Below are 140,383 nucleotides of genomic sequence, written 5' to 3'. Positions count from 1 at the left end.
TATTGTGGGATAAGTTTTATAGCGCAAGTTAGTTGAGAAAACTTAATTTCAACAGGAATGATGTATTGCTTTTATCAAGTTCAAGCCAAAGAAGAATTTTTTAACTCGATGTTAAGTGCACAAAGAATCACTCAGCAAAGAAACAAATACAGCTGTTTCATTTTGTTATGTGGATCAAAAAACACTATTCGCGAAAATAGTAAACTGCATAAAAAATAAATACGCTAAATTTTAAACACGCAGAAATTTTATGTATTAGGTGATGTGTCTCTCAAGATGTAATTGTAAGATTTGGTTTGACTTTTAAATTGGTAAGAGAAGGGCGTAAAACTTGCAACAATACACCTTCCCCAAGTTGCATCCTTCTTTAAATTTTAGAATTTTGAATTGGTCTGTATTAATTTTCAGCTTAACCCGTATGGAAAAGTGCTGTTTAAGCCGCGTTATTGTTACGGTCACAACTTTCTTAATTTTCGACTTGTACTAATACATATACCCTGTTTTCGCGCAGAGGCCAGTGAGTAGCTACAAAATTAAAAAAAAAATCTGTTGTATATTTTATCAAGTTTCAAGTGAAGATTTCGAAAATCACATACTTTTTTATAAACGAAGTTGAGAAAAAATTGGCTCGTCAAAAAACTCATTCGGAAAAGGTAGGTTTATTAAAGCAAATGAAAAAAAATATATAGTATATATGGAATCAAAACAGAATAATAACAAACATAATTAATTAATTAATAAATATGTGATAACTGACAATTAAGTATAAAAAAAAGCCAAAATAAAAAATAAATCATATTATATATATTATATATAAATAATTTTTATAATAAAGAACTCACATACACTTTCACAAAGAGAATTAGGCCACAAAATTTGTTTTCTCTTTTAGTACTTATTTAAACAAAACTTTTGCTGAAGTGATAAATTTTTATCATGCTGCTTAATTAACCCTTCAACACCAAGTCAAATAGAATCACAAGAAAAAAGAAAAAGAATATAAAGAAGAATATAATGTGCTATTTACCATATTAGTGCATGATCCTCTTTCCTGGTAATGTACAAAATCGGAATCTTTTTGCCATTTCTTTTTTTTTTTAAAGAAACAAGAAACAACGCTTTTTTTAATAAATATTTCATAAGTTCACCAGTTTCTCATCGCTTGTTTACTTTAAATTAAATTCCGTAAAAAACGATTGATTTCTGTTGAAAATCCATCGCTTTTGTGCTTTTTTTCGATTAGAAGCAACCACATCGTGCAGAAAAAGATTACTAGTGAATTACATCAAGATAATTTTTAATTATTTATAGCTGCTCGCCTCTGCAGATGGTGGAGTTGGTTCTGTGATGGGTGGTAAAGCTGGTGCCGGGACAAATCCAACTGGAGGTAGCACTCCTGCAATGGGTCGTTGGAAGAAAACAATAACAGTCCTTGTTCCACTGCCAAAACCACTTGTGGTTTGTGGGGTGTCCAAAACACACACCAGCTCCCAACCACGTCCTCCCATCTCTGTTATCATAGGCCCCAAGTCCAAATTAGCATTAACTGATCCAAATCCGGCGGAAAAACGCATGTAATATTCCACCATCGTTACTTGATAACGTGGTGACATGTCAGCTGATTTGGCCGCCTCCTTTTCAAAGAACCAAATCGTATTTAAGTTACGCATGTAACTTTGTTGCTGTTGACCTAGGGAAGCTTCTTGCTGCGGAATAAATATATCAACTAACTTCCAACCCTAAATACAAGTAAAAACATAATCAGGATGCAAAAAAACTAGTTTACTAAAAACTACGAGGTTTTAACATACTTCTTTTAGAATTTATGATTATTTTAACAAGTGGTATAAGCGGAGGACGTTTGAGAAAGTAATTTTTGTCTGTATGATTTTATCCCATATATTGCGAAACTTTAATCACCAGAAATAGTGCAAATGTCAAGGTTTAGTCACCATCGCATGAAGTCCCGTCAATTTAAAATTGTGCAAAAAGGTCGTGAGAAAAATTTTGCGTGGATTTATTTTAGGGGATATCCATAGATATATAGCTATATATATTTTAGGGGATATCCATAGATGTAGAGATTTCTAACGACCATTTAATAATTTCTCTTTTCAACCACAATGTTCGATTCTATCACACAAACCCTAATTTCTTCTTTACTGGTGTTAAATTGTATTAGCTTTCAAATTTAAAGCACTACACAACAAAAAATACGAACAACAAATTCATGCCTGATCAAGGTGCATTGCCAAGGCGCCATTCCAGTCGCATTGTATACTGCAAGATCCGAACCCATACGAGACGTTCATTGGTGTTGAATAAGCCACGTATGTGTAGATAGTAGGATTTGGATGTTGTGGTACATCAAAAAATAAATCAACTCCACAAACTAAAAAAAGTAGTAACTGCATTATCGGGAAGTACAATAACTGCAAAAACAATGTCTTTACTGATTACGTACATAAATTATTACACACATTACTATGCTATAAATAATACAATAATCCTACTGCGCAACAAAATACACTGATGATACAAATCAACTTACTAGCAGCTGGGTTAAAAGTCCCTTGCCTCGCCACATTGCCAGAACACTCCATACATATTAATTTACCACCTGTTTGGGCACATTGCACAATTCTGTTATAGATATCTCCGACATGTTCATCTAGACATCCCCCGAAAGAAAAAAGAGCTCCCCCTCTTATTCTTGATATTTGGATGGTTGATTGTTGAACTTGCAGTAACCACTTTTCATTAGATGGTGTGTAAACAGCTGGTCTTGATAATACTCCTAAAAATAAAAAAAGGATCCTAGTGCTTATAAAAGTATGTTGTACATGAAGGCAACATAAACAAAACAATCTGAAATCATGCTGCATACCTTGAAAGGGGATAGTAACTGATCTAAAGCCACGTTGTTGACAGCCCAGTGGAACTTGAAAAAAGGTATTTAATTTGAAGTACTCCCCATATTGTTGAGCCAACGTCCCATAGTAGGACTGGACATCACTAGTTGCAACTTGTGAACCAAAACCTGAATGACCCTTTAACTTTGAAAATACAGCAACAATACGATACTCAATAGCAGGACCATTATATGGCACCGGGTCAGCAGGTAAAGCACTGTGATTTTGGCCTGGAACACCAGCTTTACCCTGATGACTTGACGATGCACCCATGTTATTTACATGTACCTATAGCAATAAGATAGATATTATATACATTAAAAGTTCATATACATTCCTGGTGAAGTGATTGATTAAAAAGAAGCAAATAAATTTTCAAAAAATAAGAAATCATACTTTCTTTACCAATACAAAATACATTTGTCCTAATTTTTAATTTAAACTCAACCAATAAGAAGTCAAGTGTGCATAGTGTCGGTTCTTCTACAAATGTGACTATAATATACACAAACTGCAAGCATATAAATGAAAATAAACGGTGTCTTACAAGCTTGGATAAATGAAAGAACAAAGGCTCATAAAACAAAGTAAAGGCTATATAATACGTAAAAACATCTATGTTACTTTCTATTTCATTTCTATATACATCAAGAAATTTATTCCGGGTTTTTATAATCCAAATTAAAAAGAAATATATATATATTTGAGAACATTATTTTAGTTTATAATTCTTAAAAATATTCTAAAGAATATATATGTATATGTATATATATATATATATATATATATATATATATATATATATATATATATATATATATATATATATATATATATATATATATATATATATATATATATATATATATATATATATATATATATATATATATATATATATATATATATATATATATATATATATATATATATATATATATATATATATATATATATATATACTACTAATAGCATCATTTGGTCGCAAAGTCAAAAAATGAAGCATTTGGTAGACAATACATATTTCTAAAAATTTACGTCACTTATAAGTAAATAATTTCGCGCATCATCTCAAAAACTTTCATTTTGCATGGTGTGCGCAAAGGTCTTACCGAGATTAAAAAATACATTGTCATGTCCACCAAATAACGTTGCCTTTCCTAAGAGGCTCATTTGGTAGACACGACCATATATATTATCACTTATAGCATCATTTGGTAGACATGTCTACCAAATGCCTCTATAGTAGTAAATGTATATATTTTGCATAAGTTGTGTCAAATTTAAAAAACAGTCTTTTTATGTCAACCAGGCTTTTTATTGCACATGTCAGCACTTTTTGCATTTTGTCGGCTACCTCATTTAACTTAACAAGATTTAGGTGTTTTACTGTCAAAATTGGAATTACAGCGTGTTTTTTTGCGTTTGCTTGTGGAGTTACTTTTTTTAACTTTTGGAGCAAAAAGAAATTTCAATTTTGCTGGTATAAGTAATAGAATACAAATGTCTCATTATTTTGTATTGTAGCAATAACAAGGGGAATATCTAACTATATATTATGGAACAAAGAAAAGGAATCAAGATTTCTCCTGTTTTGATATAGGGAGATATTTACTTTAATTTTTCCCAGTGTTTTGTCTATTTGACTTCCTTATCTTATTGTTAAAAACGTTTTAATCATCCTAAACTATGGTGTGCCATTTCCCACATACCTATAGCTTACGAGACAAAAGAAGGAAACGGATGGTGTAAATGATCCTGCTACCATGCGTTGTGAACGTCACCATATTTTGTTAACATTTCAGTTTCCAAATATATATTTTAATTAGCATTGTTGTTAGTTCGGCATAAAAATATCTGAATCTAATATTTAAATACTTTGACACTTATTTACACTAGTTCATAATCGCGTTATTGAATGGGCCAATATGACGAAAAGTTCAAAAGAGTTTATTACACCTTAGTAGTAGCATGGCGATTTGCACAATTAATCAGCGCATCGCACCTATGCAATTATTTTGTAATTGTTTGACCATTGCTTGCAGTCATGCACTTTTAAAGGAATATGCATAACGTAAAATTGGCAGTTGAAGTTGTAAGTGGTAAAGAAATTACTATGTGTACTGAGAAAATCAATTATATGCTGAACTCGCGTACTTTTTTATTGCCAATTTTTATCAGTTTTATGCAATTATTCTTTATTAGTGACTAAATTCAAAAACTTACTCGGCAAAAACTGACTAAATTAAAAAATTTAGTCGGCAAAAAGTGACTTTTTATTTTTGCCGACTAATGTTTTTCCAACTTTTTTGTTCCTGATAAGGTACCCTTGGTTGACCCTTTATCGTAATAATGTTCTTAGTGGAAAATATTTCACTCTTACAAAATAAAATGGAAATGTTAAAATGTTCTTCTTTGTGTTTGTAAGCCATCAGCCGAATTAAGCTTGTGGAATCAGCGCCAAAAGATTGTAAAACTTCATAGTAATCCCTAAGATTAGCAAAGATTACTGGTGCAAAAGTTCCACTAATTAGAGGTATCCCCGTTTTAGAAAGTATATTATTTTCAGGACATTTTTTTGTTAAATCATTAAGTTCCCAACTATACCTCAAACCTCATTTTAAAGTGAATAAAAGGGTCAGCCACGATGAGGGACATAAGCTACAAACTAAGGTGTTTGGTATAGTAGCTGTGAAATAACTTCATGCTTGTGTTGAGATGAATTGAAATTTCATCTTTAGTTCCATTGATTAGATAGATTAAAAATTAGTTGGGTATATTATAAATAGATTTAAAAAATGTGTCCGCTAAATAAAAACAAAATTGAAGAAGTCCATTTGGTGAATGAAATGGACGGATAATAGTGTGCTCTTTTACAAAATTTTCTTTGAGACGTTGACCGGAGTTTCGCTGGCGTAACCAAGTCTATCCGTGAAAAAGCGCCCGGCTTTTGTAGTGTCCGTTAATTAGAAAGAAGCTACCATAAGTAAAGAAAATGCGGTACTTTTGTCAAAAATCTAAACGGTAAGTTTTTGCGTGGCCAATTTTTAAGGGACTTTATTTTTCACGGATAAAATTCACCGGAATGAAAAAATTAACTTTTAGATAATTTCAATATTTGAGTTCGTCATTGTGAGCAATGACCTTAAAAAGGTTGTTCAACTTAATACAAACCGAAAATTTAGAAGTAAACCCATCGACGAGTTTACAAATCGAAATGATCACAGCTTTGTCAGGATAAAAATTGATATGTAACCATGAGCAAGAAAAATAAAAATATAGCTACATATACCTAAAATCGTGTCAAGAATAAGATAATACCATAACTCTGTTGAGAAGAATAACATATTTTTACAATGAAATGTGACTGTTGTGTAACAGGGATATTCTCATAAAATGTTTAGGGAATAATTTTTACTGGGATCCAGAATAGCATTTGAAAAGGGGATTTGGCGGACACTACATGCGGAAATTAATGCTTATAAGAACAAACTACGAATACTTGATAGTAGGAAGGCAAAGATGAAGTAAAACTATCTATATAAATAAACTACAATTTATCTTTTTAATTAAGTCACGGTGGTTTTAGAACCACCCTTCCCTATTTGTCACGCTCCATCACGTTTTCATGTAAGACCCCTTTTACGTGACGTCACGCTCGGTTAAGTCCTCACTTCTTTCAAGCTCCTGAAACGCAATGCATATAGCAATTCTCTTTGCCGGCGGGCTGCAACTCTTTGGGGTCGCACTTTTCATGTTTCAAAGCTTTTGGCAACTGCACGCGATTCTTTTGTTCGGCGGTATAATAAATAGTTTCGATTTGATACTTTTAAAATATAAATGGCAGTGTCCGCAAACACGGCTTGTGATTTTGTCCTTGTTACTTCATCTAATGCATCAATTTTGCGTTTCCGTTCATTTTAGTACTTTTTTGGCGTTGTCGGTTTAACTTTAGTTCTCCCAGCTTCTTCTTCAAGCTGTCAAGGTTTCCTTTACGTGTTTTTGTTTCACTATAAGCATTTTTGGTCAACTGATTGAGTTCTCTCTTCTGATACAATACAACCAACATCTCATTTTCTATGTTAATTTGATTGTTCAGCTTTTTTTGTTTTGTTCGGACGGAGTTTTTTCTGCCAACCTATAATTCTCTCCCTCATCAATTGTGAAAGTTTCCTTAACTTTAGAAGCGGGAGAAGAGGTGGGAGCCGGAACCGGAGTTTTTGATAAATCCGCTGCACCTAAAAAAGCAAAGAAAAAAGGGCCAAATAATATTATTATTCTTATGAAAGATTGTTAATTTAATTCATTGTAAATACAAATGAAATTCGCTTACTTTTCTTTGAAGAGTGTTTCCAAGGCGATAGAATAGTGCCTTACCTAGGCTAAGCAGCATTTCTTTCATGCCTCCATGTTTTAATTAGAGCAATGACTTCAGATATCAGCTCAGGGAAAGATTCCTTTCTCATGTTTTGCCACACACTTTACAATAACAACGTGTTTGTTTTGACAAGCAAATCTGCCTTTATACGCCGTGGAAAATGAAGGCAAATGAAGTCGCCATTTTTACTCCCGAATAAACAGTATGTTCAAAGCCAAAACTATACTGAAATGCATGTTTACAAACGTTCGAATTCTAAACTAAAACACTAATTATTACTATTCCCTATCGACCCCTTATTTACCGTCACGCTACGTCATGAAAAAACGGGAAGATCTATCTACCCGCTAGCATGAAGTAATTATTAAATGGCCCAAAACAGTATCTTAATGTCCACGATATTGCAATTTTTCTTAAGTTCGTTTTTCTTTTCCTTTTTGGCGCTTCCATTTCGCAGCTGCACATGATACAACAAATAATAAATTTTTATAAATAGTTGATTTGCGAATTTTAGAAGTTTCTCCACATGAGAAACTTGTAAAATTTGTTTGTTTTCCTGTTCATTTGTTTCATTTTACGGTTAAAAATAATCTAAGATCAGTTAATTGCACTACTGTAGGCTGTCAAATTCTAACCTCGATCCCAGAGCCTGTTGTCTTCTTTTATATCTGAAAAGCTAGATAAACCATCCCAATAATAATCTTCAGTGAGAAGTTACGCACGTTGATAACGATAATTTTGTAAGCTCAGATTAACCAATAAAACATTACATTGTCTTTGTCAGGAAACTTAGACCACGTTTATACGCATACAGGACAAAATCTCTTCCCGGGATGGAACTCGTCCCCGCATGAAACGAAAAGTGTTTACACGTGAGCCTCATCGAGGGATGAAATCAGCATATTTTCATCTCGGGATGAGTAATCACATCCCGGGATGAAACATTAATTTTGCTAACTTTGCGTATGATAATTTGAAGTGATATTTTTTAATTTGTGAGTAGAAAGGTCAAACGAGAAACCTAGAACGATGGCGCCTGAGAGAAGTAGTGTAATATTGTTGATCACAAATATATCGACAATTTTAACTATAACATCCCTTCTGTTACAGTTGCATATAGTATTATTAATACAACTAGCAGAGTAATATAGAAACAATGTAATTCTTCTGAGGGAAGCTGTTTGGTAGAAACAAAGCATTGACTAGATGTCGACGAGCAAGATTGAGGTTGGTGGCTCGCCGTTGGCCGTGTAATCCTCACTATTTTCAATCGGCAAAGTTTCCTCCACTTCTTTTTCTTTTGCGTCGCTATCAATCAGTACACTCTTTATTTTTTTTTAACATTTCCTATAAAAAATCAATAATTACCAATTTAAACTGACACCATCATATTAACATACAGCAGGCATAACATTAAAATGGCGTGCATTTTTAAAACACTTTCTCGTACAAACACATGAGAACCATAATTAATGCTGGAATAATATTTGAACTCGTATAAATTTAGGATGGAATTTCGTTATTTCATATATAAATTAACGAAGAAAGTTACAACCAACCTCTTCATAATTTTTTCCAAATGCTTTCTTTACTTCTTTGCGTCGATTGTCACAAAAAGAATGATCGGATTCATTTTATAGTTCTTATATTTAAAATGATGTTCAAAAAGTGTGAAAAGTGTACATTCAGCATTCTCATCCCGGAATGAAAAGAATTATTGTGTTTAAACTTGTTTTTTTCTTAATCTCATCCCGAGACACGATTTTACCCTGTCTTTAGAATAGGGATGAAATTTAACGTGATGATCTCATCCCGGGATAAAATTTTATTCCGCCTTAAACATGTAAACATTGTGAGGACTTTCAGTAGACACAGAGATGAACTCATCCGCGTACGAAACTCATCCTGGGATGAAATTTAACGTGTGAGCGGCCTCTCAGGAAAGTCATAATTGAACACTTAAATGTGATGTAGGTCCAGGGATGAAGCAACATTGCGGCTTAAAGTAGTGATTGCCTTCTCGTGTCCAGTGCTATTCTTTCAAAGACCACGAGGCCTAGAGGAGAGAATAACGCAAAATAATTGATACGATGACAAGAATTTACGATGATGAGAAACTACATGGAATACACACTTTTTTATAAAGACACGAGCCTCAGATGTCAAATTAACCAAAATAAAAAAAGCCTCAATCTTTAAATATTGCTTCTAAAACTGAAACAACCCGAGTCTAAATTTTGCCATGAAATGAGGACATTCCAGGATATGAATTCCTTTACAATGATTTTTAAAACGAAATTCCTCTTGAAATGTAATCCAGGAATAAGAATATATAGAATTATTGCACAAAAATAGTACTCATTTTGTATCTCTTACGTACCGCATTGTTATTATTATTAAACATCTACTGTTGATATTGGTGGATCTAAAAAAATAGTTATAATTTCTTCTCCGATTTTTTAATTCGAGAAAGTGAAAAAGATGAAGGTGTTTTTCTTTCGCACCTATTAGGCATATCTTCCGTCTGCGTAGTCGTAACTTGCAATACATTAGCAATTCCGCCATTTTAAAGGCAACGTTTTCAAAAAAGCGTGGACATGTGATGAGAAAATTTATATTTTAATAAAATGTTTTGACTTCTTTCGGAGATACGAGGTCAAACACAAACTAACACATGATGAATTTATTATTCACACTAGATGGAAGGTCCTCTATACGCTCAGGGGACACATTTGCAGTTGCCTTATTTTGATTTCCATTTCCGCGAAAGTTTCTTACATAACACATTCAATATTCTAATGACTTGAAATGCGTGTATTTAATGCAAAAATGTCTTTTAATAATACACAACGTTTGTCTGTTTTCTTTCTTCCAAGTTATGACTGAAAATACCGAACTAGACCAAAATTGGGACTTACAAAAGAGAAGGTTTTCTCAAAATTGCTCAAATTCGAAAGAAAGTACAAAGGTAAAAAAAATGTTTATCTGTCTGTGACAAGCAAAGTGAAAATGTTCTTTTTCCTTTGAAGTTTCTAAAAAATACATGTCTCAAATTTTAATCGACAAAGAAAACGTTGCCACGTGAATAACAGTAAGTCAAAGATAAATTTTAAGACTACGCTAGTTTTCCAGAAAATGTTCACAAATTTGTTTCACTAAACAATGCGCGTTACTTGCAACAACAGCAATCCCCGTCAAGAAGAAGCAAATTGGCCATTGTAAACTTTTATTTATTCATAAGTAAAGCTATATAATAATAGTTGCATTCTGTTTGTGTCACATAAAAGGGTCATAAAACAGCAATCTCATGATAGGTGAAAATCTGAGCACAGGCTCAGACCGGCGCACCCGTGGGTTCTTCCACAGGCTAACAAATAGTTCTTTTTATATTAAACATAACCTTCCGATTCAACAGATAATTTTCCAAAGTAAAACTTGGCACTAACTGGATAGCTACTTAATCAAATAATTTGAAACTTTGAAGTTGGACGATTAACTTTTTGTTTATTGTAAGTATATTTCATATGCATAGTTATGTTACATTGATAATGCGTTGCATTAATATTTTAAGTGTCATTGATAATTAAATATAGCTTGGTTTCCAATAACAGTTATAACTTGTGGTGAACTGCACGCGTTTTCAATTTAGTCGTAACAATGACAGTTGTAAGTATTAGATTATACCGCAACATGCAATTTTTGTCTGATTGTCCACCAAATGCTGCATTTTTCAGCCTATAATATTTGATATTGTGCAATAAAAGCGCATTATTTCACTTATTGACCACTAAATGCTCAATTTTTGTATATATAGATGTTTTAAATATCAAAATATCCCGTCAAAATACACTATTTCACTTAGTGTCCACCAAATGCTGCATTTTTGTTGATATAAATTTTAAGTTATTAGATAGTACGGCAAAATGTAATTTTCCTCTGATTGTCTACCAAATGCTCCATTTTTCAGCCTATAATATTTGATATTGTGCAATAAAAGCGCATTATTTCACTTATTGACCACCAAATGCTCAATTTTTGTATATATAGATGTTTTAAATATCAAAAAATCCCGTCAAAATACACTATTTCACTTAGTGTCCACCAAATGCTCCATTTTTGTTCATATTAATTTTATGTTATTAGATAGTACGGCAAAATGTAGTTTTCCCCAGATTGTCTAACAAATGCTTTAATTTTGTGCCTATAATTTTTGATTCTATGTAATGAAACCACATTTTTTCACTTAGTGTCCACCAAATGCTGCATTTTTGTTTATATAAATTTTGAAATGTTAGATTATACCGCAACATGCAACTTTTTTCTGATTGTCCACCAAATGCTGCATTTTTATGCCTATAATTTTTAAAATTGTCTTATAACGCCGCAATGTATCATCCATTGTCCACCAAATGCTGCATTTTTGTTGATATAAATTTTAAGTCATTAAATAATACGGAAAATGTAATTTTCCTCTGATTGTCTACCAAATGCTCCATTTTTCAGCCTATAATATTTGATATTGTGCAATAAAAGCACATTACTTCACTTATTGACCACGAAATGCTCAATTTTTGTATATATAGATGTTTTAAATATCAACAAATCCCGTCAAAATACACTATTTCACTTAGTGTCCACCAAATGCTGCATTTTTGTTTACATCAATTTTGAATTATTAGATTATACCGCAACATGCAATTTTTTTCTGATTGTCCACCAAATGTTGCATTTTTGTGCCTATAATTTTTGATATTGCCTTATAACGCCAAAATCTATCATCCATTGTCCACCAAATGCTGCATTTTTGTTCATATTAATTTTATATTATTAGATAGTACGGCAAAATGTAGTTTTCCTCAGATTGTCTAACAAATGCTTTAATTTTGTGCCTATAATTTTTCATTCTATGTAATGAAACCACATTTTTTCACTAAGTGTCCACCAAATGCTGCATTTTTGTTTATATAAATTTTGAAATGTTAGATTATACCGCAACACGCAACTTTTTTCTGATTGTCCACCAAATGCTGCATTTTTATGCCTATAATTTTTAAAATTGTCTTATAACGCCGCAATGTATCATCCATTGTCCACCAAATGCTGCATTTTTGTTGATATAAATTTTAAGTCATTAAATAGTACGGAAAATGTAATTTTCCTCTGATTGTCTACCAAATGCTCCATTTTTCAGCCTATAATATTTGATATTGTGCAATAAAAGCACATTATTTCACTTATTGACCACCAAATGCTCAATTTTTGTATATATAGATGTTTAAATATCAAAAAATCCTGTCCAAATACACTATTTCACTTAGTGTCCACCAAATGCTGCATTTTTGTTTACATCAATTTTGAATTATTAGATTATACCGCAACATGCAATTTTTTTCTGATTGTCCACCAAATGCTGCATTTTTGTGCCTATAATTTTTAAAATTGTCTTATAACGCCACAATCTATCATCCATTGTCCACCAAATGCTGCATTTTTGTTCATATTAATTATATGTTATTAGATAGTACGGCAAAATGTAGTTTTCCTCATATTGTCTAACAAATGCTTTAATTTTGTGCCTATAATTTTTGATTCTATGTAATGAAACCACATTTTTTCACTTAGTGTCCACCAAATGCTGCATTTTTGTTTATATAAATTTTGAAATGTTAGATTATACCGCAACATGCAACTTTTTTCTGATTGTCCACCAAATGCTGCATTTTTATGCCTATAATTTTTAAAATTGTCTTATAACGCCGCAATGTATCATCCATTATCCACTAAATGCTGCATTTTTGTGCCTATAATTTTTTAAATTGTCTTATTACGCCACAACCTATCATCCATTGTCCACCAAATGCTGCATTTTTGTTTATATAAATTTTGTAGTATTATATTATACCGCAACATGCAATTTTCATCTGATTATCCACCCAATAATGCATTTTTGGCCTTTATTTTTTAAAATTGTTTTATAACGTCGCAATTGTCCACCAAATACTGCATTTTTGTTCATAGAAATTTTAAAACATTAGATAGTACCGCAAAGGGTAATTTTCCTCCAATTGTCTACTAAATGCTCCACTTTTGAGCCTATCATATTTGATATTGTGCAATAAAGGCGCATTAGTTCACTTATTGCCCACCAAATGCTCAATTTTTGTATATATAGATGTTTTAAATATCAAAAAATCGCGTCAAAATACACTATTTAACTTAGTGTCCACCAAATGCTGCATTTTTGTTGATATAAATTTTAAGTTATTAGATAGTACGGCAAAATGTAATTTTCCTCTGATTGTCTACCAAATGCTCCATTTTTCAGCCTATAATATTTGATATTGTGCAATAAAAGCGCATTATTTCACTTATTGACCACCAAATGCTCATTTTTTGTATATATAGATGTTTTAAATGTCAAAAAATCCCGTCAAATTACACTAATTCACTTAGTGTCCACCAAATGCTGCATTTTTGTTTACAAAAATTTTGAAGTATTAGATTATACCGCAACATGCAATTTTTGTCTGATTATCCACCAAATAATGCATTTTTGTGCCTATAGTTTTCAAAATTGTGTTATAACGCCACAATTGTCCACCATATGCTGCATTTTTGTTCATATTAATTTTAAGTTATTAGATAGTATGGCAAAATGTAATTTTTCTAAGATTGTCCACCAAATGCTGCATTTTTGTTTATATATAATTTTAAAGTATTAGATTATACTACAACATGCAATTGTTGTCTGATTGTCCACCAAATGGTGCATTTTCGTTTATAAAAATTTTGTAGTATCAGATTATACCGCAACATGCAATTTTCATCTGATTATCCACTAAATGCTGCATTTTTGGCCTTTATTTTTAAAAATTGTGTTATAACGTTGCAATTGTCCACCAAATACTGCATTCTTGTTGATATAAATTTTAAGTTATTAGATAGTACAGCAAAATGTAATTTTCCTCTGATTGTCTACCAAATGCTCCATTTTTCAGCCTATAATATTTGATATTGTGCAATAGAAGCACAATATGTTACTTATTGACCACCAAATGCTCAATTTTTGTATATATAGATGTTTTAAATATCAAACAATCCCGTCAAAATACACTATTTCACTTAGTGTCCAACAAGTACTGCATTTTTTTTATATAAATTGTGAAATGTTAGATTATACCGCAACATGCAACTTTTTGTCTGATTGTCCACCGAATGCTGCATTTTTGATTATATATAATTTTAAAGTATTAGATTATACTACAACATGCAATTGTTGCCTGATTGTCCACCAAATGCTGCATTTTTGCGCCTATAATTTTTAAAATTGTGTTATAACGCCACAATCTAATATCCATTGTCCACCAAATGCTGCATTTTTGTTTATATATAATTTTGAAGTATTAGATTATACCGCAACATGCAATTTTTTTCTGATTGTCCACCAAATGCTGCATTTTTGTGCCTATAATTTTTAAAATTGTCTTATAACGCCACAATCTATCATCCATTGTCCACCAAATGCTGCATTTTTGTTCATATTAATTATATGTTATTAGATAGTACGGCAAAATGTAGTTTTCCTCAGATTGTCTAACAAATGCTTTAATTTTGTGCCTATAATTTTTCATTCTATGTAATGAAACCACATTTTTTCACTAAGTGTCCACCAAATGCTGCATTTTTGTTTATATAAATTTTGAAATGTTAGATTATACCGCAACACGCAACTTTTTTCTGATTGTCCACCAAATGCTGCATTTTTATGCCTATAATTTTTAAAATTGTCTTATAACGCCGCAATGTATCATCCATTGTCCACCAAATGCTGCATTTTTGTTGATATAAATTTTAAGTCATTAAATAGTACGGAAAATGTAATTTTCCTCTGATTGTCTACCAAATGCTCCATTTTTCAGCCTATAATATTTGATATTGTGCAATAAAAGCACATTATTTCACTTATTGACCACCAAATGCTCAATTTTTGTATATATAGATGTTTTAAATATCAAAAAATCCTGTCCAAATACACTATTTCACTTAGTGTCCACCAAATGCTGCATTTTTATTTACATCAATTTTGAATTATTAGATTATACCGCAACATGCAATTTTTTTCTGATTGTCCACCAAATGTTGCATTTTTGTGCCTATAATTTTTAAAATTGCCTTATAACGCCACAATCTATCATCCATTGTCCACCAAATGCTGCATTTTTGTTCATATTAATTTTAAGTTATTAGATAGTATGGCAAAATGTAATTTTTCTAAGATTGTCCACCAAATGCTTTAATTTTGTGCCTACAATTTTTGATTCTGTGTAACAAAACCACATTTTTTCACTTAGTGTCCACCAAATGCTGCATTTTTGTTTATGTAAATTTTGTAGTATTAGATTATACCGCAACATGCAATTTTCATCTGGTTATCCACCAAATGCTGCATTTTTGGGCCTTTATTTTTTAAAATTGTGTTATAACGTTGCAATTGTCCACTAAATGCTGCATTTTTGTTGATATAAATTTTAAGTTATTACATAGTACGGCAAAATGTAATTTTCCTCTGATTGTCTACCAAATGCTCCATTTTTCAGCCCATAATATTTGATATTGTGCAATAAAAGCGCATTATTTCTCTTATTGACCACCAAATGCTCAATTTTTGTATATATAGATGTTTTAAATATCAAGAAATCCCGTCAAAATACACTATTTCACTTAGTGTCCACTAAATGCTGCATTTTTGTTTACATAAATTTTGGAGTATTAGATTATACCGCAACATGCAATTTTTGTCTGATTGTCCACCAAATGCTGCATTTTTGCGCCTATAATTTTTAAAATTGTGTTATAACGCCACAATCTATTATCCATTGTCCACCAAATGCTGCATTTTTGTTTATATATAATTTTGAAGTATTAGATTATACCGCAACATGCAATTTTTTTCTGATTGTCCACCAAATGCTGCATTTTTGTGCCTATAATTTTTAAAATTGTCTTATAACGCCACAATCTATTATCCATTGTCCACCAAATGCTGCATTTTTGTTTATATATAATTTTGAAGTATTAGATTATACTGCAACATGCAATTGTTGTCTGATTGTCCACCAAATGCTGCATTTTTGTGCCTATAATTTTTAAAATTTTCTTATAACGCCACAATCTATCATCCATTATCCACCAAATGCTGCATTTTTGTTCATATTAATTTTATGTTATTACATAGTACGGCAAAATGTAGTTTTCCTCAGATTGTCTAACAAATGCTTTAATTTTGTGCCTATAATTTTTGATTCTATGTAATGAAACCACATTTTTTCACTTAGTGTCCACCAAGTACTGCATTTTTTTATATGAATTGTGAAATGTTAGATTATACCGCAACATGCAACTTTTTGTCTGATTGTCCACCGAATGCTGCATTTTTGATTATATAAATTGTGAAATGTTAGATTATACCGCAACATGCAACTTTTTGTCTGATTGTCCACCACATGCTGCATTTTTGTGCCAATAATCTTTAAAATTGTCTTATAACGCCACAATCTATTATCCATTGTCAACCACATGCTGCATTTTTGTTTATATAAATGTTGTAGTATTAGATTATACTGCAACAAGCAATTTTCGTCTGATTATCCACCAAATGCTGCATTTTTGTGCCTATAGTTTTTAAAATTGTGTTATAACGCCGCAATTGTCCACTAAATGTTGCATTTTTGTTCATAGAAATTTTAAAATATTAGATAGTACCGCGAAGTGTAATTTTCCTCAGATTGTCTACCAAATGCTTCAATTTTGTGCCTATAATTTTTAATTCTATGTAATAAAACCACATTTTTTTCACTTAGTGTCCACCAAATGCTGCATTTTTGTTTTTATAAACTTTGAAATGTTAGATAATACGGCATAATATAATTTTCCTCTGATTGTCTACCAAAGGCTCCATTTTTGAGCCTATACTTTCTGAAACATCTGACAAATTAACCATACTTATAATTTTTGACTTTGTGTAAAAATTATGGTTTTATTACACAATGTCAGAAGATTTAATCAGGAAATGTGCAAAATAAAAACACGTAGAGCTAAAGGACTACAAACCACTCATTACAACTGCCATAAGCAGCACAAACTGAAAATACTTCCTATTTTACGACACTAGGCATTAGTCCAATTAGTGAAAAGAGTGGTGTTCTCAGCAAGACAACAACTTACTATAATAAATCACAACTGGGAAGGGATCCCAATGCTCACTCCAATGTGTTGCCTACGAACAGCAATAACATTATGGCTTCCTTCGAAATGTCTTCCGTGCATCTAAGGTACATGAACTCCTGCACAGAGTTAATGCATAAAAAGTTAAAGAAGACTATTTTTCTTGGTTCGCTGGGGCATTATCCTTCACTAACATCAACAAGTAAAACCAATTTGAAATAGAGTGTTCGTTGCCCATTACAATTTCTCATCATTATAGTTTGTTCAATTATCGTAAGATAAGATAACATGTACATCTTCCAATCTCCGATACCAACACAACATCATCAACCTTGAAGGAGCGTTTATAGTTCCGAATATTTTTTCCTTGTTCTAAAATTTGTAAATAGCCGTTTCGCCGTGGAAAACAATAAATGCTGTATGCATGGCTTTTTGAAAATGTGGAAATTCGACAATAACACGCACTTATTAATCGTCTTTATGCGCGTTTAAATTTATTTGTTGAGGCAATGGTGAGAAGTTCCAGATTGGCAGATATTTTTTACCTAGGCAATCGATACTTTATTGGGAACACAAATTTGGAGTTCAGCCTAGGTGAAAATATCTGGCAATCTGGAACTTCTCACCATTGCTCGCTTAGTGTCTTGTTTTTTTTCCATTATGATGTTCTATTTTTCTGTCCATAATATTTAGTTTGAAAAGAGAGAAAAAGAGAGAGAAAAAACATTTGTCAAGATCCAGTTTAAGACCGTGCTGAAATATTAATTGTATATTACAAAAATTAGAAAGCAATTCAACGCGACAGCAAGATCTCTGTCATTTGTTACTTGTAGCTTGAAGATTTAGTACGTTGTTTAGTCTGATCCAGTTTTGACCGACAGACGGACAATGACAATTATTATAGAAACTAAACCAGTGAATTGGCGGTATATGCCAGATTGAGCGCTTTAATTAAAAAAACTCCAATGATATAAGCAATAGACTGTGGCTACGCCTTTAAACTAAAGCAGTGACAAAACAGTTTTATTAAGTTTAATTTTTAAAAATTAATAGACACTGACCGTATTTTTATATTTATTCTCTTTGTTGTTTCCCAGTTTTTTTAAAAGTATTTAACAGTAAAATGGATAAAATATTTGAGATCCTCACCAAAATTATAATAAAGTGTGAAATTTTCAAGACAATAATGCATATAAATAATCTGTTATAGCAGTTTGTTTGATAATTTTGAAGTTACGCTCGTAAGCGTTTAAAAGTTATGCTCGTAAGCGGTTTGACTGTGACAATAACGTCGCCAAAGCAGGAAATTTTGAATATCAAACAAGTTACTGCATTTTAATTTACCTATACTGAGTTGTAGATAAGAAAAATATTGGTAAATTAAAGTTTTAAAAACATGAAATTAGGAATTATTTATCGTATATATACAACCTTGTTTTAATAAAAGCACAGGCTACGCAGCTAGTGTTGTTACTCCGTTTAGATTTATTTCGTGGAAAAGTTTGAATGTTTAAAGCTATGGCCTATTTAAATAAAAATATAGACTAGCTACGTTACAAAATTAACTGTAGAATCTGCATTCAACAAGTTTGGTTAATAAAAAGTGAATGTATTTTAGTAGAGTTTACCATAGATAGCGCGTCATTTAAAAATAATCAAAAAAGAAACAATGAAATTGGTTAGAACAACATAGTACAGTTGGCTTAGTCAATATTTTCTCCTTCAGCATGATCAACGTTTTAAACCAAAATCTTATATTTGATTTGATTTGCTTAAGATTTATACATGATTTAAAAAACCGTGATGAAACGCTTAACATGTCAAATTTATCAAAAACAAATATTACAAAAGTAAAGGTCTTGAAACGTAAAAAGGTCAAAACAAGTATATATATCCTCTTCAAATGGTTCCATAGAAGAGTTGCTTTTTCCGGACGTTTATTTAAGTAACTGAAATGTATTAAGTTCAGTTCAAGTTGCTTATTTTATTTCTGTGACTAAAACAAAAGTGAGAAAAAATTTAGGTCAGGTTAGGTTTTTATAAAGGCATCTTTCTGAGCTAGAAATATTTGTACTAAAAGCATTAACGGCAAATTAAGTATTAAGTAAAGAGCTAAAAATTAAAAGTAGTGACGATGTCCTGACCCATCTTCCACTTTGAATTCATTTATTCAAAAACTCGCATAACGACAATGGTTAACAGTTAAAATTTGTGACCCTTTTTCAAACAACGGGCGCACGCGCTTATAGTTAGGCTGTCCAATCTTTTAATGCTCTAGTCCACCTTTCAAGGCAGCGATCTGTTTACAAACGGGAGGACCAATCGTTAAGCTAGCCTATACAGAGTCTCGGAAGGATCCATACGTGATATTGTATTTAAGCAATTTTATCGATAAATGTCCGAATAAAAAAAATAAAAAAATTACAAACTAACAATAATTCCCTAAAGAATAAAGTAATTTAAATGCAAGTTCGATTTTTGCAGTTAAGGGGACAATTTAACACTATTCAGTCTGGGAATATTTCAATCATGTTATGACTAGGAAGAGTCCAATTAAATCCCATTTGGCACGTAGTGTACGTCAGGAAAGGAACAAAATAGGAGCAAAACTTGTTTACTTATGTGAGCACATTTTTTGTGAAGCATGAAATACCAAATACAAAATTGCACGAAAATCCGATTTTCCAGGAATTTGGGTTAAATCCAAAAATATTAAAAATTGGATTAAACACGTCTTCAATATTTTCGGAATATTTTCCCTTGATGAACTAAAGTTGTGATGTAAGTTTTATGTTCTAAGGATTATCCTATCTAAGATTATCAAATTTTCCCGATTATGATCTTAAGGGGTAGTTTTAAGTAATAGACAATATCCAAGGGTTTGAAAGGTCTTAGACCTAACAAAATAGCATGTGATTGCCTAATAGATAAATATAAAAAGACTCAATAAGTATCAGAGCAAAAACGAGTTATTAAAAAAAACCCAACAGGATGGGGTGGAATACGCCCAGCATGAATGTATAAAGTATATATTTTCAAGTGGAAGCCATAAACAAATAACGGGAATGTTAATATTCTTTTTACCATGTTATAGTATTAGGACACTGTTTAAGGCGAAGTTGATTCCCATTTATAGGTACCAGGCTTCCATGAAAGTCGAAATATATGCCGTGTCTACCAAATGATGACGCATTTGACTTTCGCATATATACAACAACCATTTTTAAAAGTGATATTTCTCAGCAGCCAAAGACCTAATAGAGTTCAAATTTTTGGTGTTAACAGAGTACTTGGTGCAGAAGAAGGTGGCATAAAATAAAATTGCTTTTTATCAGAGCAAAAACGAGTTATTAAAAAAAACCCAACAGGATGGGGTGGAATACGCCCAGCATAAATGTATAAAGTATATATTTTTAAGTGGAAGCCATAAACAAATAACGGGAATGTTAATATTTTTTTTACCATGTTATAGTATTAAGACCCTGTTTAAGGCGAAGTTGATTCCCATTTATAGGTACCAGGCTTCCATGAAAGTCGAACTATATGCCGTGTCTACCAAATGATGACGCATTTGACTTTCGCATATATACAACAACCATTCTTAAAAGTGATATTTCTCAGCAGCCAAAGACCTAATAGAGTTCAAATTTTTGGTGTTAACAGAGTACTTGGTGCAGAAGAAGGTGGCATAAAAGAAAATTGCTTTTTTGTCTACCAAATGCTAAATATATATACATAAATATTTTGGTGGACACGAAATTGTCTACCAAATGACCGTGTCTACCAAAGGTTGCATTTTTTGGCACAAATTGTCTACCAAATGCGGCCATTACATATATATATATATATATATATATATATATATATATATATATATATATATATATATATATATATATATATATATATATATATATATATATATATATATATATATATATATATATATATATATATATATATATATATATATATATATATATATATTCTTATAAAAGAAAAAGAACGAATCAAGTTAGGAAAAGATTATGTAAATCACGTCCAATCTCTTAGTGATACCTTGAATTCTATAGATTTCTATATTTTACGGAAAGCAGCCGAGAAAAGTGTTGAAAAAAGTATTAGAAAATGCATTTTTACCCAAGAGAAGAAACTTAGAAGTCTAACTAAAAACGTCGCACCACCGTTTACAGCAGACGAAATTGTCACCAATTTATCTTCGTACAATTTGCTTGATGATGAGAGTGAAATTTTAAAAAATGGTTTGTCTTTTGCCATTCCACCACTCACACTTAGGAAAACAGATGTGTTTGTTTCGTTTGAAATGATTTATCGATTTATGTCCTCAAATTTGAAAGATAAAAATGATGATAATCTTAAGTCAACCTATACTGGCCTTTTAACTAATTATTTTAGTTTCACTCCCAAAATATATAAAATAGGTCTCATTAAAACACTAATTGACAGGACTTTCAAAATTAACAACAGTTGGAAACACTTTGACATTAATATTAAGGCTCTGACTGAAATTTTGAGAAAAAACTTTTTTCCTACAAAACTGGTAAACCGCCATATTTCAAATTACCTTGATAAGAATTTTTCTACAGCTGTCACTACAGAGACAACTAATGTATTAGAAAAGAGGTATTTTAAATTGCCTTTTATTGGCAAGTACTCTATTACTGCCAAAGAAAAAGTCAATCAACTTGTCAATAAGATGTGTAAAGAAATCAATGTGTGCCTCGTTTTTAAGTCGTGTAAAATTAAAGATTATTTTTCTTGCAAGGACCGAGTTCCTGAATCTTTTAAATCTGGACTTGTGTATAAATTTGTTTGTGCTAGTTGTAATGCTAGCTATGTGGGTGAAACCACCAGGCACATTTCTAGTAGAGTTAAAGAACATTTGAAAACTGATAAAAACTCACAAATATTTAAGCATATGCAGTCAAATCTTAACTGCAAATTACTATGTAACGAAAATTGTTTTTCTATTTTGGATCATGCAGACACTGATTGGCAGAGGAAACTCAAAGAGGGTATGCATATTTCTTGGTTGAAACCAGACCTCAATAAACAAGTTAAGCATTGCATCATCAATTTATCCGTTTAATTTTATGTTTTGTATTAGCCGCTTGTTCAATATCGTTTTTGTTACTCAGATATTGATTTAGCATTTTAAATTCATTTAATAAATTAAAAAATTGTACTTTTGGGAAATATTTAATTGTCTTAAACAAATTGTGTATATAAATTTTATTTAACTAACTTTTGTTAGTTTATCTAATATTATTTTGTCAACATGGATTAGCTTGTGTATAATTCATATAAATTGTACTTTTGGGAAATATTTAAATAACTTTCGAAAAAATTTTTGTATAAAGAGTGTATGTATCAACTTTTGTATAATATTCTGAAGATGACTTTGGTAAAGTCGAAACATGTCAAAAATAAAACGTGTCGTAATTTTTATGAAAAAAACATGTGTATATATATATTAAAAAGATAAACGATTGCCTAAAACGGGTACCACAATGTAGATTCTTCACCCTTTTCTCAAGGAATTTTTGCCTACTCCCTTATATATAAAAAACACAAAAAACCCTTGGGATGAGAATGGTCAGGCATTTATTCAAAAACCTTATCAAATATCCAGCTTAATCAATATTCCGGACCACAACAGGGTCTGGGAATTTTTTGAGTTCACGGAAGGGAAGTGTTTCTCACTTTAGAAGAGAAGTGTTTGAGAGGAATAAAGAGGAGTGTTTTTAATAAGAAGAGAAATGTTGTTAATAAGAAGAGAAGTGAGACATAGGGGCCAACATAGTTTTGAATTAAGAAGGCTCTGACCATGAAGAAAAGTAATATTTTGTGAAATATTTTGAAAAGAAAAGTTGCAATTGTTGATGTAGGTTTACTGCCAATAACATACTAATTTTTTAAACAGTGAGTCTAATTATTTCTTCAGAAAATGAAAAAATATCCATAGTGCCTACACTTAAAGCCTTATTAAATTCACACTGTTTACTTTTGAATGCAGAAAATGAGTGAACAACTTCTAAAGTATATAGCTAGGTGTATTTCAAGAGAATTTTTGTTATATCTCCTGCTTTTTTAAATTGTGAAAAAGACTGAAATAAACAGGGTGGCCACATAGCTCTGTTTTGGACCATAGCCTACCTAGCACTATACTACAAAATGTATTTGCTAAGCGTAGCTTGGCTCTAATCTAGCTAGCTCTAGGTTACGTTTCCTTAATTGTCTGTGCTGCTGGCTCTCTATTAATGCAAGTCAGATGACTTGCAGTCAGAGAGAAACCAGAACCAGGCCAGGTACTCCCTGACTGCCTGTTTGTCATAAGAAAACAAACACAAACTTATGTTTTCACATCACGTCACATCAAAATGAAGAGTTAAACTATAAACAAAAAACGACAAATGCAACCAAAACAAATGCCCGAATTCCGCGTACTTCCAAAATAAATGTGAACTTCCCCATCCCTTGCTTTCACTCAATTTGAATTTTGATCACGCAGCTCATTTTTCCGAAGTGCCTACAATAGGTCTACCTTTATAAAAACCTGAAAATAGTAGTGGTCGATCCCTCTCGGGCACAGAATCGGGCAGCACTTTTAGGCAGTACCAAACCCTGCCACCTTGACCCGGGGGTGACATAGGTCATGCCGAGACATGAAATTCTTTGATAACCGATCCTGGAACGGACCACAGCAGGTAAAGCACAGCCGTTTATATTTACGCATCAATTATTTTAGAGAATATTTACCTGTGGCTCATTCCCTATTTGCTAAATGTTTTAGAATTAGCGGGGAAATTCCCAAGGAACTTTGTAGTTTAATTACCGTATTTGTTGTCAGTGTAGTGTTTGTGCATAGTGCATAGTCTACTATACGCTCCAGCTAAATTTGTAATATTTTAAGAACTATTATTTCGCTTGTTTTATTTCTGGTTCTTTTTTTTGCTATTTTGTTCCATGTTCACAATTTGTAACTACAGTATTCTCTCTAATTAGCGGGCACTGTTGGTGTATGAACAAAGTATGCGCTAATTAAAGGTGTCCGTCTTTCGGAAAGTTTTGCAATGTAAGCTCAAAATTTGAAGAAAATGCGATTTTGTATACGAAATGTGTAATTTAAAAAAATAGCGGGTACCGTGTTGGACTTGACACACAAAAAGAAGAAAACAACTAAATTGAACGTAATATAACTTTTTTTAAAAAATAACAAACAAATATCAACATCATAATATCAACTAAATAAAAAGAAAAGATTTTTAAAAAAAACTTTAGGAAAAAGATTTAAAAGGTTGTTGTTTTAAGTTCCTGACTCGAATAATTTCAAGTCTGTCTTTAAGTGAGGATAAAGAAGTTCTTTCTTCTGTTGAAATCTTTCAAGTTCAAGCGCTTCATGCGTGGTGATCTTCTCTTCAACACGTCATCATTTTCAAATCGTTATCACTCTCATGAGATGAAACCTCTTCTACATCAACTCCAGATTCTTTACAAAACGAAATATGTATGTTTCATGTTTTTGATATGCGATTAGCTGAGGTCTATGGAAAGAGGGTCGTAGAGGTAGATACGGTCTGGAATTACCAGTTATATATAAGTTTTATGGACAACAAAAGCTGATTGACTGGTTTGCGAAGAAAATCGGGGCTGTAAAAGCCGGCAATTCTTTTAAAGTTTTAAAGTGTTTAAAATAAATATTTTAAAATTATTCGATTTTTCATTAGTTTTGTATGCTGTTCCTTAATTTTTTGGACTGTCTGCTAATTGAAGAGAAAAAAAAGCCTATAGATGTCATTTCGTGCAAAGTGCCCGCTAATCAGAGGTGTCCGACTTTTAGAGTGTCCGTTAATTGGAGAAAATACTGTATTATAGGATTTAATAACGACTGTGCACCAACCTCATTGGGTTAAATATCCAGTGCTTTAAACCAATGAAGTTGGAGCCTGGCAGCGTATGTGCATTGAATTTACAAGAGCAGTTGTAATAAGGAGATAGGAATTGAAGTGTAGTCGTGTGTAATTATGTCAGGCAGTCAGAAGAGTATTTGTCTGTTTCTGTTTCTATTGTTTATGTTGTTTGGTAAATTAACTTTATCGCACTATCGTCATCATGTTTTTAATTTAAAATTTGTTTTGAAAGAGCTTATAACTTGAATGAAAAATATAACAGCTGGAAAACTCTAAATATAACATGTCATGATAATTTTTACTTTTTCTCGTGGGCGAAGAAGGAAATACGTTTTTTTGCATGTAACGTCAAGCGAAAAATATTTATTTTTAACTAGGTGTGTTTGTCTGCTAAGCTTTATTTGCTAATTAAATAGCTTCCTGACTATTTCTCAAAACAATTTGTTGAATTTAGGTAGAATAGTATGTATATTATAAAAGGTCTGGCGGCAAGGGAGGGGGGAGGAAACTTGTAAAATAACTCCTTTTTTTAACAAGAAAGCGAAATAAATAATTAGATAAACAAATCGATAATACACTTTCCTTGCTTGTAGCCACTTGGTGTGCATTAAAATTTAGCGAGATGATTAAATCTACAAGTGTGGGAAAATTTTGTTTGCGTCGTAAAGGCCTTCCAATAATACAACCTCGTCCCCAGGGCGTCTTGTATCTTTTTCTGACATCGGAACGGTGATAGGAACATGATTGTCTCGCCATCCCGGTTACAGTAAACAGACAACATGCGCTGGGAACAAAGTTGCTAATGATAGTCTGTCTAAATCAATTTTTACTGGCTATGACATCACCACTTCATTAAGTTCATATTAAGAAAAGATGAATGGCCCTAAACCGATCTTTTAAATAAATTCTTTTTAGCCAAACACGAAAATATCAATGTGGTCAAACCAAAATATGCAAAAGTATTTTTGTCTCCTCTTCCATGGGTTCATCGTTGTCTCAATAAAGAAAGTTGTTCAACATCTTACATTTATTGATGTAACTGTTACTTCTATATTTAATTGTGTATTCAAAATTTGTGTTTATTCCTGTTTCCTGTTTACTGACAAAACGACAGCAAATAATTACTCATCTTCTGATTCATTTTATTTAATTACAACTTTTATAATATTCCCTCTTTTTCGCCTAATATCTAATCACGAAATGACCTTTAGAAGCTGCCGAAATAATCATAAGCCTGTCTGTAATTAATTTCCTACGAAAATACTGTAATGTTTTTCTTTTAGACTTTGTGTTACCATTTGCAACATTAGTAACTTATGGATAAAGAGTAGTCTCTCAAAGAAACTTTATGTAAACTTTCACGCTGCGGTTTTAAAACTTTATTATTGGCGTAAATATTTTCAATTTATGAATTTTTGATGTGAAAAATATCACGAGCTTTGATATAAAGACAAATAAAACAACAAAGTTAATCATTTGGCGGGCCACAAACCCTACCCTTAATCCAATCAATGATTGAGACACTTAATCAATATATGATCATCAAAATAATTAGACAAATATGTCCCAATTAAGGTCAGGTCGGATTAGTGATAAGCAAAGAAATAATCAATTAAACAATATTATTGTGTTGTAAAACAAATTACGTATAATGTAAACAGAAGATAGATTTAGAAGCGTATAAAAACTCGCAGCGCGTAACTTCATAAATTAATAAATTTTAAGACAAGCTGAAGACAAGAGAAGCACCAGGAAATATACGAGAATTATATAGTTATAAATATAAGCATAAAATTATAATGGACAAGTGGCTAATAGTTGTGACATATATTTGCACGTGTGGTGCAATGACCAGTTTAACAGGTAAGTTTTAGCTAAGTGACGACCACGTGTTGGTCGATTGGCTGGAGGTTGAGTAAAAGTTAAGAACTTTTAATTTTTATTCAGATAACGAAATTCCATCAACAAGACAAGACAAGAGTATTAAAAACGCAGTAGAAAGTTGGAAAGAAAAAGAATTCAAAGGTAAAGTATTTTCGCAAGAAGTCATTGTATTGAGTCGGTTTAAGATTAAAAAATATCTGCAAATACTACTTCTTTAAGCAGGACGAAAAAATAACTAACGTTTATCAAAAATATCCATGTCACTTTTTTTGCAGTTTTTGAACCTGTTCCTTGCCAAATTATCAAATCGCCCTTCGGTTGTTGCTGGGACAAGAAAAGCATACCAACGGGTTCGAACGGAGAAGGTTGTCCCGGTAAGTATCTTTCATAATACTATCTCGATTTTTTCTATGCAATGTCAACATCGCAGTAATTTTTGTACTTTTATTTTTTATTTAGCTTGCAAAGACCATAAACATATGAAATGTAGAAAATGGAAGCCATTTTGTGGTGACAAACGTGTGAGAAGCAATTGCCCTAAAACATGTGGACAATGTTGTAAGTCACTATTTTCAGTTAGTCCTTCGCAGGACTAAAATGACTTTTATTCAGTGCTGTATCACAAAATGTCTAAACACAGTAAGGCGTGCAGTCTCATGAACGATAAACGAACACAATATTGATACAAATGGACGATTCTTTTTTTCTAATCTCTTTTATTTGTGATCAGTTTTAACTTCTTTTTTAGCTTCTGAATCCACAGAACGCCCTTGCTCAGACGATCCAGATTGGAAACCACACTGTCCCGCTTACAAGAGGATAGGTTTGTGTCGTCTGTCAGATATTGCATCTCAATGTGAAAAAACCTGCAACAAATGCTGTGAGTTCTTTACTAATCTGACTTCACATTTGAATTCTTACCGTGAATTTTTACTCTTTACAAATCCTTTTTGTGTTATTTTTTTTTTAAAATTTTTAATAACTAAAATTTGTCTCAATATTGAACAAGGTGATCCCATTTCTTTTTTTAGAATGATGACAAATTTTATAGCAATTATTGACACCTTGACAAAGTTGTGTAGAACGTAGAACGAAAAAGCTATCTCCTACAATTGTATATTGCATGAGCTATTTATGGAATTTCGTTGTAAATTTTTTTTAATTTAAGGTATTCTAGAAATTTGACGTATTTGAAATATTTAAAAAATGATTTAAAATATGAGTTTATTTATCTTGTCCATGCTTACAAAACAATAAAGGCTCTATCTAAAAGCCACACGAAACTAATTCATTCTCATGAGCATCTCTATTTCGTCTAACAGGCAAGGATAGAAGCTTTAAAAATGGCCGCCGCGCGACAGCGTGTTTATTTCATTCTGATTTTCGGAAAAGAATACGGATACACCACAAGTAGATGTTGCGAGAGCATTGATCAAGAGTGATTAAATAAAGCGAATACGTTCTTTGAAGCTGGTTAGCTTGGTTAGCCAGCTAGAGATAACTATATTTCGCGATAACGTTACTAGTTCCACAGGCCCAGAGTTACAGGTACAGTTTTTTTGAAAAAGATAATAAAATTGTCCAAACATTCCAAAACAAATTCAACGGAAATTTTCTGGCTATAAACATACGGCAAATTAATATCGTAAAAAAATTGTTATAGGTTGAGAAATACAAGTCGAGTCGTTTGAACTACAGGTAAATTGTGCTGTGCCCAGAACTGCATTGTTTTTTAATATAAGGATGAACCGCGTAGCTTAACCAAATTATATCTAAAGGCGCTTGATGTTATTTTTAGTTTTACACAAAAACTTTTATTAGCAGCCGTTCTTAAAGGGTCCAAAACTTTCGTGTTCGTAACTTTCAAGCATTCACGCTAAACGCATTCTACTACCGGTTGAAGTTCTGACGGCGGTTTAAAGTTTCACTTGGGTATCTTTAGAACGATGTGAAATCAACTTAGTTACCACGTCATTTCGCCTTTTTAATAACCGCTTCGTAATAACAGCTCAGAGACCATTAGACCAGAGGATAATGATGATTTGGAGTGAAGACCGAAAATGACTCAAACCAGTCTTCTACTTATTGTTTATTGTAGCAATATAATTCCAATAAAGTTCCTCACTGTGCACACCATCTAACGACAACTTACTCACCACCGCAGTGTTTGACATTGCGATTGGGTTTTGCAACGCCATGACCCATACTTCTAGAAGTCTTGAAATAGGACGACATGCAAAATGGCATAAAGAGCAATGTGTACATAATTCTGTAATTTAGAAAAGGAGAGAACAAAAAGTTGGAACGTATGCGGACAGATTTTACATAACAAAGAACACTATTTAGTATTCGGGTTCGCAGAGCTAGTTTACCAGGAGAGAATACTCGGTACTCTTAAGACCATAAAGTTTATTAAAATTGTCAAATTTAAAGATATTTGTAAGAACAGAAAAAGGTAATCAAAAACTAGACTGTTTTTAAAACCCGTTGAAGGTTAGCGGTAATCTCCTCCTCCCCTTTTTACATTGCCATCTCTGTGGTTAGGCCGAATTTTACACGGGCCGTGTAAAAGTGGGATAGGAACAACAAAGATGGCGGCTGTACCAAACTCTCCTACAACCCCGACCAGAACTAGTACTCTAGGTAAGAAAGATAAAGGAGGATGGATGGGAACGTTAACCAAGAAAAGACAGCAGTCAAAGAAAGAAGGTATTTTTAATTATGCTAGACTGTCAAATATATATTTGATTTATAACTTCAATTTATATTATGGGGCCTGTAAAATATTTTTTCGTTTATTATGTAAAATATTGCCTCTTACTAGCATAGCTCCCCAAGAGAATTTACAACAAAATATGTATTTGCTTTTTGCAGTTTAGGAAAAGCTGTCTCCAGACCTTTGTCAAAATACAATAAAAAGGAAATATTAACTGCTAAGAGAAACTTAAACCGTTTTTTGTACATTTATATATGTAGCTAGGATACAGTGGTACAATTTTTGCATAAGATACCAATATAGAAAGGATTGCCGAGCGGGGGATATGGTCCCCTAGAGGTTTGTAAGCGAAAAATTGTAGATGTTACTTTCAGTCAAATCGCTTTCTGACCTATTCATTCGGTTTCATCTTTGTCAAAGCTAAAAATGTTTAATTTGATAAAATGTTTAATTTGATAAAATGTTCTAGGGTACAGGCTAGCAGTACTGCAGTCTGTTCCATAACCTGATATGAGAAAAATGCTAAAAAAATGTTAACAAAACAAGAAAGGTATCTGACATTGGTGTATTAGTCAGGTCAAGTTACAGAAACAGAAATTATTTCCTGGTAAAAATGAATGTTTTATATATATATTTAGAGATTCTCAGTACATATCAACGATTGTAGGAGAACCACTCATCAAAAATTAAAAATCCTTGGTAATAGAACATGTAAATGTTGATGTAGAAGTTTCCTGATATAGAAATAATCTCCTTTTTTGTCACTTGACTAAAACTGGTGATTGCTTATTGACAGGGTTGAAAAAGTAAGTTGCCTTACCCTAAAAATGGCAATGTCTGTAGTAGACATTGCCATTTTTAGGGTAAGGCAACTTACTTTTTCAACCCTGTCAATAAGCAACCTGAGGCCTCTGTGACGTGCCTACAATATAGCTACAATCATCCACAAAACTATGCCCACTTCCCCTCTGTGTCAGTCATTTTGGGCTGAGCTGTGTAACCAATTTGACCAATGCCAACCTCTATGTAAACATTGGTCATGAGTGGGAGCAGTAAATACTAACTGTAGAATATAAGCTAGCTATGTTCTTTTGCTGATTTTTGGTAAACTTTTCAGTCCTTGATTTTCGGTCTAAAGTTGCCAACATGTTTTCTGGACAATTGTACTTATGTGGTAGGACATTTTCCTTCTAGTTACATGAGTATTTGGCATATAAGTCAGATTGAAAGAATTTTGTATATACGTAGGAGATAAGTTGAGTTTTATACACTAAGAAAACGTTTAATGTGAAAATTCAGCAAGGGGAGGTATATTTAGAGTATCAAAGAGTGGTTGAGAGTGGGCAGTAATCAGAAAAAGTTATGAGGCAAACTGCAGACTTTTGTAGTTTAAAAATTGGACAGTTGAGTGGAAGATTTTGACCCCAGACTTGAGTTGCATATGATAGATGATAGTAAAAAAGGGCAAAATATACAGTGCGTAGGGTTTTCCGGGATAAGTAATAACATAATTTTGAGAGAATACCATTGGCTCTACGAGGTTCAACTTATGTCATAGTTAATTTTTTTCCTGATATTTCTGAAGAGGATAACTTCTGTTTTGGTCACGTTAAGAGCTATCTTACTAGCATTTAGCCATTGTAGTAACAGTTTTAGATCAAAGTTAACTTGATGAGAAAATAGGAGGTTTAAGTGAGGATAAAGAAGGGGTTCATAACCTTTAAAAAATAGTACTACAGCATAACCTCCATTTCTTTCTTGAAAAACCTCATTTCGTCTCTGGCTAAGCTTGGCACCATCTTAAAAACACAAAATCACTCAATCACAATTATCGTATAGAAATGCTACATACTTTTCAGTTATATTTAACTTTTATTTGACTATAATAATTGGGAAATAAGCTTCACTCGCCTGGCTTAGCTCCACAAAAGTGCAACTGATGTGTTTAAGCTCACTCTCATTAAAGTATGCCCCTTTTTCAGTTGTATCTTAAAATACAATGTTTAGATAAGCAAAGTAGTGGACTACTACTCTACATCTTTTTCAAACCCATGATTCGTCAATTATTGGCATAAAGTAAGTTTAAAATAATATCTGCTCACAAACAAACAAAAGGGAGTCAGTTAATGTATAAACCATGGTATTAATATAAATGTAGTAGGTAGTAAGTAAATGTTAAACTTTTAGGGTAAAATTTCAAACTAAAGCTATATTGTTTATACAAAACACCTTTTTTAAATTAGTAGGATGCCATTTTTAATGTCTATTATAGTTATGCAGCACACACAATGTGCCAAAAATAAGTTTTTATTATAAAACCTTATGGAATAAATTTCAAAGAAAATTAAATTTACTATTTTCATTGTCACTGTTTTCATTCACAAAAATATGTATATTCTTCAACCTTTTTGGCGAAAAGTCAAAGAGTTTGTGAACAATATTTAACCCCACTTTCTTCATATGATAATACGTAATGTTGACATTGTGTCAGCTGTAGAAGTAGAGTGTCATCAATGACTTTCTACACAGGCTGAGAACTGTATGTTACCAACAAAGTAACAATTGATCTTAGGGATATGATTAAGACATGTGTTGTGTTGATGAAAGACAATAATGCCTTTCGAAGTCTTTAATTTAAGAAGTTCCTGATGTGGCATGTTTTTGTCTGCTTCATGTCAACAACTTAGTGTTTCACCTTGGAAAGTCCTTTTTTCTCCCATACACAAACAACAGTTTTATAAATATTAAGAAAGAAAATGAATGTAAGTAAGCAAAACTTTTGTAAGTTTTATACATCCAACCTAAAAAAAACCAGGTTGGCAAATTTTCCTAAATCAGTTAGAAAGAAATTTATTTTGTAACCTATTTTGATACATTTATATTTTATGTTTATATCTTAAAGCACTGGACTGAAATTGTGTTATAAATTTCTGTATCGTCTTGACTTTGGTATGTTTTGAAACTTCATATAAATTTACTACAAAACAAGACCTGAAAATATGATGTTGACACATAAGTAAAAATTAAAACAAGTGGCAAATCTCTCGAAAAAGACTCTCCATTCTAACATGCACTTTATGTAGGTTTTACTACTAAGAACCAGGGTTCAAAGTCCAATTTACTGCACCATGATAAAAATTAAAAATAAAATCTTTTATTTTGTTTAAATATGGTGATACTGTAATATTCATATCTAGAAGTGGAGGACATACCTTCTGCATACTGCACATATAAAATTATTATTCTGTTTATATAGCTATATACATGTATAAATTTTTAGTATCAGAATTAGAAGACGAAGGAAGAAATGCAATCGATGGTCCAACTTCACCAATAACAGAGAAAACACCAGACACCTTTTTTCTTGGTAATCCTACTTTGTTTTATATTTTTTGAAATGTTGCACAAAGATTTGTTCAAGAAAAATAACCTTCCATTTAGAAAAAATATTTTTTTTTAAGATAACATTAAACGTATGTATGTTAAAATATTTATATATATTAAATGTTTTAGACGAAGGACAAGAGAGGTTTCACGTGGAAAATAAATCATATGATGATCCAAAAGTTAAAGAACTTTGTGAAGTAAGTTTTACTATAAAAATAGACGCAATTTAAGGCACACAGCTGTTTTTAACAAAAATGACGCACAAAAAGAAGTTTAAAATCATCATAAGGCAGAAATTTACATATATACTTAAATTGATCAAATTTTTGCGCATATTGTAATTTCGGGCATTTAGCTTTTGTGCACACATGTTTAGCGCACATTAAATTTTCACACACTCGTTTTTTACGGGTTGTACATTTTATTGTATTGTGCATCTTTGGAGTTCAAAATTAAGATTTGCTACATGTGGTTTTTTTGAACGGATCGTTTTTCATTATTCGTTTTTTTTTAGATTTGCGGAATCTAATTTTTGAGCTTCATTTATTTATTGTTTTAAATGTTATTTATGCTTTATTAACCTCAAAACAGTTGTTGTGTGTTCGTTGCTCTGTTTTTTTTAACTATGGAGGTCTTTTAAAATATGTGTCTTGTTGCACACATAATTCATTATTTTACCCATGTCATCTATTGTTTCCCGTTTTCAGGCTTTAATTGATTGGATCAATGATGTTTTGGCAACTCGCAGAGTTGTGGTGAAAAATATCGAGGAGGATTTAAATGATGGTCAGGTGCTAGCTATGCTTGTGGGTAAGGTCTTAAATACACAAGTGAATTCCATTCCTGAAACACTCTTGAGTATCCCGTTTTGTAACCCCTTTTGGAAAGAATTTTGACATGTACTATTTGGCAGTTGATTAAAATAGGATTTTGTTTGGCTTAAATTTGGCGAATCAATGATTTTGGTAAAGTTACGTTTATGCAATTCAACAAGTGATTAAAAAATTGATATTGACAAAAAAATTGTCATTATATAGTAATAAAGACGAAATCTGTCAGAGTGCATGACATATTATGTTTTGTCAAAATGCGTTATATATCGTGTTCATTCATCATCTAGTTTGTGAGAAGCAATGCGTATAAAATGGAATTGGTCGAGTTTTTACGAATTTTACGAATTTCGACAATCTTTCATATTTTCTTCACCCAAAAAATTCTCGGGTTAAGTTAACTTAGTTATGCCTGCATGTTTCTCTTTAATGGTTCCTGTAGACAGGTTCTTTCAGTAAAAAATAGCAGAAAACGAAACCTTTAGATTAGAGGAGAATGCAACGGTACAAATTAAAAGTGAAAAAAAATATTAAAGTCATTTTACACTCTTTCTGATTCCTTTATAGAAAAGCTTGCTAATATTGATCTGGGAGCACTAACAGAAGTGACTCAATCTGTGGATCTACAAAAATATAAACTAGGCCAGTTGTTAGAAGAAATCAATAAATTACTTGCATTGCCGTTACATGGCTCTCAGTCGTGGAATGTGGAACTTATTCATTCAAAATATCTGCCTGCAATCTTGCATCTACTCGTACAATTAGCAAGACAATATAACTGTCCATATAGACTTCCAAATAATGTCATCATCAATGTTGTTGTTGTTCAAGTAAGTATTGGGTTTTCGTTTTTCGTTTTCGCGTATTGATTGTCGTCAAATATTTATTTGACTTTCACTTTTAGAAGCGGGATGGTATATTAAGAAGTAAAACTGTTCCTGAGGACATCACAGGAAATTATAAGTAGGTTTATTTTGTATGTGTAGTGAAGAATGAAAGTGTTGTAGAGAGAAACGAGTTTAGTAAAGTAATACAAAATAAAACTTGATTATTTTATTTTTTAGCGACAGAGAACCCAAAACAGGTAGGGCGTGAACTTTGCAAAAAACTTTAGGAGATACATACCTTAAGAAAGAAATGAATGCCCAAGAAAAGATTGCGGGAAGAAAGAATGTGGATTTATGGTTGCGAATTAGACTCGTTTTTGCAAACCTAAAAATCTTCTGAACAAGGCCGGCTTTTACAATCTTTTATTTTACATTTACATTTTTTGTAATTCATTATAGAATTCACTTCAGACATTATTGTAAGCAAAATAATAACTACTGTAGATAGAAAAATATACACAATTTTCTTATTTAACATTTCGTACAGTTTTCAACGTTCTATTTGCATTTTTTTTTCTTTTGGAAACAATCAAGACAAGTTTTAGAACCATTTATTTGCGGAGATGTTAAAGTTTGCGTGGATAATTAATTTTGAGATTTGTGCATGATAGAATTACTCGTTCATTGAAGGTAGAGATGAGCTTAACAGCCATTAATTTAATTTTGTGACAATTTTTCTCTCTTTCTTTCCAGAACGCGATGCTTTCGATACATTGTTTGATCATGCTCCTGAAAAGCTGGTCGTCGTTAAAAAGGTTCCAATTTTTATCAAGACCGATTTCAGTTATTTTGGAAATTGATTTTAACATTTCTGTTTTTGAATAAAGATTGTGTACCCTTAAAAGTAAACCTAATCTTTCACGAATTTTTACCTGTTCCCCTATGTTAACCTAATCTTTCACGAATTTTCATCTGTTTAGTTATGGCCCCTTAGGATTTTAGACCCAATGTTTAAAAAAAAAAAAAACTAAGTTAGCACTTGCTGCCTAAAACTATAATAATGGATTCGTATTAGCTTGCTATAAATTGTTTAAGATACAAAAATGTTTTTCCGAAATTAAGTGCTAAATTGATGTATACGTCATTTGAGGTATTTTTAAACGTTTATTTTTTTCATCTTACACTCTATTTCTATGATTTTTTTTATTTTTAGTCCCTCCAAGGTTTTGTGAACAAACATTTAAGCAAATTGGATTTACAGATAATAAATCTTGACACTCAGGTAACATATTAGTATTGTAGATAATAAGTACGACAGCAGTGTATACTGTATTTGCAGAATTTTCTTTCGGATATGAAGAATGTATTGTCTAGAATAACGGTGTAAAGTAGCGTTACTTTATTTTTACAGTTCAGCGATGGAGTCAACTTCATTCTGCTAATTGGTCTGCTTGAGGGATACTTTGTTCCGTTGCATTTGTTTTATATGACTCCCCAAAGTTTTGACCATAAGGTAAATTTTTTTTATTATTATTATTATTTTTTCTCTTTTTCGTTTGTGTACTTCTGCAGTAAGTTGTAAAAAATTGTGGGATTTTTCTAAAATTAGAGAATTTTTATTTCAAAATTTTTAAGAATCAGATTTGCAAAAGATCTTAATATTTTCTTTCTGTTTTATATCACTTATTTTTTAAATACAAAAAAAATTGACAGATTGTCGTAAACTTTTTCTTAGGTTCACAATGTACAATTTGCCATGGAGTTAGTTCAGGATGCTGGTTTGCAAAAGCCGCGCATTAAGCCATCTGGTGAGAAATTTGTCATACTTTTTCATAGTTTTCTCTCAATGCTATTGACAGGTTAGTCACAAAGTCAACTTGATTTGAATTGTTTCAATGTATTTTTTAAACTTGTCTTCTAGATATTGTCAATGGTGACTTGAAATCGACGTTACGCGTATTGTACACTTTATTTACGAAGTACAAAAATATGAAATAATAAATGGCTTCCCTTTTTGTCAAGTAAAACCTTGTTATGACGAGATCACGAAGTTCATGTTTGTCATATTTATATCAACGTGCCACTTTTTTATTTATATAAATAATGTAGCCTGTGAAATTAGTAAGCACTTGGAGGATAAAAAATAGTTTTAATAACGATAGAAAAACCATTTGGGGTTTATGCAAAATCTGTGTTTCTTAAAAATAAAGGTGTGTCTTAAAGGTGAGTTTTTCTCCATTCTTAACCGATTCCCTGTTTGTGTTCAATTGCAATCTATTGTAGCCTGACATATACATAGTAAATTTGCGTATTTTTTAACCTTACCAGATTTTTCATGTTTTTTTTGATGATTTTGTATATACCTGTACTAGAAATATCTCTGTATTTTTTATTTATTTTTTTATTGTTCTCACTATGTGAATGAATTCAAGTAGACGTGTGTCCCTATTATACCTGAGCTTTTTTGGCCATTGTAACCCTGGGGGGGGGGCAAAGTGCCCGCGGGCCATAAATCCTGAACCACTTGTGTTTAAGCGATAAAACTTGACTCAGATGGAGAATGTCTTAATACAAACTCAATCCAGGTAAGATAATAATTTGATGACGTCATAGGGATTAGAAATGACGTCACACATGTAAGAAATGGTCATTTTCCCAATTTTTCAGTACGTTTTAATTTCTCGCGTGTTACTAATGATTCTTGCTGGATTTGTGGATTAAATACCAAAATATGTGTTTCACATGAAATAATAATTTTAATGACGTCATTGGGATAAAAATGACGGTAAGAAAATTGGTATCCGAAATGACGTCAATTTGCTGGATCAATATTTCCTTCAAATCTGGTCCGTGTTTTGTCCCTAGTAACCATATATCACCTTAGCAACACGTTGGTTACCACTTAGTAACCAACATACATGTAATAAATATTTATATACCCAATACAACATCTTTGACATTCTTACTTGAATGTCAACGGTTTTCACAATTCCAAAAAAATAACCCTTGTCCAAAAAATGCAACACCCCCCAGTAAAGTACAAAATTTTTCCAAATTTTTTTTTTATCAGAAGCCCTAATAAAAGTTAGAAATAGTCTCAAAATTTTAGCACTTATTAACATGTGTATCTAAAGTTATGCCTAGTCAAAGAGTCCGCGGGCACTTTGTGCCCCCCCCCCCCCCCCCCCGCAGGTATAATAGGGTTAAATAGACAAATAGAAGGTTAACCTCGCACGTTAACAGGAAAAAAGCCAAAAAACATTTAATGAGAAGAGTTTTGGAATCCTTCGCCGCGGTTAGAGATTCAAATACCAGTATTTGCTTAAAAATTACTAAAGCTTCTAATTTAACGCGCAGGTAAGGATAATTATTTTAACTGACCGTCCGTAAAAAATTGAAAGAAAATCAATTATAAAAATTAAAGACCCTGAATGCGTGTTAATAATTAGGGAAAAAATAATATTATGCGCGAAGAAAATAATATTTAAAAAAAATTCCCGATAAAGTGAATTCAAAATAAATCTTCGCGGATTACCTAAAAATTAATTTTCCTCATAAAACTTTGCGAAACTTTTGGAAAAACAGAACTCTTGTGATATGAGCAAATTTAATGAACCCTATTTTAGAGAAGGGGGTTTAGGGTATCGTTTTTTGCGGTGACTTCAAGGAAAAAGAAAACGCTATGACTATGAAACTGAAGGCTAAAATACACGGTAAGTTTAAACGCACCGTTTAAATGTAGGAAAAAAAAACTTACCGTGTAAGCAGGAAAGATGTCAACTGTTTTTCGGTTTTAGAAGTTGGACATGTTCAACTTTTGCTTTTTTTTTTCTACATTAACAGAATGATTAATGAGCTATTATTTGAACTAAAGATTTTTTCCCGCTTTTTTTCTTTCACCATTTACCCTGCTGCTGCTATAACAAACCCGCAACGGAAGATTTACGTGTTTTTTCTTTGGTATCCATTGTGAAAAAATAGTTTTTTAAAAAAAACTTATACATTTTATCTTAACGTGTAGACAGGTATATTACCTGCAACGAAACTTAAAAGATTTTTCTTTCAACTAAACGGTTCGTTTAAACTTACCGTGTATTTTAGCCTTAAGCAAAATAGAAGTAATTTGACATCAAAAAATTTCTTTTGAGGCCGTCCCTAACAAATTTTTTGTTTGCTGTTTTCCGACCGACCTTTGCAATTTCTCGCCGACCACAAAAAGTTTGGGTCGGGATTTTTCAAAAAATTTTTATTTTTCCAGTACTTCACCGATTTCTGACCCAAACACAGTTAAATTGCCGACTCAAATTATTTTTTCATAAAGTATGAGCGCGCGCGTTGCGCATTTCTTGCAACTCTCCATAAAACACATAACCGTCATCGCAAACTTCCAATTTTAATTTTTTACAATTCCAGAGGAATTTAGCTCTAAGTCGCTTTGTTTTTAACACTTCTCCTTATAATATTTATCATTTAGTTTGCTTATTTTGCTTTCAATGTTTTGAAATGTGCTCTTAAACGCAGATGATATTAGCGTCACTATGAAATATATTCTCGCTCTTGAAAAAGCTTTGTGGGAGGGTTAATTGTATTAAAAAGCACAGATCATGCGTCAACACGTCAAAGCTTAACTTCATGCTGCCACTGAAATTTCTAATGTTCACCTCTTAGATCACCCGACAAAGTCTATTGTTTTATCATCTTGAGACCTTCTACGCTTTATCGCATATTGGTCATAACATGGCAACAACTATTTTCTTGTTAGACGTCAAAAATAAAAACTTTTTTTCAACAAGATTTGACGGCCGATGGATTGGAATAAAGGTTCGAATATGTCAATATGGTGTGGATCTACAATTTGTCAACTTTGTCAAAGTTGCTCAAAGTTAATGTTTGTGGAAATACGCTACACAAAAAACATCCTACTGGAACTATTAATATATTTCTATATCTACAATTTACATATAAACTTTTAAAGACGAGAGAAGATAGAATGAAGAAAGTCTAAAAAATCCTAAGAATTTTAAAACTCTAATTCTTTACTATATCAAAGGGATAATTTAAGGATGGTTTAATGTCAACCAGTAGCCAGACTTTAGAGACGAGTCAGAAACACAATTTTTTTGCAGTTGATGCTACAAGGAAAAGCGCGAAATCTCAAAGAATTTTGGTAAAAGTTTCTTATAAAATAACAACAGCTCTAGCATACAGACATGTGTGCATATTCTTACACTGCTACCAACGTAAAGAAATTACAATAAAATTAATTTATAAACATCAAATTATGATAAAATCAGTATAGGAATTTAAAATTGACGATAACATTAACTTACAATAATATTAATACACGACAACAACAATTGATAACAGTTAATACATTACAATACCAATAACGACAATTTATCACACTCAATTTACAATAATTTTACGACAAATTGCGATACTCGATTTTTTGATAATGACAATCATTGATTCATTACAAAAACACTGTTGACTGTAGAATAACAGAAAAAACAAAAGAAAAGAAAAAAAGCAACGAAGCTAGAATAAATGATCGTGGGTTATGCCGTTTAAAGAATTTTCTTCGAAGTTTTTATTTCTCTGATGTTGCCATCTTTTTTGGGGCAGAATCTAATTAAAATGCCTAGAGCAGTTTTACTTAACGTAAAATACCCGCAATTTCTCCACTGAAACCCTAAAAATTAATTTGACATATTAAAAAGTGATCACCGTTTTTTTGTTTAATTAAAATACAGACTTGATCACCTTGGCAATATTAAGCTTTTTGTAAATTTTATGAAATGGTAAACCAATATTAATTGCTGAAAGAAAAATTCGCTATATCTAACCCATTTAAATCTTAGATATCCCCCCCCCAAAAAAAAAAAATTATTATTGTAAACCATAAACAATATTTGTTTAACTGCTTTCAACACCAAGGCTCGACAAAATCACGTCACTGCATTGAAACGCTTCCTGAAGACCTTCTAATACTTGCTCAACTTCCCAATTCTCAGCGTCTAAGACTTGCAAATTCAAGAACATATCTTTATCTCTGATTCCACAACTTAAGCCATCTTTAACACTGGTAAACTCATCCGATGTACGTAAAAGAGTTGAAGGTGGAATGTGATATGATTTTCGTTCACTTCGACGCTTGTAACAAATAAAATAATCTTCGGGTAGTTTGCCATACACAATTGTCATGGCAGGCTCGCTAGATAGTTTAATATTTTTGAAGAAATCTTTCAAGGCTTCGACATGTATTGAAATAATGTTCTCCTTTTCTTTATCCGGTTTAAATGTTTGAACATTTACTCGCGTGCTGTAGTTAGTGACGGGGTTAATTATGTCAGTCTTGAGGACCAAGTGTTCCTGAATGCAGACATACCCTGGGCCAACTCTAAACTTGTAAAATCTTTTACTGTTTGCTCCTGCTTCCTCGCAAGTTATGAATGATTTTTCCTGAGGATTACAAAAAACTTTGTATCGTATTTCAACTACTGGCTCCGGTGTTACTATACGTAGATCAAATCGAACAACAGTGCTTATCAATGAATAATCATTGAATTCTGTAAAACTTTTTAATCTTTCAAACGATATTTTGCTATTGTTCGATATATCTTTCACTGGCCAATAACCAGGTTCAGAGCTATGATGAAGTCGTCCATGATGGATCATGACGCAACATACAGCTTGTTCCGCTTTGCTTAAGCGTGATTTGATATCAATTAGAACATTCTTAATTGTCTCATACACCTTTGGCATATTGTCGAACACTTTCTTCATGTTTCGAGGTTTCTCCAATACCTTAATTTCACAATGTTGACAACATTTCTTGCAGTTACGCTTCTGAACCATTTCTACAATATCGGAATCACCCAATCCTAGCAGACACATTTCTTTTAAAGACTGTAGCTGCGTTTCCCAGTAATTCTCAAGTCGATATAAAAAGTATTTTACATACCCCTTAACTTGTCTCTTGGATTCCAGAGTTCCTTTAACGAGCAATTTATTGATTCTTTTATCGACCACCAAATTTATAGCGAACTCTTTATTCAACCTTGCTTTATTAGATCCCTTTTTCCCAATCACCTGACCAAAATACTTATCAGGGAGGAAATCTAAACTAGCCCATTGCAGACCATCGTCAAGCCAACCCTTAGACAGGTAGTCGTCGTAAAAAAACGACTCAATTTCCGATGCATTTTCCAGACTACCATCGTTTTTCCTCCGCTTGAGCTCACTTAACCATTGTTCTATTCTTGCTATATCATTGTCACGACCACGAATTTCTATTTCCGTTCTCTCTATAATCCGCAATTGAACATTGAAGCGCTTTGCTAAAGTGGCAATACGAGCTCCTCCTGGTCCCAAAATGGCGCCAACCAAATTATTTTCAACTGAAACATACTTAATACGAACAGAAGAAAGGCCTTCTTCCTTAGCTTCATTTGGAGTAGTCGGAGTTGCGTCTTCTAAAAATACGCTGTTATTTAATAGTATAGTATCAATAGGCTGACACTTTTTGGGCCCACAACTAATACCAGGTTTTAATAGTCGTAAGCCCGTGAAAAATCCATGGGTATTTTTTCTGTCGGTGCATGTGCTACCATCTATGGCTTAGGGGCAGACAACGAGCGTTATAATATGGATACAGTAAAAAGCACTATACACGTGGTCCAAGTTGCTGAGTACCTACAATAAAGTATTAACTTACCAACAGAAGCGCTTGCACTCTTTTGATATGGATCTATCAATGTTCTAAGAAAAATGGAAACAGATTATATCGGCCAGACGAAAACCAAAATGGAGAAAGTTGTGAAAAACAACATCAATTGGTATCAGAAGTTAGAAAGAATTTTGCTAAACTTAGTGGTCAAAAATATTTTCTGCGTAACGCATTTTGCCGAAAATATTTAATTTGCAAAAAAAAAAATAAAAAAAATACGAGTCTTGCAAAACAAAGTATCCTAGGATAATCAACAAAAAACAGCCTGTTAATTTTTGACTATAGTGACTTACACAAAAGTCAGCAGTGGCGGTGGATACATTTTTGATTACTGAGGACAAAAAACAACTTCTAAGTCATCTTAAATATCACATTGGACATCCAAATATAAGTAAAAATGACAGAAAAGTTCCCTATCCGTATCCAAAATTTATTTGATATAAGCATATACCATGCTATTAAACCAAGCCTTCTGATGAACTTATCTTCCAATTTTTTAAACAAGCCAGCTAGCTATATTCTTTTAAATTTCGCATGGAAACACAAGATCATTGCACACAAATCCAGTTGAAACAAAGCGACAACTTTGAAATCTTTCTGAAGTAATTCATTACTTTCTTAAAGTTAGTAACATAACTTTCTTATCAAATATAGCTCCTCGTGTTGCCCTTGTTTTCTCATCAAAATCAATTTTCAATTTACTGATATTTAATGTATTTTACAATCCATTTTTAAGAAAATACCAATAAAAAAAATAGCAAATTTATCATAACAAAAGTTCATCAACAGGTTGTCTATATAGTTGCGCAGTGCGTCTACTTATCACATACCTTTATTCATAACGTACGAAGATAACAAAAACGTCCATGTCGGAGCCCTTTTGACTCTATTGTTTATCGTAAAAGTACAAGAAACTACTGCAAATTTTACCTTCATTTCCACAATTCCTCATGACAAATGTTGCTTTTCACGAGACAGAGTGGCATCAAAAGTCAAACAAATCCGCTCAAGTATAAAAAACATTCGACGGTGGACGTCAGAGTAGGAAAGGGAGAGTCGTTGCAACATTCTACGACCTATGTAACGAACTTTGGTTCGGTTTAACAAAAAGTATGGATTGGGGTGTTGATACTGCGACTATAAATAGCTCAAATGAACAAAACAGAAATAAAATACGCTAACGTAGATTCTATTGACGTTTTTTTAATAACTCCTTAACGCAATGTTGCATGGCTATATTACTTACTTAGTTTCGATATTTAGCTATTAGAAACCTGCATGCCAAATTTTTAGGTCCTTTACCTTTCAGAGCCTTAGATATTGGATTTTACTCGAAACGACCCCTAAAAGTGGGGGGGGGACATCATATGTTTGAAAAAACCTGGACCAAATATGGTTAAAAGCAAGATTAAAAGATGGCAGGCAAAAAACGACACAGCATCAAAGAAACTTTTTTGTCGATGAATGCAAAGTTGTCAGAATATTACTGACTGTGCAATATGGCAAAAGGCCTTTAATATAAAAAATGTTTTGAAAGTTTGTGGCCATAAAATTAATGAGCTGTAGCCAGCTGCACTGTTTACTATATCGGTAGTACCTAGCTAACGTATACAATAATACAGAGTATGTCCGTTTGTCTGTGACATGCAAGGTGGATGTGTTTATTTTCCTTTGATGGAACCGAAAAACTGATGTCTCAAATGTTAAATTTTCTGACGTTACGGCGCGACGTCAATGCATTTAGACTGACGTCAATTCGTTTAAAAAGATTGCTGAATCCATTGAATTACAATTAAAATTTTGAGGCCAAATTAAGTGTTTGTAAGTGATTTTTCACCGCATACACATGCGGTGAAAAATCACTTACAAACTAGGAACCACCTGGGACCAATTTGGGTAAGTTTCCTAAACCTGGGTCCCCGAATCTGTTTCGGAATAGACAGGTTGACAACGTCATCAAAAAACCTTCAAACCCCAATATCTCTGCAACCGTTTGTCAAAAGTACATGATTCTATACATTTTCTTAATCACCTTTTTTTGTGTTTTGGCGGGAGTTTGATGGCGTCAGTAAAATTTTTAAACCCTTAAGGCTAAAATACACGGTAAATAAGTTTAAACGGACGGTGTAGTTGTGAGAAAAAACTTATAAGTTTAGTTGCAGGTAATATACCTGTCTACACGTAAAGATAAATTGTATAAGTTTTTTTAAACACTTTCTTTTCACAATGAATACCAAAGAAAAAACACGCATATCTTCCATTGCGGTTAATAGCAGCAACAGGGATAATAGATAAGAAAAAAAGCGGAATAGAAAACTGAAGAAGAGAATTGCATGCGTTAAACCATGGCTTGCGAAGCGACAAAAACATGGTGACTTCGAAGCACTATTGAATAGTTCTGGAAGACAAGATCTAACAGAAAAAAAATCTTCTGCGCATGGATGGGAAAACATTCGAAGAGCACTGTTTGTGATTAGAAACCGAAAAATATGGTTAAAACTGTAGTTTAAACATTAGCTCACTAATCATGCTGTTAATTTTAATCGAAAAAAACTTAGCAAAAGTTGAACATGTCTAACTTTTCGAAAAACTTATAAAACCGAAAAAGTAGTACATCTTTCCTGTGTACACGGTAAGTTTTTTTTATCTTACATTTAAACGGTCCGTTTAAACTTACCGTGTATTTTAGCCTCAAAGCTAACTAAAAAGGTTATGCTGCATCCCGTGGGTGCTGTAAAGATGATGTGATCTCTAAACTTAAAAAAATATGTTTTTTTATATTAAGAAAAGAAAAATGTTTTTTCCCCAAAAAATCGAACTTGTGTTTATATATACGTTTATTCTTGATTTTTATAAAACATTTAACCGCTCATCAAGAGCACATAATCATATACATTTTCTTGATCAGCGTTTTAAGCTCTACACAATATGAAAAGGTTCTAAATTTTTTGTACGGATGGGTTGCTGACGTCTTCAAAATTCAAATGACGTCTTCAAAATTCCTTTTTTTTCCAGATTAATATTTAAAGATCTTACAAGATTTTATTTCGTAAAAGAGATAACATTTAATATCATTTAACGATATAAATAATGGGTTAACTTAAAGCTGGTTTATTATATACGTGCATATATATAGCTAATACAAAATCATTCTTTACGTTTATCCTTAAAGGGATTCTTGCGTTAAAAATGATAATTTTGTATGCTGTGGAGGATAGAAAGTTATCTATCAATTCCTTTGGATTTATTTCTGTCTTCTGTCTTTTGTTCATTTAAATGCGCTGTCAATATTTTGCTGGTATATATCAATAGTTTTAATATTCTTCTCTATCATCGAAAGAGATATTTAGATGATTTCTTTAGAATTTTTCAATGTTGAATTTTGAAATCCTTATTGCATTTGATTGAAAAAATTGTTTTAAATGGATTGTGTTCTGTAATTGCAATATGTATGTTGTACGTAATTATCTGTGCTTTTAGTTTTTATTTAATATTGTTTTCTAGATTATAAAACTTAAATATAAGCTTCAATTTTAAAATTATTCTCAAGTTGCAATTTCCGAATATTAAACTTTTTATAAAATAAACTTTTTTAGCTGTGTATAAATCTTAAACAAACTAATTTTAAAATTTTAGCTACAAACGTAAAATTTAAAGGAGAATAATTTTTTATTCATAAAAGTTATGAGAATAAATTACGTTTAAAAACATTGTTGTTGTTTTTTGAAAAATAAGCGCCCCCTGTCTAGATGAAATTTTAAATAAGCGTCTCAGGCGCTTAATGCGTCATTTACAGTATTGCTTTCCAACTCCTTAAGAACGAGCTTTTTGTCAGCAATTTTTTTATTTCGAAAAACTGCCTTCAGGTACGTTCGAACCCACGGCCTTTGGGTTCACATTATGACGCCTTAGCAAACTAAGCTATAACGCCTAAGTAAAAATGTTTTATATTAATTATTTGTAAAATCGGTTTGACGGCTGGCGAATTATAACGCAAAATGAATTATTGATGCGAAATACAAATTTTTTTAGAATTTTTTTTTGCGACATGATCCCTCTCAACGAAATTTTATTAAAGAGACTTATGTTTACGTTTTTCAAGTCTTTGTATTTTGTATACAGTAAAAAAAAACATATTTTAGCTGATCAGTGTGAAATAAAGCCTGGGCTAAAATCTTTGAAAATTAATTTGCTTTAGGTAGACACATTATCACATAAAGAGACATAAAATGGTTCTGTAGTAATACGTATTTAGTACGTACGTACTGCATAAAAGTAAGTGTTCAAGAAAAGTAATGAAATAACATTTTAAGAAAAACAAAACAAACCTCTCTAGGGCCTGGCGAAGTTCCTCAACATCGTATTCCTCATCTTTTAAACTTTCGTGGTTTCTCAATTGTTGTTTCTCTTCTTCATACCACTCGCCATAGTGAAAACCATAGATATCACATTCTAAATCTAAATCGCACAGTTCTTTTTCTTTTAAATAACAACCACATTTCCTTAATTCGATAATTCTAACCAAGTCCTGACTCTTCCATTCTTTTACAATTTCCGCAACAGTCTCGTCTGTAGTAATAGGTAGATTTGGTGGGTTGTACTGGATAATCATAAGGTCGTTCGTACACCTACCTAAAGCCTCTACAAGATTTTGCTTTAAAAATGTATCCGACTGGTCGACAAATACAATCATTTTTTCGGTTTCCATTCCTCTGAAACCTTTGCAGTCTGTCAGTAATACACAACCTTCCGACTGCTGCATATCTAATATATCTTCTTTTATCTTGTTGCTACTATCTGAATCTAAGGAAGGGGTATAACGGATAAACTCCTCGTCTAACAAAGTTGCCACACCTTCCATGATATTGACAGCATGAGCATCACTGCATAATACGGTGATGCCTTCTAAAAATGAGTTACACGCACCATGCATCTTCTCCAACACCATTGCTATACATATGCTACACGAATAGTATTTAGATTCCAAGTCTGTACAAGCTTCTGGTACTAAATTCCAAATATTCGAAATGTTCATGTAAGTTGGTTTACTGCCACCAATATTATGACCGATAGCATTGCCACCATGAAAATGGAATTCAGTTCTCGTTACTTCATTGCACTGTTCTTTACTGTTAGCATCATAGATCAATTTGAAGCATTGGTCCACATCTTGATCTTCATTTTGCCTCTGAAATTCCAAATCAACGCTTTGATCTAATTCCATGCATACAGAACCAAGACTACTTTCTTCTTCGTCTGGTCGAATACTATGCTCCTCCAACTGTAGCCTTCGGTCATCCGAAGGACTTATTTCTTGTTTTGAAGATCGTGTTGTGTCACTTATGGTTAATTCTTTTTCGTCAAGGGTAGGCTTACGATTTACCGTCACTCTAGCAGGTGTAACACGATGAGGAAATTCGTTTGGCGATTTTTCTATTCGCTCAATACAGACCTTCACTACTTCATTGATGGCATTTGTTGCTCTCAGTGTTTTATGCAATGTTACTTTCTTCATCCCTGTCAAACGAAACTGATTCTTTCCATGATTAACAACTGCGTTGCTTCTTTTTTCGCAGTAATTTCTATGCTTCTCTATACTTTGAGATATCAGCCAAACGACCGAATCCTTTATTCTCGGCAACTCTTCCCCACGCAGGATAGTTTGAATATCAGAAGCTTCATTTTCATCTAAATCTTCACCATTATACTCATCAAAAAAGAAGTGTAGGCAACCGTTTTGATATTTTGAAAAGGTATCAGTTAAAATTAGAGAAACGGTCATTTTAGCTTTGTGCTCAGCTGATAACTTCGATAAATCCAATACTTCTATCTTTGCATTCTTGTTTGTCAAATTAGCATTCTTCTCGTCTTTCTCTAAAAATTCTTTTACCTTGCATTGAAATAAGCTGTCATTTTCAAAACAAACATAGAAGATGAAAGTCGGCTCTGCTGCTTCTATTATAAGTTGGCGAATCTTTAAATGAGCCATTATACTCTTTCCTGATCCAAACGAACCAAATAGGATGACTTTTTTATCTTTTAAATTGAGTAGCTCTTGTTGTTCAGGTGTAAGCAGAATAGTTTTCATCTGCTCTTGAACATCTTCTGACAAGGATGGGAATTCCGTTATAGGTAAGTATACCTTTTTGGTTGCCATGAATCCAATTATATTAGAAAGAAGGCTAAGATTTTGTGCACTATCAGCTTTAAACGCATTTTTCAACTTAAAAACTTGGGGCAGAAACTTTTTCCACCATTTTTTAAACACTTTTCCATCCGTAAATTCCTTCTGTGACACAATTAGCTTAGTTTCGTAGCACTTCTTGCACAAAATAGGATTATTCTTCGATTCTTGGCTTAACTCTGGAACAACAACTAAGCCGATTATAACAACCTGACTTTCGTAAAACTTCTTCTCATTGGCAAATAATAATAACTTCACATCATTGCAACAGACCTTCATCCCTTCGTGGATAGCAACAGAGTCGTTTACCTGTAATACCCTTAAGTTAAAAATGACATTTTCAGCAGGTGCATAAGCAAGGACTCTGTTTTTCACGTCTTCAGTGAAATGTATACCGAGTTTAGCACTAAGCTGTTCCAAATCGTAACCCAGAAATTCACAATGATTTTTAACATCATAGTGCGTAATGACATAACCAGGTGGTTTATTTTTCTTCGCTTTACACAACTCAACCATTACTTTTACAACATTACTTATCGCTGAAGTTCGATGCAGGGTAAAAGGAATTTGCACAAGCTCCATCAACCCATAGTAACGATAAACAAAATAATCACAGAGTTTAAACCATTCCTCCCTTTCTTTTACCATAGCAACAGAACTTCCACCACTGGATACTTTATACTTTACCTCTCCACATACATCCATAGCTTTACTAGCACGCAATACAGGTGTCCCGTCTGCATGTGATATGATACCACAGTTTCGTGAAACGCTTAAATGATTGTCGGCATCTGTAACAAGAACACAAATAAAAAGGTGTAATTAGGCTATCCAGAAATTTCACAGAACAGAAGTTTAAGGTTACACTTTCTAGCAAGTACAATTTTCAGTGCGCTTAAATTATTTCCAAAAGGGAAAATCTGAATAATGATTTATTTTACACAAAATGACGTTCTAAAAGCACAGTGTCCATTGCCCAGTAAATATATGATCTTTAAACTTTTATAATTGTCCTTGACCTTTCAGGAATGTTTTACAGAATTTTGAGAGTATTTCTCGAGTGGGGCTAAACTTTAGTTTACTTAACTTAACAAGTATTTCTATTTAAAAATGTCTGATGATTAAGTGTCAATCGAATCATAGCATCCTTACGCTATGAAAAAAATGTTTCAAACAGCTGAAATGTACACTTTTCAAGACTTCCAACAAATAAAAAATATCCTTACCAAATAATAAGTTCGCACTTTTATAAAATCTTCCACCATCACCAAACAAGCATTTGAAACAATACTCTTTACTTTCTTGAAAGGTTTTTTTAACAACTAACCAGGCAGGAAAAGGTTGAGAATACTCAGAGTTTTGAAGTTCACACCAATCACCTGAATCTATCTTCATTTCAACGCCAGTAACTTCCTCTTCATATGGAAGTTTCAGCAAACACGATTCGCTTGAAATCCTTTCTATTAACACCCTGTACAACAATAGCAAGCGTTAAAAAGTGGGAGTTAAAGTATGTAGCAGGTGAATCTTAAATATAGTATATATTTGTAAGAAATACTTTTTTTAATGCTAAAAGAAAAGATAGAAAAGATATTTTACGCACAAAAAATGTATATGCGTGATTCTCATTATATACTTTATTCGGGGAAACTCGCAAAATTTTTTAAACAAATTTTCGCATTCTAGTCTCGTCTTCTTTCGGCTTCCACGCATTTCGTCATCGTCTTCTTCGCCAGTAACTCGATTATATGCATTCCGCTCCTCTTCATCAATTCTGCAAACGGCGTCCAGATTCAAAGCTAATAAGGTAGGCTCTTGATCGACCAAGGGATCAATATCATGGAAAGGATCAATCGTCAGTAGCTTACTTAATCCAAGTACAATGGTGTCGTATATTCCAGCGGCTTTCCATCCATTAATGATGATATCTTTGCCATCGGATGATGTTATGTAGTTGAAAAAGGCAATCACCCAACCAGCATGCAAAGGCTTTAATGTTGTCTCTTCTTTATATCGGGAGGGCGAGCCAAGTAAGGAAGAGTTAAGAAATTAAGTTTCTCTCGCGACAGTTTTTCCGAATAAAGTAGTTAAGAAAAGGAGGATCGGTCAGTCGGTCGGTGATTTTTCTTTAACAACAAATCAATTCGTGAGCAAACTTCAATTCTGTAGTAAATATATTCGAATCGTTATGGTATAAGGGGATGTTTATATGGGAAATATTTCCTCGGTAAAAAACTCTTAACAAAATTTAGTTGTGTTCATTTGAGAAAAAGAAGAAGTTTCCTCGGTAGGCGGGATAAATTTATGTCAATTCCGCATAATTTTCAAAAATAAACAATAGAAACGTATCACATGGTATTTTCTCACCCAAGGAAAAGTTTTCTCGCCCATGCCATATGAACAAAAAGTAAAAATTATATCATGCTGAAATATTTCCCCGCTAACGGAGGAAATATTTCCATATAAACAGCCCCTAAGGAATGCAATGCATTGATTTCATTGAATAATCGAACGTTTCGAGGAATTTTGGTGTCTCGAACGTTGCACGATCGAGTAGAGAGTAAGTAAATACTTTGGAAAACATCTGTACATGATCTAAAAGGACTATTGTTTCAAACAAATAAATGGGAGGGAAAGTTTTGGTTCGGCTGTTTAAAGAAAAAAGAAAGATTGATCGGTCGGGTCATAGGAATCTAACTTGGGTGATTAGGTCAACTCTATCTTACATCAAACGCCGCGGTTTTAAAAATAAGCAACCGTTTGTTTCCAACAAGCGGCTGCGTATTAAAACTAGCGGTTGTTTGTTTAAGTCTGGCGCCCGCCAGTTTAAATCGAAATCAGCGGCGCTCGTATTAACTGGAGGCCGCTATGTTAGAAGAGGCGGTCGCTTGTCTGAAATTGTCCTTGGCTATCTTCTAGTCGTGTAATATGAAACCAGGTCCGTGAAATAATCCATTAGATTATAAACACACCCTTTTTAAACGTATCTTAACTATCGCGATGCATTCTTTACTGCATGAACGTGTCGCTTCTAATCAAAGCGATAAAGAACTGCTCACGTATTAAAGCAATAACATATCTGACAAGCTGTGCAGCATGTTGAATTCTGTGCACAAAAGAGCTACAACAACTCGCCGATTCAAGTATTAACGTCTAAATCTCGGGTTAAAAAAGGGATCTTTCATTTCTGACGAAACTTGTTTCGAACGAGATGTTAACGTAGAACAGAAAAGTTGGTTATAACAACCGAAGTTATCAAACGTATGTATGATACCGTTTTATCGAAGGTCCAAAATGTAATTAAACGATGCATCTATCAAACTTAGGGCCCTAACGACCAATTAAAGAAATGGGGCTTTTGTATACACGGAGCTATAGATAGATTCAGTCGGAAGACTTTATGGCTGAAGGTGGCAACCACTTACAATGACCTATTGATTATTGTATATTTCTATATTAAAATAGTCATAATTTGTAAAATTGTTCCTAAATTAGTGAGAATGGACAGGGGCAGTAAAAACATTTACGTTGAAGATTTCAAGTGTTTCTCTCCGGCCGTGATGATAAGTTTCAATACACTAATTCCACTCCCAATCAAAGGATTGAGCCATTCTGGTAAGGTTAAAAAAAAATTAAGGCTAACTTGGTTGATCACCTTCTTCGAAGATATCGAGAGAAATGGTTAGTTCAAGTCACATTTGGAAACGCACGCACAAATTTTAATCTTCGTTTTCTTACCAATTTTGCAACGCGAGTTCAATATATTTGCACGGATTTGGAACACACGCCATGTTCGACAATCAAATTTATCTCCTAAAGCAGATTGACTCTATGCGTTTCTTACTTAAACCAAGGCGTCGATGTTATTGAGAGTGATATAGCCATTGCAAAAAATATGGGAATTTAGCACTGTCTTATTGCTAACAATGTCTAAGAGCCTGATTATATGAGGCGAGTTGGCTCAGTGTTGGCCCGATTGGCGAGACAACCCGTTTGAAAAAAATACATAACATATGGAAAAAGTCAACCCGGGTCAGAACCTACACTGCTATCGTGTTAAAAAAAAATGCGTGTAATTATTTTTTTAATGGCGGAAGCAAGATGTAAGCAAAAAAGCAAAATTAAATCAAATCTTTAAGTATTTTGGTCGCCAATAGTTTGTTATTTCAAATCCAAGGTGTTCTGTATTTGTCATTGCTTCGAAAAATTTGCCTAGTACAGAACATATTGCCATATTTTTTGAAAAAGCGAAGGAAACTCTTAAAACGTTTGAAACACCAACATTTCTTTTTGTCATATGATAAGCAAGATTGCGTACCATCCATACGTTAAGTCTTGCAACGCTATCACGGCTTGATCTCATCTTATCGATCTACCTGTGCTGAATTTCCTTGGCCGGAAATCTTCTTATCAAGCTATCTGGTTTTTGTAATTTTTTAAAATAAATCTCGAAATAAAATGATGACAATTTTCGTAAACCACTGCTTTTTTTTGTTCTGCCAGCTATCCGTTTGTGGTATCTAACAGATTGGGTAGGTTTCCACCTCGACAACTGTGTAGTTTCTCCCGCCTTTCAGCGTCCCTATTAATCTTCCCTACTTTTGTCGATTGCTGAGAAAGCTCTGCAAAAAAAGGTATTTTACCCTTCACCCCTCAAGATATTCAACACTTGAGTAAAACAAACCTGCACACCAAATTTTTAAAATCTACCTCTGTTGACTTAAGATTTAAATAGGTTTTTAGTGCATTTTCACTACACATTTTAAAATCTTGCAACGTATTTTCGTTACAATTTAAATATCTTGTCGAACTTAGAAACGTTCTAGCTTCGAAATTCGATGACATAGTTGCATTATAAACACTTCTTACAAACGGGATTAAATATGTATGTCTGTTTTCCACTGACAAAATCGAAAGAGAGCGTAATCGCAAATAAAAAAAAACACGTTTGCTACTTTTAAAGTTTGTAAATTGATTTTTACCTTGTTTCTCTTGATCAGGTATTTCCACTGCTTTCTCAATTTTAAAAACAAAGATGGAAAACAAAGCAGCGACCATCGGTTGTTCTTATGCGCTGCATACGCCTTATTTTTGTTACACACAGATAAATTATAGCTACATCAATATATAGAGGGTTGCGGAGCGGCAACAGTTTCCCTATTTCCGCAAGCGAAATATTATACTCGACAGTACTAGGAAGTTTAGCAATTTGAATGTACCCAGGGCTTTTTCACTTTTGGATAATGGTTTGTTTCTATAGAAAACATTACAAAAAAAAACCTAAGGTTTTCCCTACATAATTGCATGTTTCTGTTTCCCTTTTTTTAAACTATTTACTTTGTGTTCCCATATTGACTAAACGATTATTTGGCTAACAAGCGCTTATTAAACAGTTTGCAGAATAAACATTCTAGTACCCAGAGCTATTTGTGATAAACATCGAAAAAATATAATCAAACATGAAGACTATAGGAATGTATTATTCAAAAACAAACAATTATGCCATAAAATGAAAACCATCAGAAGTCAAAATCATATGTTAAAAAGTTATGAGATAAACAAAATAATACTCAGTTGTTTTGATGACAAAAGATATATCCTAGGGGATGGTAAAAACAGTTATGCGTATGGACATTTTGCCACCAAATAACCCCATCCAATGGCAAACGTATTATTACACAGGCTGAAAAAATAAAACCTTCCTGACCCTCTGCAACACCATAAACATACCCTTACAGACCCTTCCAAACAGCAAAAAATAGCACTTTTCATATAAATGGCCACACGTGAAACGTAACAACCTAAAACACAACATGGTGGTACAAGGACAGTTTTACATATGAAGGATGTACACATAGTCATAGACATGAGGGTGTGAGGCAAGTTCTAGTATTGCTAGAAATGGCCTCGTACCCTCATGTCTATAACTACTATCAACGGGCAATGATCATAATTATTTTTGGCTACTTATTAGTTGTGGAGATAATTAGAGGAACCAATCAGACAACAGCAATTAAACTAATTAACTCTTTTTTCTAAAATCTTTCTTTTTTCTAAAAGTTCGCTTTCTGTTACGTTTGTCTTGAACCATTTTGCACTTTTTCTAAATATTCGCTCTCGGAAGTGCAGGTAACTATATCTTGGAATTTGATAGGAAAAACTATTGCTATAAGTATTTCTGTCCCAGTCAATAATATGGTCATTCTTCCAGCTATGGTTCGCAATCTCATTTTTGTCTGTATCTGCGTTGCTTACGGCTCCTTTGTGCTCTTGCACACATTGTTTGCGCATTAGTTTTGTCCCACCGACATAAACATCTTTACAATCCTTACACGTGATTTCTAGCTCATCTTCTGCATCCTCTCCTACACCGTTCTTATCAGTTCTGTTCCTGATTTTGCCTTCGACCTTTTTAATGGTTTGTCTCGAGTACCCATTTGTAAGTAAGGCATTGTTTTTATGAGATAACTCTTTCGGTCATTCTCCCCCTGACTACATCGACTGCTCTGTCCAGTAATGAGGACACTGAACTTTCTTCGCAGGACATTTGATTATTAGATGTGTAGTTGAGATATTGATGAGTATGAGTTGGTTTCGATATGTTGATTTATTGTTGCTAACATAAATTTTCCTTGTTATATTTTTGTAAAAAAATCTGGACGACTACATGACTTATCTTGTATAAAATTCGTTTCCAGGCCATTTTCAACCGATGGTTCTTATTTCAAACTTAATCACCACTAAATTTCCTATCGATTGCTATATCACATGTCCAAGTTTAAAACATTTTCCCTACAAAGATACAAAATGCTGATGTCAGCAATTACGTGACCTTTGAGCGTGTCTTCCTAAAAGATTCTTTTCCTTGTGAGAGTATTTGTGAAAAGTTTCATGATTTTATCCAAAACTGAAGTATACATGTGCTAACAGCTCCCACTAACCTTAGTTGGGCGGTTTTCGTGATTTCCAAGGTGAAAACAAGCTAGGCGCTCTATTTCTATGTTGTTTGTTTACATTCGTTACTGCCTTTTCTGCGCCCGCATATGGATTATGTAATTATTTTGATATGTGCCGGCAGTATACTGTGAGCCTGTGTATTTAAAATCTAACAAAAGATACCATCAAAATCAAGTTAAAAAGAGACTTTTAAAAAAAGCTAACAAAATGTAAAAAACGCTAACAAATTATATAAAAAGTGAACAAAATATAAAACTTTCGTTCATAAAGTCAGCAGTAAATACATTTAATACTTCCAAAGCCAGCCATAAAAATAGTAGCTATTCTCAATTTACCTGTCATGTTCTGCATGGATAACAAAACATTTAAACCGCAAGTAGAGACTTTGGGAAGATTTCTCTCTTTGAAGTGAATCTCAAATTTTTTGTCGAATTTAATTGGTGAAATGGTTTCTGTTCTAGTGAAAAATAACAATCACTTGAAGTTAGAGAGTATACTTTTTTTCAAAATATTTTATACTAAAGTTAATGTGATAACTGGTTTTGATAATTACTGTTTTTTTTTTCATGGGTTTAGTCAACATGTGTGTTAGTTTCAAATTCTGCTTCAATACTTCAGCTCTTTCTTGATTTTTCTACCTTCTCCAGTTACGTGTATTTCGTTAACAGGTAAATTTAGAAATATCTTTCAAGCGACAACAGATCACCATACAATAAAACCATTTCCCAAAGTTTATTTTAAATGCACATATGTGCAATCTTATCATCATCTTTATTTGCAATAAAAGTTGGTAAAAGTTAATCCATAAATGTGCATGTAAAAATGATCGAATCTAGAAAAAAATACAACATCGGATAAAAATTTATGCCATAAAATTGTATTATACCAGCATATACCCGAATATATTTACAAATATTATTACCTTCATTTACGACTCTTCGCTGGTTGCCATCTTGAAGGTTGAGGAGTAAATAAACATGCATGTTTTTACCATTATCCAATTGACTATTGAAACAAGCAGCCACCCACTTCGAACGTGCGGCTGCCAAAAACAGAAACAAGCAGCCGCTTATTTAAGCAAGCGACCACGTTTTCTTAGCGGCCACCGGATTAAAAATTGAGGAGCCCTTATGTCGTATGGAATAAAACACAGACTTTGTTATGTATAAGCAGCACCAGATTGTTTAACTCACACAGTCACTAGTCTTCAACATGTGGCTCACACGCAGCCGCTTGCTCAAAACAGGCAGTAATTTATATTCAGTCGCGACGGATGAAATAAGATAGAGTGGTTCTAAAGATAGAGTGGTCCTAATCTGTCATGGTAGGAAACACATACATATACACTTTTTTTAATCTTAAAGAACCTTTGCAGCGTTTTCGCCGCAACTTACAATGACCCAGTACACGTTCCGAATGCACTGTTAGAAATCCATTACGTATAAAAAAAATGACAGGTATAGTTATAAATAAACAACATCAATAAAATTTCAAGTAAAATGCTTTGAGTAATGACTGAGCAATAATGGTTGTTAAGTTTAGCCAGAAAATTTCTTTTCTCAGAGTTGTAAAATCCAAGAAGAATATACATAGGTTGAAACTCACCAAATAATATAAAAAGTAATGTATATATTACTTACAATGGTTTCGGTGGTGGCCCATCTAAAAGGTAAACAATAAGATCTCAGTAACTATAAACCTTCATTCCGTTAAGTTCTCACATTAGCAATGTTCTCCGTGCACGAAAGTAAAAATAATAAATTATTGAGAAAAATTAATGAGAAACGTCACAAAGATAAGAGTATATAATAATCGGAATTAGCTTTAAGCCCGTATAAAAGACAATCGATTTTAAAGTTAACTTATATGAAACCTGGGTTCACATGAAAGACCTTAAAAATCTTTCTAGGAAACGTTATTATATTGAAAATCTTTATTGGTTCTCGAGATACGTCTTAAACGTTACGCTAACTATGCAAATGACGTCATCAACTAGCTTAAAAACAAAGGATTGAGATAATCATTAGGTAAAACGGAACAAAAAGTATCTATATTGCTTGTGTAAAACATCCGTCTCAAACATAATTTTTTTCTCAGCGCGAAATTCGAAAATTTATCAACCACAAAATCAGTTTGCGAATTTGCGAATGTTTATTTAAATACAGCGATTTTTCAGGATCCTAAAAGTTTCTTCAATTAAAGTATTATGGGAATCATGTTTTCGCTTTTAAGTGTTACTCCTGTATTAGTGATTTTTTCCGGAGGTCACAAAAAATATATCACATTTGTAATTTCGTTTGTCAATAACACGACTTTGAAATCGCACATAGACAGACAGAATACAACTATTATTATAGAGACTAAAATCGGTAGGAAAAAAATGACACAACAGTATTTTTAGGGGATTTTCAAAGTTGAAAAACCATCAACTCAACAATAGTTTTCAGCTAAGATGTTGCGAAAGTGCAACTTCTGTGCTCGAAATAATGAGAAAAAAATTCATGCTTTGCACGCTTTCTTTTTATAAGAATACCAACATTCTAACCATGCTGGTTACTTCTCTATTGATGTGCAAGTCCGCTGTGAGCATTGACACTGTGAAAATCTGATATAGGAACAGGCACAATTACTACTTGAGCAACCAACTTTAAAACTAGCGGTTATATGACAACATTTTTTGCATTATTTGTAACTGTAAGTCCCGTGAATAAATTCACTTCGCCAGACATGGCAAAAGGTGTGTAAGCTCATGTATTTTGGTAAAAACAAAAACGTTGCATTTCCTTGATAGATTTTAAAAACGTACTTTGGAAAACACTGACCTGTTCATATACAATTTCTTTTCAAAAAGAATATTAATTTATCTAACGTGTATTGGTGTGTTTATACGCTTAAACTTGTGATCTTTAATCTTAAGGCTGGATAGAAGATTCTTTTAAAAGGAAAGTGACATTAAAGATCACAGATTTACTTAGCGAAAATTTCAAATAATTTGTACCCTTAAGATACCGAGAAAAATTATGCAAGGACAAAAGTTAGACAAAGCTTTATTTTGCCTACAAGTATGAGTTAAAATTACATATTATCCTGATCAGCATTGCAATGGAATGGCTTTTCCGTGGATATAATTTTCACAATTTTTTATTAGAACTGTTATAAAACTAAAAAAAATGCTCTTTCTAATAGCAGCTCTTATGAAATCAAAAACACCGAATAAGGAGAAATTTTATCTCAATTATTTTCGCTAGTTCTTTCAGTGTTTTTCCCTTTTAAAGATTATTTCGATAAGAAACGTTGTCTAGTTTCACACAATTTAAACCAATTACAATCTTTTTCTTTTTTTATTGAGTGATAAATTACATGGCAAATTTCTTTAAGAGAACAATTTCAATTGCTTTTACAGCGAAATAAAAAAAAATATTAAACAAAACGTATAAATTAATTCAATATAGAGTATTTCATCCTTTAAAGGTAGGTCAAAAATATTGACTGACGTCAAAGGAGTTAGTAAGGCTACTATGGCCCGGAGATTGTCCAACCCACCCTTAACAACAACAAATGCAAAATCATAAACCGTAGTATTTTTTAGACCGTTCGTTGCAAGCACATGATCCTATACATCAATTTAAACAGTGTTTAAAGCCCTACACAATAGTGGCAACAAATTAATAATCACTTTTGAAAATACAGGACATTGCTGGTGTCACCAAATTTCTAGATTGGGAGTAGTGCTGAATTTAATTGGGATTTGTGCCTAATATATTTCAAATGCTTTTAAAGGAGTTAGAATACCCTGCCCTTTTTTCACGTTGAGGTTTTCTTCCAATTAAAATGAATGATAACATAACTAATATCACTCATTTCTGGGAGCTTAACTGTCTGCCTTTGCTCTAGCAAAATTATGGGGTCGTCAGCAAAAAATTAAGAGACTGGGACGAGCAAACAAGTGTCATTTTGGAAAAAAAATTATGTTAACCAATTCACCTTTATAAGATCTAAGCATTGCTTTACTTTGAATGCACATCCCTCAACAGGTCTAAAATTACTGAAGACAGAAAATGTCAAAATTTGCTATTACTTAAATACTAGTCGGTGGCCCGTGGAAAAGTGCACGGTACACCCGTCCTTTATTCACCGCAATTCGTATGTCTCGCTACTGCGGTTACCATTTTGCGTGACAGACAGACGCATACGGGTATTATAATATAGACGAAATCATAATTTATGCAGCATAATTAAATCTGAATTTCTTTAAATGTAAATATCTTGAGAACGAAAAGAGCTTTTTAAAAAATTCAAAAAACTTGTAAACTAACTTTTTAAGCTATAATATAAGGTCAACATCATTTTATACCTTTGGTCCCCTTTAATCTTATTGTCTTATTTTTTTCTAATTCTGTGTAAATACATTTTTCAGTTTTTAAATGGGACTTAGTGACTATACATTTGCGAATGAAAATTTACAATGCTTGCACTAGATAAATTTTTTGGTTATTGTCAAAAGTTTTGCAAGACAAAGTTTGGCAAAAGACACTTTCTTTCACGAATGTTTATCTGGGTAAAAAAACACTAATGATAATAAATGATTTAAAACCAAGATAAACCGTACCTTCATTTTCGGGTAACACTGATTTAGAAGGTAAGGTGCTAAACAATTCATTTACTTTAACAAGAGGGTCGTCACATGCATGATTAAGATCCACCAAAAATGACCATTTTTCTACAGTATCAGGCAAAGGAGGACAAAAATATTTTGCATCAGTCATTATATTAATTATATCTTCCAGCAATGCTTTAAGATGATGTGACAGTGATTCCCAATTGGTGAATGATTGAAAGTTGGAGAACAAGCACTGGCCTGATTCGAAGTCTTCAAACTTTTTTTCTGATGAGTGACATACAACGTTTCGAAGTAAGATTGATTTTGTCACGGCATTGTTCAGCTTAAAACGTGGACAAGGGTTACTTTTAGATTCTGAGCATTCATAACAAAGTTTACATTTGTTACAGCAAATGTTGGCTCTGTCTCGACATGACCATCTTGTTTTTTTACAACTTCTGCATTCATGGTTACAGTTTTGCATATTACAGCATTTCTCCTTACATTTAATTTTCTTACATATGATACACTTGTGTTCACATTTACCACAGCACTTCTTATTGTGACCGGAAGAACATTGGTTCTTTGATTTGTTCTTTGTGTATGTTAAAAAGCCAGGTATCGATGTTATAATGCCATGAGTTAGAGTCATATCAAAGTCATCAATTAAAATAGTCGACTTTAATACATTATTATTGTCATAAATTTTTTTTTTACATTCACCATTTTTCTGTTTGCACAATAGATCATCCAAATATTTTTTATGAAGTAATAAAATTTCAGAAAGAGCCACATTAGGATCCTTTGATGTTGCATCAGAGTGGTTTTCGGACATCATTTTTAGTAACTTGTGTAGCGCTTTTTCAAAAATTGTAGTTGCAGCAAGAAGCCTAGTTTTGGTTTCCATAACCACCTAAACAAATAAGATATTAACTCTTTAAATAACATGTTCATGTGAACGTATGTTAATACTTTAAAGAAACATATACATGGTCGTTCAGCATATATATTTTTTTATGGTAACATTTCGACCTCCGTATTGGAGGTCTTCATCAGACTATCCAAAAAATTTTAACGGTTGTCATTACATTGACATCAAATCGACGTCACTGCAGCGACTTCCGTTTAAGAACGCGAACATTGGAGTCCATAATTTCCTCGTCACATACTGACCATAGTCTAGATTAAGACCATGTTCACTACGCGGTGACGTGTCCTGGAACTGTATTTCCAATGCTTCCCGTACCTTACGATCAAATTTATTAAATTCTTGTTTTAGCATTTTCGCAGTGTCCCAATCATAACCAGCATTACAAGAACTAGAGTGAAATGAAACTCCTGATGCGCTCCACTTTTTTTTAATGATGGTGTCTTTGTGTTGTCGAAGCGGGTAGCGATTTTCAACTTCATCTTCCCGACATATTTTTTGCCGCATTTGTATGGGATAATATTGACAAAAATTTGGGTTATCAGAATTTTTTTTAATTTTTTTAATGCCTGTGGTTGTTTGACAAGAAGAAAATAAGAAGTCATGCTTCTGTTAAAATTAAACAAAGATTCTAAGAAAGTCAGCTGTAAACATTACTAATCAAATTTTAAAATGTTCAAAATGTTTTTTCAGTAATATCTAATAGATGTTTGCATTTACTTAATGTTGTTGACAACGTGTCAAGATACCAAACTTCACAAATAGGTCACTTTGTTTTTCTTTTTCATAATATTTTTTTAGACAACAGACAACAATAGTAACAGAAAGCGAATTTCTAGAAAAGGGAAAGATTAAACAGCTTTAATAGCTGATTGGTTGAGTTCGGTCTTTTAATTATCTCCTAGCCTAACAAATAAGCGAATATGGTGTAGTGGTACCACATTCGACTTTCAAGTCGAATGTGCCGTTTAGCGGTCAGTAGATGGCACCAAATGGGCTGACAACACTGCATTTAAAGTGCGCCGAAGTGGGGACTTAAACTTGAAACCTTATTAACATATTCGACTTGAAAGTCGAATGTGTTAATAAGGTTTCAAGTTTAAGTGAAAACAAAATCTAATATCTGGTATTACTTTTGTAAAACCTAAAAATATCACAATTCTTGGCTTGGCTATTCATATTTTAATTGTAACTATTAGCAACACTTCAAAAGAAATATAAACTTGACAAAACAATCACTAATTTTAATTATATTGATAGACAACTTTCCAATTCTCCTCATATCTATAAAATCAACTTTCGATGTTAATTTTCAATTAAAAATAAATTTTAGACAAGTACTAAAAGTTTAAATCCACCCATGATAACATAATAAGACGGCTAAGAAAACTTCTAATTAACACCTAACGCTTCAAATTAAAATTTTTGTATTAAACCTCAAATTGTGGGTATTTAATTAGAAACTTCCTCCATCTTGATCTTGACTTTAGGGCGTCTTTACTTAGATTTAGCGAAAAAAGATATCAAACTGCAATGAAGTTTTGTTGTGTTTACGTTGAGTTTTATATCAGGGTTGTGAGAACTGCTTTGTACATTGTACACATGCATAATAACTTTTAAACATGCGCAATAGTTTCATTTCAGGTAAAACGTTTTAACATGAATATCTAGAGGAGGCTGTCAAATTCGACCTTAGCTATCGCGAATCCATTTGGATTCTCGCAACGATCACTTTGTGAATCCACTGAATCTAGTTGGATTCTTGTGATTCTTACCTCTCGGGAATCCAATTTAGATTCTCATAAATTCAATACGGGAAATAAATTTTTATAGTTTCTTTCTCTAGTATTATTATGATACTAGTCGATAAGGCCCGTGGAAAAATCCACTCAGGCAGGATAACAGAGAAAAACAACCGTCATTTATATTTTGATGACGTCAGCAGACACATGTCAGAACACAATTTTTCTTTTCAGAAATGTGTATGCTTGTTGCCTTCATCATATAGATATTGAAACGCTGATCAAGAAAATGTATAGGATTGTGTACTTGTGACAAACAGATGCAGAGATATTAGGGTTTAAAGGTTTTTTATGACATCATTAACCCGTCCATTGCGAAACGGATTTGGTGACCCAGGTTTGGAAAACTTACCCAAATTAGTCCCAGGTAGTCCTAGTTACCTACGCAGGAGATGACGTCAGTTATTTCCACCCGTTTCCAAGTTATTTAGCCTTAAATTTAAAAGTGCATGCAACGGCTTCACTAATGTCAATAATGTCAATATTGCTTTAACGTCAAAGTTTGCTAATTTACAGAACAAATTTTTAGGCGATATTTTATAGACTTTTTCAAAGAAATTTTATCCACTTTGCAAAAGTGACAGACAGACAGAACTGGCGTATTATTATATAGATGAAAAACTTTATTTTCTTTAATATGAGTGGAAAAGCATCATCACAGCCGACTGGCTGGCCGAAACTTACCCTCAAGAAATGCGCCATATTGATATTTTGTGATTTGAGATTAAAGGGAAAGTACCGAATCCCCATGGGGGAACTATACCTTAAACTATACCGGAAATAGCCTTTAAATATGGGTACATAGTAAATGAGACGAGAAGTCAATCATTTAACAAACTTTTAAAAAAATGATAATAAAAAAAATCACATACAAAAAAAAATTTAAGAACCAGACTCGTCCTGATAATTAGGTTCCTGATGATCTGTGCACAAGGGCTTGATGCTTGATGCTTGATGATCAATAACCGTTCTGTAAAGTATTCAACTTCAATAAAAGGAGAAATAAAATGGTAACCAGAAGCAGCGAATGGTGGCCTTGGCAGCGAACGAAGTGTTTATTTGTAGATTAACCAATATTGGAAGAGTAGAAATAGAGTAGAAATATTATCAAGTACCATACAAATAAAATAAACATTGTTAGAAAAAGAAGATTTATTTTAAGTCAATTTTTTTCATATCTATCTTTATAATTCTGATAGTTGAATTTGATAGCTGCATTTTTTTGTGTATAATATAATTTGCGAAACTTTTAGTCTACTTGGTCAAATTATAAACTGTTTTTATCCATTTAACTATTTGATATTATAATTCTTTTTTATATGTTTTTCAAACTTTTGATTAATTTCTTTGTTATTTTCTCTGTTGTTTCTAATCGCAAGCAAGACAATCCCAAAATGACCTTTTAAAAACAGTGACACATGTGGTGCAGTATTTTGGATGACAGAGGTGTTCACCAATCAAAACTTAAACGGTTCTGTTAATTTTTCTCCAGTGACAACTTTTTTCAAAACAGACACATAATTGTGTCTGATAGGTTAAAAGTTTATAGCGAATTGAATTTCAACTAAAATGTTATAATGTTATAATAGTTTTGCCAATACTCTTTTTCGCAGTGTCAAGCATGCATCAACAAGTTAGGCAAATATATTGTTAATATTAGATATTAAAATGTGCAACAAAAATAAACTTTCTCCTTGTCTATAATTATAACTTCTTTATATTACAGCATCTACTTTCTTTGTTTTTTCTCCACAGTCAGTTACCACATTTTCATAAATTGTGATGCTTTCTAGGAAAATGCACCACTTCTATTTTTAATTCGTATTTTTAAAACAATAGAATTCCGTATTTCGTATTTTAAAAATACCAATTGCGTATTAAAAAATACGCACATTTTTTTAAAAACCATATATATTTTGTATTTTCAAAAAATATGGAATTTTTTTTAAAAATACGCGCATTTTAAAATACAAATTTTGTATTAAAAAATGTGTGCATTTTTAAAAATACGTATTTCTAAAAATACACATTTCTAAAAATACTCTGTAGATTTAAAATACAAAACACAAAAAAGTAATGTCTGGCTAGGGATCGTCTCCGAGATACGAGTTGAAAGTTGCAGTATTTTGTTCTGAAATGACGAGAAAATGTGCCTGCAAAGCTCAAAGTTCCGTATTTCATTCTAAAATGTCGAGAAAACTTTCCTGTGAAGCCTTAAAGTGACAAAAAAAACGTCCCTGTGCAATCATTGAGCCAATTTGAAACCTATTGAAAACAAACTTGTAAAATTTATTCAACCACTCACTTGGTACACTAATAGAATACAAAAATACGAAATTCTATTTTTAAAATAGAATTTCGTATGTTCTAACTTTAAAAATAGAATTTCGTATTTTCTATTTTTAAAAAATACAAAATTCATATTTCGTATTCTTTAAAAATAGAATTGCGTATTTTTAAAAAATAAGAATAAACATTGTAAAATGGTGTAAGTGTATTTGCAAAAAATAAATATAACTGGCTAGCTACTATCATGGACAAAATTAATGAAACAAACACAGTTTTTTCATCATTTTTCAAACACAAATAAAAGCGTGACTACAATGGTCACTGAAACATGGACTTTTCACACTTAAGCCTTTACAGTAGAAACCTAATTTAAAAAGAAACTTATAGGCAAATACACTTTAAAATATAGACAAATTGACATAGATTACCCAGTATCAAAACGTATTAAAAATTTGAGATCCTTCAATGATCCAATCTTGAATTTATGAAGGTTTTACCATATAAACAGCATGCTTACGGCATGCTTACCCCAATTCATAATGAGGGTTGTAATTTAGAATAATCTGTATACTACCCCATAATTAGCTTAAACAGTATCACATGACTGATTGATAAATAAATATTACTACTACTAAACAAGTCTGTGAGAATGATGGATTTAACCAAATAATGTAAGATTAGGATTCCTAAGCTTGCTGTAAACATTGGCAAGTTCGAAATGCACCACTCTTACATAGAAACAACCAATGCAATCATTTGTGGCAGTTTCATTATATTTTGTGGCAGCAAGCTCAGTGCTATCTACTGGCAATAAAAAATCTCTTACTGTTTCTCAATTTTTTATGTGCTTCATTCAACAGAAAATCTTCTTCACGTAAAATAATCAACGCTACTAGGATGCACCTTTGACAGGAGAAAGTCTCATTTTATATAAATGTTCCTAGCTCAGACTGGCTTGCTAGATAGATAGGTTATAGCTTGCAATCAACTGATTTCTCTAAAATAAAATAAAAAAAAGGTTATATTTCTTATAAACATAACGTGAAAAATAATAAATTTAAAATCTTACCAGTGCTTAACTCAGGATGAGTTGAACCATGGTGCAACTCAACAGAGTCAGAGAACAGAACTTTCGTTTTTACACGGCCTTTTTACACTTCCTGAGTTCCGAGGAGACTGATAACAGACAAACCCTCCTCCGTAAAAATGGCGGAGGAGTGCACAGCGGGTTGCAAATATTCTCGTCCCCAGAGCTCTTTGAGATTAAAACCTCAAAAGTGCGTTTATCTCAAAGAGCTCTGGGGTCGAGAATGCGTCGCAAAACCGCCACACGACAACTCCGGTGTCAGGGGATTTCGCCTTTACGGCTTTCTGCTCAACACATGCGCTAAAAGAGATTCTGAAAACAAATATACTAACGAAATTTCTGGCAAAAAGGGTCCACATGCTATGCATTAGAAGTGGTTTAATTTCCATGGATATATACCATGCATGCCCAACTTCGCTTTCTGCAGCGTTTTTCGATATGATATCATATCAGGAAAAGGCTAAGGGATATCGAGGTTGTACCGTCCCAGCACTAGTGTCAATTGCTTTTTGCAGCATTTTCTGAGAGGATTTGTTACCTTATATGGGAAGGAAATTTATTTCTATCCTTAGATTGTGAAAATTTCTTCAACTTTGGGAGAATGCATCAACCGAGACTGGATGGGTAAAAGAAGGTTAAATTGAAGTGCATTTAGAAGTCCCTTCACAAGATCTTTGGAGGCTGCCAAAAGACATACTCCTTGGCAGAGTAGAAGCAAAATTTAATGTGTCTCGCAGTAGTTAAAGCTTGTGAATCACAAAAAATGTGTAACATTTCTGTTTAATTGTGGTTAAAGCAGAAGAAAATTTTGAAATTGAAGATTGAATTGAAATATAAAAGTAAACAGAGATTCTATAATCAGGTAAAATTCATGAAGTTCTGCTCTGTTTAGATTTCTAATGATATCTTTACTTTATTCGAATTGTGTAAGGGTAAAAAAATTCGCGAAATCTTGCGACAAAAACTTTCACGAATTGTAATTTTGGGACGAACTTCGCGTATAAAACTTTCGCAAATATCAAGTTTTACTTTATTGGCAAGGGAAAACCTTTTTCAAATGGCAACAATTCTTTTTCTTTTCTCTTATTGTTAGTAATCAAAGTCTGCATTCAAGGAAGCGGAATTTTATAGCACGAAAGAAGAATGAAAACACCATATGTTATTGTAGTTGATGATTAAGGAAAAATTAAATGACTAACATTGAGATTTTTCTCGCGATTATATAAATCTAGCAAGCTATATATATATATATTATTAGCTAGCTAGCAGCTAATATGTAGCTATATCTTTGTTGATAATCTTTGTTTTGTGAGAAGGAACTGCTTCGCATAGAGGGCCGGGGCCATCCATGAAATACGTACATCTTTAGAATCCTCTTTTTCTTTTCTTTTTAAAGTTTCAGCTAATTTTTCAAATATGTGGTGTTTACTTTCAAAAGCGCTTGTTTGTGTTACTTGCGAAATAAGGGAAGGGGTTTTAGATATATGTGTATATGTTAATATTGTAGAGGAATTTATATTAGTACTTTGTTGTTCAAAAGATGAACTGGCCTCGTTATCAAGCACGTTTTCTGTATCTTCAATAAACGGATGTTCCATAAGGATTTTATTAGCGTGAGAAGGTATTTCAGGAGTCATTTAAGCAGCTGATTCCAGCACTTCAATATCTTCTTCGGCTTGAAAGTTTCATTTGCTGTTTCGTTCATATACAAAATTGTCTAACAACCCAAGAAAAGCGTACTCTTGTACATCTAATTCTGCTTTTATCACTTTTTTGGCAGCTGTACCTGATTTTTTTGCTTTTTTCAACCCTTTTTTCTGTCTGACATACTTAGTGCGGAAGCTTGTGAAAGCCATTTTAGCAGCTGCACCTGAATAAAAACATACGGATTGTGTACATCCTATGCTAAAACGTCCAGCTTTTCTGCGCAGGTAAAGTCGTTTTTATCAAATTTTAATATAATTATATAATTAATCAATATATTTTTAGTTCGAATGAACGTTCCATATGGGAATAGTTTCTATCAAGACCTGGTTTCTACATCCTGCTTATATTGTTATATTTTTGTCGTAAAATGCAGTAACCGGATAATAATCCATATAATAACTGTTTATTTTGGGAAATACCTTCGAATATTGACCTCTGTCACGAATTGCCCTCGCAAGCTCGGACAATACTTTGACGTTGGTCAATATTCTCTGCTATTGCCCTCATAAACAGTTATTATAGGCTTAATGTTATATGTCTGTTCATATGTAGTCCAAAAAGGTTTAGATGAGGATGTGACTTGGGTTACTTTGTAAGTTTTATTTAAAGCTCTCACAAGGGTGTGAATAGTCCACATTACCACAGGATCTAGTTTCTAAATTATTATTATGCAATAAAAGTGTATTTAACTTTCCAAAAATATAGTATGGGATTCGGAAAATATGGATTCTTGCCGATTTTCGGACAACATAGCTCGGAAAAGAGCGGTTTGGTTTTTATTGAACTTTTATTTCTTTTTATTTCCGGTCTGTAAAATTATAAAATTTGGCGCCATTTAATAATAACAAACTTTATCGTTCGAAGCTAGTAGTATGTTGTGAAAAAGGAATCCAAACGCAGGACAGACAGACAAAATACGGCTATTATTATGGAGGCTAGCCAGAGAACCGGGTTAAGCCACAAGTAAATGTGTGACCCGGCTTTAAACACTCGTGTAGCGCCTAATAAGAGCTTTGAACTGTGCGACACGATCAGGTTGAGCGCTTTAAGTACAGGTATACAGGATGTCGTAAATCAAGTGAAGCGCATACATCATATAATGTTGTGACTGTAACATATTTTTCAAAAAATAACTTTCCCGCAACAATAGCTAAATTTAAAACAGAGTTTACAAACCGTTGTTACTCCGCCATAGCAAAAACAATCAGTCAATATTTTATTTTGAGGAATAAGGGTCTGTGAAAGTGAAAAAAATAATCTTGACACCGGACTGAGTTCCACATCCTTACAGGCGTAACACAAAATTATCACAGTTTCGGGTTAAATAAAAAGACGGGAAACAACTAATCCTTATCCCGTTCAATTAAAAATATTAGTCAGCCATCTTTGTCAGCTCACTTTGCAGAATAAGTTTGCATGACAGTAATAAAAGGTGTAGCTACCTAACTGCATTTAGCATAAGAATTATTAATTAAGAATTATGTTGTGGCCAAATTTGTCTACTGTTTGTTACTTTCTTGCCAGAGCTATAGCTTTAGCTTCTTTAAAGAGCTAGCGAGATATTCACAACCCAGAATAATACATTTTAATAATATACTTTTTTTACATCAAAGAGCTGGATAAAGTGTTAAGCTTTATCAATTAAGGGTTCATTTATCCTCTTTGATTCAGACGTCGGAAGAATTTCCGATCAACTCCAATGTAAATCAGCCTTTGTTGCGCTAGCCTGGATACACCATTTATAAGTGAATTTAGGCTTCCGATGGTTATTTCTGGCCTCCTCTGCCATTTTAAAGATTCCGCCTGACCGGCGGAAATCAATAGCCTTGCGAGGCTCAATAATGTCTAATTTTTAAAGAGCACTCAGAAAAATACTTTGATAATTGGTGTAAAAAACATTAAAAGAGAACTAACAATTGATAACAAGTTGTGCTAAAAATGTTCGTTATAGTGTGAATATATACATAGTATATGTAATTTTTTTATATTTGTGAACTTTTGTTCTCGAGATACTATAAGTCAGAGTAGTACTACGGTTTCCGCCATGAAAGTGTCGATAACGCTTTTTTATTCGGTAAATTACTAACTTCTGTAACGTAATTCCGCGGGGATGTAAACAAACGCATTTTCAATGAATGAAACAAGGTAATGATAAACGGGGAAAATGCGTCTCCTGTGATTGCCAGAAAGTAATTTTATTCATCTGTTTTGAAATAAATATCTTTCGCAGAATAAATAATGTTTTACTGTCAGGTTTGTTCATCATGAGTTTATCACTTGAAAAATATAAGTATTACGTGTATGCGATTTTATTATAAAATTTGTTATTTTTTGTATTAAAAACATCTCGGATAATAACTTTGAGATGTGGAGTTAATGGGTAGCATTACGAAAAATCTGAAATTCACTTTCGGCGTGACTCTTCGTTAGCAGGAATTGTTATTCGTTTCAGCTTGTGCAACGTCCATTAGAAATTATGATAGGATTTCAATAACTCAACCTAATTTTAGAGTGGATTTTCTATTTTGAAATTCTTTATTTACATGGTTTAAATAAGTTTTTTTGGAATCTGTTTGGATTGCTTTAACCTTTTTTAAATAGCAGTTTTTTGTTATGTTATCGCAAAAAAAGGTAAAATAAAAGTTGTATCAATATAATAAACTAGCCGGGAAACCCGGCGTCAAAATCCTGAGTAAGACACAAGTCAAGGTGTGACCCGACGTTGAACACTCTGTGGAGCGCTTAATAAGAGCCGTAAACTGTGCCACACGATCAGGTCGAGCGCTTTAGTACGGGTATACAGTACAAGTATGTTGCAAATTAAGTAAAGCGCATACACCATTACAGTCTTGTGACTGTAACATATTTTCCCAAAAATATTTCCTGCAACAATAGCTGAAATAAAAACACAGTTTGCTAACCGTTGTTACTCCATCATAGCAAAACAATCATTCAATATTATTTTATTTTGCGGAATAAGTTTTTGTGTAAGTTAAAAAATTTATCGTGACACATGGTGGAGCACTTACTACAGTTAAACCGTGTTGCACAGGCGTATAGGAATAATACCCCTTGGAAAAAACTTTCTCGCAGACTCTGTTAAAAAAAAACAGGACTGAGCGGTAAGACCAGGAAAACAGTGTTGCACATCCGTACAGGTGTGATTAACGAGAAAAAATTAATTTAAAAAATTAGTTTAAAAATTAATTGTCACATTGGTTTGACCTCTTAGTACAGCTAAACCACGTTGCAAAGGCGTAACAGCCTTTTCCAACAAAACAGTCTGTTTTTAACACTGGGTTAAGCGCTTAGCACACTTAAACAAAGTTGATGCGGCCTATAGGCGTACCACCCTTTTTCAAAAAAACTTTATTACAACTGCGATTTAAGTAAATAAAAAACACAGGAAAAGCCTGTCGTTACATGTCCAGCTAAAACAATCGATCAGCCATTTTATTTGCAGAAAAAGTTTTCAGAAAAATAATAAATCATGTAGCTACCTAGCTAACTGCATTTTCAGCATAAGAATTAGTGCTTAAGAATATTGTTGTAGCCAAACTGCACTTTTATACTCTCACTTTTTAGCCAAAGATAGGAGCTAGCTAAATGGCCACAACCTCAACATGAAAATAAATGTAGGGTATGATAAAAAGCTCTTATACCATACAGAATAGTAATAAGTAAGGCTCTAGCTAGCTAGGCTAGCCTTCAAAATCTTCGTTCCTAGTCAAACATCCTAAAACTGGTGCGTTTAAGATCTGCACGTGACTAAAAAACGTCTCAATATATTTATCTATATTTTTTAGAACATACAAAAAACAACTATTACAAAAATAAAAAGCCTATGGAAGACAAAAAGGTGAAAAAGATTTACAAACAACACTGACCAACACCACTTAAAAAGTAACATGACCATTTTGTTTGTCTTCATGTTTTTTCGTTGGCATGTCCAGACCGCGAAAGTCTTGGATTGGTTCTTTAAAGAATCAGGTGTTTTGATTGGTATAGTATGTGCAAGCGGTCAAAAAGCGGTCAGTTAAAGTGTCAGTAACACTGTCCTATTTGTTTTCTGTGACACCTGAGCAGAATCCATTATTAAGATCACGAGGGTAATTCTTATTAAAAATGGCGTATTTAAGTAATGGATTCATTTTAATCACTTGATTTATTTTTTTAATTACAGGTTAATAAATTAAAGTAATTAAATTATTTAAGAAAATAAATTAATTTTTGGAATTTATATAATTAATAATAAGATTTCCGATTAAACAACCCCCTGGTTTTTGAAAACTCGCGCAAAGATCAAAGAAATATCAGTAACCCTTTTGAACAGACAGACAAAATGCGGCTATTATTAAAGAGATTAACTTACGCTTGTACTTTACCAAGCGCACGAATGTAACGCAACTTAGCTATCAGCGATATTATACTTTACCGAATTACTATAATTTTTAAATTCCTGTGTTAAAAATTCTTACCCCACTCTTTTAGTTTGTTTTCAACTAAGCAACGAATTCAAGTCGGGCGGGGGCGATGTCCTACAATAATTTTTAAAAACATTATATTTAAAAGAAAGAAAAAAAGAGATTCTTTTTCCCCCTTTACAACCCATACTTTGAACTAAATTTGCTGTTTTTTACTAGATAACAATAGTAAAGAGAGTATTGAAGATATTATGTCAGTTTGTCTGTTGAGTATTCACATTACTGCAGAAAGTTTGTCATTAGTTTAGTAAGCGACATTTCGGGAGATCCTTTTCCCATCATCAAGCAAAGTAAAATGATGTTAAGCATGGATTTATATAATTGCAGAGGATCAAAATTCGTAAAAATATTAGCCAATCAGATACAAGCTGATAATTTTTGTTAATTACGGTAATCAACATTTTTGTACCTAGATGGAGATAACTACTTCATCTGCAGGACTGGTAACCAAATATCAGGAAGTTGATACGAGATGCTGTTTATGTGTTTGTTGCGTTCTACACTGTTGGTTTCTTTTATCTTCCTAGCTGTTGTTCTAGATTCTCTGTCAATGATTTTCTTCTCGTCCCAATTAAACTGATGACTTTCTGACTGTAACCATTTGCGATTAATGCATTCTTTGCATGTCAAATTTTTTCTTTCCTCTCCTTTTTGTCACTGAGTACGCTTTTGACACGATTCAGTAATGATGATAAAACACTTACTGATGATTTAGGGCCTTCCATAGCAACTCCGTCTGCTTGAGTGTAGAAGTTCTTATTAAACAGATACCATGTTTTAGTTAGAACAAAATCAACCAAACGCAGAAAATCCGGTACTGGAATCTTTGTCCTTTCACCAAATGCAGCATGGTTTTCGATAAGGAGTTTAATAATGTTCAAGGTGTCTTTTATGGAAACATTTTTGTAGAGGGATGTGAAATCAAATGGTACAATGCATTTGTCGTCTGCTTTCTTTATTTCTCTGATGTAGTCCAAAAATTCTTTTGAGTTTTTGCTGTGGTCACTTGCTGTAAATTTGCTGAGGATGAAAGTAAAAAAATTTGATAGGTTTTATAACAGTGTTCCCGCGCAGGAGACTATTGGTCGAATTGGATTTCCCAGTTTAATAATTTTTGGTAGTCCGTATAAACGCGGTGGTGGTCCATCACAAGGTTTCAGTCGGTAATACTGCTTATCGTCGATGTATTCTTTTCTCTTCAACTCCATTATGATGTTTCTTGCTTCTCGTTTGATGACTTTTGTAGAATTATTATTATTATTATTAATCATATTTATACAGGTTTACATCTTCAGTATGATATAATATATCTGCACTGTTATCAACGAGTGACCTGTTAAAACAAAAATAAACAAAAAACAAAGAGCAAAAAATTGTTTTTTGTTTTTAAATAATATATATAAAATTATGAGAATGTTAGAAAAAAAGAAAGAAAAGAAAATAAGAATCAAATAGCAGACTATGAACAGAAAAATTAGCAAAAATGGGAATTAGAAAAAATTTGAGTTTAGGATTCAAACTTCACAACATTAGAAATCAGAGAAACAATAGCGTATCTCCGAGACACCCTGTAACGTATAGGATCAAGCTAAGGTAAGTTGCCAAAATCGAATTTGAAAAATAGGATTTTAAAATTCACAAAGCTTTGTAGCTACAGGGTATCTCAGCAAAAAATTAATCAAGCTAAGGTAATAGACCTAGAACTCACTTTGTTTCAAAAACTTTTTGAAATTTATCATACTCTTTTCTTCCCTGATATTAGAGGGGAGACTATTAAAAACTAAAGTTCCTTGATAATACGTAAGCTTCCGACCAGCTTCCGTCTTGATGATAGGTAAGACTAATTTAGATCAATTTCCTCTGGTGTTAATCGAATGGCTAACCAATTTGTAATTGCTGTCAACAGTAATATCGTTAACGGCTTTGAACACATCAATTGCTACTTTCCGTTTTCTTTGAGTGACGAATGTTGACCACTTCTTGCGGGTTTTGATGATGTGCTTAGCTCTTCTCAGCAAGGACTCAAATTTTCCAATCCATGTTTTATTCATTCCACCAAATATGTCGTAGCAGTAACAGAACAGTGGATGGATCATTGAGTTAAAGATGGTTTCAGCAACATTTGGAGAAATTTTGTAACGTATTTTATATAAAAGTTTGATGCGTGAGGTTATACGCTTGTATGTTTTTTTAAGGTGATGGTTCATGTTAAGGTGAGTATCCAGTTGAATTCCAAGGTATTCGTAATAATCTGGTTGGTTTATATCATTTTGATCGATCACAATATTGACAGAGGCTTGTGGTTTTCGGGACGCAAAGACGACAAATTCTGTTTTGCCCTTTTTTGGATTAAGAATTAGGCAATTTTCCTTCATCCAATCGTGAATGATATTTGCATCCAAATTTATACAATGTTCAATTTCATCCAACGACTTGCTTGATGAATATATGACTGTGTCATCAGCATACATCAAAACTCGACAGTGTTTCAATTGGCACGGTAAGTCATTGATAAGAAGAATAAATAGCAATGGACCCAGAATGGAACCTTGGGGTACACCATGCGTCATATTTTCAGGATCTGAGTATGCTCCATCAATGAAAACAGTTTGACTTCGATTAAAAAGATAACTGCTTAACCAATCAATTTCAGTGCTAGTAATACCATAATAAGGCAGTTTCTGGAGAAGGCAGCCATGGTTTACGGTATCAAAGGCCTTTCTCAAATCCATGAATAGAGCTCCGGTTGTCTTACTTTTATCCATATTGTATCTTATATCGTCAACAAGTGATTTAACCGCTTCACGTGTAGATCTTTTTCGTCGAAAACCATATTGGTGCTCACTCAATAGATCTTGATTTTTTAAATAATCAGCTAGCTGGTCGTAGACGATTCGTTCGATGACTTTAGACAACACATTTAGTACGGAAATGGGTCGGTAGTTATCTATGTTTGAGCGAGTAACAAAGATTTTGATTTCGGAATAAATAATTCTATCCACAAAAACTCAATTCCATCTATCTCTAAATCACACCTTCTGCGATATTGTAAATCTTCCCGAATATAAAAAGAAACACCACCATCACGACCATTCTCGCGATCCTTTCTCTCAAGTATATACCCCGGGACAAATAGCTCCGAATTCAATACAGTGTCGTTTGTGTGTGTCTCAGAGAAACTAACGATATGAAAACAGTTTTTCGCGTCGGATAAGAAAGATTTTATAATATCCAACTTTCCGCAGATCCCATTTATATTTTGATGTAGAAATTTCATGCCTCTCTTTGCAATGAAGTCTGACATAACAGGATCAAAGGTATACGGAATTTTCGGTTCATCTGGTGGGATACATTCGCTGCAGTAAAATTTCTCTATGTTTTCATCTATTCTGTCTGTAAGGCATTTAAGATGGAAAATATTTCCACAGGAGCAGCATTTCTCAGAGGTTTGATTTCTTCTAATACTTTCACCACAACCATAACAAGAAATACCATAATTAGAAACCATAAACAAAACAGCAAGTAGCATTATCGAACGCACGTCTGCCCGTGCTGCCATCTTTGAAGTCAAGATGTTAATCTTTCTTGAAAAGATTGTAAGGCCCGTTGTTGATGTGTTCATTGCACTTGTTGATGTAGTCAGGTGTATTCATGATAACAGTAATCGTAACATAACATCGTGCCCATGCCCTGGATATGATGTTGCTGTAACATCACTTTTTAAACAGATTCAGTTGTATTTGTAACATTCAACAAGTACAAAGTACATGAGGGAAAGTTCAAACTAAACAAAATTTATAATTGAACATAAAGCTGTCAATTATACGAGAAAAGCTAAACATATACAAAAGTGAAATAAATATATTGCTGTTGCTGTTAATTATATTGCTGTTGATTAAATTTTGACATAGATTAAAACAATCTTTCACTTAAATTTGATTTAAGCTTTCTGATTTGAGGAATGACTTAACGTTTGAGAAATGACTTTTACAATTAAATTTGGAACAACTGACCTCTACCAAGCTCGACATGCAAAAGAGTTGCTTGTGAACTTGACAAAGCTTTTATATGGTAATTAACACAGGATGCATCTTACTATAAATCCCTAATGAATACCAATGGATACCAACTGCAAATTTGAACGTTAATTATGTAAATAACATAATATGAACAAAATAAACACAACAGTTGCAACCTGATGCTTATTTAGCTGTGCAGCTAAAGCTAGCTACCAGAAAATTTAGAAGGGAAAATTTTTTTTGTTTGTATAATTCTTAAGCTCTTCAACTGTAGTAACTCCCTATTTTAATTTTGGCTACAATGGTTATGACATGTAACAGTAATCGGTTGATTAGTCGGTAATTAGACAAATTAATTACTAAATAATAGCCAGGTTACCCAGCTTTATTTCACTTACGCTAAGTTTACTTGGCTGAGATTGCAAGGAAATATAACGCAACCAACATCGTTCCGCGTAAGTTTAAAGTCTATGTCAACTTTGCTCCGCTTATACAGTTTAATCACACAGCATGTTATTTATTTAAACGGAAGCCGAATCATTAAAATAATTTTTATTTACAATATTATACATGAGAACCGTGCTGTTTTACCTGGTTTTAACATGCAAATTTATCAGTCTTGGTTGCTAAGTCTGTAAAAAGTTGTGTAGCAAAATAGGATTACAGGAGTAATCAAATTTTCTATTGTGCTGAAATCTGTAAATTAGGTTTTCACGCAAAATCTTCCATTTATTGTATAAGCATTATTTCCTACCTCAACAAAATTGATATCTTCATACTGCTAGTTAAGCCATTAATTTCTGCATTGTTTGTTTAAAAACCAATTCTGAAAGGTTAAAACGAGATTAAACTGTACCCTTGCCTTTTAAGATTGTATGCAATGCTTTCAAAACTTAACATACAACATTTCTTTGCAAGTTTACTATTCCTACAATCATTAATGTTTTTACAAAGCAGTTAATAACATAGGATATTATCTAAATGGTAAGAATAAAATTCTCCTCATTCCTTTTTATTTTATGACGCGTTTGAAACTTGGCCGTTGCTAGTTCATATAATTACATTCCATAGTTACATAATAAGTTTCTGTAGATAGATTACTGACATAGCTAACAGCTTCTCAGTTATAAATACAGTTAGAAACAAGGACGTGTAAAAAGATTTGTCTCTAGAATATTATTTTGAGTTTGGTTTCTTCGAAATACCATTTAGAATACAATTTGTTGTAGTTCTTTTGATGTTGTAAAATTTGAAGTTGTTGCGATGGAAGACACAAAGGGTAAGTAACGTATTAAACCTGATAAAACTGAAACTTTAATTTTTAAGAATTTTATGTGAAACGTTGAAGTGTTTTTGCATCATTATCTTAACCTATTATATCTGGAAGGGGAGGGGGTAGACAAAGTACCCAAGGCATATTCAATTGGGCATACCTTTTTTTGTGGATGACATTGAAAATTGAAATTTGGTGAGTTTTCTTAACTTTTATTACAGATACAAGCAAAGAAAAAAAATTGGGTTAAAAAAATTTCCCGGAATTTCCTGCCATTCTTAAACAAGAGTCTGTTCTTTAGGAATTCTTTTTTCAGCGAGTCAATACAAAGCAATTTTGTTGCGTTGTTTTGTTCCTAAAATAGTTTTATATATGCTAATTTTTTTGTGTAATCAAGGTAGACCAAAAATTTGTGTATTATGAGGACAAGAAAATTAGTCATATATATGACATCAATTTTTGATTCCTATGACCTTTTGATTCCTAGTTTTTTCACTCAAGCATGAGTGGTTTAGTATTTATGAGTCGTGGGCTTACAGGGTTACAAGGGCCAAAACAGCTCAGGTATAATAGGGTTAAACAAAAAGTAGATTTTAACCTGATAATGTATTTGGGGATAATAATATTCATTAAATCTTAATAGACACAAAAAATGTTTTTTCTACACTTTTAATTTAGATTTGCCACCACCATATGAATGCAACCCATATTTACAACAGAATGAATATGGAAATCCCTATGGTCAACCCTCTGGTCAATTTATGCAGCCGCAAAGACAGTATATGCCACAGCAACTTATACAACAACAACCTATGCATCAAATGAGTTCAGTAAGTACTTTTTTTTGTCTTATCTTAGCAACGGTCTTCCCCTTTGAAAATTTGGTAGCTTTTTAAATCTTCTCTACTTTTTTTATGCTGAACAAAAACACTTTTGCATTTTTGCCCATAGCATGATGAAGATTTGCAGCATTGTAATAGTTTGTGTCGTAACAGATGTGGAATTCAGACATGCTTACTGAGAGTTTTTGGGAGTTTCGTTCTTAATTTTATTAAAATTAAACAAATTAAAATAAATATTACCAGGCCAAAAAAAATTATTAAAATAATTCTAAAAATCCGCCTTCTTGTCACATGGCAGTTACGTGTTGAAATTAAAAAAAAATTTGTCACGAAGAAGAAACAAAATACGAAAACGCGAAAACGAACTGTCCCCAATTGTTAAATTATTTTTTCCTTTATTTACTCTCCCATGTTATAGCAAGATATTTTCCATGTGTTTCATTTCAAATTACTCTTATAATGTTTTAGTTACTCCGGCAGGAAGATTTACTTCTGATAGAAATATTTAATAGCAAAAATAGTCATAAATTTATGTGGTTTTAAGAATTTGTTATCTAAACTAGTTTTCCAATTCGTTTGTTTCAGCACACAACAGTGGTATTGTCACAACCTGAAGCTCCAGTCATCACAACCTTGCCTTATAACTACAGTTCATTGGCGTGGCGGTCTTGTTTGTTTTGTTGTTGTCCGCTAGGTATTGTGGCAATTATCAAATCTAACGAGGTATGTACGTTTTATCATGAATGTACATTTTAACTGGCGGTCGCCGACTCAAGTACCTGATAAAATGTGGTGTACTTCCTTTCTTTAAGTGTGCTTTGCTTAACCCTATTCGGTCCGGGGGGGGGCGGATTCCGCCCACCCTGACGGTTTTTTTTTAATAACTCCTGATTGCTTTGTTATATGGGTATGATACTTACTGAGTTTCAACATTTATCTATTAGACACCTGCATGCAAATTTTTTAGGTCCCATACCTTTCAGAGGCTTTGATATTGGCCATTACTCGAAACTACCCCTAAAAATCTCTATGAAATCCTTATAATGGAGAAAATATAATAACTCCTGTTAGGATTATCCTTAGAACTTGAAACTTGCAACACAACTTTGTTTCATTAAGAAGAATCATTTTGATTAATTTGAACACGTGACTAATCCGATTTTCCGATTTTGTCGGATTTTACCCGAAAATCGGAAAAAACGGATTTTCGGGCAATTTTTGGCAATTTTTTATCAGATCCATGTAAAAACCGGAAGATATGTTAAATAACTTTTATTTAGCTTTCAGAAACTTCAAACAGAATGTAAAAATTCGCTCTAGAACAAAAGTAATTATATTTTAAGCAGATAGTGGCATTGTTAACAATTTTTAAGCTTTTGATGACGTCACAGAAAATGTGCTGACGCAAGCAAATTTTTTTTGGCGCCATTTTGTTCCTTTTATGACGTACTATAAGTGTGCCAAGTTTGATTCAATTTGAACAACCCTATGAAAAGTTATTGAGGGGGGGGGCGGAATCCGCCCCCCCCGGTCATAGTATGTTCGAAAAACCCCGGACCGAATAGGGTTAAAGGCATGTTCCCAACGTCCCCTATAACGCAAAATTCGTGCGCACAAATGCAGTCAAATGGAAACGAACCTTAATGCAGCGTGTATCAGATACACTTAAGTTAATACATTTAACTTTGGATATGTGAATGTTTGGGTATCTTCCATTTAGTAGGACAGAAATAAAGAAGAAGAGCTTAAAGATGAAATCATGTAACTTTATGGTTAAGATCAAAATTTAAGCCCTAGCAATTGTTTTGACATTAAAATAGATTTAGAAAGTTGTATTCTAGTTGAACTAATTTAATGCATTTAGTAATTTCAAAATTGTTAAATTGGAGTTGTGCAATTTGGATGATACCAATGGAAAATGCCATCTTCTGCTACTCTCTTTTTGTCAACAAAATTAAGCTACCAGGAAAATATTTGATAAACCATTTTTTAGTGGAAATTCCTTGTTTATACATTTGTAAGTAAAGAGACAAGCTATAAAACTTGACTTAATTCAAGAAACAAAAGCGCGTGTTAAGAGAAAAAACAAAAACAATCTTTCCCCTTTCAGAATCAAAGTTGACAAGCTTATATCTCACACATTCAAAATGTATCAGTGGCTTGACTTTGTGAAGTAAATCTTAAGAAAATACAAACACTCCAGTTTGTTATCTTGCAGTGAAAATTTAATTTCAAAAAGAAAAAAGATCTCATGCGAAACATGCAAAAATGATTTTTTCTCTAAAATTCACAATGTACATTATGTGAGAAGGGAGAAGTGCTATGCCAAAGAACCAGGCGCGGATATAGAGTCAACCCGTTATGTCAACCCGTTATGTCAACCCGTTATGTCAATCCTGTCACACGATGTGTAAAAAATGAGCTAAAAATTACGCTGCGGTGCAAGAGAAATAATTAATTCCGCTACATATATTGTATATATAATGCATACGTTATGTACAAAGGTATTTGTGTGTTAGGCTGGGATTCCTCTATATTTGTCACAACGAGCTAGTTTCTGAAAATTTTCTGAAGAGTTTGTTTGCATCAATGTTTAATAGGTACTTCATGGACCAGAGAAATAAAATGTTAGTAAAAAACTCTTCTAGGCTTGTTCGTGTTAAACAACTCTTAAAAATATCTGTGAGTCACTTACCAACAAACTTTTAATGTAGCTAGCTATACAACTTTTCCAATCACCTTGAACACAAAGTTAACAGTTTTTTTATCTTTGAGTAGACCAACATTATATAAATAACATTTTTAGTTTATCAACCTTTGCAGAGTCTTTTAAATCACTTTGCTTGGTTGGCAAGCTATCTACCATAACATCAGTTCCTGTCTGTATAGAAACATTAACACCATCACAAGTTTATATAATATCTTGTAAATTAATTCACATGCTAGCTTCTTCCCCAAAAAAAACCTTATTATTTTGTTTGCAAACAAAAAACCCTAAAATTGCAGGGCGCCGTCTTCTTTAATTTCAAGCAAAAAGTTGTTGTTAAAAATTGCAAGTAATTTCGGATGTTGGAATTTGTGCGTATAAAACTATGGGTACCACTTCTCTCTGCTGCAGAAATCGTTCTCTTGTGTTTTACATTTCTGATTGATTTTGCCAAGTTGCCTGTTAAATTGAACGTGTCTTTAGAAAGGTTATTATAATAATATTTAATGTCAAGTAAACGTAGATTATAAAAGATAACAAATCAATATATACTTTGCAATTGTGTGGCTCTTCACAATGGACGACAGGATGTATTTCCCGTTAACAAAAATATTTTCCTCAAATAATCATTATTTAAAAAAAATTGGTCTCAGGACCCTTTTGAGTGTCTTAAGCTATTTCAACTTTTATTTCTCTCGAAAAATTATTTTTATGCCCAATGAACGCAGAAAGCACTAGCGTTTTTAGCGTTACTTTCTACTTTGTATGAAATTGTAGAATGGATGTTTTACTTTTGTCGATTTTCATAGGTGTATGCAGCGTCTGCATCTTGTTTTATTTAATTTTCGTTTTAGGTTGATGCTGCTATCTCAGCTGGGGATATGCAAAGAGCACAAAAAGCCTCCGAAGAAGCACGACGTTATGGAAACATGGCCGTGTACGTTGGTGTAGCATTTCACCTGTTGGGCATAATTTTTGTAGTTCTGGCGCGAACAATGTTCCAGAATTAAGACATTTGTTTGTTTGTGTTACATTCTACTTCCAATTGTTTAAGTAGTACACTTTACGACTGGCTAAGCCTTTTTATGAAACGGTTATTATTGCAATATCACAAGAAAGTTGTTTTAGTGTAATAAATTTAAAAAAATTTCAATTTCGAAGTACATACTTAATACAACCCAATAGCTTGCTCCCCACATGCAAATCCTGCGTTCACACTGTTTATTTTTTCTTTATCACTAAACTTAATCGTTCGATAGTGTTTAACTTTTTACGACCAACAGTTTTTACTCACCATTTTTATATATATGTTTTCATCGACATAAACTTATCTTATCTTATTGTTTTTTGAATTTTTAACTAAATCTTAGTTATTATTTATCTTATATTTTCACATACATATTATACAGTTGTTACTACTTTCAATTATCGCACTTTTGAAGCAAAAAACCTCTTCGCTAATTAAAATTGTTCGCTTTTTCGAAAGGTGATATATTCAGGTTTATTTTTATTAAATTGAGTATATTTTATGTATTTTTGGGTTTTTTGGGGGGTTTTGGGGTTTGTGAGAATTTTTCAAGACCAGAGTCTTATATATCTTACTAATTGACGTTTCAATTTGCGATGGGGCATTTACATTGGTCAAACGTACATCGAAGTAAGCAGACTGTCCTGGACGCTAAAAACCCTTGGCTCTTACATCAAGCCTTGCTTCGTCGTTGTTGACTGGTGAAAGCTTTGGCTCGATTTTCCACATCATTACAAACTTTTTGCAGCATATTCGCTCAGAAATCACGTACGTTGTTATGATGCATGGTCACAAAACCACCTTTTTTACAGCACATGGCATGGGTGGCATTGAAATTATCTCCGCACGCACATTTTGATGGAAAAATTTTCACTGAATCATTGTATCTCAGCGCAAGTGCATCTTGAAACTCTTCCTTTGTAAGAACGAAACCTTGTTCATTTAATGGTAAAGCAGCTCTAGGCACCTTTTTTACTATTCTGTTTCATTGCCCGTATCTCACTCCTGTTCAGCTGATTTTTAATTAACATTTCGTCTTGTTTTCGACCTTCCCTGACAGCGTTCACACGACAAGCTTGTTTTGTTTTATCTTTATTCGGAAGAGAATCAGTCTGAGCAATGATGGCAGTAACTAGTGGAGCAGTGATGATTTTTGATAAATCGTAATCGACGGCGGCACTTTCTGTTTGTATTGGTATTCCAAGGCCGCCGGTTTTTATCGATCTTTTGTAAAGAGCTCTTTCACTTTCTGAAATGGTGTTTCCCAAAAGAGATGGTAAAAACATATCGGATATGATCGTATCTAGACGTACCAAATATTCTTCCATGCCAGGTATTATACGCATGAAATATGTAAATTTGTTTAACTCGCCATGTGTAAAAGCTGCAAAAAGCTGCTTGGGGTTCTGTCAACGCTATTGTTGAAAGATTTTTCATTTCTTCACACCATTGACTAGTTTTGTTATTTGCACATTCATCACGAAACTCTTTGCTTCCAATTGAAGCTCCAAGATGTCATTTTTCTGTTGTCGTAAGTTGTATTGACGAGTCGCTAAAAATTTTTCTGGCTTCAAGTTCAATCGCTTCACTTTTACAAATCATCCATGATTTACTCTCGTTGACGTAAAAATCGTAGTTTTTTCGGTCTTTGATCACACCGTCCCACCACTTTTTCAGGCCAAATAATTTTACTGGCGCCAGTTGCATCATCTGCCAGCCATACCTGTTTCACATCTGCAGTAGATTTTAGACGTTCTTGCAATAACACAGTACTTAAAACATAGAAGGACATCGCAAGGTTATCACCTTGAGTTGTCCCTTCTTGCGACAAAATCTCTCTCCCATCGCCGATAATAAGACGCAAATTACTGCGGTATGTATTGATAAGCACAGTTGCGAATTGCGGACAAATATATTGTATGTTATGTAGTGCAACATGTCTATTCAAAGTGTTAAAGGCATTCTTGTGTCAACTAAAATAACGGCATAGCAGTGTTGATGTTCAAAGATTTCATGCATAGAGTGTATGGCTGCTTCGGCACCACTTTCTAGTCCAGTTGCTACTTGTAACGGACCAGCAGTTGTTTGGATATCACTTTTATTACCCAGCTTAACACTTTACCAATAATTCTACGTAATATTTCTCCTATCCCTATCGGTCGAATACCGGAATTTTTGTCCAACGTAATAAGTGCAAGCGACGTACGCTTCTAAAGATTTCGGATCGATGATTTCAGTGGCTAATTTTTTTGCCATAGAAGCAATATGTTCGCATAATTGATGCCCTTCATGCTTGTATTTAATGCTACATAGAATATTTCTAAATTGTTCTGCGTCGAATTTTGATGGACCTGGAGCTCCCTTGGTCTTTCTTAATCATGTCAGCATTTATGTTATCAAAATGGAAATTGTGAATTTCTGGTACTGTACCTTGAAGCAATGTTTCTTCTTAAACAGATGCTGGCTCTGGATGTTTATTCTTCAATTCGTGAAACGTTTCATCTGTTGGAGATAAAACTCCCTGATTATCATCATCAGATAATATTTTCAATGCAGCAGTGATTAGCTTTGCTTCGTGTCTTGTTTGTGTCGATTTTTGCTAGCACGCATTCGTTTTTGAATTGTGCGTCCTTCTTTTAGTAATAATTCAATCTTACCGTCTTTCCAAAGTTGAAACCTTTCAGCTAACTTTGAACTGTGTTCTTTTGCTTTGCTCTCCCTCGATGGTTTTTGAAGAAGAAGATTTGGTAAAATCATAAATACTTTTAACGCGATTCGATGGAATTTCGTGTCACGATTAAATTGGTCGATCCAGAAAGATAGTTTATCTCTTATAATAATACGCTAAGTGTGTCTGTCTGTCACTTTTGCAAAGTGGATAAAATTTCTTCGATAAAGTCTATAAAACATTGCCTATAAATTTGTTCTGTAAATTAGCAAACTTTGACGTTAAAGCAATATTGACGTCAAAGGAAAGTATATTAAGATTAGTGAATCCATTGCATTGCACTTTTAAATTTAAGGATAAATAACTTGGAAACGGGTGGAAATAATTGACGTCATCTCCTACGTGGGTAACTAGGGACTACCTGGGACCAATTTGGGTAAGTTTTCCAAACCTGGGTCACCAAATCCGTGTCGAAATGGACGGGTAAATGACGTCACAAAAAAACCTTTAAACCCTAATATCTCTGCATCCGTTTGTCACCAGTACACGATCCTATACATTTTCTTAATCAGCGTTTCAAGATCTATACGATGAAGGCAACAGGCATACACATTTCTGAAAAAAAAATTTTTGTGCTCTGACCGGTCTCTGCTGACGTCAGCAAAATTTAAATGACGGTTGTTTTTGTCTGTTATCCTGCCTAAGTGGATTTTTCCACGGGCTTTATCGACTAGTCTTATATAATGATACGGAGTGTATGTGACGGTCATAGTGGATATCGTCATTTTCCTTTGATGTCGCCGAAATTTTCTTGAAGTCACCGAAAAAAGTATGTCTCAAATGTTAAATTTTATGACGTTACAGCGCGACGTCAATAACACTAATTTAACGTCAATATCCTATATTAAATTAATGAAACCATTACAGTGGACTTAAAACTTTGAGGCCAAATAACTTGGAAACGAGGTGGTGACGTCAATGATTATTCACGGCTTGGCGGGTAACTAGGGACCATCTAGGACCAATTTCAGTAATTTGCACAAACCTGGGCCCCCGAGTCCGTTTCAGAATGGACGGGTTGATGATGTCATCAAAAATCATTTAAACCACCATATCTCCGTAACCGTTTGTCAAAAGTACATGATCCTATACATTTTTTTGATCAGAGTTTAAAGACCTATACGTTAAAGGCAACAGGTATACAAATTCCAAAAAAATATTTTTGTGTGTTTTCGCGGATCTTTGCTGACGTCAGCATAATTTTATACCCTCATATATTATTAACCGTTCATCAAGATCACATGATCACACATTCTCTTCATGAGTGTGTCGAACTCTACACAATAGAGACAACAGATAAACTGAATTTCGTCAATTTGTTTTCGCATATGCACTGCTGACATCAGCAAAAGGTCTAAAATAACCAATTTTTACATTGTCCCTCCTGCCTAAGTGGATTTCTCCACGGGCCTTATCGACTAGTTTATAAATAATTTAGATGCTTTCCCTGATGGTAAAAAAAATAAATTTTTCATCAAAAATATCGTTTCATTGTAAACATTGTTCATGAGGCTGGTAAACACATCGCCTGCAAGATTGTTTACAATAGAATTGGATGCTAAATGCTCTCGCTCAGTAAATTTTGGAAAGTTTAATAAAATTTTTTTGTCTGATAATTTCAGTTGACATTTCTTCCTCTGGGCATAAGGTTTCAGCCCAGTTGATGGTTTCCACGTCTTCATATTACTCCTCTCCTAAAAAAAAATTGCGGTTTTGACCGACCGACTTTTCGCGCCAACAAAAAAACAGTGCACAAACAAAAAACTAGTGCACTGAATTGTGTAGGGAACACTAAAAATTAACAACGGGTAACATCACATCCACCGTTGCGTGCTAAATGGTATTATTCTGCCATACATCAAATCCGAAAATAAAGGCGGAGATATCCGTCCAGCGACAAAAAAATTGTTTAAGACCGTAAAAGTACGCATCTACTCATGTGCCTGCATCAATGAAAAATGCTTCCTTTTCCTAAATAAAAAAAATTACGATCTTTAAGATGCGTAACCAAAAGTTTGGATATTATTGAATTGTACTGCAGTTGTCGCATGCCCTACGACGAAGGCAACGAAGATGACATGACCGAATGCTCAAAAAAAGCTAGTAGCAGAGTTACATTAGCTAACTAACTAGCCAACCAGCACTCTTTAGCCTGGCTGGTGGGTCAAGTATGGTACTCAAAGCTAGTTATGTAAAAAATAGTTAAATGCTAACAGTGATATTTTTAAATGAGAGAGCTGAATTTATTCTTGGTAGATAGATACAGCCCTTTATATACTTTAAATTCAGTAACGACATATGGGGACGAAAATGGGCTATTTACACACCAACTTTGCGAGAGAAAAAAACATAACAAAGAATACCTATTACATCGGCCAATTGTCCGCCTTTTATGGGGTATGTTAGTATGAGAGAATGCTGTAGAATAGTAATCGAGTTTAAATAGTAAGATTTAATATACGATTTAAAAAAAGTGTCAAGTCGAGTTTAAATAGTAGAATTTAATATCCAATTTAAAAAAGTGTCAGAATGTGATTAGATTTAGAAAGATTTAGGTATTATACCAGCATAATGTCTTTTTTTCTTGTCCACAGTGAAAAGTGCAAGTAGTATAGCGCAAATAATAATTTTAAACAGCGTCTATAGCTTACAAAATATCACATGCTTAAAAGGTGCAAAATTAGCGTTTATGCAACCTCTTGGCTAAAAAGCTTTATAATACAAGAAATTTAAAGGTACTTTTGAAATATAATGTGTTTTACTAGCCTTTCTTACTTTGTTATCATGTTCAGAGGTTTCTGAAATTTAAGCCATTTCTGACAAAAAATTTATTCATAAAAAGTGTTGCATTTAGTATCTCATTAGTGGTACGTTTTACATTGCTGTATGTTGAGAAAGAAGAAGTAACGAAGTACACTTAAAGTAAGTGATTGATGCAAATGCACAATGTAAGAACGCATTAAAATCTTCTTCACAAAGACGTTAATCGCGTTAAAAGTGTTTTTGGCGTTAAGGTGTCAAGGTGTTAGAAAAGATTTGTGGTATTGACAAACTTCAATCACTCTGCGTCAAGGACATGACACCGTTAACGCAATTAGCTTCAGGTTCCATCGTGTCTTAGTTGATAAAAATGGAGGATACGATACAAAAAGCAGCATTAACTTATTACTTCTTCTGGCCTTGTGACACGAAGACGACGTTGTGAAATAAAGAGAAGGTGGAATAGGAAATTATTTGAAGAGGAAAATAGATGAAAGAATGATGATTTTTACAAACTTTGTTAGGAATGCGCTTGATTGACAATTATTCTTTATGTTTTTGTCCTTGAAAACCTTAGATTTCTAGTAGTATTACGCAGGGATGCTGTTTATAATATTTTTATTCTAAAACAATCGATCTGTTACGTAAAAAACGTTCGATTTGTGACGTGAATATTCGATTTGGCGTGAATTTCTTCTTTCTTCACACCTATATGGATGTACGTCCACAGTTTGCCCTTATAGATTTTTCGTCCTTATCCAACATGAGAAAAGAAAAAATGATTTTAACTTTCAGTTTAAATCAAAACGGAAAATTTTATCAACCAATTTCAGAATTAACAATTGTCCGTTCTTGATTCGTTTCATTGATGACGCAATGTCAGAAAAAAAATTACAAGATGCCCTGGGGTTTTCGCCGTATATTTCTGAGAATGTTTTGAAGAAAAACATATACATACAAACAAAAATGCGCATGCCCAGAAAAGTTTGTCGGCATCAATTTCGTCAGGCGGAAGCCACTTTTCACCAAGCAAATATATATATTGCACTTTATCGTTTGCTAAAAAGAATGTTATAAAAAGATTTGCATTAATTGACAGCATTTGTTTGAAATAATCATATTTAAGCATGGTAAGGAAGTTCGTGTCTTTGTTTTTTGTGTCATCATCGCTCTCAGCTAATTAGATCAGCTGAGAGTGGTGATAGCTCTAGCTAGCTAGCTAGCAAGCTAACTATAACTGGATAGCTTTATTTCAATTTTTTAAATACAGCTGGCTTGCTATAGTTCAATAGCTTAGCTAGCTAGCTAGCTAATTGTCTAGCTAATAGCGATTTAGAATTATGATCTGGAAAGAAACAACAATTTTATGCACACTAGCTAGCTATATATAACTGAAATTATAAAAACTGTTTTCATTATATTATTGTATTTTTAGAAATATTTTCTGTTTAAGCCGTATCATTGTTCTGCCAGAAAATAAACGCCACCCTGATTATGTACAGCAGCTTGCCCCGGTTAAGAACAGGGCAGAAAATACATAATCAGGTCAACATAATCAGGACAAGCTGGTTTATTATGTACGGCAGTTTAAAAATATTATTTAGCACTAATCAGGGCAGGCTGGTTTATTAGAAATTTTAAAAATATTATTTGCCACTTATAAAATATACATATTCGGGGCAGGCCGGTTTATGTACTTTAGAACAAACATAATCGGGGTCGAGCGCTAGACAAGCAAGTAGCTCTGGTGGCAAGCTGCTTATGGCGCCGTAGATTAGTGGTTATAGCTCTCGTACTCTGTGCGGGAGACCGGGGTTCGATTCCTCTTGACGGCGATTCAACATGGGCGAGTGAATGTTACCATAGCCCCGGGTTAACCCAAGCCATGTGAGGGAAATTGGGAAGATGGCACACTGTGTGGGCCGTTGGATGTTGCCGGGAGTTGTCTAGTAGAGCACGGGCTTTAATTGGGTCTGCGTAGCTCAAAATGAGCATTAAATACTCTAGGACTCTTCATCTACGCCATGGCCCCTCCTGGAAATAATAGACAGGGTATATCCCTCGATATTTGTGAGGCTAGCCATGTTAAATATGCACATCTATCGATCTATCTAAGTTGTTGTTGTTCTCATATAAAACGAAATTTCTTGAATACTAAATTTTGGGTTTTTTAAGTTTAATAACTTTTCACCAAACTTAATTCCCGCAAAAAGATTACCGTAAATGATTGAATAAACGCCAGGGTGTTTATTCAGAAATTGACGTTTAATCGACATGGGCGTTTAATTTAGGTTCCATGAACCTTAGTTACTTCAAAGTATATTATGTTGTAATATATTTATATTAAAATTAAGTCGAGACTTTTTTCTTTCTCCATGCCTAGTTCGTATGGGTGCTTTATCTTGTAGAGAATGTTTCATTCGCAAAAATTCAAAGAAAATGCCAATCACAACCTGCCTGGACAGCCATTTATATCAGCATTCATAACCCGGTTACCACGACATAACCAGGGCAAAAAAATCAATTTTTTTGGTTTTGTGAAATGGCCCAGTAATATATTTAAAATATATTGTTGCAGTGATAATCATTAATAATTAAGTAATACTTTCCCAAACAAATTTGTACTTGACATCAGAAATTGATAGACTTAACATCATCATCATCATCATTCTCGGCTTAACGTCGGTTTTCCATTAAATTAAATTCCATCAACAAAACCTCAGAAATAAAATAAAGTTGATTCTCTAAAATCCTCCATTTTTCTTCAATTTTTTGCTGGACACCCTGGCTCCCAGTAACTGAAAGACTGGATAACTGAAACTTTTGTTGAGAAAAGGAAATTAAAGACTGGATAAATGTTTTATTTTGATTTTTTTTTGTTTTAATAAACACCTGATGTAATATGGATAGTTGTCTGTCAAGGAAAATTTGAATTACAGGGTTTCATTGCTAAGATTGCACCTTTTTTAGGTAACTGTTCCCCTACCTCTTGAAAAACCGTTTTATTCTCATTTTAGACTAAGTTCTACTTAATGAGAGCTTTGTTTAACTTGAACATTCCTTATGTCAAACTATTATTTTGGTGGTTCGAGTTACCAGGAGCTACCTGTTTCTTTATCAACTCAATTATTGTTCTAATTAGGACAAAAATATTTATTTTGGCTTAATTTTACAATTTCCCTCAAACGCCCAAGAGTTTCATTCCAAATTCTGTCCAAATAATATGAACCATACAGAATTTTCTGTATATTTTGCTACTGTTGCTAAATGTTGCTGCTCAATTGTGAAAAATCCAGGTAATTTCAAGTGTGAAGAGGTCATTTTGCAACATCTATTTTTTTCTTCAGTTGTCCTATGTATGCTCTTAAGTAGAAAACAGCAAATTAATAATGTTAGATATTTGATATGGATATCTAAATTTATTGGCAGAGCATCCATTGTAATGCGGTTATGTTGTCTTACCAGTCAAACCAAAAACGTCAAGCGTTTTCAAACAAAACACAACACAGTGAAATTTTTATTCTTTTGTTTATATTCTTTTTTGTGTTTTTATATTAAAAAATATAACAATCCAAGAACGGGAAGGAAACAGATAAAAATTTAACTTTTAAACGGTCTGATTGCAAAAGATAAAAATATTACAATAAAGAAAAATAAACAAAAAAAATACGCTGACTTTAACCTAGAAGCTATTGAAGATGTATATGATCAATCTTACTCCATGCAGTTTGATGGGACGCTAGAATTATTTAGTTTTCTGTTATATATCACAATAGTTCTATGAAGAATTCTAAACTTTGAAATATCAAAATGAAGGCTCATATGAATTAAATTTTTTTTATCAGAAGTGCTTAAATTTATCAACGTTAAGACACCCAAAAACCAAAGATATTTAAGTTTTATATAATTGTATCTAGTCAGCAATGTCAGGAATTTTGTCAAAATGCCAAGAAAAATTCAGAAATATTAACATGGCTGGAAAATGTCTAAAAATATGGGTTTAGATCTAAGTTTTATTTTTAAAATATTAGCACGGATAACATTTTAAAAGTGGTTAATTTGTTCTTATTGAGAGAGAAGTCTGTTATATCAATATCCTTGCAACTTAATTTAAATTATTATGATGCTAAAAGTATGAATTTTTTGGCAAAAATAGCCGAGAAAAAATACAAGAAATTTCAGGAACTCTAGCTAATACAAAATGTAAGGAAAGTATGGACTCCATATTAAGTGTTCCTTAGGTTTTAAAGTTTTTTACACCACCAGTTTCCTTTTGTATTTTAGAGTCTTCCATTTAAGTCAGCGGAAGAATTTTACCAGTCTGTTGTTAAAAGGAGTCCTCATGAAATTGAATTTCACCAGGCTGTTAAAGAAGTTGTCTATTCGTTATGGGATTTTCTTGTGAAAAACCCAGCTTATGCAAAGGATGGTTTATTGGAAAGATTTACAGAGCCAGAACGGATTGTGATGTTTCGTGTTTCTTGGTTAGATGACAATGGTAATGTTCATGTTAATCGTGGCTATCGTATTCAATTTAATTCTGCTATTGGTCCATACAAGGGTGGACTTAGATTCCATCCATCTGTGAATCTTAGTATTTTAAAGTTTCTTGGCTTTGAGCAAGTTTTGAAGAATAGTTTAACAACTCTCCCTATGGGCGGTGGAAAAGGAGGCAGTGATTTTAATCCCAAGGACAAATCAGACAAAGAAGTGATGCGTTTTTGTCAGTCATTTATGACAGAATTATCACGTCACATTGGTTCAAATACTGATGTTCCAGCAGGAGATATTGGTGTAGGTGGTCGTGAAATTGGATACTTATTCGGTCAGTATAAACGCTTACAGAATAATTTTACTGGAGTTTTAACTGGCAAAGGGTTTAATTGGGGAGGAAGTTTGTTGAGACCAGAGGCAACAGGATATGGTGTTGTTTATTTCACTCTTGAGATGTTAAAAACAAAAGGAACCGATTTTAAAGGCAAAACAGTTGCCATTTCTGGTTCTGGCAATGTTGCTTTGTTTGCATGTCAAAAAGTAACTTTGTTTGGTGCCAAGGTAGTAACATTGTCAGACTCATCTGGTTTTATTCATGATTCTGATGGGATTAATGAAGAAAAGCTTGCGTATTTAATGGATTTGAAATTCCAAAGACGTCGCAGAATATCTGAATACACTCAGAAATACAAACATGCAAAATTTTATAAAGGGGATCGACCATGGAAAATAAAAGTAGACATTGCTTTGCCATGTGCAACGCAAAATGAATTAAATCTGGAGAATGCGCGAGCATTAGTTGCCAATGGTGTCTTGTGCGTCACAGAAGGTGCGAATATGCCTACAACACCAGAAGCAGTGGATTGTTTTCATGCTGCAAGGGTCATGTTCTCTCCGGGTAAGGCATCAAATGCAGGAGGTGTAGCAGTTAGTGGCTTAGAGATGAGCCAAAACAGTGGCCGGCTGCAATGGTCACAAGAACAAGTTGAGGAAAAGTTACATAGTATAATGCTTGATATTCATCAAAACTGCAAGAAATATGGAGAGGAAGAAGACGGCTATGTCAACTACGTCAAAGGCGCAAACGTGGCTGGCTTTGTGAAGCTTGCTGATGCTATGATTGCACAAGGAGTTGTGTAAAACAGTTGGCTTTGAAGATTGATCTTTTATCAAATTTGAGTTAATATATTTGATCTATACTTCACAAAATAACTGTTAAATTTCAATTGTTCTAATTCTTTTTGTTAAAATTTCTTTACTGTGTTTTTCAGACTGTTTTGCTATTTGTTGACATATTGACATTTACATTTCATACCAAAGTTTCAAAAAAAGCATCTGTTAAAAAAAAAACTTTCGACACATTAAAGGATTTCAGAGCTGTCATGCAGTAATTTTTATCGCAAAAAAATCTAACATATGCCTGCAAATTATTACAGTGCTAGAGTGCTGCGCAGAAATTACTATGAATGTTTCACAACTGTGCTGAGAACTGTGCTGAGAAGCACAAATGTTTCAAACCAATTACCAAAATTTAGTAACCTGTTGTATATACTATTTACAAACATGTAATATATAATTATATATCAAAAACTATTTATTAAAAATTTATGCAGAAATATATATTTTAGAGTAGATTTAGAATATATTTCTTAACACAAGCTAACGTGGACAAAAATAACTTCTTTGTGCGTTGTTGTTTATTATATGTCTTTCGAAATCATTCCATATCATGAGAATTTATTATAAATTTAGCGTTGTTTTAAATTTTTACGATCCCTTTCTGTACGCAATGAATTTTAACTTTTTAGTTTGAATGTTTTTGTATTGATATTTGGGATTTAAGAAGCAAACTGGCATGTTTTCCTGTCCACATTAATTAGTTCTTAAAATTATATCATCGTATGACATTCTTTTTATTGTATCTATATTTATTTATGGTAAAATAGCTATTTAATTTCATTTGTTCGTCGTTCGAGTTAAAATCGAATTGTTTCGTTTTAATTTCATCTGATCCAGCTAAACATATGTATGAAAAAATCCATATTGTACACATTCTAATTGTTACCCACGTACATGTTTCCCATAAACAGCATCTTAAAGAATATAGGGCTAACAAAAATTTTATTTGTGTAGAATTCTAATATGGCGAATTTTGATAACACAAATTTCTCTTACTGGTTATCTGTTCATTATTAATGCTAGAAATATATTTTGGGGATTTACTTTTGCGAACAAACATTCTGTAACCGGTTTTTGCACAAGGAGCAGTTTCCGCGAAAAAACTCCCGCAGGGAATAAGTGATAAAATGTTCTTGTTATTTGGGGTTCACTTTACGACTCAGATCCAAAAAATCTTTTCCGGGAATTATTTTTGTTCATTTTGGGTAAATTTTTAAAAAAAGTCATCCATAAATTTTTATTTTCAGATCACAACAATTATGTTTTAATTTTTATATTGACACGGTTGGCGAAGTTAAATTGTGTATTATGGTCGTTGTATCAAAATTATGCACGACAGTTCCTGTAATTAGTTGTAACGTCGCAGTCAGCAAGAAATAGAAGCAAAAATTCACGCTAGCTTACCTTACAGATGTCAAAAAGATGAAAGGTCTCTTCTACTGACAGTTTCGTTTTTTTTTGTTATGTTTTTGTTTTGTTGAATTATGTCAATCCTGTGGTGTAAATTACAGTCTATTTTTAAACAGCGCAACATTAACAATAGACATTTATTCTTTCTTCGCCATTTTTATCCTTTGCCACATTTTGAAAGTGGTTAATTGCAACAATCGATAATCACCTTTTGGCGGCAAGTGACGACATTTCATGAAATGATAAAATAATATTTCAAGTTTCGGTGAGTCGATAATGCGAGAGTTTAGCCACAATTTTGTATAACATCCTAAAAAGATAAAAGAGAATTCAATCAGGGTAAGGTGAAAATGCATCTCAAGTATGGTACATAAAATTTCTGGTAGCAAAAAGCAGCTGATATGACTCTCTAATCTCTATTCAAAAGTTGCCATATTTTTGTACTTTTTGATGCAATGTAATTTCACCCAACAATGATAGAATTCAGTTCACATTATTACAAGCTCGTGAGCTTGTATTAAAACGCAAATGTGTCCTACAAGAATGGAAATTTTTGCCTCTCTGAGCACCGACACGGGAGTCGTCGTGTGTTCGAATCTCATCTTGGTAACTATTTTTACTTTTTTTTCTTTTTTCTTTTTTAAAAAGATAAGACAAGTGTTCAAAACACTTGTTTAACTAACTAGTAAATAAAGGTGTTTCCACCAAACTTTTTAAAAGTGAATGTAGGCAGAATTAACTGAATTAATGAATTTCGCAAATTTTGGGGTTTGTGGGTTTGTGGTCTTTCTTCTTCCTGTCAGTCGGTTCACCCAAGACGGACCCATCGAAAATTAAAAGTTCGAGGAATTTTCCGTTCAGGAAGGTCTCACAAATCAATTTTGAAAAATAAGTGTGTAACAAATATTATTGCGTATCTGAATAGTAAAATATGTCGTGTCTAACTTCGTAACAAAAATCCCAATTTGATAGACAGCTTTTTGCAAACTTTATTCGCGAGGTTGTTTGCGTATATCATACGTCTTGTTAACAAAATAAAATTGATTTCAAATTATTATGAAGTAGAGAAATAACTTAAATTCCTTATATTAATTAATTTATGGGCTGGTTACATGGAAACTTTCAGCGCGCTCAAATTTCAACTCAGGATCGGGCTGAGACCTCCTTGGACTGAGGAATAAGATTTGAACATAATCTCAGCCCAGGTGGAACGTTTTTCAACTCGGTCGGGTTGTACCAATCAGAAGCGATTACAGAAAAGATGGTAACGCAGTTCAACCTGCGGGATTTTGTAAACAAGAAACTGCTTGTCCAAACAAACAAAAAACTTGCAGAAAGATATCTTTGGCGCAACGCATCATTAAACATTAAAAAATGTAAATATTTGTTACAACATCTTGCGACAAACTTATTGTACAAATTGTAATTGTAAATTCAGTAGCTGTATACATATAGCTACATGCATTTTTTTAAAATTTGGAAACTAAAAAAAGATGCCTATGCATTTTCTATACGCAATCAAAAAAAATCAAAACCATAAACGGCTCATCTTTCTTCTTATCGTTATCTCGAAAGGTACATTTTTGCATGCACATATCAAGCGCATGTTTTTCAAACCAAGGTTGAAGATTTTTTTTGCGATAAAATGACATTTTGCCACGGGAGAAAACTACGCCCGAGAAATTGTTAATTCAAACTGGGTTAGTAACATACTAAGTTTTATGGGGAGAAAGAGAAAGGAGAGAGAGGGGGTGGCAAAAGGAGGGAGAGGGAGAGAGGAAGTGGCAAAATGTACCATCGTTATGTTATTTCCTTGTTTCATTTTTAATGTTACTTGATACGAAATCGTCCACCTTTTAAATTGTGTAAAATGGCCACCTTGTTTAATGACTAACTAACCTAATACCGACTAATTACGACTTCTCTCAGTTTTTCGTCAATTTTCAAAACGGCCAAAAGGGTGAAATGGTCGCTACTCTGCAGCCCGCTAACTGCAAAGTCTTTACTTTTAAGCACATGTAGGCCAGGTAGGGAGCGTGTAAAATTCACCAGCATTCTACCGCCGCACCTTACAAAGTTGCAAAATTCTGGAAAAACTAGCCGTGCTGACGTCAGCAACATTTCGCATGTTTCAAGAGTATGGATTTAACCTATGCTCCGATGACCTGAGTTTGCTGTTAAAAATTGAATGCGCGACTCTAATATAGAAACAACCAATGTGGTCACTTGTGGCTGCTAAATTCAAAATTAGCCGTTCTGTTTCATTGTATTTTGTCCATAATTGTAACTAATTACTAAAAAAACCGTATACCGTATTACCGAGTTCACTGCAGGATCAAACATTAGATAGATAACTGCAAATACACTCAGAGATGAGAAATACTTTCTGTCACGTGGTAGCCTTTTCTAATTCAATTTTTTTCACCTCAACAATTTTTTGCCGACGATATATGTTATTTGTCTGTCTGTTAACACATCGGCATTTGTGTCCGCATTTGTGTTGACAATTACCGTATGCCGACCGGAATTAGAAAGGCTGACTACCACTATCAAATTGATGAACCGGTAAAGCTATTTCTTACAACTATTGTTCTGGAGAAATATTATTTTTGCTAGCTAGCAGGTTAGCTGCATGCAAACAGCCTAGTTACAAACTTACATTTTCTTTAGCTGAACCTTAAGCCATTGAACCTGAAATACCTCTTTAATTCTTCTAACTTCATCAACTCTTCCATTTCAAACTTCACGTCTACCTAACACTCACCAACTACGCACTTAAGAACACTTGAAATGTCCTTTTTTCCTTCTTCTCTCTTGCACTTTTTGTATATCAAGGTTTACTTTATTCACTTTAAATATGCCCCAACTTCTTTCATCTACGTATTTCATAAAATGGTGTGTACTATATTCTGTATCTTATAAAACTTGAATGGATATAACTAATTATTTGATAAAAATTGTGTGCGCCTGTCAGTCTGTAACAGACAAAATCGATTATTTTCGCTACAATCTTTTTTAAATATATTTATAAAACAACCCTTATAAAACAATTCCGTCTTTTGTTCAACTTCTGGTTTTTACTGAAGGCAGATGATAAAATTAATTATTACCAGGAAAAGAAATCGATGTACAGTAATAAATCTTTCTTCCAGTGACTACATTAAACTATTATTGTAGATGTTGTTGTTATATTTTCCATCGTCTACAAATGGATTTTTCAACAGGGACAGAATACTGGTAAAACTTTTACCAATTTTAAATCCATGTTTGGGAAAAAAAAAAACAGTTAGGGAAATTTAGTCAGAAACTTAGGGTAACCCCTGATACTTTTCTTTTTTCTTAATACTTTTCTTCTCTCCCAATTCGCATGGAAATGTTGATGTGTCGATGTGTTAATTTTGACAGACCTTGTACCTAAAGCATTTTATAAATAAGTTTTATAAAATAGGTTCCTTTGAAACTAAATGGGGCAAAAAAGTTCCTACCTGTCATAATATCCATAATAAAACTAGAATACAGTAGACGTCCGTTAATTCGAATGCCCCTTAATTTAAAACTTTTTCTGTTATTTCGAACAAATTGCCAAGTCCCTTGAGTTTCAAATATAAGACCTATTCGAGCTGCTTAATTGGAACTCCGATAATTTGAACATTTTGCTAATTCGAACTAACTTTTAGTCCCAAGGCTACTATGCTCAACAATTCGAACTTTTGTTTTTTGTTGTTTTGAGAAATAAAAAAAAACGATTTCAATTTTATTGCATCAATGGTGGCAAATTTTCTTTTAATTTATCAATTAATATGCCATTTCTAAGAAAATTAAGTTTACAAGGAATTTTACCCATCTATTATCGTAGGTTTACTCTGTTCCCTGTCACTTCAACTTTGCAGCTGTTGCCTTTGCTTGCACGAAGAAAAAATGAGACTGTTCCCTCTTTCCTTTTGTTAAATATCTAACCACTACGCTGTTCTGGGTGACTACAATCGCATATTTGTCGAATTCATTTTCGAATTCCAATCGAGTTTCAAGAAATTCTCCTTTTTCTTTGGTTCCCATTTTGCGATATAAGCATCATAACCTCTTACATGGAAACACAATTTGTATTCCTTGAGCAACATAAAGTTTTTTTAGCATAAAACCTTTAAACTTTTATTGAACTTTTTGTTTTTTCTGAATTTCCAATAATTCGAACATTCGTTGATTCGAACAAATAATTTAGTCCCTTATGTCTACTGTATGTTACTGAACGATATTGGAAGTTATGGAATCTAACTTTTTATCATGTTGGAATAGAAACACCAAGAAGTAAAGGTAACGCCTATTTTAAAGGTGTCACTATGTCATCATGTTTAATATTCAATTTCTTGACATACTTTTATTCATCAAAGTCCTATAATTGTGGCCCCATAGTTTATTGCCTTTGTTACTACCACCCATTTACACCAATGGGCGTTAATATTTTTGGGGGTTACACCTGTTTATACCGCACTACTTTCGGGGTTTTTTTTTATAATTTTTTTTTTCAGTTTTAATAGGTTTGATACAAACGTCGTCACTTCGATTTACAGTACCTGTCTCAGATCAAGAACAAATACACCAAATAAATGTAGCACTTGGAAGCTGTCTCACATTTCTTTTAATTGCTCTAAATATCATAAATATCATAAAAATTAATTTGAAGTGGCAATAAAAAATGCTAACGTCAACAAAATATTTTGCTGAGAGTCATCATTCGATGCATAATTTTTTATTGTTGGGTCACAGACATCCAACCAAGCACGGAAGTTATGGTTTCCACCCAACACCTCAGCCCATTCCTCTCTCTAAAATTCGGGTCTCCACTCGTTCTCTTGCAATCCGGGTTGAATAGAGTTTAGGGAAAAAAGCAAAAACGTATAATGGAACCTGTTCTATGGAAACCATGAAAATCCAACAAAAGTGACGTTTTTGCTGGTCAAAATATAAATTTGTTATTATTGTATTAAGGATAAACCTTCAGATAAAATATATGAGCGAATCTCGTTTTTGTAAGTTTCAACATTTGTTGATACATGCAATTACGTAACACGGAGAAAGTTTGGTCCTCAAAAGTGAAAATGATGAAGAAAATTTAAAAACTCCAAAGCTCTGTTACCGTCTCTTTGTGGCTTATACACAAACGCTGAAAGTTTGAACTTAAATAAACTGCTCAATCATGATTAATTTCGGCTAGCGTTTCAAAAAGTGAAATATGCAGAACACACGTCTAAAAATGTTTGTTTTCAAATTTACGAATTGTTAGACAGCTGAACAAGTTCGGCACCGCCAATTCAATTTCTAAGCACTTGTTGTACCTGCAACTGATCTCCAATGAGTTCTCATGTCAGGGTACACCTTTAAACCCTTCTCGGTTCACGGTTTTTTGAACATATTACCTGGATTATGAAGTAGAAGTGACGCACTTATAGTACGCCATAAATAGAACAAAATTTTGCTTACGTGACGTCATCGGAAGCTTAAAATTGGTCCATAATGTCTGTTTAATATTCAATTACTTTAGTTCTAGCACGAATTTTAACATTATGTTTAAAATTTCTGACAGCCAAATAAAAGTTTTATAACATATTTTCAGATTTTAACATTATTCGCACAAAAAAAACGCTAAAATTTGTCTGAAAATCCGAAATAACTGGAAACAAAGTTGTGTTGTGTTCTAAGATTAATCCTAATAAAAGTTATTATATTTTGATCAGTATAAGGATGTCATTGAAATTTAAGGGTTTGTTTTCAGTAATGAATAATATCTAAAACTCTGACAGGTATGGAACCTAAATATTTGGCATACAGGCGTCTATTAAATAGACCTGAAGACTCAGTAAATATTATAATCATGCTGCATGATGACCTGAAGACTCTGTAAATATTATAATCATGCTGCATAGCAAAAGTAATTTTTTAAATCAAATAAGATTAAACCCGTTTTGTAGATAGCGGTGACTAAATCTCACATTTCTGTGCGTGGAAACTTATGCTAATATTTCTAAAAATACCGTGCACGGATGCAAACGCGTTAAATCTGGTTAAAGGAGTTGTAACGCTGCTAAAGGTTGTAAAGACAATTATCGTGGGTGTTGATATGTGATTAATCTTTCAGCTGATCGAGTAAAAGATAACACATTGAAAGATTTGATCAAAAATTTGTCTTATCGAGGCCAAAAATAGTTTTCTAAGTTAGTCCATTTTTAGGGATAGTTACTCTTAAATTTCTAGACACCTTTTTGTGAAACAAAAAAAAAAACTTTTGTCGGATGCTTTTCCAGTTACCGCAAAATTTACATAAACACCTTTTGTGTAGACGATGACCTCATAAAAAAACCACAATGTGCTGATGGTTTCCATAATTATCAATCTATTTTTGTATTAATGACGCATTTTTCTCCAACCTTTGCTTTTCCTTAATCTTGTCGCGTTCCTTCCGACCACGAATCAAGACTGACAATATTAACACCATATTTTTGAATCTGTACAAATGCATTTTAAGTTGTAACACATCCTTGGCATCTTACATTTTTTATTATACCGGGGAAGCGATTTAAGGTGAGCTTCCATTCGACTGGATTTTTTGCTTGGTTTGAAAAAACTTTCGGAGCATGTTCTACATGTTTGCGAACTGCATGCATTTTATTCTAAACATATTTTCTATTGAGTGGAAATTTAATTTCCAAAAATTTAAGTGATTTGCTCCACGCGAAAATGGAGTCATAGGGGCCTGGTAATAAGGTTGATCCTACGCGTCATTTTACAATAAAATAATGCAATGATGAATAAGTAAATACATAAATAAATTATGGCGTTATTATTTCATGTAACGAGCCAAATTCGTTTAAAAGTTCAATTTATAGTATGAACATATTTCTGTGGGTAGTTCACACGTCTATTAAGCATGTGAAAAATGTCTAATTGTGCAATAAAGCATATAATTACATTTAATATCTGTTTATGGCACACGCATCCAATTGTCAATTGATGGAAGATTTTTTCAGGCAGAATGTAGTAAAACCTTAGAAAACTAAGGACCCTGTGCAAGAACTCTATTTAAAATTCTGTGAGATTTTTCGCGTTTATAAAATTTTAGTTGATAAGAAAAAAAAAACAATTTATTCCTTTTATGAATATGATAAAACTTTAACTTTCTCTGTAATGAAGTCAGAGCAACTATGTAGTGGCATATAACTTAGAATAGAAATAACACTGCGCAGAAGATTAGTATAATGATGACATTTAAGTCTATTAAAAGTTGAAAACTGGGTTTATTTTAGATTGAATACGTTTCAGTTTAACTTTAGGCAACCGATTAGTCAAAAAAACTCCAAGGTTATACATTTTTAGTTCTGCTGAGGGATGTACACTGTACTTAGGACCAGTTCAAAAAAAGAGTACAAAGGGGTGAATGCAAGAAAAAAGGATGTTCAGAAGGCTAATGTTACATTTTCTAGAAAACAGCTAAATTTAATGCCATATTAGCAATTTTTTATTTATCTTAAGACAAAGAAAAAAATACTCGAGAAAAGTTATATACATTTATATACATTCCTCTTCAACAGCATCCCTAGGTAAATCAGGTGTATGATCAATAAATATAATCTTACCAAATGGCTACTGAACATCTAAAACACAGTTTGCACCTAAAATGCAATAGTGTCATTTGTACGATGAAATCTTGCGCAGGTTAATGTAAAAATTACATATTCACTAAAGAATATAAATGAAAAAAAACACTAACTGAATTCAAAATCATACAGTCTTCTCCAATTCTTCCTGCTGTTTTATGGATTTCTTTACTAAAATACTTCTTTCGGGATGTTTTCCTTCGCAATGTTATTTATGATGCACATAAACCTTTTTTCCATCCTGGTTTTCATCCCTATTAGAATTTGAGGGTGGAGGGAGCTTAACTGGCGATACCTTATGTTTTCTTCTGCAAACTTTAAAGAATAATTCAACACCTGCCCTTCGAAAGTTTTTGCTCATCGCTGAGTAAATCCAAAAATCAAACATGCTATTCGAATACGCAAATAACATTGCAACGAAGCTAAGAACGGCCGAGTTTTTCTTAAATACAGCTTCTCGCCATATCATTACTGCATATGGTGTAAAGCAAAGCATAAAAACAACAACTATTATAATCAACATTATCGTTAGTCGGATTTCAGTTACTTTTTTCGCGAAATTGTGTCGATCGGCGCTTTTCTTCAGACGTTTTCTGCATTTATGTCCGTATTTTAATATTTTGTAGTAACAAAAACCCATAATGCTTAAGGGAACAGTAAATGATAGAATTTGACAGTATATTAAGTAACTCACGCTGCTTCCCCAATCGTACATACAGTGAGCACGGCCAGCATCATACCTCATTCTTCCCCACCCAAAAAGAACGGGTGGCAGCGAAAATAAAGTTCCAGATAGGACCCAAGTGAACACAGCAGCGATGAATGTTTTTGTTTTAGAAAAAAACTTCTCGTAGTAATCGTTCTTCATGATTAAAACGTATCTGTGAACGGCTATTAATGCCAGGTTGAAATTTGACGCACAAAAAATCAGTAGCATCAATGCCCCATGTATGTCACAGTATACACCGTTGGTCACCGCGTGGCTTGATTTCAAGTTGGCTATTGTTATGGGTACTCCAATGATGACTATTAAAGTATCAGTTAACGCCAGGTTGAACAGTAAGAAGTAACTCCGTGTTCGCATTTTCTTTTGACAGCCAATCACTAGGAAAATAAGCGCATTGGTGAATAAGGATACGATTCCAATTGTTCCATATAGCGCGCATTGTAAAGTAACATTAATTTCTTGCGACATCTTCTTTTTGTTCTTTTCTGTAGTATTTGGTGATTTGGTTTGAATTTTCTATGACATTTTAATTACATCAAATTAATAAATTAATAATAAAAATTAGGCAAAGATCCCATTTCTATTTAGTTAGCTAGGTAGTATTTTTGATAAATAACGCATACTAAAAAGGATGTGAAAAAATAAATAAACTTTTTAGTATCACAACATTACCCTCCGAGCTAAAGCACAAAAAAATGATGCATGCATTATTAAAATACTCTTCAACCTAATGTGTTTTTTCTTTTTCTTTACGTCAATGAATCCCTCGCATTCTTATTATAAAGATACGAGGCTTTTACAAATCGTATTCGTGAACTGATAAACACTTTAATTATAATAAAAATATCGTCGTTAAGACGATAAACTTTTAACAACAAATGAATGTAAAAGAAATATTATAATACTGTAATAGCATTAGCATACACTAAGATATATTTCACCATTTTTTTATCAACTCTGCTCATCTGACATAGGCTTTTTTGCTCTAAACTCACTTTAATGTGCTTAGAAAGTTATATGAGATGTTTTATATACACAATGTTGTCAATAAAGTTTCCAAATGACTGTTAATTAATTCCATTGCATTGTTCTTTAAAGACGTACAATTGGTCGAGAATAACTCGTATGCAACCACTGATCTTGAAACAAAGTTTCCTTTAGAAAATATGTATTTGTATATGTTCAGGTTAAAGAAAAATAATAATTCTGAAAATTTGAAATTCAAAATATGAGCCTTTGCTAAATAACAATAACAATAACTGATTTAGTAGATCATACGGCGGACACACGAGAAAGTTCCATTTAACAGAAAAAAACTTAGACTGGCAGTTTGCTTATTAGCATGTTGAGATTTTATCCTTTTATTTTATACGATTATATATTTCAAGCGTGCATGCTTCTTCTCACCTACAAAAACTTGGCACACGCAAATCTCTTTATGAGAAACAATGCGGATAGCTGAGGTTATATTAACATCAGCTTAAGGGTTGCCCCACTTTTAATACCTCCGAAATTTGAACAAGCATTTAGAAGATTGAAATTGTATAGTGAATAAGACACATTATTCATAAATAATCAACCGCAAGCAAATAATTTTTGAACGTAAATCAGAAAACTTAGGGATTGTTTACTATTTCTTGGAATCTCGAGATTCATTCTAATCGCACCTGATTAAAAGCAGCACCTAATCGAAGTTAAGGACAGAATAAAGCAGATTCTACCATTTGCTATGTTAGTTTGGTAACAACATCAATGACACTTGTCATACTATGTCGTTACATGTCAAAGCTTGTAGTGTGACTATACCTTTAAGTTCGCGTTGCAATGAAACTAAGGTACCTGTTGCAGCTTTTTCTTTATTTGATTAGATATAGTTAAAAATATTAAGTACCTAAATAACGCGAATATCTAGACACGCTAATTAACAAGTCCACACTTGTGACGTCACCAAATAATTATGCTCATTTGTTTGAAATTGTCTGCATTCGATAAACAGACAATTTTTTTCAGAAACTTGAAACATCAATTCTTTATTTATTTATTTTTTAAAAAATTTAAAGCTACAAAATATATCATAATATTTGTATTCAACAAATAGAGTTTCTTTCATTTTCGTTCTTAGCGACCTCACGCAAAAAGAACGGAGTGATAAAATACGGCAGTTTTTACTTACCGCGAATGCGTTTTACAGTCTTGTTAAAAGGGCTACAAAAAGACTTCCTAAGCTCAATCCCCAAACATTCCGAAGAATGGCGTGTAATAAACGGACCGCTCCAAAGAACAAATTGCAAGAAGTTCTAAACACTTTAGAATCATATAGACGTCTAGACAACCTCTTTATGAATAATTTCTGTCGTTTTCAGTTATATTTTGATGGCCAATATGATATTTAAGATGACTCAGGGATGTTGTCTTTATCCTCAGTGATCGCAAACTTCTCAACGGCCATTAGCTCGACTTTCGTGTAAGTCACTAAAGTCGAAAACTAACAGCCATATTTTGTGGCCACTCAATGAATTGGAGCTAAGCTGTTTCACGTAAGAAAACGTGAGATTTTTTGTTGTCATTTCAAGATCTCTGTGCGCAATCATTTTATCTTCTAATTTCTTAAAATGAGGGTTAATAAATATATTTATTTCGAAGAAATATATATCTTTGTGATTTCTTAAATTTTAGTTTCTTGTACTGGTGTGTCAAAAAATATATTTTTCCAATTTATTTAAATTTTGGATTTTTTTTGCTAGTATGTTGTGTGAATACAAGATGGAAGTCGAAAACAAACAAAAGAGGAAGGGTATTTTAAAAAAACGTTCCCTAATTTTTTTTAGTTATCACTTACTTGTAAAAGGTGTAATCGCTTCATTTGTGTTATGCAGAGAAACTTTGTTCACTTTAGTTTCCATTCTCCCTGCGTAAGGTCATACTTTAAGACGACAGCCGCTGTTCTTGTCCTCTTGTTACCGTCGTCTAAGCAACCGTCTCAGTATTTTTAAATTATTTGCGTACAAACTTTCGCACAAAGGGAATCTAAAACTGGAACGAACATATTTCTTATTTAGCTCCTAATATAAGTTCGATGTCAACAACCTCACAACAACAACAATTTTTTAGAGTTCTAGATTTAAACTTGTAAGAATTCTTAATTCTTCCTGATAAAGAGTCTCGTAACAAACCGTCTTCGTCAATTATGTTTCCACAAGATAAGATAAGATTGTATTTAAAGTACAGGATAAAGGATCCATCCATTTTTTATTAAGAACGTATTAAAAAGCTACCTTTTACCAAAACTACTTTATAACAAATGTACTAATTTGTTTTTCTCGTTCTAGAAGTTCCTTAAATTATAAGTATTTTTTTGATATACCAGATATTTATGCATACAAAAAAGCGTGCTTAAAATTGTAAATAAAGATATAAAATAAATTTACTGTACATAACATTAAGTAGTGAAGAAAGACATTTCTTGAGCCTTGTGATAGTAATAAATTTAATAAAGTTGTGTACAAATACAAAGTAAAACATTTCGAAAAAAAGAAACAAAAAGAAATATAAATGTTCGATTACCTGACATTTTTAAGTTTTAAACACATTATAATTTTAAACTTCACAATACAAGAATTCAAAATTGATTTTATATGGCAGTTTTATTTCTCATCAAGTTTATAATTCTCCTTCTTGTCTTAATTAAAACTCTGTCTACATGTATAATATGTCACAGCTGGTAATTTAAAAAAAATTGAGATCAATCAAGTGTAACAGATTAGAAGATTACGACGTCATTAGAAAGACGTTACAGGATTGAAACGCAAATAATCAAATGGTTTAGTCATGACTCAAAAAAAAGTTTTTTCTGAACAATTTAGAGAAAGAAACAGACCGGAGATTATTTCGGTGATTTCGCAAGCAAATCATTAAAATATTGCAAATCATTCAAGATAATTTCCTACGAAATTGTACTTGTTAAAACTTTATGACATAAATTAGGAAGGATAATACGATTTTTAGATAGAACCATACATCCTTAACCGAACTTCTAAGCCAGCATTGATTCCTAAATCTTTATAACATAACCTGTGTTTTTTTGCAATTGTTTACCTACCGTTGCTTTGACAACAGGGACGTGTGCAAAAACGACACGAATAAGGAAACTGTAAACTGAAAATAAGTTAAGAAAAGAAACTTATTCGACAGAAATAAATAGTATATGTACGGGATGAGTCTCCTGGTTCTATTGTTTCGTTTTGTTTCGTTTCGTTCGTTTCGTTCGTTTCGTTTTGTTTTATTTTGTTTTGTTTCGTTTTGTTTTGTTTCGTATTGCTTTGTTTTGTTTTGTTTTGTTCAACAAATTCCATATAGTTGGCTGGTTGACAATCCCTCTCTCAAGATAATTTTGGTCCACTAAACCACTCTTGCAGATTCTGATTCAGATGAAAATCAAATAACAATTTTAGCTCCCTGTGGCACTCTTTTAAGCATAATGAGTGACCCACATTTGTGTCTTGTTTGGGGTATTAAAGTAAGAACAGAAATCCAGCTTGATGTAGTTAGATTAAATAATTTACGTTTGAAATAGTACAAGGAGGCTTGCTATTGCGTCGACATGGCTTGTGACTCGTTTTTTAGACTAAAGTTTGCATTAATAAAGTGGAAATCCGCGAGTCTAATCCTTCAACTACTGGAATAGCTAAGCGAGCTGCAGTTTTTATCATACCTTTCGTTCTCTTTAGACACAATTTTTGCAGGTGTCGCAGTATTTTATCGCTGTATGTTTCCAAAGCTTGTTTTAGTAATTATGTGAATCCTTTTGTCCTTGTAATCATGGGAAACAAACTAAAATCAGGCAAACGGAAAAAACGAACAATATTTTTTATAATCTTTATAATTAAAATGTTTTAAAAAAACAATTTAGGAAGATCGGTTGTTATAACAAGGTAAGGACAATCTCAGTGTTAAATGATGTGAGAATAAAAAAAAAACAGTTTAGAAATTAAGAAGGCTTTTTTAACAATATTTTGTGTCGTACAAGTTTCTTGCTTGAATTTTGTTCATCTTTAGTCGAAATTTAGTGACTCTTAAAACAATATTTGGTTATACGCAGTCATCTTTTGTCATCTTTTGACAATAAGTCAATAAAAATGCATTTTAAACTTTGACTAAATGATAAGTCTCCAAACTCCAATCGAGTAATGTATTTTTACTGCAATACGAACAAATTCGTCAATTTAAAGATCTTTACCCTGTTGCGTTTTGTGCCGAGGTCACCGTTAGTAAATTTGTTGTCATTTTATTGGAATCTAAATAACTGGAAGTTCCATGTTTTTTACACTCACCATCGGTTTCATAAAATGCTCGAATTGAAGGATTCTTTGAGTTGCCATTTTGTGTACGCAACATAAACGAACGACGCCGTTCCGATAACGTCGGAGTATCACTTTCCATTTCTTCGTCCGGTGGGGTATCAGACTCCACTGAAGGAAAGACTCGATTACGCTTCGCGAAAAGTTTGTTAAAAATAGAATATAAGGTATTACGAAATTTAGAACTCATAATTGAATAAATCCAGAAGTCAAAGATACTGTTTGAATATGCAAATATCATCGCCAAGAAACTATGAATCTCCGTCGTTTCCGTTTTAAAAACACCTTCCAAATAAATTAAAGCAGCATATGGCATAAAGCAAAACAAAAGTGAGACAACTACAGCTAGCAACATCATGGTTAATTTCCATTCACGAAGTTTTTTTGATAAATTGTGCCTGTCAGCACTAGCAGTCAAACGCTTTCGTGAATCATTCGTTGATTTTACCACTTTATAATAACAAAATATCAATATCGTTACTGGAACTGGAAATGCTAAAATTTGTATGAATAATAAATAACTCAGGCTATAACCCCACTCAACCATACAATGAGCTCTTCCAAAATTATAAGTATATTTACCCCATCCAAAAAAGGGTGGTAGACTCATTGTCACAGCAATGCTCCAGGAAATACAAGCTGAAATAATTGAGTTCTTCTTTGAAAATATTCTTCTGTAATACTTGTTACGCGATATCAAAATATACCGATGCATAGCAATCAACGTCAAATTAAAATTTGAACATAAAAACATTATAAGAATTAAAGATCCAGTGATGTTGCAATAAACATTATTTGTGCCATGATAGCCTAAGGCTAAGTTTGTTATAGTGGGTGGAAGTCCAAACAAAATGATGAATAAATCTGTCAACGCCAAGTTGACTAGAAAAATGTTACTTCTGGTTCTCATACTCTTTTTGCTTACAATAACTGTTATAATAAGAATGTTGGACAGCAGCGATATGGAACCGATAAAACAATATAAACCAATCTGCACTTGAGATGGTATAACTCTTTCTCGATGTCCCATTTTTTTCTTTCTTTAAACTGTTTGTGCCAGTTATAAATAGTTTCTGTCTTTTTTTGATATACCTTGTATTCGGTGTCTTAATAGTAATTCTCTCTTCAAAGTAATCTATAAAAAAATTAACTTTTTCTAACAAGACTATTTTATTTTTCTTCCAAAGCGATTTAACTTTAATAGCTGTTCTTGTTTAAGATTTTAAAAAGTAATTAGTGATGGCTTAATTACATTTTGCTATGTAAAAAGCTATTGTTTGATGATAATTAATTTATTTACTTATTTTTTTTCTGGCGGAACTCGTTTTAAAAGAAAAGAAGGCTAAAGTAGAGGGGGAGTTAATTTTTAAGGCCAGCCTTTTTACACATTTTATAAACTCTGATTGGTTTTGTGGATACAATAAATATTATTTTCAATCAAGCACATCGTAAATCACCGTTGATATTTAGAATATTAAATGAAGTGCCAAGAATACAAGAAGTAGCCAAAAACCTACTTGCGGATTGTAAGCATATAGTTCGAAAAAGTTTACAATTGTTCTGAAGATGTGCTCTTGTACTACTATAGCACCCGTCACCTTCCACTAAAAGCCAAAAGGACCCTATTTTACAAATCGATTCATTCAGGACAAGGGCTTAATCGAGAGAAGAAAATTCAAAACCTTCAGCGTAATCTACGATACTCAACAGGTTTGTGTTTGCTGACAAAGTACTAACAAAATGATTCACAAAAACAATACGATTGTTAACTGTCTTGGCGCCGTTTCTTGACCATTATCTAAAAACGTTTGTAAACAATAAACGTGCTGTGAGATATCGCTGTGTAATTACACCGCAGCAAATATTTGCGTTAATAGCACGTTGGAACAATAGGAATAGGAAATGATGATGATAAGAGCATGCAAAATAAGAAAATACTTTTTACTAAGAACATTTTAGAAAAAAAATGCAGACAATATTGTTAAAAAAACTATTATTCCAGCAGAACAGATGCTTACACAAAAATCGTTACGGATGTGGTGTTATTATCAGCTATGTATCTGTACACAACATCGTCTATCAGCTATATTTTGATAGTAGATGACACCCTATTCCAGTCAGGAAGAGGGGCAAAAAGAAACGAACAGAGTTGGCAACTTCATTTTTATGTTTAATCACGTGGTTTATTGCTAAGAATTCGAAAATTGCGAAATATTGATTGTTGTAATGTTCACTTCTTAGGAAATTTTCAAAGAATCAAATTGTGCTAAAGTACTTCTATACAGATAATTGATTGATCAGAATTTAACAATTTTAATCTATAACTTATGTTTTTAGCAATGAGAAATTGCAGACCAAAACCCCTTGGTTAGGGAATCCCCCCTTCCCTCACTTTGAAAATGATTAACGTATAGATTATTAATTTTTAAAAATTAATTTAAACTAGCAACTAGATTTTTCAACTCGTGGTAAGGCAATATTCCACACTGCACCACGTGTATTATTGTTTCAATTTGATAAATCTTTATATTCAACAAATAGTCATGCAATTGACTTGCGTCATGCAATGTGCTTTTATTGATGGTATGTATCTTATTTAGAAAGTTCTTCTCGATGATAAAATACGAACAAATGACTACTTTATCAAAAAGCATTTTCAAATAAATAATATTCTGATACGGAAGAATATACAATTTCAATCTCCAGTCTCTAATATTGTGTAAAAGAGAGTAAGTTCATCCCAGTCATACTTTTCAATATAGAAATGTCTTTTAAGAACGCTGGATGGCTTTAAGACGCACTGACTTTTTGCATTCTAAAAACTAAAAACATTCTAAAGCCACATTCTTTCTTTAAAATTTTGATCAATGCTGTACTAAATATAATGTCTAATTTTTGACTTTCATGCAGTTTGTTATGAAATGAACTTGTTCAGATTATAAACAAACCATAAAACAACAAATTCACAAAATGATAGTTAACAAGAAGTAAATAGTTTATTGTACATAGATCGTTGACAAAGTTAGCCATTAACTCTTGCTTCAAGCAACACTACCAAAACTTTAAAACCTTTGCTAATTGTTATCAAAAGAATTTGGCAGATATAACTTGTTTTGTGTACATTTTAACATTATCACAGCACGTATCCTTTGTCTGAGAGTCTTTAAAAAGCTTGACGTGTGGCTTGACTACCTTTTGGTGTGTACCAGGTTGTCTTGTTGTATTGTATATATACCATATTACAAGTTCAAATTTAAGTTCAAATCAAAGTTTCTCCTAATTACGCAAACTTTTTGATATCATTAGCAAAAGTGCTGACAATAATTTTTACCCAAGCGGTAAGTTTAGTGTATCAGAATCAGTCCTCATGTACACTTGACGTTTACAATTAAGTTGATTGGCGTAATTTAAATACGTTTTTGAAGTCAAAGTTACAGAGATTATAACTTAAAAATTAAATAAAATTATAAAAATAAATAAATTCATTGTGTTACATAAAACTCACTTTTTCATAATAATTTTTAAACACATTGCATGCACTATTGAAAATATTAATTCTTTGCAATTTTTCCCTCTTGTCAGCCGTTTTTTAACTATGCATGGTAAGCTCAAGATTAAGCTTTAAACATCGGCCGAAACTTCTGACTCTTCAAAGTTTGTCAAATTTCTAAACCACAATTTCATCCATCAACCTTAGTGATTAAAGGTATAGAAAAACTCATTTACTCCAATAATTTTTTTTATATTTTGCTTATTAAAATGTGTTGAGCCTGTAATCACGAATATTGTAGTTTTTTATGTAATTACATGCGACAAGAAACATTTTGTTAATTTCGTGCAGGTTTTTTTTAAAATTGGGGAAGGCACAGGAAACAAATCTTGTAAGATATGGAACAAATCTATTAAATTTAGCCTTTTTCAATCAGAAACAATTTATTATACTTGATCAGGTCTATTATTATTTTAAAATATAGAATTATATCGTTAAGTCCTTTCCAACAACTTTTTTTACACTAATAATAATAATAGTTTCAGTGGAAAGCTCCATAAAACCCTTGTGAAGGAATTATATGTATCTGATTTGGATTTAGATGTTTAAATCTAATAAATGGATGTCAAAAAAATCATGTGATTCTTAATTAATATTCTTAATTGTCAAATTAAAAGGAGACCGTTATTCTTATTTTATATTTATTTGTTATTTTTTACTAACTATTTCACTCAAGATCTTAATATAGAAAATAGCTATTTTCCAGTAGAAATGATTTGTTCTTTATTTTGGTACTCCTGCAGAATCAGTTTTTTTTAAAAAAATATTTCTTGGGTATTCTGTCAGTAACTTTAAACGATTTAAGTTTTGGCCAACGGAATGAAAATATGTCACAATATTAGTACATTGCATACGCAGAAGTCTCTCTTCGCTGGATTTCGTTGTGTTTTGAAATTTGGATTTTTCTTGCAAAACGAAGTCATGTAACCAGCAGCGAAGGGAGCCATCAACAAAACAATTCTCAAAGTCACGTGATGTGACACGAGGAAAACAGAAATTTAAAAAATAGCTTCATGAAAACAACTAAATTTGCTACAAGGATTGGAAAAGAGTTTCGTTTTATAAAAAGTCACATAAGCGGAAATTGTGGATAGCGAGATCATCACTAAATAATTTTATGTGGAAAACCTCATAAAAAGATCGAATGATTTTTCTCTTTCAAGAATTTCTTTATCTATACATTTACCTTTTTTAAAACAAATTCTTTCGGTCCCAATTCCTAATTGTTGGAGAAAAAGAAAGAATATCTGGGATCATGAACGATTATTAAAATTCAAAACTTTAAATCGTAAGAAAATGAGAATAAAGGGTTAAATCAATCTCGTTCCCAGAGCTTCTTTTTCACTTTCTAGATATCGCACATCTAGAAAGTGAAAAAGAAGCTCTGGGAACGAGATTGAGGTTAAATAGGAAATGATTTTCAGACCAACGATTTTTAGACTAACTTAAGAAGAATCATAAAACTAAATTATACATTTTATACAAAGTTGGGTTGATAGATGAAGTGATAAAATTCCACACAATAAAACATATGCAGAAAAACAACGTTGAAGTAGATATGTTTCAATATTTTAGTTTTCAGACATATCTCATTTACATAATGATGTCAACGTGGTAATCATGAAATTGGAGATTGGAAAATACTTTTCGTCGGAAATTTTTTTCCTTAGACAAAAATGACAAATTTTCTACTTGATTTAGTACATGACAAGAAATATCCTTTTTTCGTAAAAATAGGTACAACCACAAAAGTTAGATAGCTCCTAAAATTTAACTTCATGGCAAAATAAAAATAGCGTGAAATATGAACAGTGTGTTAGAACCAAATCAGTTTAAAAATCTCTGATGTTTTCATGAAAATGGGATACAACCAAGGTATCAAAACAGAAACAAATTGCCTACTGTCTTCCAATCGCTTGAGATTTCTTTCATATAAATAGGTAATATACAAATATTATCATTGAAGGGTATAACATTAACACACCAAATTTTCAGGGGACTACTTAGTAACCGAAATTTAATAGAGGAGATTTTTCACTCGTTCCAAAACATTGACATTTTTTCTCTCAGCGAGACACATATTTCTTCTCAGCCGGCTAACTTATTTAAAACACCGGGTTATCGCGATAATATCTAGCTTAGTTTACATTTAAAAAGAGAAACAGATTGAATGGTACAGGAGGAGAAGTAGCTGCCTATATCTCGAACAAAATAAATTGGATTCGTCGACATGATTGGGAGAATGATTTAATCTAATCCTTAACATTTGTTTTTGCACAGGACCACTTAAAAAACAGTGTGTTTATGCTGAAGTGTATATATCCTGCATAAATATTCGAAATAAATAAATAATTAAAGTTTGTCAAAAATGTTACGTTTCAACCACCATAACTTACCCCTGTAAAGGATAATAAATTCTTCCTTCTGTTAAAAAGCTTGTGACAAAGTTTTGTTGAAACATAACATTCAACTTTGATTCAAGAGACCGTTCTATTTATCAAACAACATAACTTTTTTTCTTGCACAGGAGTTTGAAGGCAAACAACATTCATATTAAATGTACCATATAATTAAAAGAAGATTGAGTTAGTTTACCGATCTATGACACTCTTTTGTTTCTGCTTCAATTTTTATTTTAAAACTTTTTTCATATAAGTGAAAAATGAAAATGTGCGTGCTTCCCATTCTATCATAAAATGGCCTATCTTTCTGTTCTTATCATTTGAGCTTTTTTTTTTAAAAAAAAACAATTTATCTTCGTAAAATACACAGAAAATTACGAATAGGTCCAGATAAGATGTAAAAAATGATATGAATATAATTAGAAAACAAGAAAAATTACTAGACAGACAGCCAGGTCTACAATAACTCTTTTGTATTTTTTTCTAAAAAAATGCTTTCCCTCAAAAAACAAAACGTTTTGGAAGTATTCATCTATCTCTTTTTAACAGCGATTTTTCTTGTGTTTTTTAAAATATCAATAACACCGCTCGTTATTTTGTTTATTTTTTCAGTTCTTGTTCTTAAAGATATATGTAATGTATTAAAAAGCTATCATTATTTTGCAGTGTCAGAAATTATTCATTCATTTCCGCTTTACCTGAACAAAAAGAAGTTTTGTCTACCCAGGGCAATTTCTCGCCTGGACACTTCACTCACCAGAGGATTAACTAATTATAACACCTCCAAGACAGCCAAAAGTATTCTGCCAATAATGAAGAAGTTCAATGAAGCTTACATTACATCACAACATGGCAGAAATATGCATCTATTAACCAAACTTCTAAATTCGGGACATGATTACTTTAGCACCACGTACTTTTTTTTGGATGAACCAACTCCCAATTTCTGTTACTTTTCGCCGACAATCTATCGATTTTAAAACAGATTTCTGGCAACCTCCTGCCTTAAGGTTAAGTAAGCTTAAGCACTGCCAAATAGGAAATTTAATTTCTTTTCACATGGCCTTCCAAGTTAAGTGTTGATAATTTGTAGCTAATAGACGATATGTCAGCATGTCGTCCTTGCTGAGACGTCAATTGACGTACTAACATTGGATCACTTCATCAACATGCGGGGCCATGAATTAGCATTACCATACATCTAAAGATTTTCAAATATAAATATAAATATAGATTTTTATATTAAACTTACAACCGTAAAAATTTTTTTTGATACCTCAGTAAGCGTGGAGGTGTGGAACGGATTTTTTTATAACTCTTTTTTACTATGCTCCATGGCTATAAAACTTACTCAGTTTTCATATTTATCCTATCTGATATTTAGAACTCATAGTTCAGAGCCTTTCGATCCTCTGCAATTACATAAATACATGCTCAACATCATTTTACTTTGCCCGATGATGGGAGAAGGATCTCCCGAAACGTCGCCTACTAAACTATCATGTTCAAGAAATGATAAACTTTCCACAGTAACTTTTATTTAACTATCAAAACTCCAAGAAGAATGCTAGAATTTGTTCTACAACTAATTTTACTAATTCGAGTTATTCCACGGCAAATAACCCGCTGGAAAATCTACCTTAATCTGCCCTGCAATAGTTGTCCTACCATCTTTAGCTTGCGGACGGAAAGTTGAGTAAACAGTTGTATTTTCAATGACATCACAAAAGGTTGTGACATAAGCAGCAATTTCTTACTGCTATTTTGTTCCCTTCATGACGTATTATCAGTATGCCCAATTTGATTTTAATGGGGTAAAACAAATTACGATACCACCCATATCTAAAATTATAAGTGCAATTAACTTAACTAATTAAAACATTCAGCACAAAGATTTACTTTAATGCATTCGCTCCAATAATAATGACGACTTATAAACCGTTTAGCCGGGCGCTACGGAAAAATAGTGACCGAGGTTGTGGTGTCATGAACCGAACGCAGTGAGGTCCATGCATACAATCGAGGTTGCTGTTTTCCCAATCAGAGGGATCGTTGATTGGAGAGAATACTGCATTACATATTTGCATGATTATTGTTTTATTCTAGCCACTATTTATCAAATAGTTGGAAAACATGTCGTCCTTCATCGACTTTACAATCTATGTAACCGTAAGAATTACCAGAGGAATCGTCATCTCCGTTGTATTAAAGGTTCTCGGGACCTGTGTTGGAAGCCACACACTGAGAATTCTTTACTTCTACAGCTGGAACAATTTCAGCTTTAAAAAAGTGTATGCGGAGTCAAAAATTAAGGTACCATCCCCTAGATTTTCTGAAAACATTGTTTTGAAAAATTTAATATCGCGAGAATTTAATTTCGCGACTGACGAATTTAACAAGAATTCGCGAAAACATATGTGACATGCGACAGTGGCAATTAATTCACAAAAACTCACGAAATAAAAGATGCGTAAGTTATTATCACTTTAAAGGACTTAAAGGAAACAGAGATAACACGAGTAATTATAATAAATATTAAGATATTGATTAAATCACACATGAGTTGTAGTGTGATTTTTTGGTTTACTCTTTCGTCCGTCCTAGTCCCCAAATTTTGGTGTTTATCTGGACTTTAGTGTGGTTTAGTGTGTCTGACGAACACAACACAAAACATCCGAATCACTTGGACTTTTTTTAAGTTTAACTTTAAAATGTCTATCTACTTGTTTTCCAATTACACATGTTGCTTTATCCAACATGGGTCAAATTGCTCAACATGAGTCAAATTGCTCAAATTTTTAAGCCTCTCCTTAATAAAGTTTTAAACAAATATAATAGTATTTTAGGTATTTTCAATAATTTTTCAATAACTTTTGTGATGGTGTATTTATACTCGGACGCATACGACACTAATCACTCTTTTCTTTGTTGTATCTATATCGCTGTGAACTGAAAGTTGAAAATCTTTTCTTAATTCCCGAATGTTGTTTTAAGACATGTGATATTTGTACACATGTTTTTTGGCAGGTTTTCCTCTGCTTTTTTTTTACCAATTTCTTTCCAGCCGTAAACTCAATTTTGCACATGGATTGCACGGGGAAGTTTGCGGGGAAGTTTCGAGCTGCATAATGACAAACTAAATTCTTACATAGAAATTTCATTAAAGTAGTCACATCAGTTGTTAAAAATTGGAAAATGCATTAAACTAGCTACATAATTTTTCCTGTTCCCTTAAATTAAAAAAATACAGAACCAAAATTAAAAACAGTGTTTCAACACTGAAGTGGCTGTATCCTATATAAATATTCGAAGTAATTATTATTTATGGTGGGTGGCAGAGTCGATGGAAGAATTAGTTGAAAAGTTTAAAAAGTGGAACAAAGGACTAGAAGAGAAAGGGTTAAGACCGTCCTGGGGTCAGAAAAGATACAAGATGCCCTGGGGACAAGGTTGGGGTTAAGAGTGAATGCAGCAAAGTCTAAAGACATGATTAGTAGCATTGAAGTATGACCTTGTAATGGGAAAGTGGGCTTGTGAAGTTTGCAGGAAAGGGGTTGATACCTTAAGAAAAAAAAAATATTTGCGGAAAAAATTTGTGTGGAATTTATTTCTGCGGATGAGTGACCCAAAAATGGCATATCTTGCGGAATAAATTTTTGCGGATAGTGACCTCAAAAAAGATATTGCGGAATAAATTTTTGCGGATGAAGTTTGGTTAATCGAAAGTCGGGAAAATCCTAATTTGGTACTAAGTGTATGAAAAACATCCGATTTATTAAATATCATCTCTCTAGTTTTCATCAAAATATCAAAAAGAAAATTCTCAGTTGTAACAAATGCAAGATCAAATATCGTCACGTTAACGGTTTCCTTTTTCCTTTTTCAACTCTCTTTTTTATTCTCGTGTTGTAAAACCAAAGAAGCCTTTAACTGAAAAGCAAAGTCAACACATCGATTCTTCACGCATCAAGTTATTTGGAATTTAATTTTTGGCAGTTAATTAATTTTTGCAGATATATTATGGGCATAAGCTCCACGAATTTATAAAAGAATTTAATATGACGTCACACCTGTTGTCATGGTGACAAATCTCTCAACAGGTAGTATAAAAAAAACTTTTTTGTGGTAGCTAATTGTTTTACATTCATTTCACTTCATGCATTACATTTTTAAACATTTATTTGTTTATGAATTATAAACTTTTACTATATGTCTTGAATTAATTTTTCAAATTTGTCATATAACCTTTCTATTTTTGTGATGACGCCACCGCTGACGTCATTTAAATTTTTTTTATCCCGATGATGGTCCAACGACTTAGTCAACATGTTTACCAAGTTTCAATACAATAGCATGTTTCCTTCATTGTTTTTCGAGGGAGGCTTTTTAAGCTCCCCTCCCGCCTCTCATAGCCCCCAAATAACCCGGCCTGAATAGGGTTAAGGTAGTAACTCAATTTTTTGTTACGCTTGTAAGCATTGGGTACATAAGAAGTGGTATTGGAGGAAGTTTAAGCTATGACATTCAGTTTGTATGCAGGCGTTGCAAAGGTGAGATTGTAGACAGTAAAGTATTTCCAGTTCTAATGATGTACAAAAGTGGCTCGTGAGAGAACTTCTGGTTGAGAACTTCTGTTACTTAGGTGAAATGTTGGGTAGTGAAGGGAGTGTTGGAAGAAGTGATACTTGCAGGACAGGTTCTGCTTGGAAAATTAGAGTTACTTCCTTTGTTGACTTGCCGTCTTGTCTACTGAGGTAAAAGGGAAGTTGTGTGAGGCCTGTGTAAGAAATGCTGTACGGTACGGTTTTGTACGGTAGTGAGACATGGGCAGTAAAGCAGGAAGATCTTGACTGTTTAGGAATGGTTAAGAGAATGGTTAGGTGGATGTGTAACGCCAGTCTGAGAGACAGAAAAATTTCAGACTAAAAAAAATGTTATCCAGATAAAAATATTGAGTTGGTTGGGACACTTGAAAAAAATAAAGGAGGATAATTAGGCAAGAAAGTGTATAGACTTGATACTTCCGGAGGCAAAGCCCAGAGGTGACCAAGAAAGACTTGGCAGGAGGTAATAAAGACAGACTGCAGAGGAATTTGAGTTTAGATCTAACACAGTCTAGATCAGATTAAAGGAGGGTTGTTAATATACCCTGTATTGACGTTAAGGCGAGGATGAGCAAAAATTAAAAAAAAAACAGTTTTTATATTTATCGCCTTTTTGTCTTCTTCTCATCTCTGGCAACAAGCTCCGAAAAATTGTCCTTTTTAGTTCCCACTGAAGTGACACTCGTCAGATCCCGGAGATGAGAGAAGGAGGTGAGCTTTTAACGCCCTTACTGAGAACAAAGATTTACTGAGCGAAATTGGTTTTCCAAGTAAATATTAAAAAATTAAGAAAACACTTTCGTAACAGCTGCTAAAAGAACAGCAGATGATTTGACGTCAGTAACACCCTTTTTACTTTGTGGGTGCCTTTTTTACCGTTTTAACACTTTTCAAGGAACATTAATCAGACCTCAACTCTTCATTTATCAAAAATAGTTTTTGTTTTCTATTAATATTTCATGCTAGTTTTACTCTGAACTCAAAATGTCAATCAAATCTTTTTTACAGATAAATTCTTCAAATTCTGACATATTTTAAATTTTTTAAGTTTTAACGCAGCTGGCTTTCATCTTAACTCCTTTTACTTCTTTATAATAGAAATGAAAACGTTGATTTGCTGTAGCTGCTTGCATTGCTGGTAAGCAAGTAACTTAGGAAACAGTATATATCAGCCTGGCCCGTTGAGACTAGTGTTTATGTCAATGACTAAAATGTTTTAACCAAATTTTTTTTAGCCAACCTTTCTTTGACCGACTTTTACCGGATGTTTTGTTACTAATTTTTCATCAAATGTCTTTTTTTGCCGACGTTTTTCTTATATCGAAATTTATATCATTTGTTCATATAAAGTGCTCAGATTGATGAAATTTAGTCGGTTAAAGGTGACTAAATTATGTCAAAGGAATTATAATTTTTTTTACCGACTCCTACCTTCTTGTCGTTAATGTTACTCGTTTTATCGGTGAATTGTCTTTCAATGGCCATTTTCTTTAGAAAGGATAATTAAATTGCCACCCTTCTTGAATAATATAGGATACTTAAAAAAAATCATGATTGAAAATATGGAGATTTTTGAATTGAATTTAGATGTTAAGACAGCAGATAGACTCCTAGTTTACCTAATTGTTAGTGCAAATGTTTTACCATTCCTCTATGGTAATACACAAAAGTTTCAATTAAGATATATAAATTGTTAAAAAGTGAAAATCATATACCTGTTACTAAACCGCTTTGAAGTAATCACCTTCCTATCTTTCAATACACTTCATGTAAACAGTTGCTTATTTAACAAACTTTTCTTCGCTATCCTTAAGTGTTCTTTTCATTAATTCTTTAATGTAGTTTGGCTTTAACGTTCAATGTCTTTTATTCTGTCTATTGTTGTAAAGATTTTGTTTTTTATTTTTATATTAAAAAAATTATTACAACAATAATATAGAATCACTGAAACAAAAAAGGTTTGGCGGCGAAAAATATTCTATCAGCAACCATACTGTTTTCGCCAAGCAATCAAAGCGTGGGAGTCGAAAATGAGTTTGTATGCAAGCTTGTAGTAAACATGAAGTAATCTTATTAGTACACACAGTAGACTAGCTGTATAACCCAGTGTTGAACGCCATATTTTGAACGCCCGTTGTTAAATACCATATTTTAAACGCCCGGTGTTGAACGCCATATTTTGAACGCCTGTTGTTGAACGCCATATTGAACCCAATATTGCACACCATGTTCAACGCCTAAATTCAGATCATGCTGCACAATCGGGTTGGAAGCTTTTGGTAAGGATACACAGTGCGTCGCATATCCATTAGAGCGCCTTTCAGATGTAATCAATTTTTAAAATCTAACTTCAACCAAAATAAAACACAGTCGCTCAGCATTACTTATTTCTAAAAACATTTTGCAGCGAAATTTCTAAAATTGATTGTAGTGACACCGGATTGAGCAGCTTGTACAAAAAAAAAACATTGCTCACCGCTCCACACCGGTGCTTGCAACAGTGTGCCTTTTCAGTATTTTTTTAAAAACTACTTTCTCAAAAATCTTTCATTACCCAGTCCAACTAAAAATTGACCCAGAAATTTTTTTGCTCTTTCTTTTTTTGACTGCATTAAAAATAAGAGGATACGAATGTTGGATATTATCAATTTACATTTGTTACAGAAAGGAGAATGGTTAGATCAACTAACTTTGAAATAGCTTTTTTTAATTTCGCCAAAAAAAACCCTCTCCCGCCCCCACGACTTTGTCTTCACACCTCAAAAAGATTATCGATTATTTCTGTAAATAAATCTGATCTCTCAAACGTTGGAATAGTTCACATCACGAAACATTAATTTCGTAGATAGTAGAAAGTATTATGAAAGAAGTCGTCGTCCACATGTTTTACAGAACTGTATGTGTAAAGTGAGTTTGAGTTCAAAGATTAGAGATAGGTACTGATAAGAGGCGGTGTCATATAACGCGGGCTACTGAATGCATTTGGTTGAATTAGCACGTTGCGTTCAAACGTGGCGGATGATATACATTTTGTCGAATAGGTTTATTATAATGTGGGTGAAAAAATGGCTGCAAAAAAAGAATTTACTTTGCGAGTCTACGATACGTTGCTAAATGAATTTCGGTAAATTATTATAATTCTGTATTTGGATATGTTCTGCTAATGGAACTTACTTTTTCATTCTAATTCCCTTCTGTGGCTAGCTCGACAACCACATTGAACATTGAAAAGATAGCTTCTGTGGATTTTTTCACATATGTTTTATGCGATGAAGTTGGTTCGTGGTACATCGCAGTATTTTTACAAATGAAAATGATTTTACTTTCTATTTTCTCGAAAACATTCGCGTTAAAAGACCTGGGAGCTAACAAACAGATTAAAATCTTATTCCTGCACTAAACAATTCTAGGACTTTTTTGTAATTAAAAAGACGAAACCAGACTTTATGTAGGTTCCATCTAAATACGGAAAAACTAAAAATCTCTGGAAAATTAAGTTGTGCACTAGAGAGAAAAAATATTTCAGATTACTGGATTATTTAGATAAAGAACTTACAAATCGGACTGTTGATTTTTGACTTTAGTGACTTTGACGAAAGTCAAGTTAATGCTAGTAAATAAATTTATGAGCACTGAAGACAAAAACAATATCTAAAATGATCTTGAATATTACATTAAACATTTAAATATAACTGAAATTGACAGAAAAGTTCGCTACGTGTAATTGATATCCACAATTTTTTGTTATAAGCACGTACCATGCCATTAAATCAAGTTTTCTGATGAAATAAACTTTGTTGCACTAGCTAGCGACATTTTTCTAAATTTTTCATAAAAACATAAAAGATTATTGCACATAAAGGAAGTCAAAGCAACAACGATGACTTTAAAAACTTTTTAGAGGGATTAATTACTTTCTTAGTAACATTGCATTTTTGTCCAACACAGTTCCTCGTGTTGTTTACACAGTTGTAAAGAGCGTCTAATTTCTTGTAATTACCTTTCGAGTGGTCTGTTGATTACACACCATCATCAATAATGCGCGAGGATGGAGAGCAACGTCCATGTCGGAGATCTTACTTGACCATTTTGTAGTCTTTTTGCTTTGATGTGCTAAAATAATTTTTGAAACAAATTCTGAAAATTTAATATCAACATAACTTTTGTAAAAAAAGAAGAGAGAAAACAACCTCATCCCAGGACTATTTCCTTCTCAACGGCGCTGCACTTTTTGATGAATCGAGCTTGGAGAGAATCAAAAAAGGTATATAGTTTAAAAATGTATAAAACCATCAAGATGAAGGTTATACTCATCGTTTTGCAAACATTTTACCACGGGCTGAAACTTCATGTTGTACTCATCAAAGGAGCGTGCCACAATTTGTGACGAGTTTGTGCTCAAAATTCCGCATTAAAATATTAAGGTTTTCTGATAAATGGATATCGCTTTTTCACAAGCCCATAATAGGCAAAATTAAAAAAGCTATCGTTACTATGGTGCCATTTTGAGAAGAAAGTGACACAATACGGGCATATTTTTTTTCGCATAGCTTAGCTGAGTTTTCAGTATAGAGTCATACAGACACGGAAATACGGGTATTAGTATAAAGAATAGCATAGCCCGGCGTCAAACACCGGATGTAGCGCTACAGAATGAATGTTTTTCTACCATTTTGGGTTTTCCTGTTACAGACAGACGACAGACACAGTCTTCGTTTTATTATAGAAGATATATACGTGTTAAATTCTGGTGTCATTATGAGTCCTGTGAAAATAGAATTGTTAAAAACTAAAGAAATCGATGTTCCAGAAGAAAGATAGACTTCAAAACCACAATACAATCATTAAAAGGGAAAATAGAATAAAACATGACAGATGTTAGGATAGCAACTAGTACAAAGAGGTATGAGGCAAAAAAGTTTTTAAGCTGATACGACACAGACGCACAAAGATTAAATATCGGAACAAAAAGTATATAAATATAAAAACATATTTTAAATATAATCAGTTAGAAAATCAGGTAAAAAGTGGTCATGACTAAGCGTTCCCGGGCCTATGTTGTGGATAGGAACAATGCAATAACTTTAGTACCAAGAATTGGCTTGTTTTAGGATGCTTTTAAACCAATAAAATTATCACATAAAATAGATTTATAATAGCTATACTTTCTGAGCTCCAGAATTTAGACATTTTAAGGGAGGGCGATAGGACTTTTCAAAAAATAATGGATTTTAATAGAATAACAAAGAAATAGGTACAATTTTTTTGATAAAGTAATATCTTTAAAACCTGTTCATATATGCTTAGAACATTTCAGACTAAATGAACTTATCATGATCTTTTTTCGCCAAATGTTGATTACGTTCGACCCGGCATACTTCCATGTTCTACGACACGTATTTTTTCTTTAACTAGTCCTTAACCCGTAGAAATATCCACTCGGTCGTTCTTCATATACCCCTTTTTGTTTTTTTGGAACAGGACGCGCCTGTCGCGAACAGACAGACAGACAGACAGACAGACAGACAGACAGACAGACAGACAGACAGACAGACAGACAGACAGACAGACAGACAGACAGACAGACAGACAGACAGACAGACAGACAGACAGACAGACAGACAGACAGACAGACAGACAGACAGACAGACAGACAGACAGACAGACAGACAGAGGTGTTTATACATTACTTTTCAATTTACACACATTACCTGCATTTGTAAACAGAACCTATCAAAGATGTAACACATGTAATAATAATCCGTCATAAATAAAACTTTGGAAATATTAGTTTTCTCCGGATAGTCTAGTATTTGTCACTTGAGGAAAAAGAGTTCCTTCAAACTGTTTTTTGGCTTTGATCGGAAGAAACAAAGGAGAAAAAGCTGTTATATCAAACTGATAATAAAAGGCTAGCTAGCTGGCTTTTTAGGATGCTGCTTCAAATTCTACGTTTGTAACCAAAAACTTAAAATCGGTTTGTTTAAGATACACGGGTAAATAACGTGTTAAAGTATTAATCCTTACATGCAAAAATATATAGGAACTGAATATTTCCACAATACAAACATTTCAAAAGGTTCAAAAATGACCTTTTAAACGGCTTCTGTTATACACATCCCCTTCCCTTACACACATCCCAAATAAATAACGATCGGTTAGTATTGTTAAAAAGATTTTTTTTAAAAAAAAATAGTTTTGATTCTCAGTTTCATTAATTCCGATATATATTACACCTAGATCTCCGTATAGGTTACGGGAAATAGCAAAACACGGTTTCTTTGATTAGTGGTGTTGTGCGTAAAGAGCCAGCAAGAGCAAAAAAAATTAGAATTTATGTACCTGTTCCACCCAAAATCGGGCATTTTCAAATCATAACCCAAGTAGGGCAAAACTATGCAAAGTAAAACAGATTCTTTTATCAGTTGAAACTGCATTCCTTGCGTCTTAAACTAACTTTATTAAACTACTTTAATAATTTTATGCCTTAATTTAACGAAAATTCGCTCTTATGAACACATCTTTAACCAAAATTTAAACGTTTAATCTACAACTATATTTCAACAAAAGCATGCCCAGAATAGAGTCCCATTGTAATATTGACGATTTTTGACCGACTTTTGGCAGGAATGAAAACTACCCAAAGTAAGGCATTTTAATATTGACGATTTTTGATCGAATTTGGGCAGGAATAAAAGCCACCCAAAGTAGGGCATTTTAATATTGACGATGTTTGACTAACTTTGGGTAGGAATAAAAGCCATCCAAAGTAGGGCAATTTGATATTGACGATTTTTTGACCGACTTTGTATATTGTACAATGTAGGTTGTACAATGTAGGTTGTACAATGTAGATTGCACAATGTATGCTGTACAAAGTAGGTTGTACAATGTAGGTTGTATAATGAAGGCTGTACAATGTAGGCTGTACAATGTAGGCTGTACAATGTAGGCTGTAGAATTTAGGTTGTAAGCCTGTACAATTGGTACAATGCTGACTGATTGGATTTGAACTTTTTTTAAATGGCTTCTATCTTTTTGTAATATATTAAAATACATGATACTATGTAGGTACAAACGTGTCTTACTCACAGCTATATAAATATAATACGAATATATATATAAAATATATGTACACGAAAGTAAAAAATATACCTATAGTACAAACTGTAATATAAAATGGATTTTCCTAAGACTAAAGTTGACAACAAAATGCTTTAAAGAAAAATGCTTAAAAAAGCCAAGAAACAAATACTTGAAAAAAGCTAGGACAAAAATAAGAAAAAGTCAAAAATGGCATAATACCAAACATACCGCTAGTCAAAATAAAAATAAAAACAGATACGTGCCATATGACTGCGTTTTACAACCGTAAACAGTTTTGAAATTAAAACAGAGTAAAAAGCCTCACTTGGATGTACAGTAACAAGCTTACTCTTTTACTACCAAATGGTAATTTATCAGCAAAATTCTTCGATAAGAAGGAACCAATAAGTTCTACTGGTGCCGAGCTCTTTAAGCACTTGTCAAGCTGTAGAGCGAATTCTAGGTCTCTCTTTTCGACTTTCTGCATGTTAGCAGCAACCTGAAAAGCACCACCCGATTTCTGATTTAACAGGATATTGTGCTGAGAATTTGCTAATGTTTCCACAATCGTAGAGAGAACTCCGTCTTTAAGGGTTCTTTTAAGTAAATCAGTCCAATTTGTCTCTAATTCATTCTCTTTGTCAGATATTTCGTTCTCTGTAAAAATAGAAATTTAGGAAGAATAATCGAAAGCAGAAATAAAAAATGCATATGATACATATGAGATATATACATAATACATACAAAAATACCCTAACGTATGATATATACCTGCAAAACTAGCCACGCCGGTATCACAGAACCAGTTACCACTAGGTTTTTCTTTTAATCCAGTACACTTGTAATGGTTCCAAGTAAGGCATCTGTCACAGCCAATCAGACCAGTTGCATGTTCCTGTGTCATTTTCCCGGGCGCTGATCATTGTCTGAATTGTGTTCTTGCCTTGTTCCACCATGCCTTGTGATTGCGAATGACCTGGACTACCATTAATGAATTTCGCTTCTCCAGGCCATAACATAACTGTTGCGCGAATGATGTCGTTCACAAATTCAGAGATGAACTTCTTCAATGATATTAAACAATTGAGATTCGATTGCAACTCTCTTATAAGCCCTTAATGGAGAGTTACTATTCTAAAAAAATAAATGCATGGACATTTTTATAAAGCAGCAAATGCAGAAGTATAGTTGATGCGCCTATTCTACATGTTTTATTTGAAACAAAACAAACTACGGAGTTACTATTCTAAAAAAGATAATGAATGAACATGTTTAGAGAACAGACAGTACAGAAATATAGTTAATGTGTTTATTCTGTATGTTTTATTTCAGGGAGATGTGTTATCTTTGTAAGTAAACCAAACCAAAGCAGTACTCGGCTGTTTAGTTTTGCGAGAGAGCAAAACATTTTCTAATTAAGTTTTCTTTAGCGTAGTTTTAAATTTTCATACATTTTTAGACAAAAAAGAAAGAAACAATGCCCTTCAATTTCGTTTAGGTGATTCCTTTACCTTCTTTATATTCTCGCAGATTCTTCCGAAAAAGTTTATTGAGAAATTTACTAAACACCATACATGCGTTTTTGTATCATCATTAAGATTATATATGGAAATATTGGAAAAATATGAACTACCTGTTGGCATACATAAAACGTTATGAAGCCCGAGTGTTGGATAATCCATCAATTTATAATAGGTCTTTTTACACGCTTTTCAATTTTTCGATCCCTATCTAAAATTTCTCGTTGGGAAGCCGTCAACTTTCCCTTATTTTGAGCCACCAAATATGCAACAATTTCATCATGCATATCTTGTTGCATGATGCCTCCATTACGCTTCCCCTTCTCAGATTTTAACCACTCTTCAAACTTTTTTCTGTTCTCGTGTGTGCTAATGTTATTTGATTGATCGAGTGAGAAACTTTCAGAAAACACAACAGAAATTGACCAACCTTGATCTCCTTTTTCTGAGCTTTTGTCAACCCATACAGAGGAATATACCTGGGCACTAGTTTAGAAATTGTGCAGGGAAGTAGAAACAGATTTTGGCTAGCCAGGATTTGCGGTACCTTTGATTGCTTTTTAAAAAAAAAATCACACAAAACATGCTCAAAGTAAGTCGAGATTTTATGTCAATACGCATCTTTAATAGGCTTCTAAAGCGCTACGAATAAAGGCTGCTAGTTTAATACGAGTGTCCTTTTTTAGTTTTTTTTAAAATTATTCTTAAACGTATTAATTTCATGAACGTGATAAAAAACTCCCTCTTTGACTGGGCCTACGTTGGTTTAATAGCATAAAGCTGACCAAAAGGCACTTTTTTGCAATATAGTGGTTTTCTTATACTTATGGTAAAAAGTTTCACTTTATTTTGTCTTAAATAATTTCTTTATTTCTTGCCAATAAAACACTTAAAAAATGCTCATTATTCAATCAGTACTGTAATTTTTCATACATGCACCACATAGGGCAAACACTTTCAAAGTCGGGCGGCTAAAGCAAGACAAATATTTTCGCCCTTTGTATAAGGCCCGACTTTGTGTGGGACATACCAACAAATTTGCTCACGATTTTTACGCGCAAAACTGTACACAAAGTTATACAGAGATACGACCGGCGAACATTTATAGAAAGAGGAGAATTCGACGTTGTTTGATATTGTTTTGCAATAGCCAGTTCAACTACCCTATGCAGTAATTCAGTAGAGCTATATTTAGAATTGTGCGTTGCCAGCGTCAGTCAGGCTCTGCGATCGACTGACCTACTTTTTTCATCTCAACACGTCGTTTTTTCCACCGCCACCGCCAACACATGGATGGGCGCACCAATATTGTGCATCATCGGCCACGACAAGTCTTTTCCCAGGCGGCGCACACAAGCTTCGCGCTTCGCACGTCGTTTTCGCAGGATTTAACAGTATCCACTTTGTTTTGCAGGCTGAGGTGTTGAATCTCTACTTTGTTTTGCAGATAGTCTTTTTCGCAGGATTAACTGCGAAAATTATGCCTATGTACGGTCTTGTGTCTTCCATTTATGGTAATTTTGGACGCATCCTATTGGCTAGTAAATTTCGCAGAGAGGTTAAAAATTCGCTCCATATATGGCTATAGAAAATACGCAAGAAAGTCAAAAATAAAAACAAGGCTGGCGAAGTTGTAAGGGTGAAGGCGTATAGAGCTTCACGAAAATTCTCTATACTCGAACCATCCAATTTTTGTATCTGTATGCAAATCTTCAGATTTGCTTTCCTGTGTAGAAAGCACTTTCAAGTTTTCAGTTAAGCTAGCCATTCCTCTTCTGTAGCTAACTATGTGTAGACAGACCTTGTAGCTACACAGAATAAAGCTATTCTTATAAGCCTTTATAACAGTTTATTTAAGAGAAATATTTTAACTTTTTATCCTGATTGTGGTCAGCTATGATTCAAGACGGTTTTAAATCAGAAGATTTTTCCTCATCTGCCTTCAAATAAAAATTTACAACCAGTATCTATTTTATTTTACGATAATGACAAACATTCTGGGCAAGTTAAACCTAATTCATTGAGTTTCTTTAAGTTTGAGTAAAACTACGTTAAAGCGTTCTGCTCAATATTTTAAGCTAGGTTGTCATACGTTATGATGAAAAAGCTCCACACCTCAGTGATCACGATAATTCTTCCCATTGTAACTTGCGAGAGGATGTCTTAAGGTTTATTCATTGTAGTGAAGGCTCTCAGGTTTGTCTTTTTCAAAGGTCATTTTAAAAACCTTATGAACTTTCTCTTGATATATATACAAAATTGATAAGGTCAATGTTATGGCGATGCTGGCAATGTATCTGTTAAAATTAATAGTTGTCATGCTAACATTTTAAAGCAAAACAGATTAGCTTTATACATATCCTTGTTCTTCTCATTGCTTAAATTTAGTTGTCTGTAATTCAAACGTAACATATTTTTACAATATTTCCAAAAGTAGGTTAAAACTATGCCCATAATTTTAATGTTTGTAACATGATGTGTGGAACAGATTATTAACATGAGGTTTTTCAATGATTTGTATGAAGGCATTGTGTCCATGGTTCCATTTCATTATATTTTTGAATTTTTTATTATATTTATGAAGAAAGAAGATTTTGATTTGGTTATTTTTTCTAATAACCTTCAATCTGCAGAAAACATTATTTTGGTGCTAAATATGAAGAAAGAAGAATGAACATTCTAATTATTGCTTTAATAACTTTCAATCTATAAAAAACATTATGATGGTGTTGTGTTGTCTTATTGAATTTCCGCGCCCGAAGGCGTAGGAAATTCTTTAAAACCGTCGTTTTTTTCTTTCGGAGCATTTTTTGAGAAAAAATCGACCCTGGGATTTCACGTTCCTCTGAGAGGAGGATAGATAAATGACTAACTAACTAACCCTGTCCCAAATGGTCAATTGCAACGTCACAGATTTAAACTTACGTACCCAAGCTCCCAAAGTACTGGGAAGTCATCTAAATGACGTTTCAGGCCAAAATTGGTATTTGTTTTTGACAAAATTTGGCACAGTTAACAAAAAAAGTATGCTGAACATGGTGGTGAGATCAAAATTTTGATTTTTTGCCGCCTTAAATGTCATTTTAGGCCAAAATTGGTCCAAAAATTAAAACTACTTCATTTTTAACAAAAATTGGCAAACTTAACAAAAAAAGTATGCTGAACATAATGGTGACATCAAAATTTTGATTTTTGTCACCTAAATGCCATTATAGGCCAAAATTGGTCCAAAAATTTAAACCACTTCATTTTTGACCAAATTTGGCACAGTTAACAAATAAAGTATGCTGAAAATGATGATTATAGAAAAATGTGATTTTTTGTCACCTAAATGTCATTTCAGGCCAAAATTTGTCCAAAAATTAAAACTACTTTATTTTTGACAAAAATTGGCACAGTTAATAAAAAAAGTATGCTGAAAATGATGGTCACATCAAAATTTTGATTTTTTGTCAACTAAATGCCGTTTTCAACCATAAATGATAGGCTGTATTTTTTTGTCAGCAATTTCTTTTAAAATGTGAGTTTATTATGACACGTTTCGTTTTGTTTGCGTTTGTTGTAATATATAATGTCACTTGTGTGCTTTATCTTCAGAGCTTCATGCACCAAACCTCTTCGAATGTTTGTCATGATTTGGCATGACACAACAAATTAGCAGGTTCTCATCAAATATTTTGGTAGCGAGCGGAAATTCTTAGAGCCCCTAGGGCTTCTTGTTGCTGATTTGATTACAACCTGGATGGTAAAGATTTTAATGTATTTTGTGTTGCCATTTATTCCCCTTTTTCGATCAATTGTTCAGAATACTTAACGTCTATCGTGTATGTCAGAGAGTCGGTTTTATGGCGTTTCCGTGCTTAAAGGGCGTAAAAACCCCCAGTTGGTTCTTATCTAAGGTTAATTTTTTTCTGGCTACGCCCCTGTAGCTGTTATTACTACTAAATAGACGAGTCAAGTTTATAAATTACATTTGTTTTATATATCCAGCTAAAGAGCCAGCTAGAGTCCTATGATAGGCGAGGCGGAGATTTAGCTGGGTCAAAAGTCAAAACTTGAGAGTGATAGTACATCGCAGTTTCTATAGCTACGCATACTTGAAATCATCTGCAGGAGGTTTTATTGTTCACTAGGTTGCTTTATCTTTGTACTATTTTGTTGGTATGTACAAAATGGTTGCACACACCAACAAAATGGTTGCACACACTAACACAATGGTTGCACACACCAACAAAATGGTTACACACCAACAAAATTCACATATAGAGAAGTTTCTTACAAAAAAGGTTGTACTTTAATCGGAGAAACTACAATAAAAGAAACTTTTGCGAGTTTAAAAGCTCACAATCTTTTTGGAAAAACTTTGGGAATCCAGAAGATTGAGAAATCTTCATGAAGAAAACTTTCGCGGCATTGTGTTTTTACAGATAAAGTGGCTTATATAATGATAGAAAAGTAGTAAAATTATTTCCAGTGAACGTCGTTATTGGATTATTTTTTTAATACAACCATATTTTCCGAGCTTCGACAATTTGAAATCTTAAACAAGACTTAAAAAAGCTTACTGGATAAATTTTTGCCAATCGACAATTTGGAATGTTTGCACAGACAATGTTCATTCTTGATTTATGCTAGACGTAGTGTTACAGTGCAATCCTGATCAGGATTACATCTGTCAGGAGTAAAGTATTGTATGGCTTACCGCTGGGTACATCATGAAGACTTTTAATAATACTACAAGGTGGCAAACATATCACAACTGTACAAAATTTTTCCAAAACAAAGTTTCGTTAGCGATATGAAAACTGTGATGTCAGTGAAATGAAAAACCGTGCTTTTCGTTTAAGTTAAAAGTCCTATAACTTCAGTAAAAATTGAGATGATGACTTGAAACTTAAGAGTATATTATTTTTGGCACGTGTGCAAAAAACATTAAAATCATTTCTCTAAATTAAAATAAACCAGATAGATAAATCGTAAGTTTGAGACCAGTAAAGAGAAATTAGGAATGCTCTTTTAAATCACGGTGTAAAATATTCAACCTAAATGTTATGCCATAAAATGTAGTGTTAAAGCAAATTTGTGAGAAATTTCTTTATTGTGTTCCATCTGCGTTTCGGACGTTATAGTGAAAAACAAAAATAAAGATTTATGGCTATCTGGAGAAAAAAAAATAAATTTATTTTTAATCTTATGGACAATTCAATTTGCTTTTATGTCCAACAAATATTTTTTTTAAAAAAATAAAACTTTTGAGAAATAATGAATATATTGCATGTGTGTCTAAACCATTAAGGCCGTTTCACATTACAGAAATATATTGAATCCAATATATTGGAAATTATTGATAACTATTGAAAAATATTGCCTCAATTAATTGACATAATGTGAAACCAACTTTTGAGACACGTTCGAAAAAACATTACGCAATCGCTTTCAATACTTGTCAAGACTTTTTAATTCAAACACGGTTTGAATTAAAAAATATTGCAAGGGAAATTCTTTTGTTGTGAGAAGACTCAATTGTTCTCCGAACAATAGAAAAATCGAATCAGCAAAGTATTCGAAATTTGTCTGTCTGAAATAAACAGTAAATGAAACATACGATCGAAGATAAAAGATGGAGCAAAATAACATTTATTATTTTGAAAGTCAGCCACACGATTTTGCTACGAATGATCTATATAATAATACGCCAGTTCCGTGTCTCTGTGACAGGCAAAGTTGATGTGTTCATTTTCCTTTGATGTTACCGAAAAGATCTTTGATGTTGCCGAAAAAAATATGTCTTCTTTGTCGTGAAAAGCCGCGAGTTTTGTGTGGTTTGTTAAATGAAGTTCTAGCACAAAGTAACGGAAATTGTGTTTGCAAAAAAGATGGCTGTCATTTTTAAGCATTTGTCTTCTCTTGCCTTCAAAATAAATCTTTACAAAAGCATTTAAAAAGGGGCATGGTATATAAATGAAGTATAGAAAGGTTTCTGTAAGGTTTGTTTATGTTTTTTAAAGTTTTGATGATATTATTGATGCGAGACATGTTTGTTAGCTAGCATCAACCACACCAACAACAACTAGCTAGGTAGCTAGGAATTTATAAATATGTAGCCATGTTCTTTATACCTAGCTAAGTCTCCAGTTTATATATAGTGGCGCCGTAGATTAGTGGTTATAGCTCTCGTACTCTGTGCGGGCGACCGGGGTTCGATTCCTCTTGACGGCGATTCAACATGGGCGAGTGAATGTTACCATAGCCCCGGGTTAACCCAAGCCATGTGAGGGAAATTGGGGAGATGGCACACTATGTGGGCCGTTGGATGTTGCCGGGAGTTGTCTAGTAGAGCGCGGGTCCTAATTGGGTCTGCGTAGCTCACAATGAGCATTAAATACTCTAGGACTCTCCATCTAAGCCATGGCCCCTCCTGGAAATAATAGACAGGGTATATCCCTCGATATTTGTGAGGCTAGCCATGTAAAATATGCACATCTATCTATCTATCTATATTTAAGTGACCAGCTATTAGCTGCTGTAGCTACCTTATGTTAGCTTCAGTTTTATGTTGCTTTTTACATGTAAGCTAATCTTAGTGGTCTTTGCTAAGAATGTGACTGTAACTTATTTTAATTGACATTTTAAGCTTAAATTAACAAGCCACAACAACTTTTAAAAAAGTATTACATAATATTTAAGAAGAGTTTAAGGACTGTTTTTAAGCAAATAATGTATTTTTCACAATTTGTGTATGCAAATAATGTATTTTTCACATTTTGTGTAACTAAACTTATATATATACATCAGTTACATGCAATATGACGAAACGATTTTTATTTAGCATGTAGTAATTCTGGTACCTTAAGTGTAGTGATTTTTGTTGTTCTAGATGTTCTGACTAAAATGTTTTTCTTTATGGCATTTTGTCTAAATTAAGAAAAGTTTCAACTTTTTTGAGGGAGTACAACACCGAAAAAACTTGTGTTTTTTTTATATTTTGTATAAATTCTTACCGGGCAGGACTCTGTACAACATACCGAAATGACTGATCCCTCTCTATTTATAAATTTGATGCGTTCCAAATCACAGTTTTTTGAAATTTTGGGTAATATTTAATGAGTACAAGATGCAAATACTGATTTTTGTTGAATCAGAAGTATTTCCTACAACCATTCTTTTTTTACACTTTTGTGGAGAAAAAGTGTATGCAATATCATCAGAATAACTGATTTTGTTGCAAACTGTTTTTCTTTTTCACATTTTGGATTGAAATATTGTTATAAAGGGCAGATATCAATAGACATATATATACCAAAATAATTAAATTCTGCAAACTTTGATTTTGTCGTTCACCTCTCATCTTTTATATTTTGATTAAACTTTTGAGGAAAACCATAGGAATTATTTAGAATTTGTATTTTGTGTTGCAAATTTAGTGCAAAAATTTAACTGTTGTGAGGGAGGACCATATGCAATTATATATACTAAAAATAATAATTTGATATTCTACAAGTTGTATTTTTGTATGCACTTAAATGACTGCTTTTTCTGAGTTGAATTTGATGGGTTTCATATCAATTTTGTGGAAGATTTTATGGCTGAAGACAATATAGAACATGCCAATTGAACTGATTTTTGTTCATATTTTGATTTGCTCCTCATAAACCTTTGTGTTCTACATTTATTGTAAACTTTTGTGAGGAAGGACCATATATATATACAATGTTTTCAAAATAATGATTTTTGTTGATTTGAAATTTACTCCTTGCATATTGCTTTTTCGACATTTCAGGTTAAAATGTTTGGTAAAGTCAGTACGGATCATTAGACAGAAAATTGTTTTGTTAACCGGTTAATTTTTACATTTTGTGCATATTTTTGCGGGAGAGGATGGTATGCAACCGAATAAATGATTTTTCAAAGTTTAACTTTTTGTTTTTAGGTGTTTTGTGTTTGTTTAAGTTTGGCTTTTTGATATTGTTTAAAATGCGTAAAGAACTTATTTCATAGATCTGTGCTTACTGTTGCAAGCCTTTCTTTTCGACACTTTAGATTAAAATATTGAAGGTTTTCAACATAAACACGTAGATGTATACATATTTGAGATATGTGTTATTTCTGACATTATTATTATTGTTGTCGTAACTGTCTGGGTTGTGACTGTCAATGTTGTAACTTTCTACTAACTAGATTTTACACCTTGCACGCCGTTGTTTTTCATATTTTGTCTGAAGTTTTGTTGGGAGGATTTCATGCGATTTGACATTTGATATTTTGTGTTAGATTTTAAGAACTTTTTTGTTAAATTATGACTTATATACTTTCTTTTTATGCATTTTCAGATTATTTTTTTTAGTAAAAGGCATATTCAATATACTGAAATATTTGCTGATGTCATCAAAATTCAAATGACAGAACTTTTCAATTGTTTTTCTGCCTAAGTGGATTTTTCCACGGGCCTAATCGACTAGTCAAATACTATTTCCTCAAGCTACGACGCAACAGCAACATGCCGCACATGTCTTCACTCAGAGCTCACCAAAACCAACCTCGTCAATCTTGAGCCAAAACACACAAATATTCGGTCAGAGCGTGCCACAGCAACTTCAACCTTCACTCAGCCCCGTATTCAACCTCGTCCCCAGGACTATTTGCTTCTCAACGGCGCTGCGCTTTCTGGTGCTGGGGTCGAGCTTGCCCCGTATTGTTTTAGATCAAACTCAGAATTATTTCACATGAATATCAAGTTAAAAATTATATTCACCTCATATATGTCTGGGCTCATTCGCAGGTATTTGCGGAAACTCTCTTCGTCATACAAACGTAGTTCTTGCACTAAGTTATCGTAAACACCGATCGATTTTCGTTTTCTCATCTACTCCTTCACCCAAATTCTACGCGTAACCTTAGGTTTGGAAAAGTTTGTCGGAAGTAAAGTTGTAGCAATAATAATCGCAGCAACCGCTTTTCTCTGTTCCTCAGACATTTTGAATTACAACAAAATTTAAATGGACATTTAAAGAGACATTTAAAGAGACAATTTGCAATAATTCGAAATATTTTCCAATATAATGAATTCAATAATTTTCAATTGATATCATTATTCATAAATATATTGCTGTCAATATTTTTCTATATATTGCTGTAATGTGAAACGGCCTTTACAGTATCAAATCTCTCGAAATGTGGATTCAATTGTTTCGAGTTCGTGTAGCAGATTGTACAACATACAGAAAGTAACGAGGGAATAACATCTTACTGAAAAATTGTATGAAAACTAAATTTTAAAATTAACAAGATGGCGTCCAAAAAAGCAGACATTTGTTGTTGTTGTTTTTTTGTGTGTTGTTTTTTTGAATATCAATTCTAAATATTTTATAAGTTCCTTTTTCCAATAATGAAAATATATAATGAAAATAGGTGTGAATAAAGAAATATGTTTGAAGAATTTGTAAACATGTTCACGCTTATGCAAGCTTGATTTAAAAATTGTAAGCATTAGGAACAGCAACATATTTTTCTACTACCTAAAATATCACGGGTTTTAATAATAAGAATTACATCTATTAGATCTTTTTCTTCGTCAAAATGTATGTATCACGGGTCAATACCTGATAAATCATTCAGAAATGAGCTAGATTTATGTCCTACATGTTGCAGGCTTAAAATGGTAGCTAGGTTACTTTCTTTATTTTTAAATCCCAATATCTTAGGAACTGTTCTTTCTTTAAAGTTTTTTCTGACACACTTAAAGTAACTGCTGAAATAGAGAATTTTATTATTTTATTATTATTTTTATATTGCACGGGTATTATAATATAGATTATTGAAATTGTTTACCAAGGTTAGCCTCTTCCGTTTCTATTGGTACTGCTATCAACGAGGGTCATTTCCCATTAAAGCTACGAAAGTCTTGCAATCACAGCGATCGCTCAACTGGACAACATCTTAAAATAACAATCCTATTCTCATGCTGAACGCTAAGCAGAAAGAATATTCTCTTGCATGACTCGGCCGATGTTTGATCCCAAAACTTTCCTCACTAGAACCGAACGCTCTACCACAAGGCTACCAGAAATAATCTCCGCTGCTCAAATATGGTTTACACAAAGAACAACCTTGACAAAGTCTTTACATGGAATAATTTTGGGGTAGTAATTAATCAATTGTTAATGTTTTGTCATGTCAATCCGTTATTTTACAGTTAGGCTTTTAGGCTTCAATATATACACATGCTATAGAAATTTTGTTCTGAAAACCTTCAGTGTGTCAGACTAAACCTTAAGGAGAGAATTATTTTAGCGATTCAGTTTGGCGAAGTTTTCCCCTATTCGCAAAATTAAATTCCGCTAAGATTTCTTCCTTCAGACTTTTGTTCAATGCCTAGTATTGTGTGGTGTTTCACCATGGAAGAATAAACAGTACGTAAAGAAGGTTAACCTAACGGAAGTCTGAATTATCGATCAAAGAACTATCAAAATACTCACATTAAAAGGGGCTACGAACCGGTTAAAATGCTCACATTCCGTATATCCCGCGCACATATTAATAATCCGGCTAACGTGTTTTGCGCAATGAATAGACCAGCGCATTTTGCTCGTTGGTTCAATATTTCTTTTCAAAGAGTATATTATAAAGAAATATTTCAGTGAGATTTATTCTGGATGAAAACATGACAAGGCTGGAGGAGATAAAAATTCTAGAGATATCTATATGTTTGAGTCTGTAAATTACATATATGTCGGAAAAATAGCCAGTTTTGTTTTTCACCGCCATCAGCTCGACTTTCGTGTAAGTCACTAAAGTCGAAAACCAACAGCCGTTCCGTAGCTCCTTTAAGAATCTTCTTTGCTCCATTTTTTAAATAAAATATAGAATAGTTGAATCCGATTTTCAATGTAAAGATTTCAAATTAATGGGGTTAAATACGTCGATACCTGTTTTCAGTATGAGGTGTGGTATGTTAAATGAATTTGTTTTTGTAAACAAAATAGGGTAAACAAGTTAGTTGGTTAATTACTATTTCATTAGAATATCCTTTCCTTGTGTTGATTAATGACGAGTTGACATTAATTAAATTATTTTAAAGTGAATCAGATAACTCTTGTGTACGCGATAGCAATACCAATTCTTATTCGACATATAACTAGCTATATAGTTAGCTAAGTTTATTACCGATCTACTTAATTTGCAAATTGATCAAACCATACCTAAAGTGCTAGGCACAATCTGCGTGACATTGCAAGAATAAGAAATAACAGAATTATCATTCAAGAGGTAAGAGAAAACTCTCGGGTTTACATTATAATCATGAAAGTAGCAAAATTGTTTTCTTTGTGATACTTAAATTTTTTTAATATTTTTTATTTTTTTAATCAGATTTAGCTAATTGAATTAGCATTAATTCAATTAGTTGCTAAGGTAACAATCGCGTTTAAAAAAACAAATTTGTTCATATTTTTTATAAACACATATTTATTTTGGATCATCATTTACTTAAATTATTATATGGAAATTATTTTTTGAGTACATCGTATTGAGAAACGTTATATCAATTCCAATAATAAAAAAACGCTTTTGTCAGCAACAATTTTTTATTTTTTAAAGGTTATCTACGATGGCCCACAAGGGTCACAGTGCGAGAATTTTTTATACACTGCGCGAGAATTCTAACTGTTGTGCGCGAGAATTTCGAAACTGTGCGCGAGAATTTATATTTGTGTTAGAAAGTTTCTTATGAAAATCAAATTTATGCTATTTTACAGACCTTGGTCTGAAGTTTATCTGCAGTATCCTGGAACCGAGGTTGAACTCCACCACAGCGCCTCCCATACCATTTATGGAGGATTTATTTAGGTATCTCGGGGTAAGAGCAAAGTTGTTCTGTTTGTTTTCCAAATTCAAAATGAAGAAGTCAGGAAAGAGGTGAAAGAAGAAATTGAAAGAAGTATTTTGTCAAAACAAGACCAAGACCAAGCTTGTAATGGAGAATCCAGTGATATCAAGAACGAACAGAAGAGACATGGAAACATCACTACCAGATTGAACACTTTGTTGACAAAGATAACCAAAAAAAGTGTTCGTGCTGCTGGCAATGCTTCAACAAATAAAAAGGATATTAGAATCCAAGTAAGGTGGATGAGAGAGGTTGGAGGAAATTGGATAAATGTGAAACAAGCAGAGGGAGGAGGAAGCCGTTTCATTG

The 140,383-nt window shown here is 32.9% G+C and overlaps 7 protein-coding genes across 13 annotated transcripts; 4 read left to right on the top strand and 3 right to left on the bottom strand.

Moving 5' to 3' along the window:
• Positions 1-1,239: 1,239 nt before the first annotated feature.
• LOC130654147 (uncharacterized) lies at positions 1,240-24,024 on the bottom strand. Its single transcript, XM_057456684.1, has 5 exons — positions 23,983-24,024; positions 2,888-3,200; positions 2,552-2,797; positions 2,235-2,392; positions 1,240-1,739 (listed from the first exon to the last, which is right to left on the bottom strand). The coding sequence occupies exons 1-5, from the start codon at positions 24,007-24,009 to the stop codon at positions 1,302-1,304; spliced, it is 1,182 nt and encodes a 393-aa protein (XP_057312667.1). The 5' UTR covers positions 24,010-24,024; the 3' UTR covers positions 1,240-1,301.
• Positions 24,025-27,093: 3,069 nt separating this feature from the next.
• On the top strand, positions 27,094-28,560 carry LOC130654149 (uncharacterized). Its single transcript, XM_057456686.1, has 6 exons — positions 27,094-27,308; positions 27,393-27,470; positions 27,605-27,703; positions 27,789-27,887; positions 28,078-28,209; positions 28,361-28,560. Coding segments are annotated over exons 1-6 (474 nt in total). The 5' UTR covers positions 27,094-27,244; the 3' UTR covers positions 28,363-28,560.
• A 1,317-nt stretch (positions 28,561-29,877) lies between these two features.
• On the top strand, positions 29,878-37,485 carry LOC130654148 (alpha-parvin-like). The gene is made up of 12 exons (XM_057456685.1): positions 29,878-30,038; positions 33,326-33,412; positions 33,559-33,629; positions 34,140-34,242; positions 34,830-35,092; positions 35,167-35,225; positions 35,327-35,346; positions 35,843-35,904; positions 36,303-36,371; positions 36,501-36,602; positions 36,825-36,897; positions 37,011-37,485. The coding sequence occupies exons 1-12, from the start codon at positions 29,921-29,923 to the stop codon at positions 37,085-37,087; spliced, it is 1,104 nt and encodes a 367-aa protein (XP_057312668.1). The 5' UTR covers positions 29,878-29,920; the 3' UTR covers positions 37,088-37,485.
• A 2,521-nt stretch (positions 37,486-40,006) lies between these two features.
• On the bottom strand, positions 40,007-66,772 carry LOC130653583 (uncharacterized). 2 transcript variants are annotated; one of them, XM_057456092.1, is made up of 8 exons: positions 66,648-66,772; positions 66,405-66,575; positions 60,569-61,472; positions 57,600-57,621; positions 50,229-50,473; positions 47,147-49,793; positions 42,807-42,850; positions 40,007-42,564 (listed from the first exon to the last, which is right to left on the bottom strand). In XM_057456092.1, the coding sequence occupies exons 3-8, from the start codon at positions 61,464-61,466 to the stop codon at positions 41,006-41,008; spliced, it is 5,415 nt and encodes a 1,804-aa protein (XP_057312075.1). In that variant the 5' UTR covers positions 61,467-61,472; positions 66,405-66,575; positions 66,648-66,772; the 3' UTR covers positions 40,007-41,005. The 2 variants fall into 2 exon arrangements, with proteins under 2 accessions (XP_057312075.1, XP_057312076.1); XM_057456093.1 differs by lacking the exons at positions 60,569-61,472; positions 66,405-66,575; positions 66,648-66,772 and adding an exon at positions 59,944-59,998.
• Positions 66,773-77,985: 11,213 nt separating this feature from the next.
• LOC130654695 (proline-rich transmembrane protein 1-like) lies at positions 77,986-83,298 on the top strand. The gene is made up of 4 exons (XM_057457311.1): positions 77,986-78,154; positions 78,827-78,978; positions 79,576-79,713; positions 82,552-83,298. Exons 1-4 carry the CDS (start codon positions 78,139-78,141, stop codon positions 82,705-82,707), a joined length of 462 nt encoding a protein of 153 aa, XP_057313294.1. The 5' UTR covers positions 77,986-78,138; the 3' UTR covers positions 82,708-83,298.
• A 5,876-nt stretch (positions 83,299-89,174) lies between these two features.
• LOC130654694 (NADP-specific glutamate dehydrogenase-like) lies at positions 89,175-94,658 on the top strand. Its single transcript, XM_057457310.1, has 2 exons — positions 89,175-89,342; positions 92,497-94,658. The coding sequence occupies exons 1-2, from the start codon at positions 89,340-89,342 to the stop codon at positions 93,844-93,846; spliced, it is 1,353 nt and encodes a 450-aa protein (XP_057313293.1). The 5' UTR covers positions 89,175-89,339; the 3' UTR covers positions 93,847-94,658.
• A 7,446-nt stretch (positions 94,659-102,104) lies between these two features.
• Positions 102,105-122,295, bottom strand: LOC130654792 (rhodopsin-like). 6 transcript variants are annotated; one of them, XM_057457423.1, is made up of 4 exons: positions 107,236-107,374; positions 106,511-106,704; positions 103,058-104,187; positions 102,105-102,959 (listed from the first exon to the last, which is right to left on the bottom strand). In XM_057457423.1, exons 2-3 carry the CDS (start codon positions 106,532-106,534, stop codon positions 103,153-103,155), a joined length of 1,059 nt encoding a protein of 352 aa, XP_057313406.1. In that variant the 5' UTR covers positions 106,535-106,704; positions 107,236-107,374; the 3' UTR covers positions 102,105-102,959; positions 103,058-103,152. The 6 variants fall into 6 exon arrangements, with proteins under 6 accessions (XP_057313406.1, XP_057313404.1, XP_057313405.1 ...); XM_057457421.1 differs by having other exon boundaries at positions 102,112-104,187; XM_057457419.1 differs by lacking the exons at positions 102,105-102,959; positions 103,058-104,187 and adding an exon at positions 121,300-122,295 and having other exon boundaries at positions 106,537-106,704; positions 107,236-110,163.
• Between the last annotated feature and the right edge of the window lie 18,088 nt (positions 122,296-140,383).

Source organism: Hydractinia symbiolongicarpus, chromosome 8 (assembly GCF_029227915.1).
Source record: "Hydractinia symbiolongicarpus strain clone_291-10 chromosome 8, HSymV2.1, whole genome shotgun sequence".
NCBI lineage: Eukaryota > Metazoa > Cnidaria > Hydrozoa > Anthoathecata > Hydractiniidae > Hydractinia > Hydractinia symbiolongicarpus.
The sequence above is the reverse complement of the archived record's forward strand: the minus strand, read 5'-3'. Positions and strand labels throughout refer to the sequence as shown.

Coding starts and splice junctions, on each gene's coding strand:
- LOC130654149 (XM_057456686.1), top strand. CDS start 27,245: ATGGACAAGTGGCTAATAGTTGTGACATATATTTGCACGTGTGGTGCA. Junction 27,309..27,392: donor TGCAATGACCAGTTTAACAG/GTAAGTTTTAGC, acceptor ATTTTTATTCAG/ATAACGAAATTCCATCAACA. Junction 27,704..27,788: donor GAACGGAGAAGGTTGTCCCG/GTAAGTATCTTT, acceptor TTTTTTATTTAG/CTTGCAAAGACCATAAACAT.
- LOC130653583 (XM_057456092.1), bottom strand. CDS start 61,466: ATGGAAACCAAAACTAGGCTTCTTGCTGCAACTACAATTTTTGAAAAA. Junction 50,474..57,599: donor GGGCCACCACCGAAACCATT/GTAAGTAATATA, acceptor ATTGTTGTACAG/GGTGTTAATAGAAAGGATTT. Junction 42,851..47,146: donor CTTCGCCAGGCCCTAGAGAG/GTTTGTTTTGTT, acceptor CATTTTTCTTAG/AACATTGATAGATCCATATC.
- LOC130654147 (XM_057456684.1), bottom strand. CDS start 24,009: ATGGGGAAGTTCACATTTATTTTGGAA. Junction 3,201..23,982: donor AGTTCACATTTATTTTGGAA/GTACGCGGAATT, acceptor TTATTGCTATAG/GTACATGTAAATAACATGGG. Junction 1,740..2,234: donor TGGCAATGCACCTTGATCAG/GCATGAATTTGT, acceptor ACTTGTATTTAG/GGTTGGAAGTTAGTTGATAT.
- LOC130654695 (XM_057457311.1), top strand. Junction 78,979..79,575: donor CTATGCATCAAATGAGTTCA/GTAAGTACTTTT, acceptor CGTTTGTTTCAG/CACACAACAGTGGTATTGTC. Junction 79,714..82,551: donor CAATTATCAAATCTAACGAG/GTATGTACGTTT, acceptor TTTTCGTTTTAG/GTTGATGCTGCTATCTCAGC.
- LOC130654792 (XM_057457419.1), bottom strand. CDS start 110,058: ATGGGACATCGAGAAAGAGTTATACCATCTCAAGTGCAGATTGGTTTA.
- LOC130654148 (XM_057456685.1), top strand. CDS start 29,921: ATGGCGGCTGTACCAAACTCTCCTACAACCCCGACCAGAACTAGTACT. Junction 35,226..35,326: donor GACATCACAGGAAATTATAA/GTAGGTTTATTT, acceptor TTTATTTTTTAG/CGACAGAGAACCCAAAACAG. Junction 36,372..36,500: donor TAATAAATCTTGACACTCAG/GTAACATATTAG, acceptor TTATTTTTACAG/TTCAGCGATGGAGTCAACTT.